The 117,029-nt window shown below is 38.9% G+C and overlaps 1 protein-coding gene across 1 annotated transcript; it reads left to right on the forward strand.

The window, feature by feature from the left end:
• Window positions 1-2,839: 2,839 nt before the first annotated feature.
• On the forward strand, window positions 2,840-103,249 carry adck1 (aarF domain containing kinase 1). The gene is made up of 11 exons (XM_057344472.1): window positions 2,840-2,903; window positions 5,224-5,363; window positions 5,570-5,653; window positions 33,760-33,963; window positions 54,068-54,226; window positions 54,510-54,668; window positions 57,748-57,864; window positions 72,457-72,606; window positions 73,447-73,644; window positions 96,730-96,923; window positions 102,615-103,249. The coding sequence occupies exons 2-11, from the start codon at window positions 5,232-5,234 to the stop codon at window positions 102,781-102,783; spliced, it is 1,566 nt and encodes a 521-aa protein (XP_057200455.1). The 5' UTR covers window positions 2,840-2,903; window positions 5,224-5,231; the 3' UTR covers window positions 102,784-103,249.
• Window positions 103,250-117,029: the final 13,780 nt, after the last annotated feature.

The raw sequence follows: 117,029 nt of genomic DNA on the forward strand, positions 1-117,029 counted from the left end.
CATATTCGATAATGTAATTAGATTACTGTACAAGTTACTCTCTTCAAAAAGTATTTAATTACTTATTACTAATTACTTTTTATATCCTACATCAACCTTGATTAGTTAAGTGATTCAAGGATAGGCATGAAACGGCTCTTTTAATTCAGTCAAATAAATCATATAAAACTACAAAGTATTATTATTAATTACAAATGTGAGAATTATACATTAAAGCACGGATTTTGAAGTTAGACTTTGAATTTTGATGTCAATTCCTCTTCTGCACACACACATATTCAGTGGTGTAAAGTATTGGAGTAAATGTACTTAGTTACTTTACTTAAGTATCTTTTTGGCTACTTTGTAGTTGTACTGAGTATTAAAGATATTAGCAACTTTTACTCTCTACTTAACTACATTTTTGAACAAGTATATGTACTCTTTACTCCACTACATTTGTAATGACTAATGCAATTACACATTACATTTTGCATGTCACCTATCTTATAATTAATATTGCCATTCACAGGGCAATAAAGGTACTACAATCTTGTGGATTTTGCCATAACTTACAAAAACTTGTCAACATGGCTTCTTTATATGAATATGAGTGCAGTATCAGGTAGATGTCAATCGCTGGCGGTTTATACACTGTTAGCCCTTACCCGCTATTTCTACAGTAATATATTGGCAACACTTTTGCCAGCTAGTTACTGTAGGTCACACATCTACAAAAGCTCTTTTTTTTAAAACTAACTCTTCCTAAATGTGCTCTAAACATGTTTGCTCAAAATTTGACCATATGGTGGGACTATTGCCATGAAGTGATGTAAACCAGTAAAAATAATGTATAGTATTTCAATTTTCAAAAGTGCTCTCACACTATATAGACAAAATATTAACCTATAGAATGAGTCGGACACAGAGAAATGAACAATTCACATATGAATCTCAACAATGGTGACAATCAACTGAACAGCTTCATGCTGCAATGCATGCTGGGTACATAGTACAAAACTCATTCATGATTGTTTGTCACCATTGATGAGGTTTGTATGTCAAGTGTCTAACTGTGTCTCAATTGCAAAGAAAGATTTTCTGACAGAGATCTTTCCATTATAACATGTAATCACTTTACCAAACATATCTTAATAAATCTTAAATGCTATATTATTATTATTTAATGATTGAATTCTTTCAGATGTATCTTCAGTTACTAAGCAAACATAAAGTTGCGGTTCCTGTAAAGTCCCTTTCAGTGTTATTGTATAAGTGTACATTTTAAAGCTACAAGAAAGTCAAAGAGTCCAACCAAAGCAAACACTGATCGCCATAATGGTGACTTAAAACATAATTGAACCACTATGAACTCGAGTTAAATCTCAATAAGATCTTACACAGATGACAGAAATAAAGTGAAAGTGGTGTCTGTAATATGTGAAGATGTTATTGATGTTTGTGTTTAATTCTCCTCTGGTGAAATCTTGACAGATTTATTGTGTTCATCTGTTATTTACACGTGTTCATCTAAGACTGTGTGACTTAAGTGCGTTAATAGATTCTTTATAATGTATCTTCAAACAGCCATTGCAGTAGTTTACTGTAAAACACCTACAGTAACTAGCTGGCAACAGTGTTGCCAATATATTACTGTAGAAATGGCAGGTAAGGGCTAACAGTGTATGTGAAATGAGGACATGACTGCAGCTGGCGATGAGGCCCAAACCAGCATGTCCAGTGCAAAAAGGCTTTGACTTTTTAATTCTACTTAACATTATTTTATTTATCTGTTATATTGAAGAGACCTTTTTGAAGGACTTTGGTTTACTTATGAGCACTTGAGCTTAAATGAGACTTAGGGTGTTTGTAATGACGTAGGTTATGGTGTCGACCATGATGTCGTTGCAATTTTGAGGTGTTCAGTCTTATTATGATTTAAGAAAATAAATGCGATTGCTCACCTCACAAATCAACTGTTTCTAGTTTTTCACTGATGTGTCTCTTAAGTGTTGAGGACTAGTGCTGCTTTGAGCCTACATTCAGTATGAGTAAAATACTCAAGTACTGTTAAAATCAGATACTCAAAGACTTTTACTTAAGTCGTTTTGGAATTGGTGACTTGTAACTTGTAATGGAGTAATTTTCACTGCAAGGTATCTGTACTTTTACTTAAGTATGGTTTTCAGGTACTCTTTACACCTCTGCACATATTACACAAAGTATTTAGTTTAATTACATCAGAAGTAACTGTAATTAAATTACAGAAAAAATAAGAGTAATCCCTTACTTTACTTTTTCAAGGGAAAAGTAGTTCAATTACAGTAACTAATTACTTAGTAACTAGTTACACCCAACACTGATGGTCACGCTATCTCTAAAAGGCTATTAATCATAATCCTCTATAATTTCCTTCCCTCTACACCTAGAGAAAAATAGTTAAACTATACAGTATAACACATTCCAAAGTGGATTCTGATACTGTATATATCCTTAATGGATACTTCATTCATTTTAGTCTTTTATAACGTTCTGATTCAGTAGGTTTACAGATTTACAGAAGTAAATGAGCTACTCATTATGTGATTCCTAAAGAGAAAGATGTGCATTAGTTACACCGAATGACATCTGCTCATTCAAATCATGAAATAGAAAATATGTTATGGTCTTTCCATTTTCTATATTGTCATCATACTTTAATGATGTGGAAAAAGGAATTTACTCGTATTTAAAATATCTATTGTTTAACAGTATTAAAGTTAATCCTAAATTCTGCATAAGCATGATATTAAATAACTAGTCTTTGTTACGTTGCCATTGGCCAATGAGCGTAACAACTACGACAACCACAATGCATTGCGCGCAAGTTGAAAGGTCAGCGAAACCGGTTGCTGGATGACGGCGTGGGAACACAGTCAATGAAGGTAAATCAATCTGCTCTTTTAAGATTATCTGGAATAATCACTGCTGTTAGTTCATGTCTCAAGCAGCAAGATTTTTTGTCTCGGTGTATGTTACGCAACCTTTTGCATAATACTAATATATACTATGGCGTTTGTGATCACCTGGCCGCGTCCTTTAATGCACAGACACAGACTACTGTTACTGTTATAAAGATATTATAGGAGAATGTCTTTAAACGTGTAAACTGTGTCGCTGTACTGTTTCACTTTCTTCATTGTCAAATATCGTGTTCGACGCGATTTGGTTTAGGTTAAAGCCAGAATTCCCGTTAGCTGATTCGTTTTCATAACATTGTCACATGTCAAAGCCCAGTGACGTAATGCCTTTAAGTCACGCCCCTCAGATGTTGCTGTTAGTCTTTACTTTACATTTTTTTCCCCTCTTTTTTGTTTCGTTTTCTTGTAGGGTTGGTTACTGTATTCTTTAAAAACAATAATACACATTTTAAAATACCTTAAGCTGGTTGACTGATTTAGCTGGTTTAAGTCTTCTCAGCCTGGCCAAGAAACTGATATTCAGGTGGTTTTACCTGTTGGGTGTTTACTGGTCTTACACCCTTGACCAGCTAAAAAAATTGGTCAAAACTCCTCTAAAACCAGCCTACTTAAAGGAGCCATGAATTAAAACCACAATTTTAACCCGAGATTTTGTTGTATAAGAGGGAATCATATTCAAGCGATCCTGTAAGTGTCAGAACTGAGAACTGAAAATGCCCTTGTTACTGAAATTACAACTGTTATTGACAACAGGCTCAGCGAACGCCAGGTCCTGGAATGCACCTATCTATCATAGATAGGTTGAACACCGCCTCCACAGAAAAATATTAACGACTACTTCTCTAGCCCCGCCCACTGGTTCGCGAATGACTTTAGCCACACATAGTACACACTCCCGCGTTTGTGATGATCGACAAACTGGTAACCATAGCGACATATATTTCAGCTAAAGATTTGTTTTGTCCGTCAGTTTAAACTAAACTGCTGCTATGCGCTGTGTTGTGTTTATGCTTGGAAGGCTACATCACACAGCGCTCTTTTGCTGTGTTGCCATGTTTGTTATTAATAAGCGGTTTTATGCATGTTGTTTGGTCTTACATCCAAAAGCCTCAGCTCTTAGGTCTTAATCAATGGTCTGTTGCAGATTTTAAGAATTTTTGGTCTTATAAAATATATAAACAATTTGCATTTTATGGTTTGTTTTTGTCTTGTCTTCATTTGCTAATTTTTTTGTGTGAAGATCTGGCAACCCTGTCACTTTAGCAAACGGCTCTCGAGGGCGGCTAGCCCTGTGTCATATGTGCAAAAGTGAGGACTTGTTTCACTGTTATTTTTATTTAGAGCGACCAAGCAACAAACATGCAACATTGTGCAGCGCCTGGTTGTGGAAGAACACAGTCGCTTCCTTCGGATTCTGATATTAGGAATGCGTGGTTGAAGTTTATTTTTAAGTACGTTCCTGCTCACGTGGGTGAAACATTGAGCATTTGTTTGCGTCATTTCACCATGGATTCCTTTGTGAACAAGGCGCTGGATTTGCGGAGAGACTAAAATTAAAAAGCTGTGCTGTGCAGTCAATATTGGATCCGACAGGAATGGCGCAGCAATCTTATGTGAGTAAAACATATTTGTACTATGCGTCACTATTGCTTTGTTAGAGATCGCTTGATATGTCCTGATAATGTGTAACCTAACGTTACGTGTCTAACCAAATTCACAGAAGGCTCCAACTAAGTTTACTACGCAAACTGCTGTCCAATCATAGCAGTGGGTTTTACTTCTAAGTCATTAATGGGCACGCCCATTTAAACAGAGCGTTTGACGAGATGGCCTCAAAACCCGGGTAGAAAATAGCCTATTACTTATAGATTTTGATGTTTTCGAATGTAAAAACCATGCGAACGTCATAAGTAGACCACATACAACAGTATAAAACAATAAACAAGCCCAGTTCAGGACACCTTTAACCGGCTGGGAGACCACATAAAACCATCCAAACCGATTAGGCTGGTTTTAGCCTAGAAATGAATTGTTTAATCCAAACTGCTCATATAGTTAAACACACACAGTAATTAAATCTAACATCTATTAAAATGTGTTTTTTTTTATTAAATACTACTTTAGATGGTGCTAAAAGTACAACTATTACAGGGACAGCTCAGCCTGGGGTTAGGTGTCTCAGCTTCTCATGATTGACCCGGATAAACAAATAATACTACACCTTTTCAGAATACTGAATTTGTTGCATAAACCTAAGAGTGCAGTATATAATGTCTTTTTGCAGGATCTCACATGGCTGGTCGACTACTGAAAGTATCATCTGTTGCCACTGCAGTATTCGCATCCTCTGGGTTCTACCTGTACAGCAAAAATCTTGACCTCAATGACCATAGCATCATCCGATTTGGGAGGGCAGCTGTGACAGTAAATATCAGTATTTTCTTTTACATCCTAAAAATGGTCTTTCTTTGTATCGCACAAGTGGATCAAGCAAGAACACTGTTGCAGCTAAAATAATAAATTAGTATTATCATGATATATGCATATTTCTGCCAGCAATGTTGAGAAGTTCAATCCAGCTTGTCTGTGCACATTCAGTCATTTTTTCCTCTTTGAATAATTATTTTCAGACAGCTGTTATCAGTTATGACTACCTCACGGCTCTCAGAGATGTGCAGTATGGCACCGAAGACTACTGGGTTGTCAAATCAAAGGTAAAACATTTTGAGTTATTGTGTTTTTGGAAATCTGCTATGTGGACATCTTTTTTTCTTGAAACTCTCGGGTGCTTTGGATTGAATTAAGTGATTTACATATTAGCATTTAGATGCTAGATGACCAAAGAGAAGATCAATGGGATGTGAGGATTACGTCTTTTTGCTTGAATTTACTCACTCGCTTGTCATTGGTTTGCATTGGTTTAGTCTCGCGTAGCCATACCTTCACACTGAAGGTCTAGATTAAGCGTTCGCCACTTTCTTTGGCCAAGGCCCGCCCAAGAGGCCATATGACTGACAGGTAAAGCAACCAATCACGTGTCGTTTTGTGCCGTGGCATGTTTATAGGTGTGGAAATGTCCCCGCAGACCTGTGTACGTTCACGAACGTGTCAGAAGTTAACAGCAACAACAATAATTATAAGTTTATGCCGTGAACCTCGCATACTTTTAAGAATTAAGCGTTTAGTCGATTGTGCTGAATTTTTATTGCAACCGTTGTAAACACAACAGCTTACTTCTAGATCAGACAGCTTCGTGTTGTTTCCAGGCGGACCGTCTACCGGAAATCCTGTAAAATTCAACCAATTAGATGACGACTTCGAATGTGCTGAATTGTTTCCAGAAAAATGTGCCTTATGCATCAGACGTTTAGCCAACGGTCCGTGGGCGTGACATCTGAGGCTGAGACTAGCTTTGTCCATACAATCCCGCCATTGTTCGGTTACCAACATTCTTCAAAATATCTTCTTTTGCGTTCTGCAGAAGAAAGTCATACAGGTTTAAAATGTTAAGAGGGTGAATAGATGATGATAGAATTTTCATTTTTGTGTGAACTGTCCCTTTTGTGAATTGTGAAATATTTAACCATTAAAAATAAAATGTGCCATTAATTTGCTGACACTCTTACAGTATGCCATGTTTTATGTGTTCACGTAACCTTAAATTACATGTAGTCCAATAAGTAATCGCATTTTTATTAAATGTCATCCAGGTCAGCACATTACTCAAACCGACATGACAGCATATAAGCGCATATCAGTAATCAACATGTAATCTCATAATTGATGTATTGATCAAGCTTTCAAAAAACGCTACGTGAAATTAAAAGTGCTTTAAAACACAATTTGGCTCGTCGTTCGCAGGATCATAACGACAAATTCCAGGGCGATAAAATGCCCTTTCTACCCCTGTGTATAAAGGCCATTTAAACAGCTCTGTCAGGTACAGTTAAGCAGCTGGTGCAGGGAAAGGTTGGAGTCTGTCACCTGTGTGTGTGAATTTGTGTGGCAGTCGCTGGAGAAAAGCGCTGAACCCTGAAGATCAGAGGCCGAGCCAGCTGCACTCTCTGCCAGGCTCGGGTGAGAAGGATTGGGTGCCGCTCTCCTTGCCCCTGGGGGCCGGCAGTCAAGCTTGGCTACACACGCTGATTAGAATTAATGCAGGCCTCTGATTTAATATAGAGGAGAGGTTTGGCTTCTAATTATTCTCTCACTAGGCGATTTAGTTCACCGCTCGTTCTTGGTTTGTTTTTTCAACGTAGCTACAACGTTTCTTTGAGTTGTGGTGGACACTAGCACAGGTTAACTGCATTTAAAAGCCTTTTAAGTAGTGTTTTTCTCGAATAGACTGCTCACTTGATTTACTTGCTGCAGGGGCCTTTGACATCAGATAGAGCGACGGCAGAGACCCCTTGTAACTTCATAAAACTGTTGCGTTTTTAACTAGGCATGTAGTAGCATGTTAATGTGTTTACATACCGTACTTTATGATGCTTGCATTGCCCTTGTGATTATCATAATTAATGTACTTACCATCAAGATGTTACGTAATGCATTTTAATGTGCGGCAAAACATTTAGCTGCCTTTTAATATTGTGTTTTTGTTTGAAGCGTAATTAGATTTCTTCCCAGAAATTAGTTTGCAATTAAACAATAATTGGCAGTAAATGGATATTCAGCAACACAGACAGTTTTCTCAAAATATTAATGGTTTTCTCTGACAAATCATTCGTTTATAAACCATCGTTTTAGCTTTAGAAGACATTCTTTTTAACCCACTGGAGTGTTTTGAATTACTTTTATGATGATGTTTTTTGAGGCCTGCATATAAAATGTAAGTCATATGCTTGAGGGTGAGTATAGCCTACGTGAGAGAATTTTCATAATTGGGTCAATACAATACAAATTCACGTCATAGGGCACTAAAAAGTGGTTTAAGACAAACCCCAGCGATACTTGAGGTACAAGCGATTTTCATAATTCGGAGTTAAAGTTTCGTGAGGGAGGTGGATTTCGAGAGGTGTTCAATGTTTGGCAGGAGGACAAGCATGTGTGATTGCTCAGTGAGAACAGTGCAGGGGATCATGGGAGAGCTCCCAGGTGTTGCGGCTCTGTAATGGCCGCTGCATGTGACTGGTGTAATGAGGGGCGTTCCACACAGTTAAGCATGCCTCCGCTCTCTGCAGGCCAGGCCACCTGCTCTTTGTGCCTTCCCTCCCAGCCGTTAAATCACCATGACTTCTGTATGATATAAGGATCTCAGGGATTCCAAAAACAGTTTTGGGAACACTATAAATGGGGGCGGTTTAAGATCTAAGGTGCACACAAGCGTCACCACGCATTTTGCTTGTTAAGATCTCTGACCATCTCCATAATTTAACACCGTGTCTATACCAGTCGCGGCAACAAAAGACAATAGAACGCATTAGAACCCATTGTAATTTTAAATATTGTCCGCAATGTGCCGCATCCAGTGTAGACACGGTGCAAGACGATATGTCAAGTCAAACACTTCATTTTTAATTTTATTTTGTTGTGCTGAATTGAGCTGTTTTTGAACAAAATTATGCATCCCAGCAACTTCTAACTCATTTTTGATTGAATTGCTAGGAAAGCGTCATTTCATGAATTCAATTGTTAATGTTTAATTTGTCTGCTCAAATTAATGCGGTTATATTGTAAATTATTTTTGAGTGAAACAGGATATTTATTGAGGAAATAAGTAGGGCTGGACTTGATTTTATCTGTTAAGGATGGGTTTGTAAGGTAGTAAGAAGTGGTTTGTAAACGAAAGCTGCAGGTTGGAAGGAAGCCATTGAGAAAGAAGAGGGCTTTGTGAAATATTTTTGTTGTTGGTATTGCGCAAAACCATAGACTAAATACAAATACTCTTTTGTGACTAAAGTCATCTTCCCTAAATATCTCAATGTCTGAAACACAGTTTGGATTGATGTACAATCCATTTCTCATAATTCTCTGTCTTTTTAGTTATATAATATATGCTGTTGGATATTACATGTTAGGTTTTTGTGCATTTCTCATGCTTCTCCCGCAAAGTTGGTACATAATTGACAGTCAAAGGTGGCGAAATGGACTGCTTAGAACGTATTCCTGCGGTGTTAGAAATCACCAGGTTCACAGTTGGTGTTTCTTAAATAGATGCTTTTGCCCCTTTTAACCTGTAGCTGAATGCCTCCAGATAATGTGCTCTATGAATAGTGAGGATTTTTTTTTTTTTTTTTCGAGCAATGTCACTGTGGCCCCAAAGAAACCAGAAGGAGTGCAGCAGTGAGAGCCAGATGAGAGAGATAATGTCTGTTATCTACCTCTGAAAAGACCACCTGAGAATAATTGTGACGCTCGAACTCCAGCCTGCTCTGATTCATAACCATTTTCGACCGTAAATCATTTTTAGTTGCAGATGCTTCATTCTTTTCTTTTTCTCAATTAACTTTTTTTAGAAGAGGAACCGTTTGAAGAGTGCATACTTGTAAATGGTTCATTAAAATTTAATTTAAAACAAATTAAAATTGCATTTGTTAATTTGTTGCAGTTGACAAATGTTTTTATGACGGACATACAGTAAATAGAGCATTCTGTTATGTCGAAATACATGGACTTTTTTCAGTGTTTGATAATTTGTTACATCTCAGTAAACAAACGCATTGCGTTCCTGAATATCTAAATATCATCACAGTTTTACTTAACATAGTATATTATATAACAGATTATTAGAACTGTCATATTTTATTTATATGCATTGCAGTTGAATAAATATATCAGAATGTGATGTGAAAAGCCCCCAAATTGTACATTACTTGTATTTATAAAAATACATAATATAGATGTTATAAAAAATAGACATATGCAGAAGTTTGAATCAATGAATACATTCCTGAACAAAATCTTAAGACTGGGGAAAACATTACAAGTATTCGCATTTCTCACTGGTGGATCGTAACCAGGTTGTAAGTACTGCTTCAAAATGCCAAAACAAGAAACAGGAGCAAGAGACAAAAAACAGAGAGTAGGCAATTTATTGAAAACTTAATTTAAACTCAAACAGGCTGTTCGTCAGCTGATCAAAAGTTTAAGACCATTTTTTATGACATTTTCATAACCAACATTCATGTTTACGTGTATTCTTTTTGATTGTTGTCGTCTTCAACATTGTCATGCAAAAACAGGCACTAAAATTTGTGAGCCGGTCTCTTTGGATCCACCAGATGCAAAACTTTGACTATACGTAACTTTTGCCTGGTTTCACAGACAAGACTTGGGGCTAGTCCAACATTAATATGAATGTTTGAGTTGTCTTAACTGACATGAATCTTCAAATATCTCAGTGTCATTGTTTTGTTTCAAGATGCACATCGGTAATGTTTCTGAGGCATTTAAAAAAAATTATATCTTAAATATCCTAATTTAATTAAGACATAGTCCTGGCTTAAGCTAAGCCTTGTCTGTGAACCGGGCCTTTAAGGATTCAAATCATTAATTTATTGCAAAGCATTGTGATGTGCACATTTGTGGTATTTTAATAATTTTTATATATTTTGCAGCTTAGTTATATAAGTTAAGATCTACCAGAAGAGGTTGCATATCTAAACCATGAGAGTGAATCTTGGAAACTAGTGCCACCCCCCTCAGGTCTGAGATCCTCGGAAACGATCATGTAGAAACTGCAGGATATCACAGTGAGACAAGCTGCTCTCTGGCCTGCTTTGATTACTGCACATGGACGCCCGCAGTTTTAGACGACAACACCGGTGGCACACTGAGCTGTAGCTTCGCTGAATAATGCATGCGCTCAGAGTTGTACTAGGCTTTTCCTCTGTCAGCCAGGCATTGGAGCACAAACGGGTGTAATCTGTTTTCCCTGGTGCTGAGAGACTCGAAATGCACTTTTCTACCCACTGCTCAGAAAATAGTCTGGCTGTATGATCTCTTCCCTTGTGTGAGGTTTTCGCCGAGGAGTGGATCTGTGTTTTATCGTGGTTGACCGATTACACTGCGAAAAATCACAACAGCTGAAGAAGGAATGTGTATCATGACTTTTGAAAATTCATTGCTAGACTATCAAGAGATGTCGTGTCAGAATGGAAATATTTTAGATTTGTTTACTGCGTTTAACATGGATGATTTATATTCAATAGCCTGGAAGACATCTGTAAGTCAGGTGGCATGCAGAATTAGAGATTTTCTTTGGTAAAGCTAGGGCTTCACAATATTAAAAAAGAGACTTTTTATAGTTGTGTTTAAAATATTTAGTAATCGCGAATCATTGCAAAATACATATTGCGATATGCACATTTGTGACAATTTTATTTGTGATAAAAGTTTGTGTTTACATAATATATGTCTGTGTACTGTGTACTGTCTGTGTATTTTGTATTTATAAATGCATACAAATACACGCATACTTAAAAAAATATAAAAATTACTAAACGTTTATATATAATTTCAATTATTGTTAAATATAAATAAATACATCTAAATGTATATACATGTAAGTTTTTGTGTTTATAAAAAACCAAAATATATGTCGCATGTATTGTGCATATTATGTAAACACAAACTTTTATTCTGGATGCGATTAATCGCGATTAATCGCTTAACAGCCCTAATTTGGATATATTTATAGATAGTTAGAGATATACACTGTACTGCAGATAGATGCTACATATCTGTTTTTGTTTGTGTGAATGCATGTGAGTTTTTAGTTGTTGTTTGTGCACATTCATGTCTTTGCGATTTTGACGTTTGTTTACAAGTGTGATAGTTTGCAAGTCTCTGAGTCCTTGACCAGCACTCACATAGCATTTGCGCAGCAGATTAGACTTCAGCGAGGGCTTATTCCACACGACTTCCCCCAGAGAAGCTAAAACGTCCTCCTCATGACCCTCCTGCTGAAGTGGAATGCTTCTCGGGTCTGAGAGACTGATTACAGGGTTATATTCCGAGTATAGCTCAGAGGCAGAAAAGAACATTCGAGGAGATTTCCCCTCTTTGTCCTTATGTTTTATTCAGCTCTGTCAAAACTGCATTGACAAGGTACAACAATAGTTTGGGCCCTTTACTTAGTCATCAAACCTGATCTCCAGCCGGCCCTGGGGATCCGGTTGATCTCATACGCTGGGCTGCTGGGTTATACAAAATGGTGTTTCCTTGAATTAGAGGCATGGTTTACCCAAAAATAAAAATTCTGTCATCATCTTGTCATTTCAAACCTCTATGAAGGTAGTTCCTGGTTCTGGTGGATTGGCAGTAATCTGATTGTGAGAAAAATGGAATTTAGATTCAGTTTGGGTTGGCAGATTCTTTTAAGGGCAAACATTGTTGATGTGGGAAAGTTTTTTTTCCACTTTTTTCCTCTTCCGTTCTTTTTACTTGCGCTCTAGAAGCATTCCCTTCCTCCTTGTCTAAATGATTAATCTGCTTCTCACACAGGTTGTTGTTCCAAGTAAGTCAGCATCTTGCCTTGTAGACTCCGCCAACAAACACTCCAGGCGTGTTTTTCTCTCAGAGACCTTTAACAAAATCAGAAAAAGGCACTCTAACAGAACACGGCCGAGGTGCTGCTGTAATAATTTTTTCTTTTAAAGTTGCAAACTGTAGAGCACAAATGTGATTTTTGTTTCTAACTAAACATTTAAAAGCGCTTTAGACTCATGTTTCAGACCACCTGTTTCTCCGCCTTCTAACCCTCGAGCCTCAGTTCTCCGCCCCCACCGTGCACGGCCGTGTTAATTGCGATGATGTAATGGATCACCTCGCTTTAACAGGCATATAGGGAAGCACCTATCACATGTGGGCCGGTAATGAAATGCTGGCCGTATCGCCTGATGATTAATGATCAGGTTCTCGCTGAAGGTCGTCTTGGATTTTTGCCTTTGGATTATCATTAGCTCAGGCGTTCTCTTAGACGTCTAATTCATCATAGTTTTTCAGGGTGCGTGATACTGTATTTTCATCACAGGTGTGGTGGCGAGGTGCTGCAGACATGCAAATGAGCCGGGGTTCGAAGATAGCATAAAATTGATTTTGTGAATGCCGTTGGTTTTGATTTTCTCTATGATTTAGATTGATTGTTGTGTACGGTGTAGTCCACTTGATCAGTTGAGGACAGAAAGACCCTTCCTGGGCTCAAGTAGTAGGTCATAAAATAACATTTTCTTCACATTGTTGCATACATTCACGTCAAAGGAGGTAGAGCAAGGCATTGTGGGTAATATTAGCCCAAAAACATGCACATTCTTAAATGCAGTAGACATAGTACAGAGGTGCTTTAATTACAAAGTGTTTTGCTGGTTTACTGATGCGCCCTGAATAGTTCACTTTCTCATTGTCTTTTTAGAATAAGTGTGACTTTGTATTAAAGCTAAATCTGTACATTTTCACGTAACAATAAATGCAGTTTTTTTCTTACATAAAAACCAGTGTTTAAAACTCTCATTTTTTTCCGAGAAGTCATATTTTTGCAAGAAATAGCGGTTTGACGTTATCAGGCTTCTACCAATGTAAAGAAGTGCGTAAAGTAACCTGCAATTTTATGTTTTAAACATAGATGGTGATCGATGTAAAGGCAAAATGTATAGATTGCAGACAAGTTTTTTCATGTCACTTTATGAAGGACTTGTTGTTATAACCATAGAGTCATAAATAGTTTTGAGATGGATGTCACCGGTGCACCCCTAGTGGACTGTTTTAAACATACTTTGATTTAGGATTCACTAATACTAAAATGGCTTACAACTGAACTGACAGCCTTTGTTTGGAGCTCATTTGCAGCAAGCGTCGTGCGAGTGCCACAGGTCGTATTTATAATTCTCCAGATTTAAAATGATAAAATGACTTTTGGGAAATGGAAAGAGAAAGCGAAGGGCACAGAAGCGTATTGCACACATGAGAGAACAACGCTTCGCTCATCAGTTCACAGGTTTTGCTGAACATATGGATGAGCCATATAATAATTTCCCCAGCTCAGAATGAAAACCCCATGGCTCCTGTCTTCTTTTTATGAACGTCGTGTCCACCAACCTTTAGAAAGTTAAGGAACTTGTAAGTTTTGAAACTGCTGATTGGAACAGATATACAGCAGGTACATGTGTTATCCACAAATTTGTACATTAGATCAAATTGATGATTTTAAATTCATGTTGTCGAATTAGGGCTGCAGCTATCGATTATTTTAGTAATCGAGTATTCTACTGATTTTCCATCGATTAATCGGGTATTCGGATAATAAGTAAGTTTTCTTTATTAAAGAGCAATACTAAATATACAAGAGAAAATAAGACAGGTCTCTTAAAATGAACAACTAATTTGTTTCCTTTTTAGAAAAAATTACATATTTATTGCTGAAATTGCATACATTCATATCTGTGAAAACTAAACCCATTTAGTACATTCCATTGCCATATTACATTCAAAATGCATTATAGGCCTAATACAAATGTATAAATATGAAACATTAAAATAGAAAGAATAATTTCAAAGGTAAACAACTAACTTCAGCTTATGCATGATGCATTTAGTTTATCTAAATTAGTTTTAGTTTCTTTTTTTACTATTAAATAGTAATATATTTGTCCACATAAAAATACAGAGTTACCCGGACTTTTATTTTGGCAGGTCGTCGGAAGACGCTTACTTTTTAGTGCGTTAGCTTCACTCAGTAAAATGTTCTGAAATAAACTCTCAGAGCAACTCTGGAGATGAAGTTCATGTGCTCATGTCCTCATAAAGCGCAGACGCAGACAAATTCATGAGCATCACGCGTGTAGCACGTTAAACTGTGCAGTTCATTCACTCAGACACGCAGAACAGACAGATGACATGTGTAAATAACATGATTCGGCATCCACTAGTCCGAATCTAGTTTTATGGACTCAATGCAGCCGGAAAACAAGTTTCACTCGCAAAATAGACTAAAACGAAGTAAAATAGCAGTTCACCATTTCAGTAAGCTATCACTTATTTATCAGCATGAGAAATATGTGTGAGCGTGTGAACAGACTAAAATGCGTGTGTCTCACGGTGAATGCATGACACTTGAGAGCCCTGTAACATGAATAGAGTTTAGCGGGCTGTGCGTCAGTAATAATGGTCCGTGGGGAAACGCAGTGCTCTGTGTGTACTGTAGTTAAATGGATTAATCGAGGCAACAAAAATTGCCTCGATGATTTTTTGTATTCGAATAACTCTAGTTACTCGAGGAATCGTTTCAGCCCTAGTACGAATCTTTGCTTGAGTTTGCTTTAGCGTCAAATCTTACAATGGCTTTATAGCTACTTTTGTTTAAGAAATAGTGAGTTAGCTGGAAGCTAATACCAACGAAAGAACAAAAAGAAAAAATATTGTATTCTAGCCTCTCTGCAGGCTAGTTTAAAAGATCAAACGTTTTAAAGTTGTATAAGCAAAATAAAAGCCCTTGTTTGAAATGTAAATTAGCCTGTGTGTTACAAGTTTCAGTTTGCTTTAAACCAAGATATATATGTAAAAAAAATGTTTTCCTGGAGCTTTAAACCTGTAAGCTAATAAAAAGCACTTAGCTCTGCACATATACGCATGTTCGCTTGCGCACCTCGTGTTTCCCAGAGATAATTGTTCTGCTAACTCTGCTGACTGAGACAGAACAGGACACAGCAGACAGGAAAACATAAAGGCTAATGTGACGCTTATCGTGGCGCGATTATGCAACCCCAAACACTTTCCCAGTCTGAGAGACCGCAGCTGAGGGAATTGAGTCTCCTTAGCTATTAGCATATCATTAAAGGGAATATGAGCAGCTGATTTGGAAATTAAATGTAGCTTACTTAGGCCTAATGAATAATGCATATCAGATCGTCATGGACAAGTTGACAAGAGCGGGCGTTACCGGAGGAGACGAGGGGAAAGTTGCAATGTCAGAGAGGACAGAGTACGGGAAGCGGATGACGGGCTTGGTTAACTGTTCGATTGCGATTTTATGACTGCGTCTTGTTGCCTGCGGAAAAGAAAGAAAGAGCATTGTTTCAGTTGGTTTATGACCTGGGAAGTTGAGCTTGGGAGGGTGGTTTGATGTAGTGGCTGGTAATCGAAACGTTGCAGGTTAAAACCCTACATGGTATGATGTGTGAATGGCATTATTGGTCATGTATGCAAATCACATTTGAATGCAGTTGTTACTTAGTTTTTTTTAGAATTATTTTGATGTTGTATTACAAATATTTAATAATCAAGAAAAATGTTAATATTAGCCATTTTTAGCTTTATTCGTATGCTGTATAATCATAATAATTTATTATTTAATACAATTTAATAATAGTATAATGTGATTTAATAATATAATTTAATATTAAATCATTTAACATAATTCAGTTGTATTTTATTAAATTATACGAAATTATATATAAATAAATAAATAATTTATTTGCAAATATTTGATAAAAACATCCATTTTCATTATGGTTTATGGTCTATTTTTCATGTACAGATGTACAGATGTTATATCGTATACAGCAAAATAAAATAAAAAAGAGAGAGTGAAACAAATTTAAGAACGAGACAGAAAAGACTTCGAATGTGCGGATTGCATTCATGTTTGTTTTTTAAAGCCACAAGATGCAAAAATGTAGCTGTTTTACCATCACAATTTCAGGAGTGACTACACGCATTCAATGAGCATTTAAAGGGTTTACTTCAAAACAGTAAGCTTCTACATGTCCGTCTTGTGCTTGAACAGTTCACCATTGGATTATCCCTGCACTAAGTGCTCTGTAAGTTGCTTTTTCATCTGTTAAACAACAGTCAATATACTAGGAGTTTTGTGAAAGGCACTGCGTTCTAGATATGTCTGACACAAGGAAAAATCAAGCCATTTCTCTGTTTTCCCCCAATGTCACTCAGCCCTAAGTGGAGCAAATCACACGGCGAGCTGAAATGGCTTCATCAAAGGTAGACAAAGTGGGAAAAATAGAAAACAACAGCCAGAGCGCCAGATGTAGGCTGGGAAATACAGAATCCGTTGTAATGGAGCTCCAAATGTGCCGTCAATAAACGCGAGTGCACACCAGATGGACACTCGTGTAAAAATGGCTGCACTTTGAGTAAGATTCAGTCAAAGTGCTTTGAGTTTTATTTATTATTATATTCTCACTGGATCGTAGAGCCACACGGGCTGTTTTGTGTGTGCTTTTATGCCCCCCAGGCGACGTTGTGACTAAGCGGTGAGTCAAACAATTTAACACTTGCAAATTAAAGTCTTCCATTTTAATGCTTCCTTTCAAAACAACGTAATTTTACTGCAATCAGAATAAATAAATATATTTCACCATCTTTCAGACGTAGGTTGAGAGCTCATTCGGTCATTTAGTCTCGGGTTGACCATGTTCAACAGCCAGTTAGCTTGCACTTTGCCTCTTTCCTGTAAACAACATTATCTACTTTAAGAAATCGCTCAAGGTTGCTGTTTTAGTAGCATGGGTGCTTTAACTCTGTTTTGACCTCCGTGATATTACTTTTTTGCTCTTACCCCCATATCTACAGCAGATAGACCGCAGGCGGACCCTGTCAACCACTAACTTTCCCTTATGCAATAGAGTAACTGCTTGGAATGATCTGCCTAGATTACCATTATGGGCACATGCTAACAAATTGGCGTCCTTGTACTTTATGACAAGCATGAGATTCAGGCAGATGATGTGTTCAATAGCGCTACAAATGATGTAGCCGGGTATCAGATAATGTGGGAGCTTATGGGTGCAGCCGGGGGGAGAGCGGCGCGTTTCATTACGACGCCGCCGCCTCCATCAGACGCTGATTCACTGTCAGGAAATGGTGGAGAGCGTGCCAAAAGTCACACAGATGTTGCATTGTGCTCATCCTTTCAAAACGAAACCAATAAGCAGGCGATGGTAGAACATGTCCATGGATCGAGACAAACTGTGTTGATTTTAGGAGTTTCTCAGCTGTGCCATTAAGGGTGGAGGAATTGTAAACATGTTTAAAGCTGTATTCTGATCGCCTGATTCACCTTACATCCGGAACACGACGTGCGAGCGTGCATTGAGAATACCGGGAATGAAGGGCTTTTAAATGTTTCGGTAACCCACTATAAATTTGTAATCGAGATCTTTGGAAAGTAGTTTGGAAGAAAATGCGTTACCTTTGAAGAAGATTCTTTGGTCGATACACATCTGGAATGTTGCATTATGGGTAGGCCAGTATTTGTGTCCTTGGGCATGACGTTTTTCCAAATGGCTGCATGTTGATTTGTCGAAAAAGCTAGTGTTGTTAATGTAGGAGTATTTTGAGAGCTTTTCATAATTTCCATTTCTGTCAAGAACACGAATGAACAAAGCTAGGAAGTAAGTCACACAGAAATGGTAGATTTGGGTTTTGATATTAATCTAAAATATGATAAATGGATGTAATGTGAGGGCTGTTGCCATGTTATTTCTACTACTTCAATAAGGTTATCTAGAATTTTGCTTTGGCATGTTTGCTGAGCGTTCTGGTGTATAATACATAATGTAACATAAATGTAATACGGTCTTGCATAACTAAACATAAGTGCAGTAGCGCTTTTTCATGCACGGAATTGAGTTAATTGAATATGAGCTCTGTACATGCATTTGTAATCTTACAAATTTGTGAATCTTAAGGCCATAAAAGTTGGATATAAATGACTGATATCTTAAAGGGACAGTTCACCTTAAAATGAAAATTCTGTCATCATTTACTCACCCTCAAGTTGTTCCAAATCTATGAATTTCTTTGTGCTGATGAACACAGAGAAAGATATTTGGAAGAATGCTTGTAACCAAACAGTGCTTAGCCACCGTTAACTACCATAGTAGGAAAAATTACAATGGTAGTCAAAAGTTGCTCAGAACTGTTTGCTTTCCTACATTCTTCGAAATATCTTCTTTTGTGTTCAACAGAACAAAGAAATTCAGAAAGCAATTTTTCCTACTATGGTAGTCAATGGTGGCCCAGAAATGTTTGGGTAAGCATTCTTCCAAATATCTTTTGGAATTTGAATTTTTGGGTGAATTGTGCCTTTAACATTAGAGCTGATTTAAATGATTGATTAGCATGTTTAAGTTTGTACATAATCATTTTGTTAATCTGATTCTTGAACAAAGTAGAAGCATTGTATTTTATAGGAACAGAATGTGGTTGTAATGATGAGAAGGGCTGTAATTCACATGGCAGGCACTAGATGGCAGCTCAAGTCCCTCTGTGCATGTCTTATTGGATTCTGGAGTTTTCCTTTGCTGTGCCAGTATGATGAAAGTGTGGAGAGAATAAACACTTCTGAGGGGCATATGTAAATATGGGTATACATATCTTAAGTCCTTCAAGGGTTTCTGACAGTGGCATTCTGGGTAGAAAAGAAATGTTAGAATCCCTGTGGGAATGTAATGGGAGAAATTGAAGCATTTAACATTTTCATTCAATCACAGCCAGAGTTTGAAGGAACGCTGACAGCCCCAATTCACGCGGCCCACACAAATACTTTATTATTCTGTCATGCTTGCTACACTGTTAGGAATGATGTGGAAACCGCTGCTACAGAAGAGCATAACCGCTATACCCTCACAGAGATAAAATGGACCTCATGATCACTATCGAAGTGTTTTACGAAAATGTCATGTTCTCTATATTCATTTCATCTAATTCCTTTCCTGTGTCTCATGATGGTATCAGATGAGCGTTTAGTGTTTTGTGACATAAAACTGATGTGTTGAGGTCTTTTATTTACTTGTTTCTTATTCGTCTTAATTGGACTTGTTTTGTGTTTTGAATAATTGTTTGTACAGCCATATAGAAATCACAAGATTTTATGATGCAACAGTGTGGCTTGTGTCCAGTATGTTAAAAAAAAACACATGATAAAAGTAGATTAAAACATTTGTAAAAATAAAGAAAAAAGTGCATTTTACCCTTGGCGGTGAATAGGAAAATATTTAAAAATACTGATTCTTGGCATATGATCATCAATACAGAATTGTGATGTAAATCAGACCTTAATTATTATTTTATGTATGGATTGTTAATCGAATTATGCCAATTTTCAGGCAACAAACAAGTCTAAAAACAAATGTTGCTAAATTATGCCTTTTAGGACTTTAAACTAAGATGCCCAGAACATATTTATAAAATGGACCCTCAGAGATCTTCACAGTGTGGTTTTGGTCGGCTCTGAAAGTCTTTTTAAAGGCTTCTCTAATAGACTTATTAGACTTGTATCTTCGTCGTGTAAAAGTCTAAAGCTACATGCACTCCGAGACGTCACATGCAGATGCTACAGCTTTTTGTACACACGTGTTTCAATCAGGTCTTTTATGATTCATGTTAATCTCTCTGTTAATATACGAGTTAACCGTGTGAACGATTAGCATGGCATGTGACAGATGCAGAAGATGGAAGGTTTGTGAGTGCTGGGTGTGGAGAAGAGGGCTGTTAAATTTCAAGGTCTAGTGGGTATTCATAGAGGTGACAGGATGGAAACACACAGATGCTCGGACGCCTGAGTTTTGGTACCTCCTGCTTCAGTGATGTCGATGTCCTCATGATACCCAGATCCAAGACAGCCAAACTCTCTCAATCTTATTACCTCATACTGTCCTGCATTTTGAGGGTCATTAACTTTAGTGCTATAGAATGTGAGTTGTGAAGTTGTGGTAAAAGCATAGAAGTTAGAACATGTGGATGAGTCTTGAGAACATGTCCAGGTCGCAGAGAATTTTTTTCCCGGTTCATAACAGTTTTATGCAGTGTAACAATGTTTATACCAATTGGACATTCCGGCCTAATTCACTTGACCACATTGTTGGATCTGGATCTTTTTTTATAACAAATTAGTATAAATAAGCCACAAACAATTAAATTAAGTAAAAAAACGTAATAAATATGTTCTTAGTTTTTTTCTAGTTCAGCGATAATTTGTGGAATTTGTAGATTTTTTTGTGCAATTTGAATGTACTTTTTGCTTTAAATATGTGCAGATTTCTTCTTTTAGATTTATGGGTGTGATATGACGTGTGTGAGATTCACCCATACAAGACAGAACTCAGAATGCAGAGCAGATGCTATATTTCTGTGAAGATGCGTTTCCAGAAATGAACATCAGTAATTGAACCTTTTAACATTACAACATAATACAACATCACTTCTGTTCTGACATAATAGATTAGCTTCCATCCCTCACAGCCTTGTTTTCCTTTGTATCTTTCCTGTGACTCATCTTTTAATTTAACATCTTTTAATTTAGCATCAATGTCAAATGTTTAATTGAAGTAAAATGTTGATGTAATGTAGGCCAGTGGCCCTGACTGTGAACTCTGTGAAGCTGTTCTCTTAAAGCACGTCAGATAAAGCAGGTAAAGACTTTGCCCGAGGCCTGCTCTATATGGGCTCCTGGTAGGGAGTCCCCACCGCTCAGAGGGTAAGGTCATTTTAATAATGGGCTTTGTTGCTGTTTGTCATTATTAACATCAGTCTTGCTCTCAGGGGGTCTTGGACATGTTTCTTTAGGGGCACGTCCAGTCACACACAAGCTCTGTCCTGCCTTTGACACTAGAGGAGCAAGTCTTTAGACGCCTCATGATTTGATTCAGCGAGTCAAAAAAGTACGGATTTTAAAATCTCAAGTTGTTTAGCAAAGGCACGGGAGTGCAAATGTTTTTTGAATATATTCTGCATTTGAATATGCCTGCTCTGGTCCTCTAGTAGAAATCGAATAAGCAGGTATATTGATTTTAGAGACATCTCGTTTTGTAAATGCTGCATTAGTGTGGCGTAATTATTGTGCAAATACATTTGCTTTGATATATAAAGTTCATGATGCAGAACATCGCTCGTTTTCTCCTCTATTAGATGTAAAACATATCTGGACTTTTTCTGTGTCTGTTGAACTTATCTGAAAGCTCTTTTGTATAATTGTGCATTAATTACAATTTTAAATTATGATTATTTAAGGATTAATCAATTGTTTGGAGAATCGTCATGCATTGAATATATACTTCTAAATGAGACCCATAATACTCTACAATCTCTGTATATTATGCATTTTGTGTATAGTTATACGGATGCATTCAAAACTGCAGTTTGTAAACACGGTCTGTTCTTGATCAGCAGCAAACTACACTCAGATGGCAGGTGGCATTTCTGGCCGTTCAACCAATCTGTTTTTTCAGACTTGCTATTAATAAAAATCAGCCAGGAGGGATATATGAAAACACTGTCCGTGAGCGATAATAATTGCAGTAAAATAAATGCTTTTGTTGCCAAAAATGAACAGTCAAAACAAAAATCCAAATTTATTGTTTTTTCATTCTGCGATTTTCCAGGAAATCAAACCAAAATAACAAAAAATAAAAACTTGTTAACTCGCATGAACTTGTTTTGTGGTGTTTACTATGACAGCTGATGATATTCAAATTGATTATTATATGGTGGGCAACAAGATCTCTGGTTTTGTAGACTTTGGGTAGATAATAATTTATCAGTTTTGAGTTTTGCGGGGTGTAACACTTCAGGATTTGTTTGAAAATGAGCCAGCATTTCGTTTTGTTTACAGCATAGGTGTTATTTGGCAGCGGTGCTGTTTTGCCTGACATTGTTAGTCGCAAAATGCAAAGAGAAAAACCAAATTGGTAAGAACTGTCAAAATGTACCGCAAAAAAAGCAAAATAACATCATTTTATCACCGATTGCTTCTGTGAAAGGTATCCGAGCTGAAACAAAATGGCCATTTTGAAGCACTGCCGAGATTTAAAACCAAGAAGTTGTATATAAAGTATGGATTTTTTTCCCTCATAGAGAATTCTTTATCTTATGTATAAATTGTCCTTTCTGTAATTGCACGGCCCCAGAGGAACGTTATTTTGTTCCGGTGCTTGCATATGCCTGGACTGACAAGTAAACTTGAAATTTGAGGACTAATGATAAGCTTGCATTGCAATTTAGTGTTCTAGGTGGATAGTGATACTGTTGTGGTTTAGATTTCTATTGCAATTTAAATTCTTTGCTAAAGTTTTAGCTGACTTTTTTCAGCAATCCTAATGGGTTTGTCAGGTGATCTGGCTCTTCTGGACAGGGGTCATTGGAACGTCACAATCTCAGTAGGGGCTCAAAACGACTCTGGACTACTGAAGCTTGAAATGACCGTACATGAAAATTATCTGTAGCTGAAAGCTAAATTGCTTTTGTTCCCCCTCTCTCTCTCTCTCTCTCGCTTCTTTTTCTGCTTCTTATTGTAGGCAATCAGCTATTATATGCGACCCACAGTAAATAGCATGTACTATAACGTATCTTGCTCACTTGGAGACTTGAGTTTATAGTGGAAACATATTTGTGTACGCTTCCAGTCACAGAGCGATAGAAGCCAAGTCTGGTCGGCACATCCATCTAGACTTTTGGAATTTATTATCTCCGAGCTTTCGTAAGGAGTCAGATAATGAGCTGGAATGAAGAAAGAAAGCACTCATTGTAGTTACTGGCTTTTAGCTTCACTCTACATTAATTATTGGATGTCTCTCATGATGGAAAAAAGCACAAGTCTTTTAAAAGTCCATTACGGTTTCCAGACGGCAGTCGTGCAGTGCTGACCGGCAAAAGACTAAATGTTTATTTTTACTGACATGTTTTTAGGCAGACACCAGGTTTTGTAGCATGTACCATAGTAGAAAAAAATATTATATATTTTTTTGTTCTGTTGAACACAAAATGAGATTATTTGTTCTACTATGGTAGTCAAAGATGCCTCAGAAATCTGTTGCTAACATTCTTCCAAATATCTATCTTCGTGTTCAACCAAACAAAGAAATCTGCAGGTTTGGAACAACTTGAGGGTGAGTAATTCATGACAGAATTCTCATTTTTTGGTGAACTGTTCCTTTAACTTTTGGTAGACCCAGTGGCGTAGCAAGTCCGGTCCGGGCCCATATGCAAGAACTTTTTACCGGGCCCCATCTCTCCGTTAGCGACTGCGTTGCACATCACTGGACATCGGTTGTTTACTCGGGAGCGTCATTTAAAGGCAGGGTGGGTGATCCTGTCCAGAAACATTTTTTGTCATGTTGGTTGGAAATCTCTTTACATCCTGATAGCAATCAAGAAATATAGTGGTCAAATAATATTTTTATAATTATATATCGTCTGTAAAAGGCGTAGGACCAAAAAACATTCGCCCAATCAAAACGTTCTGGCTCAAGTCCGCTGTGTCAATGTAGGGAGAACGGTGGACAATCAGCAATAATCAAACTTTCCTGCGGAACCGACAACAAGTACATCTACAAAACAAAAGTCAGTTTTTGAAAAGCGGTGTCGAAAAAACATCTGGATCATGAAAGAGGAAAAACTCGAATTAACATCGGTTCAGCTTTTACACGATGGAGACAGCTCCGGCAGGCAAAGGGTCTGAAAGAAGATACCGTGGTTGCTCTCTTTCTTTGGGGCAGGTATGTACATACTTGAAGAAGAATTAAATGGATTTAGTTTGTAATTCATTACGTGGATTTACGAAATAAATTCATGTGTTTGGAGGAGGCGTAGCTTTGGACGGCGAATCGCATAGAGGGTGGGATTATAATTTCAGTGCTAGCAGGCTAAAGTTAGCACCTTTCCAAATCAACCACCCCACCTTTAAATGTTGACGCGCATCAATCGTGCTCAAATAGTTGCGCACCCCGCATTTTGCATGTGTTTTACACGCGACTTGTTAAATGTTTGACAACTGTATTATCATATAAATATTAGGGTCGTTCACATTTAGCTACCTACATCGCGCTGGCTCTTTCACTCCTTCAACCTCTGTTTCTGTCAATAGCAAATCCTGCCTTCTTTCATTTGATTGGACAGTAATCCTTGCCTTCCTTCATTGTTTGGCTGCCTCAATCAGATTGACATTGACGAGGTCATAGTTTATAGAGTCCATATAAATTAAACTTAATTCCGTTTCGACACAGCAAGGTAAACAAAGTACATTATACATTAAATACAACAATAAAAGAGTGTACAGTAAATGATTATATGTGTTAAAATGATTAAATGGATGCCCACTAATTTTGACAATCCGCTTGTTAAGCCTGACGTCACACACCACCATATATGGAAGGTCATATACTGTTTACCTATCAGAAAACCGCGATCCAAACCTTTATCTTCATAACGAAATCCCACATTTTTCTGGGTAGGATCCACTCACATATGTCCATAGGTATACCAGATCTAAGATCAGTAATCTAATCATTTTCTACAGTATTGTACTGTCATGAATAAAACTTGGATGCGGGTCCCCAATCCCCCGGGCCCATGCACCTATCCTGCATACCCAGACGCTACGGCACTGGGTAGACAAATTTAATTTAATACAATTAGTTTACAAAAATATATAAATGAATACTAATATCAGTTAAACCAAACACAGACCAGAGGTTCTGGAACTTCGGGCCAGGTGGGTGTGTCCGAAACCGTCTATAATTCTTAACAAAGCTCTCCCTTTAAGTGCATTGAGTAGTCATGGTTTCAGAGCTCAAGATGTTGTTTGTCTTTCTTACTGTGTGGTGTTATTGCTTCCTGCACTTGTACATTGAAATCCCATCAGAATAGTTGGTGAAAAGGTTTAATTGGGAAGTCTGTTAATACTTATTAACAGATTCTCACCCTTTGAAACTCTGACAAGGCGACGCTTGAAACTGTAGACTTGAAACGCTTCAGTAAAGTTTTAGCCGGAGAAGCTTGAATTTCATTTGTTTTATTGTCAGATCCCTGGAGTGATCTTGGTTTAGTTGTCTTGCTCAACCGGCCAACCCTTGTAGGATTTATACCTACAACAGATTAGTTACCAGCCCAGAATATCAACTGAGCACATTTCCAGGCGATCAGACCAATCTCCCAAAACTTGCCTTCAGATCGTACCTAGAGGCGGACGGGTATTTCACCAACACACATTTACTGTTGAAATGCTCTTTCAAAAAAAAGGAAGAAATTGTGTTTCACACATTTATCAGCCACAGCAAGGTTACTAAAAATGAAGCGCTAGCTGAAAGATTATACCCTGAGGCTGTCAGCTAAAATAGAATGCTGTTTACTCGCACAAATGTAAATATGTTGTTTTTTTAGCAGTAGATACAGATGTCCTTTATATATATTTTTTAATTAAATGTGTTTTTGTTTCACATAATGTGCTTTTTTTCATTCAATGTGGTTGTCTTTGCTAACTGTTTTAACTCTTGCTGGATCAAGTTGTGGCCTTTAAGTTTTAAAACTATTTATACTATTTTAATTATTCTGATGGGATTTTACTGTAAATGTGCAGCAATACACAGTGTATGTAGGTATGTAGTTCTGTAATATGATACAATTTAATAATGCTAAGATGAAATATTTCAAACAAATCTCATCTCGATTGGTGTCTAATTTGTAAAAGTTTGTATCTCATGAATACATTTTTGTATATAATCTGCTTTTGCCCCAGTGACAGGGCTTGTAGGTTCATTCCTTTTTTCTAATATTCATATGGGTTTGTTTGCTTCACATCGTTTAAAGGTCCAGTGTATGAAATTTAGTGGATTGCAACAAGCGGCTCACTCCACCCCTCCTTTTCGAAGCACTTCGGTGGCTGACACAGAATAAAGATGTTGTCACTTTTTCACTTCTTTGCCGAAGGAGATAATGCATTTACGAAACGCGCTGTTTGGAGCAGTTTGTCAGATTAAGGCTACTGTAGAAACAACTGGGTGAATTCCATGTAAGGGGACCCGCGGTGTATGTAGATAGAAATAGCTCATTCTAAGGTAATAAAAACTTAACGCTTCATTATGTAAGATCTTTATACACCTCTCAAGACATAGTTATGTTATTAGGGCTGTCGCGATTAACCGACGATAAATATCACGTGATTTATGCACAGCTTGTGAGTGAAGTACGGGAAAATACTGCTGCATCCGAAAGCCAGAGGGCGCTCTCGTGCGGAAACTCCAAATACGCACTGCAGAAGAAGACCATAACACCTTCTAGAATCTAGGAAATGCCTATGGACATCTTTTTATCACTGTTACTCAAGCCTCATCAGGTATTTTTATGATAATAAAGTATATTTATAATGATCATGTTTGACGGGTGTTGCTTTTTCAAATGCACATTATAAGCGACTCAAACTCGCACTGCTTTTAGATCAAGCAGCATTTCCTACTGATCCCAGAGCCGTGCTTCACGGACAAGCTACGCATAAAAAATATCGACACATTGCATATCGCAGCCAGCTTGATTTCAATAGGATTTGGTGGTATCGCGATAAATTATCGTGCAGGCCTTTGTTATATTGCAATTCTGTCAATAAATCCTCCAAAAAGTTCCACACCGGACCTTTAAATTCATACGAAGTTGCCACCTTCTGTTTTCTCATGAGATAACGTTGAATATACACTAAATGCTAAAGTTTATTTTGCACAATAATTTACGATAACTTCTTCACACATACAGTGAATACTTAATATGCTGGTGTCTGTAAAACAGATACAGTTTAGTACTCGAAGTACATTCGTTGTGCAAAAGCACCCACCTACCATTTTGAAGGTGACATCCATACAGACAGATTAGATGGTTCCCATGCGTTTCTGATAGTGAAGTGCATTATGACGTTTAGCATGAGGAATAAAGATGGCATGAGATATACAGAGCTGTGCCATACAGAGAGGAGAACAGAGGACACATTAGACTCCGCTTGGTCTCCATCAGTGCATGAAATGGCCGCTGTAATGAATTTGTGGCCAGCGCATTAGCCTCCGTTTCATATTCCGCTATTGAGTTCTCGCTTGTGATAATCGTCTCTTTCATATTCTAAAATGCAAATTGGCGTTTTATCACAGCAAAGCTGGTCATAAATAGACACTGTTTGAAATTAAGTTTTACAGCTCTAGCCGTGAAACTCTGTTGAAACTCATGTTGTCATGAAAATGACTGGCTGGCTGTTTTTTAGTAGGTCTGTTGCCTTTCTCGACTAGTTTCATTTCATGACCATCGACTTTTGCCTGTTTAAAGTTGCGTGCATACTTTAAACTGTTTAGACAGTTTGTGTCACCCAGAAGTGAACCCAGAAACATCTTTCTTTCGAATTCTGAAGAATCTTTATGCAGTTCTTTATTTTGTGTAGCGAAAGTTGATCAAACACCAATTCTAATGATGCTGTTAATAGTATTGTAATAGAATATTCCTTTTTGTGTGAAGTGTTCTTTTAAGGGCGAGCTTTTCCATTTTACGCTTGCGCTATTGTGTTTTACAGCATCCTTCAAGAACCAGATGAGTAAATCGTTCCACAAAGTACCTGTGTCTGTTTAGCTTTGTCATGAGTGAGATACTCTTACGTCGGTTCAATGGAATTGGCGTTAAATGGCTAAGTGCTTCCCTGTTCTGCCTGGGCAAATCATTACTTTATGTTAATTTGTTGCTAGAGCCAGGAGCAAACCAAACGGATCCCGCATCTCTCCATCTGGCCACACAATTTCAAGCCGTGATGGGAGGTGGTAGGTGCTGGATCTTGGGGGAGGAGATGAATAAAAGGGGCCTTTAATGGTCTAGTGTGCATTTATTGACTGCTGAGAATTTTTCTCAGATTGGGCAGCTAGTAAATTGCCCGCTCCCTCTGAGTTATTCATGGAGTCACAATGTAAAGCAATAATTGCCTGGCAAGAGTTGATGCAATTTCATTGAGCGCATGTCGGACCACTTTGCTTACAAAAGGAGTGACTGGCAAAGCCACACAGCGAAATGATGGAAGTGCACACAGAGCGACTTTTCACCACATTCGAAATGGACGGCAGAACGGCCATATTGTAGCTTTTTGATGTATAGACCTCTAATACATGAGTCTGTGCTGTAAATGGGGCCTCTTTAATAAAACGAATGAGGGATATGGAGGGATACATTGGACCGTTATTACAATCACTGCTGCTTGTATTCACGAAAAAAGGACTTTTGTTCGTGGCCGTAAGGCTAAAAGGTGTTTTAAGTTGTTAACTAGTCTATTGGAGGTGTGATTTTAGAAGTCATTGATTTACACTTTTACCTCAAAACATGTTCGCTATATAAGAAGAAAGCCAATGAAATGGTCCCACTCTCTCTGGTGACATTACTATGACAGGGAAATGTTTATTGCTTTTAAAGGGATAGTTAAAAAGAATACATCTTTTACAAGCCGTACAAGCAGTTTTGTCCTAATTTAATCCCTAGTTTTATAGACCAATTTACAAGGCGTAAACAATGCTGGTCCAGAAGCGTGTCCTTTTACACAAATGCAACCAACAAAACATTTAAAACTAAATCAAAATGATAAACAAACATCTTTAAGATGTTATTATCAAAAACTAACTGGAAGTGTTGGTTACGTCCTGGTCTATATCAAGTTTTTTTTCAGAGTTATAAGTTGTCGCCATTTTGAAATGGTCAGTACATGAACACTGTGAGCAACCATGTGTGAAAATATTAGAATTGCTAAACTTAACCAAATACAAGACGAAATATTGACTTATAAATATTAAATCGACGTATTAAATAAAAATACTAAAACATTGGAATTGGGAGCTCAGTTGAATTCAAACCTTTGTAATATGTACTATTTTTATTTGCCAAAAAAGAAATTTTATAAAAAGCCTTATAATTTTACTTTATGTAAAACAATTTTACATGAAAAAATAAAGAAATAGTGTTATAATTTTATTTTATTTACAAAATGTACACAAGAAAAGTTTTGTGGTCCGACCCCAAAAAACATTGTTCTGTACATAATTAGTGTGTCTGGAATATTTATACACGCGTTTTTCCCACTGATAGCCTTTAGATTGTTTATAGTATGTGTAAAGATGATTGTGTTTGCAAGGCACGGCACTATTTTAATTTTATGTGTGTATTATTCATTTAGTGTGAGATTTATTTTGAACCATACATTTTTTGTAGAATTGAGAAGAACATAATTAAATTTTAAAAAGAAAAAAATGTATACACACGCTTAATAAATAATTGTATATTATTGATTTCGGTTGACGAAGCACTTTTGCTATATTGATGTGTAACAGTTGGTATTAGCATGTCAAATTTGTGATCGCATTGCCACTTCATATTTTCTTTGATGTGAGGCTGATCATTATTCCTCGTTGTTTTGTGCAGGATCACAGATGGCATACGAAGAACCTTTGCTGTCCCCCATTAGTCCTGTGGCGATAGCATGTTCAGATGATGGTCCTACAAAGCATTTTTCAAAGGCCATCTAATAGCTTCTGCCTGCTGCTAAAATATGTTATTAATGTTTGTGGCAATTACGAGTTGTCAGAGTCCTGGCTTTGTGTCTGTCTGCAGATGAAAGGGTAGCGAGAGGAAAGGGAGAACTGGAGCGGAGAGGGGATACCTACTTTTGAGGAGCAGAGAGGAAGGAGGTGCTGGTTGATGTGAAGTCAAATAAGGGTCAAGAGACTGTCAAGCACTAGGGGATGTAACAATATTATCGATATCGTGTTATTGCAATAGTGAAATTATCTCAATATTATTGGTCTTCCGGGCCTAACTTAGAGAATGTTAGAAAAAATAATAGATGTTATCTTTGTCGAGGTCCATCTGGTGCAATTATTTTATTTGATAAACGTGAGTTTTAGGTCATTTGACCCATCTCATACTATATCTCATACCTCTAAGCAACAGTTATGATTAGAGGATAAAGAGGATGCTTATGGCCCGTTTCCAAGTCATCATTTGTCATTTTAAATATAGAAAAAATATCATACCGTGAGCGATATACCGAAGTATTACCGTACAGTGAGATTTTGATATTGTTACATCCCTATCAAGCACACATCAATTTTATGTATAAAAGGCAACGTGAAATCAAAGATTTAATTGATTTCAGTAAATGTCTTCGGTCTTATTGCATATGATTTATCAAGGTACGTTGTTCTTGGCTAAATTAAATGTTTTCCTTTTATGTTCAGCCATAACTTGTAGCCAAATCGCTGTGGGTCCTTTTTTCCTGTGTGTGTGTGATCTGTTTAGCCACCTCTGTTCTGCATGCAGAGCCGTCTCTCCCTCTCCTCTGCCCACGTACGGCCCCTGTTTCTGCTGATCTTGCTTGTCTTATTACACTGCGAACATGTGGAGAGCTCCTCCTGCGCCTCCTCGCGCCGCTCTGAAGACGTGATTGGCTGTCACACTCGCGTTTGCTGAACAACCCCAGTGACAAAAGACTCTCGAGCATCGCGCTCACGCAGGACCTGATTGACGGCTCATCAGATACGAGAAATGCTCTTGTGTTATTTCGCTCTTCGCTGGCTCACAGTAAAACGCTGCGGTGATGCCGCTCGTTCCTACACGTTATTCTGAAGAAATACGTGCCTTTCCATCTTTTTGTACTTCTTTGAAATTTAGCGTGGAAAAAGAAGCCCAGGTTGAGACAACATGAGAAAACATAAAAGGGGATGTTAAGGGGACATACTGTACTAATCTATTTTCAGTTTGCAAGCTGTAGATCGGTCATCTGCATGTTAGAGAGGGCCGGTCGTCACACGTGCAGCTGCAAATTAGCCAATCCCAGAACAGCTTCCCCGCCACACCCTATAAAAGCCGTCATGAGGTGTGATGACACGTTTCTCCAAGCTGCGACACTGCCCCTATTGGACAAGGCACGCAATTACAGAAACTGCAGGTGACTGGGAGAGATGAGATTTTTGTAGTGCAAGTTCAAGTGCCAGGACTAAAAAATGATCAGCGAGTACAATACAGAACAGGATAAATCTCATCTTTCTTTTGTTCTGATTTTCTCTTTGCATCCATAGATCCAGTTTAGACGGTTTGGAGGATGGGCTGCCTGAGCGAACTGAGCTCATCAACATTGTTGACGCCTCCTTTGTTTCTTATTAGGCCCATTTTTGTGCTCGACACATCCATAACATCAAAAACCTGTTTGGGCTCTGGCCTGGGAAAAGAGAGAACCACATGTTTTCTCTCCGCTGAAATAAAGTGTCTTCTCATCATCCTCGTAATTACCGCCTAGCTGTCACATCCTATTGGCTTCTCTAGCCAGAGCAAATGGGGTTTTGTGTGTGTTTGTGGTGAAACCGTCCGGCCCATCAGTGGCAATAGTGAGCTTGAACGGTGCGACAGAAAATCCCCACAGGACAACCTTTAAGATCACCCACGCTCTGCACGAGAGAATTAACAGTTAATCTGGCCTGACAGAAGTGTGTTTACTTTCTCCTCGACGATCTGTCAGAAATATCACCTCAGTCCACTTCATCGTTTTGGACCTGAGGGTGCTGCACCCGAGGAAAGCTTATACCACAAATTCCACACACAGCGGTTAAATTTGGTCGCTTTAAAATCCAGTAGTGATTCTAGTGTTGTACGTGACATGTTGAAACCCTTTTGTGATCAAACTACGCACATATTCTAGATCAAGAGTGTTTTTTGCATCTGTGTATGTCACTGACTAGAGGGAAATACTGCATAAAGCTCCAGGAAACTGGATTCCCAAGCAAACTGCTAATCATATATTTTCCTTTTTTGACTCGATGGTCCCAGGACACCGTTACTGATCATTCCAGCTTAATTTAACCCCCGCGCACTCACACATGGACTCCCCACCCAGCATAATTAGGTGAATGTGGATTTGGTCTTTTGAGTGATGATTTGAATTGGCCGACCGGCCTCATATGCGGCCCCATTTGGAGCACAAAAGACTGTCTTTTGTCGGGGTGAGAGGGTTAAGAGAGCTCATTTCACGGCAGTTTATTTGCTCGGGTCCCAAAGGGACGTCCCTCCAAAAGTACTATCAACTCCACCAGCTGGCTCTGGGGTGGGACAGCACAAAGACCCCCTGGAAACCTAACGTCCCATTTAAACAGCGTTTATGACAAATCGGATGACTGTGAGGGAATAATGGCGTTTTACTAGTAGCAATGATGCTTGATTCAGGCAAAATTTTATAAGCAGGCATTTGAGATTTTGTGTGTTGTTCTCCGAGTCTATGAAGCGTGAGTTTATATTTGAAATTATACCAAGTACAAATTTTGTATAACGTAATATTGTTAATTTTCATTGTGGTATTTTTTTGCAAGTGACTTTTAAGTAACACAATAACATCAATATTAAAACATTAGTAACCACAAGTATCATTTGAATATTCTAAATATTACCATTAATAACTTTTACTCTCTTTATTACATCATAGTTATGAATATCAAATACAAATTGTGTATTACTATAAGTATATTTCAAAAACAGTCGTTATTAATATTATGTAATTATGATGAATTTTAATAGCTGTAATTAAAAAATTACTATTCATCATCATCATTAAATAATATTTAATACTCTATTAATATGAATAATAAAATATATATATNCATATATATATATATATATATATATTGAGTATTACTATGAATATCTTAAAAATATTTATTAAAAGTAATAAAAAGTACTGTGGTGTTACCATGTGTTTTTGGACATCTTTAAAACCTTTTTTTACCAAGTTAAACTGTGGTATTTGGAAAATAGTTTAATACCAATGAATACCATGTTTTCATTACCACAATATAACATTGATCAAACTTCACAGATCAGCTGCTGAAATACATTTAAACATGTCAATAAAAACACTGGAGTAAACTGTATAAATGTACACTAACTAATGAACTGTTAATAATTAAATCAAACGATGAGGTTTGTTAATGACTTGATGGTGAGAGTTATAAAAGCTGTTGCAATGTGTTTGTTGTTTCTTTGTATGATCTTGAGTAGCTCTCAATAAATTCATTATTCCTGTGTTAATGTTCTGTTTCTCCAGCTTCACCTGCGCTCAGCAGAGAGACTCAGGGACTTGTGTTGTGCTAACAGAGGCACCTTCATTAAAGTGGGCCAGCACCTGGGGGCCCTGGACTATCTGTTACCTGAGGAGTACACCAGCACGCTGAAGGTCCTTCACAGCAAAGCACCCCAGAGCTCTATGGAGGAGATCAGACTGGTCATTCAGGAAGACCTGGGGAAAGAGGTTTGTTTCCTTGCTATTATGGGAGTGATGGAGAGCATCCGTATGTGAAACAACATTCGAAATGCATTTCAATTAATATGTTACCCAGAACTCTTACACAGAAATGTGACATTACAGGTGAATGCTGCATAATATTCGGATAAAAAATGCAGGGCATAGCTTTGTTTTTTAATAGATGCTAAATAAGTCCAGGTATGTTTAATGAGCAAATCATTTGGATCAATTTCATGTTGTCTTAATGATCAGTCATTATTGCAGACCTCTCTTTGTCAGAAATAGGAGCCCATGGGTCAGTGAGGTTAATGCATTATGGATGAGATGAGAGGAAAAAAGAAGCCTATGACCTCTCCATTTTTTGCTTCTTGAGTTGTTTCCTTCAAAGTGTGCCATTTCAAGAATATTTTGACAGGTTTTAAAGTTGGTTCTGGTTTTTAGAGGAGGTAAAGGATGTCCAGATTGTCTACTAGTTCTTGTCCGGTCGTTTTGTGTTCAGTAGATGTTCTAGTGACGCATTTACACATGATGCTAAGGGACAAGTCCATCCCCAAATAACCATCATTGACTTGCATATGTTTGTTGCCTGTTTAGAAGTGCAAACATTACTGTTACTGTTTGTGATTCGTGGAAGTAGTGCTTTTAATAAACTTTATATTTGCCATGCAATATGCATGATACCCTAGTTCTCCGAGAAAAAAAATCTTTCATCAGTTACTCACACTCAAGTTGTTTCAAACCTTTGTACATTTCTTTGTTCTGTTAAACACAAAAGAAGATATTTAATTTGTAGTTTTTTCCGCACTGTTGTAGTCACCAGTGCCCCAGAACTGTTGGTTACTAACATTCTTCGAAATATCTTTGTGCTCAGCATAACAACAACTTGAGGGTGAGTGAATGATGACAGAATTTGTATTTTTGGGGGAACTATCCCTTTAAATTATGTGACTTGTTGTGGGGACTGTGTTTTTTTTCTAAGCAGTTTGACTTAGGAATTTTGTCATGGACGGGAAATATAGACAGTACATTTACATAGTAGAGCATTTAAAGTGTAGGAACCATAATATCATAGACATTGGGTCATAAAACATTTTATTTTAGAAAATTAACTAATCGAATATCTGTATATTTTATCTTTATATCACCATCTTTTTTTAGAAAAAAAAGGTTGCTTTTAGTTTTTGGCAGGTATGTGTATATATATGTGTATATGAATGTATGTATGAAATATAAGTAGTATATATTTATACATAATGTAATCGTGATTAATCGATTTGACAGCACTAGTTACTTTACATCCTTATCTTTACATGAGTCAAATGAGAAAGCATGAAGCTCAACTGTTGTGAATCAGTTAAGGTAAAAACGTATTTTTTATATTAAAAGAAACATATTTTTTGTAATTACTAATTTTTGGGCAATTTTTAACCAAGAACAAGTTACAGATTGTAGGTTTAATGCAGTCTTGCACTGCACCAAACACATATTATTATTATTATTTTTTCACTATTTTGAGTACAGTCAAGGTCACATACAGTAACTCCCCAGTTCTGGTGGTGAAATGACCTTGAACGGAAAGGACAATGGGAAGCTGTAATCACTCAGCCAGAGTGTGAACAGGTGACTCTTTAGAGCGGCCCTGTCCCGTCTGACCTTGAGAAGGTTGCTCGTACCCGGCAGTTCTGGGGCGATGACTGCATCTTTACCGTTTTATTATTGTAATTATTAGCTCTAATAGATCAGTCTGACTGTCTGCTTCTTTGACTGCCTCTCCTCCTGTTTCTAACACACGCACACAGACACACACACTGTCCCTGCCTGTCATGTGACAGCTGCAACATTACATAATTCCTGCCAGGTTGCGACTGGTTTGCAGAGGTTCTTTATTTCATCCTCATGTGTGTGTGTGCGCGTGTGTGTGTGTGTGCGTGCGTGCGTGCGTGTTGCAAAGAAGCATTTCAGACACCGCTGCTGTGTGTCGGAGCTGGAGATGGACCCGTCACGGTTCGATGGGCTCAGTGCGGCGGGAGAATAATCCATCTGTCTCTGTGTCACAATAAAAGTCCCCCGATCCTCCAGCTCTCCGCTTTTGTCTATTTTTCACTGCATTATCGTCTGTGTGTGCGCGTGTGGGATTGTAGATTAGGTGAGGCGCACTCCTAATGTAGTCTAAGAATAATGCGTCTCAGCACGCTCGTGTCAGGTTCGCGCAATTGATTTTAATGAACGTTGCTTCGTTGGGCTGAGGCATGCGATGTGCCATGTAGCGACTGGTTGGGTGCGGCACGGGGGGTAGAGTCGCTTGCCAGGGCTTTTAGTGAGAGTCTTCTTCTCTGTGAGGTAAACTCCAGCATACCGCCCCGCTTCTCATATTTATTTATGAGTCCTGGCATGGTCTCACACAAAATCAGAAAGCAGCTCTGGATCCATTTAGATAAGGAACTATTGATATCATAAAGGTGTGGAGGAAGAAAGACACTGGTCTTGGTTTCCTCTCAGCTTGCTTTCTCTTTAATTCACTCTTTCGTACGCCTGCGAGCGGCTGAAATGTTATTTCATGAGATTCTTTCCAGTTAATAGAGTCAGACCTCTGCTTTATGCACCCAGAGTTTAGTAGGCAGGAGCTGAGCTTGTCGTTTGCCCCCAAATTGATTTTGTATGTTTATATTTTTCGTTATATTCCTTCTTTTAGTATTCATTTATATATGTAAAAAATTGTAAAAAAAATAGAATACAAAAATTGCCAGAATGTTCTGAATGGTCTTTGGTCTGTTGGTCTGAGGTAGCTAGGGTGTTCTTGGTGGTTACTAACTGTTGTTTACTCACATCTTGATATTTAGGGGCCGGATTTTCAAAACATTCTTAAGAAGCAAATTCTTAACTACCATGTTTAAGATAGTTCTGATATTGTAGAATTCGATAATATTAATATATAATCTAATTCTAATCTAAGAAAAAGTTAGGGATGTTATGTATTCCTGGAAAAAAAAAAATTCTTAAGATTGATATTTGGAAAATCTTAGGAAAAAAGGCGAATCCAAATTCTCGTAAAAAAGCCTCACAGTTGTCTTGAACCTCAAAAGGTACGATGTTTTATACATGTACAGTGCCCTCCACTATTATTGGCACCCTTGGTAAATATGAGCAAAGAAGGCTGTAAAAATAAATCTGCATTGTTTTTCCTTTTGATCTTTTATTAAAAAATCTACAATATTCCAACATTTCATTAAAGTAAAACTATTTGAAGTGGGGGGAATATCACATTATGAAAAAAAAATCTCTTATACACCCTGGTCACAATTATTGGCACCCTTAGAAATTCTTATGAGTAAAATATCTCCCAAGTATATTCCCATTGATATTTACATTTTTTGAATAAAAGATCAAAAGGAGAAACGATGCAGATTTATTTTTACAGCCTCATATTTACCAAGGGTGCCAATAATAGTGGAGGGCACTGTATTTGGTTGTTTCACATGTGATGTGTATTGTATTGAGCCAGAATCATAATTCTGACATTTACTTGCCACTAAGGAATTTTTATATTGATATAATGATGGTCTAGCTGCTATACTTTAGCTATCATTGTTAAAAAACAGATTAATATTAAACGACTCAAAATGGAGATGGTCGCAATATTATGGTGTCGTAACACAAAAAGTATTAGAATAAATATAATATTGTAATAATCATTGACAAAGCATGTCATTTTACACTGATGGAAAATCACACTTAGGAACATTCTTACGAAATTCCTTTAATTTAACATAGGAACAATCTTATAGTTTGTCTTAATGGCTTGGACTCTTTCACTTTTTACTTTTTGGTCAATTAATAAAGTCTTAACGCTCACTTTATACATGCATACATGCTTAAATTAGCTTTCCTCCACATCCGCAGAGGCATCTACTTACACAGCGACACCTCTGCACATTTAAATAGAAAGTCTTGCGTGGTCGGGCTACGGATGGGGTCAGACTCGCAGTAGGGAATGGTGAGGTCTAACAGAGAGCTGCCATACGGAGGTTAACCCGAGAATGGCCCTTCCTTCCCGATAACAAAAAGAGACTCAATTAACCTTTAGTAAGACAGTGGGCTGTTGAAAGTAGGCCAGGTAAATTTGTTATCATCCAAACCCACTCCACCATCCTCCACCCAGCCATCGTTTTCAGTCATTTACTTACGTAATCTGGGCTGTCATTGATACGAATTAGCTTTACCTGTCGCTTTCACGGTTCATGTCGAGTCCAGTGATAAGATCATTCCACAATATTGTACTTTGTGTCACTGTTCGCTCTCATCATCACTTTTCTGTAGCATCCAATATAATCTCTAATCGACACGTAGCCCCTTGTCAAATCCCCTCTCAGCTGAGCAATCGTGAGGTAAGAGATGAAGTTCTTAACCTCTCTGTCAACCCGGTATAAATAGATCCCAGCATTGCTTTCCCATTTCTTGTCCTTCTTGCCTAATATTCTTTGCAAACTTTTTGTAGTATGAGCTCAGCGATGCCCTTCAGAAGGACGAGCCCTGGGTTTTTGGCGTTAAAAAGTCATTTTCTGGATTTTGGCCATTTCTAAAATGATAAGTTCTGTAAACAGAAGTGTAAATAGTGAAAGCTAGTACTTCTGTGTTGTGTTGTATCAGACCGTGTAGCCCACGAGAGGTAATTCTGATAGGCGACGCACAGGGGATCCTCTCAGTTTAGTCTGATGTGGCCTCTCCGTTTCCTCATTTGGATCATCTAACCGCAACGTGAGCTCTTTGGCTTGTAGGTGTTCCGACATCCCTTCGAGAAAAGACTGAGCTCATGGGGCAGGGATCCATTACAGGAGACCATTAAACAACAGATGGCAGGCAAGTCCCAGGCTAGCAGCGGTCCGTGAGTGCGTGTGCTCGATCATGCAGGGGAATCAGTGCAGTGGAAAGGAGGCGGATCCTTTGGAAAGAGCCACCGCCACTGCCTCATTCTCAATGACACAACGGCCAGTCAAGCATGTAAATGTGCATCATTTCCTCTAATGATGTGCTGATGTGCGGCCTCATACGGGGTGTGTTTCAGCAGCCCACAGTTCTCATCCTGCCAGCACAGACGCACGGGCTGCAGGAGGACGACGACCAAAAATACCTGCTGGGTCTGCAGCTGGGACTTAAACACCCTTTCTTTCTTTCTTTCTTTCTTTCTTTCTTTCTTTCTTTCTTTCTTTCTTTCTTTCTTTCTTTCTTTCTTTCTTTCTTTCTTTCTTTCTTTCGCTCTTTCGCTCTTTCTTTCTTTCTTTCTTTCTTTCTTTTGCTCTTTCTTTCTTTCTATCTTTCTCTCTTTCTTTCAATCTTTAGCTCTTTCTATCTTTCTTTCTTTTGCTCTTGCTTTCTATCTTTCGCTCTTTCTTTTGCTCTTTCTTTCTATCTTTCGCTCTTTCTTTCTATCTTTCTTTCTTTCTATCTATCTTTCGCTCTTTCTTTCTATCTTTCGCTCTTTCTTTCTATCTTTTGCTCTTTCGCTCTTTCTATCTTTTGCTCTTTCTTTCTATCTTTCTTTCTATCTTTCGCTCTTTCTTTCTATCTTTTGCTCTTTCGCTCTTTCTATCTTTTGCTCTTTCTTTCTATCTTTCTTTCTTTCTATCTTTCTTTCTTTCGCTCTTTCTTTCCATCTTTCTTTCTTTCTTTCTTTCTTTCTTTCTTTCTTTCTTTCTTTCTTTCTTTCTTTCTTTCTTTCTTTCTTTCTTTCTTTCTTTCTTTCTTTCTTTCCCTCTTTCTTTCGCTCTTTCTTTCTTTCGCTCCTTTCTTTCTTTCTTTCTTTCGCTCTTTCTTTCGCTCTTTCTTTCTTTCTTTCGCTTTTTCTTTCTTTCGCTCTTTCTTTCTTTCTTTCTTTCTTTCTTTCTTTCTTTCTTTCTTTCTTTCTTTCTTTCTTTCACTCTCTTTCTTTCTTTCGCTTTCTTTCTTCCTTTCCATCCATCCATCCATCTTTCCATCCACCCAATAGAACATTCAATTCATGAATTCATAGGTTGATTTTATTTTAATTATAATACAGCATATTTTGTTTATTATTTATATTTTTACACAGATTAATCAGATGTGTTGGATTTATTAGAATTTTTGAATTTGACAATAGTTACATTAGGCATTTAAATAACTTTGATATTTGCGCCATGGTTTCCTTTTAGAACCAGCTTATTTTGTTAATGTTTCATCCATAAGCACGGATGCTTTAGAACACCCCATGGAGGCTAACAGGATGCGGAACCACATTGGAAAATCAGTTATACTTAGCACGAGGACCTGAAATAAGAGCATGTGGGCTTTTTTGGCATTGAAATATGGTAGTAAAGGAGAATGTGGGAGGTTGGAGATCTTTGGATCTTGTAGATATACAGACTCAGCCCTCTCTGCTTCAGTGGTTACCACCCTCGCAGAGCGCAGGCTGTCCCCGAGCTTCCTGTAACCATATGGGCTGTTCCCCACAATCACATGTTACTTACTATCATGTATGCCAACCATTTTGCTCCAACACCAGAACGTTGCGCTCACGCTTTTTCCCAAAATTAGGAAAAGCAAAGCACCAAAATGAAATGCTATTTTTATGTAGAACCCCACACTTTTGTTTTTTTTTAGATCTCATCTATAGAGCTTGACAAGGAGAGTCTACAAATGTCTGAACTTATATTTAGTTTAGCTGAATAGGGTTTGACGTACAAATATAATATTAAACAAACATAGTAGTTCTTTAAACACACTTTTTATGCATTTGCTTTTTCCAATTGTGTAGTAAAATAAATAATGTCACACCCAATCAATGCAGCACACAGATGTGTTATTGCATTATAAAGTGAGCAGCCAAGTTCACTTGAAAGCTGCAGGAAAATGTTTACCAGTCAATAAAAAATGAGAAAAGGAACGGAAGTGTAGCATTTGCGATGGCATATGTGGTCCTACGGTGTGAATCTGGAGCGTGCCGTAGAAACGACTCGACAATCTGTCCACTGAGCTCTAAAGTGAAGGTCCAGTGAACTGCTCTGTGGTGCGCCACACCACGCTAAGAAAACATGCCTCTCCGAGACATTTCTTCAGTGTCTGTGAAAATAAACACTAAAACAACTCAGTCAGACTTTTAGTAACGTGATATACCCTTCATTGGTTGAAGTCAAACATTTTTTGAAGTTATATTTCCAATTCCAAGTTATATTTTCCAACTCTTTTTTGCATTTACCAAACTTTTTGTAGACTGTCATTTAAAAAATATAAATGATCAAATACGGCATCCACCACATGAAAGATATTGAAAAAAGGAAAAAGAAACTCTTGTTGGTTTGATAGCACACCACAAAGATGGGAAAATAGTTTTTTTTTGAGGATGATAAAAATGAATAAAGCAGTGGTGCGTTAGTTCAAAAGCTGATAAATACCCTCTGGGTTTCTCCTCTAGCATGATAAGAGATTCAAATATTACCATAAACACTGCATTATCTCACTTTTTCTTCCATACGCCCTGCAGCAGAACGGTATCTCTCCATCTCCTCAGCATGAATATCTGCTCCATTAGCAAGCCATTCATCCACCCAGCGCACTGGCTCTGCTCTGAATAGGACCATAACACTGCTGAAAGTGATTGCATGTCTTTCTTGTAACACTGTTCTGATGCCAAACCAGTCAGCTGTTGAAAGTTGCCTCCCATTACTGTTTCCTTTGCATTAGCCTCAATGGCCGTATAGTTCCCGCACAAAAGCGATTTAAAGACGTTCGTTGATATAAACCACGGTTAAGTTAAATTTTTAAGTTTGTTATCGTAAATGCATTTTTTTGAGTGTCGCCATATCTTTTGTAAAACAGAAATGAAACAGAAAAAGCCTACAAGGGCATTTGATTTAGTTTATTTATATACCCATTTTTACAGTGTTGCAAAGCAGTTTTCAAGAATTTTATTTATTTTTATTTGAGATATAATTTTTATGATATGTTGATATACAGGGCTGCACCGATAGATCACAAACTTTGTTCAACACATCCTGTAATGCATTTGGGCGACGCTTTTATACAAAGCGACATACAGTGCATTCAAGGTAAATCTTTCTTTTGTGTCAGTATGTGCGTTTCTTCGGGATTGAACCCATAACCTTTGTGCACAGGATGAGTTTTAAACAAAGTTTGTTATAACTGTCGAAGTTATGTCAAATCTAAACTTTTTTTATTTTAGGTTCACATCAACAAATGCAAAGCGGAAGGCAGGTGATGTGAAAAAAGGTCAACGATGTGCGACTCGCGTCTCTGAGTGAAAAGGGGCTCCAAGAGAACTTGATTTATTTAGTGCTGTGAAAAGATAATATTTAATCTGTAAAGCACTTATCTCTTTTTTAGCTCGACTGCCTCTGATTAGAAGTGTCCCAGCTGTGCCTGCTTCCCTATTCACAGAGCCCGGTCTTGTTTTACAGCATCTCTCACTGTAATTAACACCCTAAACAATAACAGCATTCTATAGCTCGCCTGTCGTTTCCCTGCTTTTTGTGTTCGGGTCAAAGGCATCTTCTCATTTCCCCGCTAAAGGGCTCTGCCTCCTGAAAAACTCTGAATTTTCGCTCTGATCCACTTCTCGGGGGAGGCGGATTTACTGGCACTGCATTCATATCTGAAGTAGATTGAAAAGATGTTGCGCACTTAACCGCACAAGTGACGGCTAATTACGGCAATTTATCATGCTCTGTCGATGGCTATTTCACTTGTTGCATGCTGATATGCGATCTTTGCATTCCCTGTATGACATTTAAAACCGATTTTAAGAAAGTACATTAGTAGTTCATTGTATGAGCGTTCAAGATGAGAGTAAAGAAGCACTTATAGGTAGTTAACTGTTTTCCGTTGTCGTAGTTGCATGTCGTGCTACTGCAATGCTACTCTCCGCTTAATGCTATTTTTATTATATTTCCGTATAGAAACAGAAAAGATAAGTGGACCATATTTCCTTTTCACAGCCCCATAATCTCTCAACACCGACTCCATCGATGGAGATTTGTGGTCCCCTGTGAGGGAAGTTTTAATGTCCCACAGAATTTAAAGTGATACGATAAAGTTGAACTTGGCCTTTCTCTCAAGTGCAGCATATCTATTCGGTTTTAACTTTTTGTTTTTTAACACAAAAGAAGACATATTTTGAGAAAAGTTTCAGTGGTATCCATACAATGTAAGTCAATGGGTGCCAATGTTGTTTGTTACTAACATGCTTCATAAAATCTTATTTTGTGTTCTGCAGAAGTAAGTCAAACAGGTTTAAAATGACATGAGAGTGAGGAAACGATCAAATCTTTTTTTTAAATCATTTTTTGGGTGAACTATCCCTTTGAGAGGTATTAGCTAGCAGACCAAACCGTCATCTTACAAAATGAGTATAAAATTGATCATGCGTCATTACCATACAACAACATGCAGCATTACTCTGTGCTTGCTAACCATGTTTTTCACAAAAGCTTTTAAACAGATTAGACTAGTTACAGACCAGCTTCCGCTGTAGGCGTGTCAGCGTTTGGCTCTTAAGGATGCAAAAATGATGACAACATGTTTTAATTACACTTCAGAGACGCAGAGGAAGTGTGAGCTCGCCAGAGTCATTATAATGTCAGCGACGGCAGCGGTATGGAGCACATCATCACAAAGACTCTGTTGCCCCTGATTATACATTCCCTCATATGCAATTGTGTAAGAAACCTTTTCATTACTCCTGCCAGCCGTCTTCAAAATGACTGCAAACAACACCAGAGCAGGCAGCTTTACATATGAGAAACATCCTCCCGAACACACCGCTATATTGAAACTCTTTGAATTGTAAATGAGGCCGCCATGCCATACTGTTATATGCTTTGCACATCTGTGCTTTTAAAGGGACAGTTCACCCAAAACAAAGACATTCTGTCATCGTTTTGACCTTTAAGCTATACAACAATAGTTTATCATGAATGGGGTCTTTCAAGCTCCAAAATGGACTTGCAACATCGTAAAAGTGAATAATAACAATTTAGTACGTTGTAGTATTTTGTACTGTTTCTCACACAATAGAAAATTGTATAGATTTAATGGTTATAATGGGAATTTTATTGGATTTAATGGAAACTATAATGGTGTCTACTGGTATGTGATGGATTCTATTGGTTGGATGTTGAAAAAATTCCAAAAAGTAATAGAAAAAGCTAATGGTATGGTTCATAATTGTATTTTAAAGGAAACCATTTGAATTTCTGTGGTGGTTTCTATTGGGTTTCTATTGTTTATTTTAGCAGGATATGTTCTATTGTTATGATGTTATGTTTGGGACATAAAAGAAGAAAACATAAGTTGGTTAAATTGAGAAATAATATTTCTTGAATGACTTGAATGCTTGAAGTTTTGTTTTCTTTGTGGTCATTTCTTTCTGTATGTACACCGTATAGATCACTATTTTGTCCATGAATGGCGGCGTGTTGATTTCTTTTCTCTTCGAGTATGTGAGAAAACACATTTTGTTGTGAGTGGCAAGATGAAAAAATGTGTTTGATGGTCTTGGGTTCCCACATTTGCTGTATTGCTTTTAGGTAATAGTTGCTTTAATGATCTTGTACTCTGATAGGTGTGCTGTGAAGACCAAGTCCAAGCTACTCAGGTTTTTTTCTATTAAATCCTTCATGTTTTTCAAGGAACATCTTATGTCCCCCAGAAATGAGCATCACCGTCAGGGGCTCAGTGGTACCCTACTAGTTTATATTTAAAGAGTTCATTTACTGTACAAAATCGGATAACTGAACTTATAAATGTTCCAACATTATGTTTTTTATTGTTTTAGTTAGCTGTTAGCTCTTAGTACTCAACCCAACTGCAGTTTGATTGATATTACTTGGAATGCATAATAAAAAACATGATTTTTGAAAAACGTTTCTGTAGGAAAAACCGTAGTAGGAAAAATGACAATGGTAGTCAAAAGTGCCCCAGAACTGTATGTTTTCCTACATTATTTAAAATATCTTCTTTCAACAGAGTGTTCAACAGAACAAAGACATTTATGAAGATATTTTTCCTATATGGTAGTCAATGGTGGCCAAGAACTGTTTGGTTACAAGCATTTTTCCAAATATCGTTCTCTGTGTTCATCAGAACAAAGAAATTTAGATAGATTTGGAACAACTTGAGGGTGAGTAAATGAAGACGGAATTTTCATTTTTGGGTGAACTGTTCCTTTAAGACTTCTGCACCTGTTTTCCTTCTGTTGAACTCCTTGAACAGTGCATCAGATCCAGCTGTGCTAGACTGACATATAAAACTTGCTGAATTGTACATTTTGCCATCATGCTGTCAATAAAAAGTATCAGTAATCCCCAACAACAGCCTGCTAGTGCTGTTCCTCCACAGTAGCAAAATAAATAGTGGCCCAAACAATCCCGCTTCTACACCGAATAAAATTAGCACTTTGCCCCAGGCCAAGAGATCCGAGTTAATTTGCCGTTCAAACATCCCAGACAAAACATTTGCTTCCTAAACGTTGCTTGTAAAAATGTCAGCGTTCATCACAATGGCCCCTCAGTCTGCTGAAATGCACTGCCCTCCCAATTGTTTTATGAATCCTTAGCCTGATTCTTACTGCCCATTCAGACTTTTTTGTAATACATTTTGGATTTCTTATTCTTTAAGACAATCTTAAATGTTTTAATTGTTTGCAACCTAATCTTCCTATTCCCAGTTTTTCCCAAGACGTTTCCAGTGTATTGTTGTGATAGGTTAATATATGTACAAACTGTACGGACCCCTTGGGGAGCGTCACTGGCCCCAGAGCGGGTACGTAAGTTCCCGAGGGCCTGCGTGTGAATGAGCGACCTGTCAAGCGTTACGAGTGGTGTCGCAGCTCGCAAAGAGATTCACATGCATGCACGACGGCATGTAGCAATATGGCAAAAAAATGAGTTACACCTTTCTTTAGGGAGTTTTCGGAGTGTGTTGAGGTTTGGCAAATTAGCACTCTTGTTCTTTGCGATCAGTCACAATGTGCTGTGTGTAGTCACAGAAATTGAAACTAGTTCCTTTTTGAAGAATCATAAGACTTTTGGCATGACCTTAATTTCAAGATGTTTTTTTTGTGAGTAACTGAATGGGATTTGTGAGAAGCAGAGGCAGTTCCAGTCATGATCAGTTGTCGTCTTTTTGTTTAACTGCATATATGGTTTAATTTGACCCCTCCTACGGAAACCTCTTAGAAGAGGCACTTGAACATGTTCTTCACCAAACCTTTAGACCCATTATGAGAAAAAAGATTAAAGGAGTCATGTTTTAGATGTAATCCAATGTGTATTTAAGGTTAAAAACGCTGTATTTTCCACATACCGTTCATGTTTGTATCTCCTCTTTGCCCCGCCTCTCTGAAATGCGCAGATTTTTTACAAAGCTCATCGCTCTGAAAAGCGAGGTGTGCTATGATTGGCCAGTTAACCAGTGCGTAGTGATTGGTCGAATACTGCAAGCGTGTGACGGAAATGTGACGCCTCTTACATATTTGGAACATCAGGTTCCAAAGCAATTGTGCTGACAGGTACGCCCACCTTGCGTATAAATTTGGGCGGTCTTAGTCATACTCATACCACAAACTGACATAGATTTGTGGGGGTGTGGTTACACGAGGCGTTTTCAGACAGGTCTGGGTGAGCATTTGCTTTTAGATAGAATGCATCTTGTGTTCCGACACTTTAACTTTTGCCATTTTACGTGTCTAATACATGCATGGGCAACTTATAACACACCAAAGACACGACACAGAAAAACACGTATTTGCGCCATATGACCCCTTTAAGATAAAGATAAGTAAATAAGTTGGAGATATTGACAAGTCCAGCAAGACCCTGGTGACTCCTTTCCTAGGGGATTCCATGTTTTGGACTTGGAGTCACAGCAGGTGAATGTGGTTTATTCAATAATTAGGTACTTACAAAAAAGGTTCAACTTAATTCAAGTTTATTTTCTTACCCCCTTGGGGGTTTTCTTTCATAAAACAAGATTATATTAGGTCACTTTCCTTGTCAGTTAAATCTTGATTTGTGAATGTTTAGATATACTAGAAAAAAGACAAAATTAGCATTTCTCTGGCTAGCAGAGAGTTGCATTGCTGACCCCACAGATAAGCTTTGCAGATCTTGGGTAAAAAGCTGAATCTGCAGGTCTGCCATCCTAGGAACATTCTGGGATTTCACGACAGTGAATGACACACACGTTTCCAGCTGTCCTGTCTCCAGCAGCGCTCAGCATGGGTGAGAGCTTCTTTGCCTTTGTTGCTTTCCCTATAATTTCACAAAAGTTCCGGCGATAGGGGGCAGAGATTTTAAGTGGTATGTCAGTCTTTATTTGCAGTTTATAGGGTAGGGAAGGAAGGTGCCACAAGATTTTTTTTATAAACATGCCATTGTCGGGACAGAAATATGCCTCACAATGAAAAGATTTCTTTGAGGAATAATAGGAAGACTTACTTGTCTATAAAAATGTTAATAGGCTTTGGTGGTGAACTGGATGTATCAGCAGTATAATATAAGACACAGTTCTGTGTTATGCAGTTAACAGTCTTCTCTTTACTTGATGCAGTGCACGTTGTCAGTATGTGTCTGTCGCCTGATAAGATTTGTAATACGAGTCAAATAAGATGAAGCGTTTACAGTTCCGAAAACACACATTTATTTATTATTATGATTTAGAGGAGTGGCTGATGCTTTAGCAAGTATTCATGCAGAAATCCACTTAATTCAAAGGATTTCGTAAAGTTTTTCTCACACGTGTAGCTGACTGATCTCTTTGGTTGTGCTATTAGTTTTATCGGGATCGATGAGTAGTTTATCAAAGCTGAACTTTATGTAAAAATACTAGAAACTTGTTCCGGTACTGATACTGTTGGCTAAAACAACCATAAATTTGGGATTAAACAGGTTAAGGATTTACACCAATCCCAAATATTATTAGTAATTATCAATAATTTTGTAATACTTTTAATCAATTTTGTATCATATCAACATTATATATATATATATATATAGTACTGTTTATACTATGTGTAAAAATATAAAAATATTTTTTATATTACAAATACAGTGATGTATATATTAATCAATTACATATAATATGTACATTATATCTATATAGTACTAATTATACTATATGCAAATATATAAATATACAATTACAGTAGTGTATATATTAATTAGTTACATATTATATCAACATTATATCTATAAAGTGCTGGTTATACTATATAACAATATGGGCAGTTGACAAATAAACCGTACACGTGTACTATGGTGTGACGTAGCAAAAATTTTGAAAACAAACTGGTAATAACATATACATTTAAATTATTAATATTTGCTTTATATTATAAAATAACAATGAAGATCTGAATTTTTGTTGTCACACCATAGGACATACAGGATGTATACATTTATTTGTCAACTACCCATATATAAATATACAAATACAGTGATTTAGATATGAATCAATTAAATATTATATGAACATTATATATATATATTACTGTTTATACTATATATGAATATACATTAATATATGTATATAACTGTATTTGTTAAATGTTGTCCTTTGTTAATGTTGTTAAAAATCGTGCAGTGATAACAAAATCGTGTGGCTTTTCCTCGTTCTGTAATCAGCATTGATGCTTTATTTGTTCTTAAGGGCTGCTCACACAGGCATCAGTTTTGTTTCTGTGTCCCCCTCTGCGGTGGTCCCGGCTGACGGTGATTACAGTGAGACACAATAAAGGCTCCAGCTGCTCGGCGGGAGGTCAGAGGTCGCGCTGCGCTATCAGGCCATCGCAGGCGCCGGCTGATCTGCGCTCCCAGTCATCTGTGGCTTTAGATAAGCCAAGATGTAAAAGGAGACAAAACTCTGATTATCTGATCATTTCTGAAAGGACAAACCGGGTCAGCCGCGCTGAACGTTCTAGCGAAAACAAAATGACAAAAACGAGAAGGGGCAACAAAGCAGAACGGGACACTATTTGCAAATGCCAGACACGTGCTTTTGTGTGTGAGAGTGTTCTCAGTGGTTGACAACAGTATTGAAACGCAGCCGTGGAGGGAATTATATTTTAGTGATACAGTAGGGAACATTGTTGTAGTATGGCATCGTGGTGGGGTGAACATATCGCGTGTGACAAGAGACAGGCTATAGTCTAATGACAACACCTCCCTAGGGATTCCTCATTGACCTCTGCTGTTGCTAATTGCTTCCATTATTCTTGTCCCACAGAGGAAAGAATGGAGCTTGGGGTGGGAGGAGCTTATCTAAGCCCTGCCCCGCTTTGGCTTGATTGACAGATGAGAGAAATATGACTCAGCAAGGAGCTTGTGGTACAGCTTCTTGCTAGCTGTTACACCATATAGTGATAAAAATATTGCTACGTACCTACCCACATCCCAGACAGAGAAGCTTTTATGTTAGGTGTAACTTACAGCAAGACAGTTGTTATTAGAATAAACCGCCGTTTATGTCGTTCAAAACCTGTATATGACACTTTCTTTTGTGGAACAAATATATTTTGAGAAATGTCTCGGTTTTGTGTCCATACAATGAAAGTCTATGGGGGGAATGTTGTTCAGTTACCAACATATCTTTTTTTGTGTTCTGCTGAAAAGGAAAGTCACACAGGTTTGACATAAGATGACATAAGGGGAAATTTCATACAAGAATAACATGCAATATGCAGTTTGGTTTATTCATTTTTAAATTTTATCTCGAATATATGAATAATTTAGCATCTTTATTTAATGTGCTGTAAGTGAGAAACCACACCGGTCAAGATGATTCTGTAAAATAATTTCTGTCTGTTGTTATCAGGAACCTAAAAATATTACTACTGACCAATCAAAATCAAGTATTTCAGATAGCCATGTAATAACAGATGGCTCAACCCAATATAGACATTTGAGCATATATTAAGAACACTTAAAACATTTTGACCATTTGTTTCAAAAAGTGAAATATTGTAAATATCTGCATGTCAACAGTGTAATGACAGGTTTTGCAGTAACACAGTTGCGTAACCCGCACGGTGGCAAGTGTTGGTCTTGTGGGAAGTTGCCTCAGGTGTGCTAGAAGGTCCCTGTGAGCAGCAAGCTTAACATTAGCCTAATCGGACAGGATGCCCGTGTATGTCAGAGACACATATACAGAGTCCATCTCTGATGTAAAACCACCGTGTTGAGTGTGGACAGATGACAGCAGTCCTGTCCACCTACTGACTAATGGTCAGTTGATAACTGGACGAAAGTGCAAAACCCGTAGTGTATAATCTAATGGACATAAAATTTTGTCGCAGAGCATATTCTATTTATTTCAGCTGTGTATTTGTTTGCGGGCCAAGACTGCTGCGTCAGACTGCCAAATACTAAAACACTGTCTGTATTTTATTAATAACAAAAAGCTGCATTTTAAGAATGATATTGTCCTACAGGGGGATTCCGAAAGGTATAGACATGCATGTGGTGAGAAATACACTGTATTTATAGTTTAGTTGAGAAACTCTGGCCAGACTTGTATACCTGAATCATATCACCAGGCAGCTCTATTTTTATCCCGTTGTCACAGACTAAAACAGTGTGACATTCAGCCAAGCAGATCTGTGTATGCGATGTTTACAGAACCCCATCCCTGTTCTATGCCGCGGTCTGTGACATACCTGTTTCCTTCAGCGTGTTCCAGACATCAGCAGGCTGGACCACGGCCCGCCGCTTACAGGTGAATTTTCTGGGTGGATGCATAAGGTGAGAAATGTCTGTTTCTCAATGGCAGGTCACCTGAGATAGCAAAAGCTGGCATCAAGCCTCTGTCGTTGGTGGTTCCGCTGGTCGACCCCGTGCCACTCAGCTGACTCAGATGGCAGAAGTCCAGCCTTCACACCGATAAAATCCAAGAAATGACTCAGTGGACACTTCAGAGCGGGTAACTCTGTTTTTAGACCTGAGAAACTGAATCTAGAAAACGAAGAGCGCCTGGTGGTGCCTCTTTAGAGGAGTCTTCAAAATACACTTGGTTGCTGCCAAGATTGGAACTGCCTGTTTTCTGACAAATGCAGATTCATTTGTCATTTATATAGGGATCAAAATGTTTTGATACTGTAGGGTTTAAAAGACCATTGGTTTCTAATTTACATTTTTTTCTTTATTTGCGTTTTTTTTGCATAAGCAATATAGCAATACAGTATATATAGTAAACATGGTGAATGTCATACATTTACCAATATACTTTATAAATATATATACAAATATTTTATTAGTGACCAGAGTTCTGCATCTATTTTATGTCTTAACGTTTCTTTTTAAATTTTCTTCCTAAAACATAGATTTTAATTTCCAGGTGTAAATTAGCTTTTAAAACTCTGCTTGTCAATATCCTCTCAGACTTAGACCCTATCTCTAAAGGGTGAAGTGCCATTTTTGCAAACTGGCACACACAAATAGCAATAGAAAGATGTTATGTGTACCTCAAGAACCTTCACATTGTCTCTGTAGATTCCAGATGTCTGTTTAACACACGTTCAGATATACATACATAGGACCTCCTATTTATGACAGTAACATTACTTGCTTGTCATTGTTAGCAAGCTATTTCAGCTGGCTCCAGATGAGATGAATGGATTCTGTATGGATGAATGGTCTGGTGTTTCATAAGCGAAACTGGGGATGATCAGTCAAGCAGTTAAAGTTCATTCTCATAATTAATAATGAAGACAAACTTTCCCTGCAGAGATGGTGACAGCTTTGCACCGTGATAATAAGAATGGAACGCTGTTGGAACCTACAGGTTTTGAATACACAAGGCTGTTTATTTATCATCGCTATAGATTAACCTTCAGGCTTTTAAGCATTTATTTGTATTTGTTTTTATTGTTGGTATTTGGCTGTGTCTCAAAACCTAGTAAGTTGACTTAATTGTCTGCTGTCTTGACAATCTAGACATGTCTACACCACATGCATCCTACTGTAAATAAAATCGAGCTAAATCTGAGACTAGAAAGGGGAAGTACTTTACTCGAGAACATTTTTCTAGTATCTGTACTTTTTGAAAAAAATCCCCCCAAAAATCAATAAATTCTAAAGCATGTGTTATACTTTTTACTTCACTACTTTTCATGAATATTTTTTTTACGTGTTTTACATTACATTAAAAATCTACTTTCTTTTTTTTAACTCGGGCAGAAATTTTGAGTACATTTTCATGTATACTTAAGTATTAAATGTAAAAAATTGGTATTTATTTATCAAATGTATTGAAGTAGAAGGTATGAAGGTACATTTTTTCAAAATCAAAACACCGATAAAATACAGATATTTGAAAATGTATTTCCCATCTCAGTTTGAGACTAAAACTCATAAATTATAACATTAGCGTTTAGAAGTCATACAAAGTGTTTAGAACTTAAAAGTCATACAAATATTTAATCATGATGTACTGTACATCATATTTAAGAACATGTTGTCAATACTTACTTCAGTAAAGAATGAAAAAAATTGTTGAACTCCTCACAGTTATGTACTGTAAATACGTAAAGGAACGTGCTTGTTGCCTTAGTTTTGACAAAATTTGTTTTAGATAGTACATACAGGTTGGTGTGGGGTGCATGCCTAAAATGTTGTTTATGTAAGTAACTATACTATACCTAAATAATATAGTAAAAAAATATTAAAACATACTATTTTGGTATCACTTTATTAATTGTTGAGAACGATGAGTTCAATTGAGCTGACCTTCACCCACCACTTCCACCACTTTCATCGAGTTTGGTTACCAGGTGACGTTAATGTTGTAAAAAGCTTTGATTTGTCAACACTCAAGGTTGAATTGTCCAATTTTGCTTTCCTTTAAACGCACTACTTTTCCTGTTAGTCTCTCCAGGAACATTGAAACACATTGGCAATATGCCATTGTGGAGCAGAACAGCTTGATATTCCTTTTGAGTTATTTATTTATGGTTTACTCCACTTGTGCACACAAAACGAAAGATTTGTCACTTCCTCGTGGCATCCCTTTCCACTGCCCCTGTTGTTTCAGTCTTGAATATTCATTGCAGTTGGCATGGCAGGCAAAACGTGGCATACGGATCAGTCATGCTATTTTTCACCAGCCGCGTTTACAACATGCCCTGCTTACACCATGCTCAACATCATCTCTCCTGCTGTTAGAACTGAACTGGCAATTAAATGATTTCTTCCTTGTTGAATATCGTCTTTCTGTGTAGAGAGTATGCTCCTGCATAATAAAGCACTGTCACTGAACATTTTTTGGCAGAAGAGATATATTTAGTAGTCTGTTCTTATATTAACCAAACAGAACAGAACATTTGATTTGATCTGTTTTAGCGAAAGGGCATGTCCATCAAATAAAACAATTTTCTTGGACATTAACTAATAGTTTGGATTTGAACATTGTGTCAACTTTCAAGTGCTCAACTTGTGTTTATAGATTGTTGCTTGCAGATTTGTTACCAGCATAGATGGTTTACTATGCTTTATACATACACATCGATAAGATATTTTAGCTGTAAATTTCTCTCTGTGGGTGCAATATCTATAAAATGATTTTGAAAAATCTTTATCCAATATTCATCATCTCAAGGACTGGAAAAGTCGTAAAAAAATTAATCTGTAAAAATCTGCGAGAACCTTCAGGGTGCAGTACAACATGTTATTTTGGATAGACGACTATTTGTATACTTAAAGGGATAGTTCACCCAAAATGAACATTCTGTCATCGTTTACTCACCCTCTTGTCATTTTAAACCTGTATGACTTTCTTTCTTCTGCAGAACACAAAAGAAGATATTTTGAAGAATATTAGTAACAATGGCAGTACCCATTCTCTTCCATTGCATGGACACAAAACCAATGCAAGTCAATGGGTACTGGCGTTGTTTGGTTACCAACATTCTTCAAAATATCTACTTTTGTGTTCTGCACAAGAAAGTCATACAGGTTTGAAATGACGAGGATGAGTAAATGATGACATCATTTTCATTTTGGGTGAACTATCCCTTTTAAGAAGCACCTGCTGCATTTCACGTTCATTTATTAAGACATTTCCTAACCTTTAAACAAAACTTCCTCCACAGCTCGGTGAGCTTTTCATCCAGTTTGAAGAGAAGCCCCAGGGGGCCGCCTCCCTCGCTCAGGTCCACAGAGCGGTACTTCCGGACGGCAGAACAGTTGCAGTGAAGGTGCAGCATCCCAAGGTCCAGCAGCAAAGCTCCAAGGACATCATCGTGATGGAGGTAATTACCGGGGGAGCGGAGTTGCCGATGCCCGGCTTCTGATGGCTAATTCTCACGCTTTATCATTGTCACGCGCCCATGTGTAGCTCGATACATCTTAGGGCCTATTCACCCCCCATTAGAGCTTAAAAATAGAATCCATCATTCAACCTACAGTTTTATTCATTTCGTTTTATTGTAAATATCCAGTTGTCCGCACGGCTACGATTTCATCTGCATCACGAGGAGGAGTTGATGGTTTAGAGGTCTGAGCTTTAATGTCTTGTATATCTGTATATTTTAGTTCCTCGTGCAGGTTGTCCATTGGTTGTTTCCAGACTTTTCTTTTATGTGGCTGGTGGAGGAGGCGAAGAAGAACATGCCTCTGGAGCTGGACTTCCTCAACGAGGGCCGAAATGCTGAGAAACTAGCAGATATGTTGAAGCAGTTCGACTTTTTGAAGGTTTGTGGAAGAGATGTGCACATGTTGCTGTGAGAGAAGATGTTATTGATCTTCAGGACAAGATTCTGCAGAGCACTGTATCGTACAGTAGATCCCCCAGAGCAAATACTGTGTGTTTTATTCAGCGCTGAGTTTCTGTCAAATTCATGTTTAAGGGCTAGTTGACCCACTTCTGTCATATTTTACTCCGCTTTATGTTGTGCCAAAGCCGCTTGACTTTTGTGAAGACGAAAAGAAAAGTTGGTCTTTTGCTTTTAGAACCATTTAAAAGCTTAAAGGAGTTCACCTTCAAAATGTAAATTCTGTCATCATTTACACGCCCTCTTGTCATTTCAAACCTGTATGACTTTCCTCCTCCTGCAGTACACAAAAGAAGATCTTTTGGAAAAATGTTGGTAACAGAACAGCGCAGCCCCCCATTCACATATTGTAACCAATGCAAGTGAATGGGGGGCTGTTAACAACATTCTTCAAAATATCTTCTTTTGTGTTAAAGAAAGTCAAGTGACAAGAGGGTTAGTAAATGATGACAGAATTTTCATTTTGAAGGTGAACTCCTCCTTTAAGTGATGTCATTCCAAACCTGTATGACTTTCTTCTGCATAACACAAAAGAAGATATTTTGAAGAAAGTTGGCTGAATAACATTGGCCCTCATTGACTTCCATTGTATGGACACAAAACCGCTGAGAGATTCCTCAAAATATCTTCTTTTATGTTCAACACAAAAAAAGAAAGTAATATACAGGTTTTGAATGATATAAGGTTAAATAAATTTTAAAAAAAATTGTCAGAATTTTTATTGTTTGGTGAACTTTATCTTTAAGGCTCACCAAGAACGATAACAAACTGCTAAAATAAACATTATATTTGGGTTTGTTTGTGTATGACAACAAAAAGTACTTTATTCTAATTTGAGCATTTTGATGTCTTTTTTCAAGTATAGGGAATTGTACAAGTGCACACAGTTACTATAAATCCCATTAAAAGTTCGTAGAATCTATCATCTGATTTTACACGCATAGAAAACAAGTTTTCTCCAGACTCAACGCCACAGCATACCCACATATTTCTTCCCGCAAGAAGACTTTTCTAGGTAAATAATCTGTCATAACAACTGCCAAACGCTGCCCGACGAGTCCTCTTTTCATTTTTAATGAATAACAAAGAGACCCGGCTGGCCCTGCAGGGTAATGAGAATTGCCTGGGTTTACACCCACAGATTTGTGCTTCTATTGCAAACTATTAGCTCTTTCAAAACGTTTGACAGTGGAGCGCAAGCCGCCATGTCAGGAATAAATCCCCGCTTTCCACGCCAGCCTCTCGCCCTGTAAAACAAGCGTGATTATACAGCAGCGCCATGACAGAGTCGCTGGAGGTTCAGAGCGCGTGACTGTTCCGCGAGGCAGACGCGCTGCTGAAAAATGACTCTGTTTACAAATGGCGAAACTGAGAGATTTTTTTTTTATCGTTGACGTTCGTGTGATAAACAGCGGAAATTTAATAGGCTGAAAGGGTGTACCCGGAGGTTGCGGCAACAGCCGGTTTCGGTTTGAGAATCCATGAATCCACCCCATTCTGTGGAAAGTTTAAACTAGTTTGATAAATTGTTGCGATTGATAAGCAGTGATGTTGAGGAACAGGAATCTGTGCGACAGAGGAGGAAGGTCATCTGATTCCTCAAAAAGACGCTCTCCACTGTCACAGACCGCTGCCCAGGTCCCACAGCTTTATGAGCGGATTAGAGCTAATTCTGAGCATTATCCCTTACATACAATCCTATTGCTGTAACCCATCTTCTCTATGTCACTCACAGGAAGTGCAGATAGTGACTCTCATCAGGGCAGAACGATCAATCTCGATATGGCTGGTACAATAATGCTGTTCGCTCATGGTGCACAGTCTATAAGAGGTTTTATCATTCTGGCCCTGTTCTTTGTTAAATGGTCAGTTCCCAAAAATAAAAATTGTTCACTTTTTTGTTTCACCTTCACTTTTCTCTGCATTGTGTGCATTCCTGATGCAGGGGTGGGGCTGTCCCATGGCCAGCTTTCCAATTTATAAAAATCTCATCTACATTCTTTCTCATTCCTGAAGTTTTTGCTCTGATATAGGTCACAATTTGCAAGAAAATACATTGTTTCATGCCAACTTTAAAGTCCCAGTGAAATTAAAAATGACTTCTTATTTTTTCATGAAATATTGCAGCATTTATAGTAAATAGCTTATCAATGTGTGTCAATTTCTTTATAATTCATGCACCCTCATAATATTCAGTTACAATCCGAAAATGCACTTCCTCCCTGAAATGACTATCCATAAATTAGACGGCTTGGCCGGAGCATCCGTTAACTCCTCCCCTTCAACTGTCAGTCTGCTGCTAGTTTCATTTCAAAATCAATGCAACAGCTGTTTTTACACACCCAATCAATTCGCAGTGAAAAACGCAAGCCACGCCCACAAATTTTCTCCATTGAAATTCCTTTTCACTCGGAAATGTGTCAGAATACGGAAGTAAAAACGATCGCAACTTCCGGTTCACGGGGACTTTAAACAGTTTTTAAATGGTTTTCACTATTATTTATTACAGTGTTTCATGCGTTTAAATAAAAGATTTTTGTTATAATGTTCCAGTATTTTCCTGAGTAAAAAAACAATTTGATTTTCAAGTAAACGAATTTGCCACATGTGAATGTAACATCGTTGACTTGAAATGTATTTGCGCAACAAAATAAACTTGATTCCATTATATAAGTGTAACAAACTGCACGCACACAAAAAAACACATTTCTAACGTCTCCAGCACATTTTTATAATAAGTTATCACATCTGTCAAAAACTTTTGCCTGTTGGAATATTACATACAAATCAAGAAAATAACAAGATTGATCAAATGTTGTTGGATTTTTAAATAAGTGATTGTAATTTTTAATGCAATTTGTTACATTTAATTAAACCTTAGCAGATTTTGATTCTTAACTATGTTTATAATTTGAAAACTCCATAAATCAATGATTTTTTTAAATAAAACTGATTTCTGAGTGCTGATGATGTTTGTATTTGTTACTTTTTTTCTGCAGATCCCAAAGATTCACTGGGAACTTTCCACCAAGCGCATTCTTACCATGGACTTTGCTGAGGGCGGTCAGGTCAACGATCGAGAATACATGAGAAAACATAGTATCAATGTCAATGAGGTAAGATAACGCCCCTTATATCTGTATACCTCAAAAACCCTCTCAATTCCCTAGATGCTGATTTGGCGATCTTGAGCTGATCTCCAGCCTGTTTTTACCAGGATTCAGAGGAGTTTTGGGAAATTATGAGCTGGATGGTTTGGGAGACCAGCTTGACAAGACTAAAGTTTTAATTTTTCAGGAGATAACCACTCAGAAGTGGTACTTAAGGGATAGTAAACCACACAAGTCTCCACTCTGCCACTCAAGATCGCTTGATGAGTAATTTCACTTTGCTGATGTTAATTTCATCGTGCAAGAGTGTTCAGGAATGTTAATGAAGCAGTCACGTTCCACACAGCGTTTGATGCCGGGGGTTTTGCAAGCTTTTGAAGACGTTTCTCTTTGCCCTGCTCCGAAAGGCTCTGACACCACCGAAATGGAGGCTGCTTGGTTTGATGAATTATGCCTCTCAAATTTCATTTCATTTTTCTAGCCCTTAGCAGATGAGCACTAAATTAAATCAGGCTCTTTTTCATATTTATATCGTAGACTGTTTTTCTGTCGCAGCTGCAATTTATTCTACTCCGCCGCTTTTGTCAGCACAAGGACTCGCCGGCGAGATCGAGGGCATTTTTAATTTTCCACTTTCGTTAAGGTGACTCTGGTTCTCTGGGTTTTACACAAAGGCTTCAGTAAGAGGTGTTGGCGAGATTGTGCACAATGAAGCGAAGGCTCTGCCGAGTTAGCTAATCTGTAGTTATGCGGGGCCAGGGGAGGGGATAGAGACAGATAAAGAGAGGTAGACGACAGAGCCGAGGCGATGCGAGGTGAGACGGCTCTTGTGTGGGGCCCTGAGAGTCACAGAGAAACAGATGCTTATAGCCTGTTGATCGATAAGCTAGCGTGTGTTCGCAAGGGGATATTTTACGTATTTTACATTTTCTAGTAGTAGTTATCTTTTTGTTGGGCAGCTGGGAAATAAGTACGAAATAATAAAGACAAACATCAAATAAAATAAACGCAAGTGAATAATAAAATGTGAGCGGTTTCATTGTAGGGTTGATATGACCAAGATTGTATGTTATAAGTCATTTTATATCACAGTAATGGTTGATATAGTAATGTAGATGGTGATTCTTACGTTTTTTTTTTTAGGAAAAATGAAATTCGGTAACGCTTAACAATACTTCATTTGTTAACGATTAGTTAATTCATTAGTTACATGAACTAACAATGAACAATACTTTTACAGCATTTATTAACCTTAGTTCACGTTAATTTCAGCATTTACTAAAACATTATTGAAATCAAACGGCGTAATTGTTAACGTTAGTTAATGTGCCATGAACTAACGTGAATAATTGTATTGACATGAACTAGCATAAACAAATATTAATAAATGCTGAAAAGCTGATTATTGTTAGTTCATGTTAGTTAACGCATTTACTAATGTTAACAAATACAACCTTATTGTAAAGTGTTACTTGAAATTACCTTACAGTACAAATGTCTAAAAATTCTCAAATCAAGATGCATACTGAACAGCAAAATGAGATAAGACATTAAAGGGATAGTTCAACCAAAACTGAAAATTCTGTCATCATTTACTCCCCCTCAAGTTGTTCCAAACCTAGTGTATACATTACTTTGTTCTGCTGAACACAAAGAGAGATATTTGGGAGAATGTTAGCAATTTTCAGTTCTGGGACATCATTGACTACTATAGTAGAGGACATTTATAAATGGTAGTCAGAGGTGCCCCAGAACTGTTTGCTTTCCTAAATTCTTCAAAATATCTCATTGTGTGTTCAACAGAACAAAAAAAACAATATTTGGTTCTACTATGGTAGTGAATGATGTCCAAGAACTAAAAATTGCTAACATTCTTCCAAAATCTTCTTTTGTGTTCAACAGAATAAAGAAATTTATACAGGTTTGGAACAACTTGAGAGTGAGTAAATGGTGACAGAATTTTCATTTTTAGCCTTGTTTTTCCCAAAATTAAGTGAGTCTTAATTAAACAAGCAAAGTAATGTCCTCTTTAACTAAACTGTACATGTGATATTGTACATATTGTATATTGTTTTCACTTCTCTGTGAACGTGAGGGCGATATGAAGACACAGTGAGAGAGTTAAAAGCCAAGCGAAAGGGAGACTCCTCCGGCCGCTGTCTTTTGTTAAATGACTAAATGGGATCATTTTAGCGCCCGCATTGTTTGTTCCTCTCTGTCATTCGATTTCCTCCAGCCTGTTTTGTCTGACTGAATTAATATGCGCGTTTGCTGCCAGTTTGTTTTGCAAATCTTGCCGAAGCTTTAAACGGCAACCTTTCCTTATCGTGGTACGCCCAGGCATCAGTGAGCCTGACAGACGGGTAAACACGGCCTGAAACCGGTCTCATAAGCCAGCGAGCCGTGCTTAAAGGGCACCGCGCACCTTTGAAAGCCGGAGGAGCGATCGGTCGCAGAGTGGATTGGCACATCAAGCATTTATCACACACTCTCACTCTCCCACGCACACGCAGGTACACACGAGTGCACATGGCATTTATTTCCCTTTACGCCGTGTCGCACACAGCCGCCGCTCGGATTTCTTCTGCCAGAGCGTTTTTCTTTAAACCGTCTTTTCTGGAGATAGCAGGCTGGGTTATGGGCGGTGCTGATTAACTGATGTTTTCTGGTGCGGCGTGGCAAATGAGGACGGGTTTTAAAAGAGAAATTTTATGCATAGGCCTGGAAATGCAATCAAAGGGCTCGGTTCATCAGACTCATTTGAAGTGGAGCAATTTAGCGAACGCTTCCTCTTATATTTTCCGCCTCTCGTTTTAATGCCGAAGCGTGTGCGCGAGGCGGTTGGCGTGCGCGACCGAGTGTTTTAAGAGGGTTTTAGAGGTTCGGGGAACGCAAGTGATCGTGGTATTAGCGAGCGTGCCACGTGGCCACTCAGTGGGGTTTTGCTGAAGAGACGCTCTTCATTGGAACAGGTTGAAAAGGCAGCGCAGCCCGCTTGCTTAAAAAGACACTTTATTTCGAAATAGCAGAGCTGTGGGTGGTTAGCAAAGCCTGTGGGGAAGTGCTGGGGGCTGCTGGGAGGAAATGAGTCTGCTCTCTGGAAGGGCCTTTGAGCAGCGGGACCTGAAGACGGTAGAGAGCGCATATTTTTCTGCCTTAAAGCGTACAAACAGTCACGGTTATGCATGGAAAGCAAGCGGGGCACTTTATGCCGAAAGAAATGGAAAAATACATTAAATGCCATGTTACAGATGTTTCTTCATACAGTACATAAAGTTTATTGGTTACATGATTTTTATATGTATTTGTAAACTAAATTGCAGACTATTATTAAAACGTCATCGTTTTTAAAAGGGATGCTATATGTTTCCTATCCAACAGTCAGCAGTGTGTTTATCAATCCATTTAAATAACAAACTGCATGCATGCTCATTTTATAAGCTTTATTAAATTTCAGCTTGTTGGTTGGAAATCCTGGCAAATAGGAAAAGAGCCTTTGGGAAATTAGCTCTGTGAAATTCCAATCAGTGTTAGATTTCATACTATGACTCCCAAAGCATATGCTGATCACTGTTGTTAGAATGAGAAATTCTCTTATTGACCAGAGCTTTGTTTTTGTGTTTTAAAGAAAAATACTGATTGAATATAGATAGTGGAATACAGGTAGCGGATTATATGACAGAAAATCCTGTTATTTTCCAAATTATGATGTCATGATATGTGTAATGCAATGACACCATTGTTTTCCTCACTATGATGTCACTTTATCCAATGATATTATGTTGTGGTGGTGTGTGATGTCATAACAAACAGTATATGCAAACGGCATCATTTAATGTAATGTAATTGAATGTATAGTGATTTGATGTTATTTTCCTTGTAGTGACATCATAGTAAGTGACATGGTTAAAAACGTAATTTGATTTTTATGTCCTTGCATGTCCAGAAAGAGGTCAGTCACTTCCGCTTAATCTGTCAATCATCTCTCTCTCTCTCTCTCTCTCTCTCTCTCTCTCTCTCTCTCTAAGAGTACATTATAAAACCACTGCATGTAACATGTTACATCCAAATGTGAGCAGAACAATTTAAACTCGAGGTAATATTACCCAGCATCACAGACATCATTTCGGCCGCTCCCACCCTGCAGTACTCTTTAGACACTGGCCAGCTTTTACAAGGCTCACAAAAGTAAATAAAGCGAACAGTGTAGCCGAGCGTTTTATCAGGGCTGAAGACTGCCGTTGGCATTAGCCAATGATGATGAGAGTTATTAGACAGCCGATGAGATAGATACAGAACATAATAAATGATGGAGTCTACGTCTGAAACGGATAGAATTATTAACTGGCTCTGGCATCGGCGAGCTTCTGTGTGGGAGCTGGCGTGTAAGTAATCACAAGATTGATGATGGCCGGAATGGACTTTTCTCCCTGTGTTCTGCTAACGTGCTTGGAATGTCCGAGCATTTGATTTTCTTTACTATCAGGGTCCTAGAAGGCGTTTTGCTTGAGCTGAGTTCATAAGGTCTGATGATTTTGTTGTGATAGCATTAACAATGGCTTCATGTTTGAGAATTCGTAGTATATATAGTTCCAGGGTTGGGCAGTATGGATGTAGATTCTTATATTCTGTGTGTAGCACAGTATGTAAATAAGTGTGCGTGGCTTACTTATGTGCATCCCTCCTTTAATCGCTCAATGATACTGTGTATCTAGTACATACCTAGTCCTTCCTAAGAGCTAGTAACCGATTAAAATTTTTAAGCAAATAAGTTTCCGGATATCTTAAGAAATTGATCTTTTTTTGAAATTAATTGCTTTTAATATCATTTATTGGCAAAGCCTCTGAAGACAATAATTCAAAGAAGTTATGTTGAGGAAGAAAAACACATTATTGGGTATTTCAGAAAGTGACTATTTTACTTAAGGTTTTGGCTCATATCTTTGTCAACACATTAGCGAAAAGGAAGCAATCTCAAATGAAAAGGGTACTCACTGCATTTATAGCGTTTCTGTGTGTGTGGTAAGAGCATTCGCACGGATAACGCTGTCCCACCCCTCCCCTTTCCGTATATCTTTCCTCTACGTCAAATCCCAGAGGACCGATTCTTGTGGGTCAGGCAATGCGAGCCTGACCGATTCAATGCGAGGAATTAACTCTATTAGCTGTGATTTCTACATCACCGTGAATTGAGAGCTCTTTAAATAGCCACATGAGCCTGTGGGCTGCTGCGAGAGGCCATCGCTACTCTACGAGGTCTCTGGAGGCTCCTGGATCCGTTACAGCATCCATGCTGCTCTGAGACCGAGACAGTGAAATCGGTCCTGATGCTGTTTTTTTCCCGTGAACACTTCAGAACCATTTTTACATCTCTGTGTATACCTCACCCACTTTTTGGCTTGCTCTTTCACTGCCGTACAGTATATTTATATTATATTTATATTATAGATTTCCCACACTGTAGTCTTCCATTGTTTGGCAAAACAGTTGTCCCCAAACCTACCTGATAGTTTTTACCTGGTACTATTTATTAGAGTGATTAAAATTCTGTCATAATTTACTCACCCTCATGTCATCCCAGATGTTATATTTTGGATATTTTAGCGAACTTGAAATGTAAACGGAACAGATCCGAGTGATATGTTCAAATGTGGTGACGCATTGGTCATCATATGTTCCATGACAAAATGCTTAAATGACGACTCGTCCCAAGACATGCGAGAACCAATACGATTTGAATTGACTGAAGTGTGGCCGTATTTGTATCGCTCTGATGTAAATATGCACAAAATATTAATCGCTTTCTTTCACAAACAAAAAATTATCGATGAATTTGTGTGTGTTTTGTAGCTCATACTGTTTGTAGCTCATACTGTTATATACCATATAACCTTACTGTATTTTAATATGCAGTTTTTAAGTTTGTGTTCAACTGAAGAAAAAAAGTTATATTTGAGTAAATGATGAGAGAATTAAAATTTTGGGGTAAACTTTTCCTTGAACAGGGGTAGATAAAATATAACTTGAAGTGATAGGGAAAGAGACAAGCATGGGATGTGACTTTTAATTTGTAAAAATGTGTGAATGCTCTTAATATGACTCAGCGAAACACAAGTACTCTCCTCGCTGTGGTCTCGCTGGGTCTGGCAGAGGGTGCGTGTGTGTTGATATTATTTGTGATTATTATGAAGTATGTAATTAGGAGGTGAAGACACACAGCTGTCAAACAGAGCAGAGCCAGAGCTGGAGTCAAGCCGGCTGTCAAGTGTTGCGCCTATTAAAAGGCTTAAACTCGATTATATTCCTCAGGAAGTTGAGTCCCCTCTGAGAAACTCTGTTGTGAGGCTTGTTAAAATGATGTGGTGGGTCTCCAAGAGTCATTAACGCAATAAAAGGTGTGAAATAATCCACATAACCCAAACAAAAGCACGAATTGTTTGGAACCACTTGATAATCTCCTCAGTGTTTAAGACGTACTGTGTAAGAAATTGGTACTGCCATAGATTTTTAGGCATGTTACACATATGGAATGGTTCGTACTATGGTACCGTATTATAAATCTTATACCGTCATTATACCACAGTATTCTCTAACATACTGCCTATAAACATTTGCATAGTCATTTAGTGAGAGATGATGAGTGACTGGGGTTAAATTCCTCTCTTACTCTTTCGTTCTCTCTGTTTCGGTCGTTCTCACTCTATTTAAGCTTTTTTGACACTGACTGATGACTGTCCGTTGTTTGGGCAGCATGGCCTCCAGGCCAATGAAATCTCCATCATTATTGCCCCAATGACACATTAACAGATTGCCTCTTATACCGAATTCACTACAACTTTATATAGATTTGAAAAAACATTGGCATTATTTAGAACGTAGTGCAAGCAGGTAATTGCTGTAATATTGTAGTTTACCACATTATTGATTGACCATAGAGAATTTTGGGGATTTTTATGTGCATACCTGTATGTCAATAACAGAAGCCACTTGTTTTATTTTAGTTTGGGCTAAAATAATATTTAAGCATTTTATTGTTATTATTTTAAAGCGATAGTTCCCCCCAAAATAAAAATGTACAATTTATTCACCAATATGTCATTCAAAATCTGTTCATGACTCTTCTGTGGAAGAAGAAATTATAAGAAATGTCTCAGTGGTTTTGTGCCCATACAATGGAGGTCAGGTTTGGAATGACACGAGGGAATGATAAACGAATTTTCATTTTGGGGTGTACTGTCTCTGTAACACATATACTGATATATGTGCACTTTACCTCATAAAATTTTAGATTGCATACTTCTAAACAATGTTAATTTTCAAAATACTTTGTGTTTTTTATTAAACAGTATCAAGCATGCATCCTTGTTACCTGCAACTGTTCCACTGAATGATCAACAACCTAAAGAAAAGACCATTTTACACGTTTCCTTCCACCTTATCCAATCAAACATCTCGACTGTGACGCTTCAGTGTGACAGTGAGGAATCGCCTCCTTCTCGGAAACGCACACACGCAAACATCACCCCTGTCCAACCCACCAGATAACAAATAGAAAAGACGTAATTAATTACCATAATTGAAAGATGCCGTCCCTTCGAGATCAATTGTTTGCATTGCTGGTGGCTCTTTTTCCCATTGGTCATTGATTAATGGGATGTGAGACTATAAATGGCCTCTCGGTAATGCTCCGTGTTGTTATGCATTAGCAGCTTGTAATGGAGGGCTTCTTCCCGGCTCCGCCGCTCTCTGCCTGTCAGACCCCTCGTCCTGTTTAAGGTGACTGCGAGGCTTGTTTATACACGTCGACAGCGTTCGACGCTGACAGTACATAAAGCCTCCGCCAGCATATCCCGCTGTTGAATAGGAATTACGGGTAATGATACAGTGTATAATTGATATTATGAATGCAGGCCTTTTTTTCCTCTAGTTTTCCAGAAGGTGTCAAGGTGCCGGAAACGAGCCGTTTCTCGTCTCGGTGCATGTGCGTGTGTTGCGGTTGTCAGTATTTAGGTCAAACAGAGGCGTCCTAACAGGAAATCCCTGCTGACAAGCGCGGCGGAGGTGAGATATTAAGGAAGACAGCTTGTCTTGGACTGGGTGACATGGCTGCAGATTGAAACAAACACTCCTCTCAGTACCTGACGCTCAGCCCGGGCTGTTAACTGAACACTGAGAGCCACCTTGGAAGTATAGTCACAAATTGCATGTAACGCTCAGTCAGTCAGGCGTGATGTCATATATGATGTCAACAGGTATGTACTGTATAGGGCAGTGGTTCTCAAACTTTTTCGTTGTAAGGCCCCCTTTGTGTAGAGTGCATCGCTTTGCGGCCCCCCCCAAATAAAGACTTATAATCTTAAATTTAACATTTTTATTTAAACAAAAACATATTCGGTTATGCAATGCTGAAACATCAATTCTTTTGTCTTATTTTTCTGATGTTTGATTGCATAAAATCTATGATCAATTTCTATATTTCACAAAATCTGTGGCCCCCCGAATACATCTCGGGGGGCCCCCAGTTTGAGAACTACTGGTATAGGGGGCTTCAATAGGGGAACCGTCATGGCTGGCATGTTTTGTAATGAAGGGTGGGGCTTGATAGGGCAATATCACTGTTATTATTGACTATAAGGGATAGTTCACCCAAAAATGAAAATTCTTTCATTATTTCTTTCTTCTGCAGAACACAAAAGAAGATATTTTGAAGAGCATTGGTAACCAAACAACAACGAGTTGGCTAATTGGTATAAATTTGTACTCATTCATATGTTTTAGTATGATTTGCTTTCACACCAGTGATGATTTACAGTAGTTTGGTGGTGATTTATTATTTATTTTTTCTATTAATCATACGTTTTGTATAATTTACATCATATACATTTATACAACTACTTCGTAAAATACTTACAAATTCCTGTGATGTCAGATTGGACGGTCAACTCGAAACCTTATTTTCCTTTCGATTCTCAAAACACATTTTCTTCTGACCAGAGATGAGGTTAGACTCACTGGTAATAAAAAGCATTTGTCAGAGATATTGTGAACGTGTGTCGCAGGGTTGTGGAGGGAGAGATTGAAGATGCCACTGGGGCGGACGTTCTTATCTCCCTCTGAGATCTGCCAGTTCAGCCGCCCGTGTGCCAACCTCTGAGAGCAGCTCATTAGATTTAGTGCTTCACTTTGTTAAAAGCTTCTTTCTGTGTCCTGCCTGGTATTGATCAACGCAGGATCAAGATTACAACTGAAAGATTTAAATACATCTGCTTTAGATGCAAACCCAGTGACATTCACTTTATATCGTCTCTGTTAATAAGATGTTGGATTGGAGTAACATAGCTCTATGTTTTGTGAAACGTCTCTATGATTGAGTATTTGTCAGGGTGCTTTGCACAAGGGTGAATTGTTGGTTGGTCATCCAGAAAGGATGAGATATTTGGGAGTAGTTGTTTGAGTCTTTCAGATCATATGCATCACAGACCAATGATCTGGAAACGGTTTAACCGCACCTAATCTGGGCTGCGTTTCCCAAAAGCATCGTAAGCCTACGTTGGTCGTAGCTCCATTGGTGACAATGGTTTTAAGTTAAATGGTTCAACTTAAGGTTACGATGCTTTTGGGAAACGCAGCCCTGAGCTCTTTGTTGCCGTTGTCTCCTCCCACTGATTTTTATTCTCTCTGCAGGCTTTAAATTTCTTTTAAGACATGTCCTAGGACAAAAATAGCCTTTATTTTGTGAATCGTCTGTAACACTTCCGCTTTTCTGCACAACCATCTGGTTATTCCAGATAGTGAAAAGAAGAGTGATTTTGAGGTGTTTTTTATCTTTCTGCTTGTTCCGTGTCGTTGTGCCGTGCCACAATGCCGTGATATTCACTCGGCTGGCAGAAGAGGTCCATATGGAGAGTTTTTATTCTGTGTCAAGAGCCCCAGTAGTAGTAATTGCATCTTCCCTTCTGAAAAAATTCAATCTAGCGCGATGCGACAGGCCAGCTGTGTTCAGCTAATGCTCAGGTAGACGTCATCCACGCGGTCGTCTTCTTAAATGATGATAACACATGCACACGTTGGGGGAGAGTGGGGTAAGATGTGCCGCTTTTTGTTGTTGTCTAGAATGTTGTATTTTATTAAATCAGCTAGGATGTTTATTATTCCGAATATTTTAACCCTATCATGCATGAATTTATGTCATGATTTTTTGTTTTTGTGTGTTTTTATTGGTGTTTAGAAATGTTAAACGAGATTTTAAGAGATTTTCAGATGTCCTCTTGAGTAGACCGTATGCGTTACAATTTCACGACATTTAACACGACATTTTTTTGCAACAGCATATGATATTGAGTTGTTATATTTGAATAAAAAAAAACCCACCTGATATGACGCATCTTATCTCATTTTGACATTTTGGCTTTTTAAATTTAACTGAAAAATTAAATACATTTTATTACTATATTTATTATTTATACAATTAAATTTAACTTCTGTATTGGTAATGTATTATATGTATATTCTCCTATGTATTAATGTATAAATTTGACTGTGTTTAGCATAAAAATATGCACATTTTCTCGTGCATGTCATCACATGCATTTGTAAACAATGTTTTTTCTAAATATATGGTCATGTGACACATTCTGCAGCGTTTGCAAGAATAAGGGCTCGACCCAGCTTACCCACAGGCACAGCTTTCTTATTCGTCTCCATTTCTTATTCTCTGCCCAAATAGAGGCTCTCAGTCATGTGATTTCTCTGCGTCCTGTGACACGAGCCACATCCTCAACCAAATGCGAAGGTGACTTTAAAAGGAAGACGGAGCAAGTGCAGGGATGAATGCCTGTACCTGCCTCGTCTACCGTCTCACTTTTTCTGCGCTGTCTATTTTTAGCATGCTTTTGAAAGGAGCTGTCCTGTTCCTGATCCACAGGCTGGATGAGCGCCCCTCGTGTTCCAGTGTGTACTATAGTACTATAGTAAAATTCTACACACACACATTGAGAAAAAAATGTCATACTTTGTAACTCCAGGTGAGAAAACTGGGAGGTTTGTTGTCTTATCATTAATGGTACTTGATAAGGCAATTTCTCAAAAATTCTCAGAAGTAACTATTTCAAGTATTAAAAAATGAAAGTGATAGTTCACCCAAAAATTAACTAAATGAAATTCTGTCATCATTTACTCACCCTCTTGTCATTTTAGACCTGTATGACTTTCTTTCTTTCGCAGAACACAAAAGAAGATATTTTAAAGGAAGTTGATAACCAAACAGCGCCGGTACCTATTCACTTTTGTTGTGTGGACACGAAACCAAGTGAAAGGGTGCCGGTTAACAGCATTCTTCAAAATATTCTTTTGTGTTCTGCGGAAGAAAGAAAATCATACAGGTTTGACACAACAAGAGGTTGAGTAAATGATGACAGAATTTTCATTTTTGGGCGGACTATCACTTTAAATCCTACGTTTACCTACTATGCGAGTGGCACATTATTTTGGATAGCCCAATGACACAAACCGTATGACTTTTAAATAAAAAAATATTTTCCACTGGTTATAACTTTAACCATCAATAAAACAGAATCAAAATAGCTCAGTTGGTCAATGAAAGCCAATGACCAGTTGCAAGTAATATTTTTCATTTTTCTACTGTAACCAAATGGGGAACATAATAAGAAACAATATTAATATTAATAACAAATAATAAATCCATCTGTAGTTTTAGACCTAGATCGAGACTATATCTGAAGAGTATTTTTAGCTTGCTGTTACCTCTCACCCCCTGGCGTAGCATGTGACGGACGTGTGAGCGCAGGGTTCTTCTAAAAGAAAGACCCCAGCATTAGAGGAGTGCTGCGCTGAGTCATTCCGACCGCATGTACGTGTACGGCTGCACCAGCCCTCTCTCTCCGCAATACAATAACTCACGTCTGAGGTGCATGTGCGCGTTGGCTGATGTCAGGAATTCCCCCTCCTCTTTTCCCCCTGCTTCTTTGGGATTCAGCGCTGGTGAAGTTGTCAGGGAAACCGAATCATCAGTTTGGTGAAATGGGACAGAAAATATGATTTATTCCCTGCATGCATGCATTCCTCCACCAGTGGAAAAAGAGATTAGAGATAGATCCTGGAAAGTCGGCACAGAGACACGGAGAGAGAAGGGATTGGGAGATAGACCGAACCTTTGTTTGCCACACTGCGGGCTAATTTTGCACTTCATTGGCGCGCTCTTCAATCAATGACAAATATTTGTTGTTGTGATGGCCTCTTGCCCACCAGTTAGGGTTCACAGGTCCTGATGACCTTTTCTGGATCACAATTTTCTGCCTATTTCCTCGAAAGATGAAATAGATTACAATTTTCTTCTTTTTGCTATTCTTCTTCATGACAGTGTATATAATCATTGTCCAACATCACGAAGAATTGACCTTTTAAATCTCTTCACTTCATTTTTAAGTACCCTTAACCACCGCGTCAAGTTCAATTTGGTCCACATAAACTTCTTTTAATCTGCCTTTTGCATACCCTTCGCGTGGTGCCCTGCCTTGGGATATTCGTCTGCGTCTTCCCTCCAAGGGCACGGTTGATGAGCTTCTCATTCGCCGCATCCCGAAGTGTTTATTAGCATACTAAACCTCCTCCCGCCATCTATGCATGCCCAATCAGGCCTTTGGGGATCCTCCGCCATCCCATGATGCATTGCTCTTAGTGTAGTGATTATTATTGTGAGCTTTGGGTAAGTTAGTGAGTACATGACCTTTCTGCATACTTTGCTTAGGTTGTGTAAATATTTAAATACATTCACGCACATGAGAAGAAAAGTTTTTTTAAATCATAAAAATGACCTTTTTAGGATTTAGCTTTGCAAAAACAAAGCAAGTTACTGATCCAAATATGTCTGTCTGTCTCTGATCTGAACAGTCTGGTTTTCATTGGTGTTAATACGAGGCAAATATTAAGTAAACGTTTGATTTGCTTTTTTAATTTTCTACAGTGCTTTGTCATTCACGCAGCTTTGGTCATTCTGATAGCTCGGAGCAGCCAGTCTTGTGTCTGAGTCACACAGCCTTTCATTGTTTCACATTTTGGATGACATCATAGGTGTAGATCACCACTCTCGCCAGGATGACAACCTCAAAAAATAAAATAAAAAATACAATGAATCACAGTTGCACAAGCGGATACATTTCTGCATGCTCAATGTGTGACTTGCCACACATCCGCTCCCATTTAAAACCTATTGCTTTGAGCCACCTCATCACATTACTACCATAGTAATACAAGTAAGCAGAGCTGTAGACATGAGACGGCAAAGGACCTGGATTAGAAGACCTAGAAATAATCTATTTAAATAATAATAATAAAATAGAATAAGAATAAGAATAATTCACTTCAAAATAAGCCCCCATTGACTTTCCATAGTCATTTTTATTCCTACTATGGGAAGTCAAGGGGGCTTATTTTAAAGTGAACTACTCCTTTTATAGCCAAATTGATCGAAATCATTTTAAGAAATTGTACTATTTAGAATTCAAGAAAAACTTTACCATCCTTTTTTTGCATTTTAAATTACCATTGTGTATAAAATGTTAAATAAATCGACTAGTCCATTAAGAGCTTCAGTTGCCTCTGGTATACATGTATTATTGAAATGAAATAACATAATTCCGTTCATTGGGCTGAACTATAAGCTCCAGACAGATGAGTTTGAATAGACGCTTGTTCTCTGTGCTACACAATGATATTTCTAATTCTACTTCACACTGACTGTCTGCATTATAACACACTGAGGGGCGATGATTATCCCAATTTATCTTCAAAGACCCAGTGTGGGTGGAATAATTGCGTTGGGGGTTGTTTTATAATAAATACTTTCTCCTCTTGGAGTCTTCAGCCAAACGCATTATGTGATGATAAACGGACTCCTGATTTGCTTGAATTCAGGGCTTATGCAGCCATGTTGTTATTATGTTCGTTGTATATTCTTCATGGCCTTTTAAGGGTTTGTTGGTTTCTGCTTGTACATTTATTTTGTTTATTAGCGTACTGTAAAATGCATAGATGCCACATTAAAGGGATAGTTCACCCAAAAAATTATTTAACCGAACAACGGCGGAACCCATTGACTTATATTGGTTTTGTGTTTTTACAATAGAAGTGGATGGGTACCGCCGTTGTTCAGTGACAAAAATCTTCTAAATATCTTCTTTTGTGTTCTGCAGAAGAAAGCCATACAGGTTTTAAATGACAAGAGGGTGAGTAAATGATGACAGAATTTTCATTTTTGGGTGAACTGTCCCTTTAAGGGTTTTGACTATTTCCGCCATATTGGGGAGGTCAGGATCTGTCAGCTCGTACAAGTGGACGATTGAGCTGACGTACAGTAATATTTCAATGCTTGACAAGTTTCTTTTTGATAAAAAAGGGGGAAAACTGTCAATGTACATTTCTTTTTTCAAGTCAAGTCGCTTTTTGCCTTTTTACTGGCATGAGGTTGTATATCTGGCACAAGCACAGTGGCTTAATGTTTAGTAGTGTTCTATTTAAATAATCTCATTCTCATATTGAATACAATTTTTTTAAATCTTTTTCATTTTCTCGTTTGATCAGATCTCCCAGAACTTGGGCAAGATGTACAGTGAGATGATATTCGTCCACGGTTTTGTGCACTGTGATCCTCACCCTGGCAATGTGCTGGTTCGAAAAGGTCCTGAGAGCAATAAGACGGAAATTGTGTTACTCGATCACGGTCTGTATCAGGTAAGACATCGGCTGAGGCTGGCGCAGACTCGGATTCATCACTTATTACACCTCATTATTCACCCGCCGGCTCTTGGGCCGAGCCTGTATGCGCTATCGCAAACTGAAAGTGTTTTATTTGAGTGTCCCTAAAGCTGTGGTTTGTTTTAGAAACTGCACTTTTCCAGTATTCCTACCACAAACAGATATGCAAACACGCACAAACTCTGTGCCAGACCCCAGTGAGTCTCATAAGTGACTGGTATTAAATGTTATACATTTTTGTACCACTCTGTATAATGGGCTGTCTCTATAGTAATTGATTGAAATGGTGCAGTCCTAGCAATGTTTCAATGAGTTCCCTTTATCTCAGTGAGGGATTTGCTGTCTTTCACATTTGCAGAATTCATTATTGAGTTGCCCAAAACATCATTTCAGCAACTATCAAGTAATCCCATCTTTCTGTAATGCCAACAACAACAAACGCTAAATGAAAAAGCACAAAACAAACATTCAGTTCAAGACATCTGACTCTTAACAGCTAACATTGTTGGATTATTAAAGGATTTTTCATTATTAAAATGTTATCTACTATTTTAGCCATTTTTAGTTATTTTGTCATGTAGAGACACTTACATACTTCAATTTTACATTTATTTATTTTGCAGATGCTTTTATCCAAAGCGACAAATGAGAGAGCATGCGAGAACATTTTCGCAAAGAGCTAAACAGTAAATGGAGTTTACCAAGCCATGTTTACAAGTGGAATTAAAGCTGAAGCAAGAAGAAAATAACATCAATTGTATTTTATTTATTTTAATGCCCAATGCTAACGCTGAAACATTTGTTTCCCTGTCCAAGGTGCTGAAGCAGGACTTCAGGCTAAACTACTGCAAGTTATGGCAGAGTTTGATAAGGGGAGATATGAAGGGCATCGAGCGTTACAGCAGGCGATTAAGTGCAGGGGATCTCTACCCTCTATTTGCGTGTGTCCTCACCGGACGCTCTTGGAAGTCAGTGAACGATGGCATCAGTCAGACCCCTGTCACTCAATCTGAGGTAATGATCTCTAGTGTTCCATGATGAGGCTTGTAGATGTGGATATTTTGACACTACCAGTCAAAAGTTTGAACACAACTTGACCTAAACTAATAAATGGATTTTTAATAAATAAATAATAAACATATTTTGGAAATCTGTAACTCTCGCCGTCTCGGTTCGAAACAAAATTGCTGGTTACTTCACATACTTATCTTTATGTGGGTTGAAGTCAAATAACGTTGACATTTCCTGCGAAAAACGAAAAATCAGCTCAACTTATAAATTGTTGTTAAAAGCTTACCTCTTAAAAAAACTTGTGTTCAAAAAACAAAATTATTATATGTACTTTCTTAATAAAGGATTTTTGTAAAGCATTTAGGCACAAGTATTAAAGAGAATTAAAATAAAAAAATAAAATAAAAGGTTTAATAAATTCAGTCAAGCCTGTGCACATTTTTGACTGACCGTGTATTTTGGTTTTGTTTAGTGTTCACAGATTGTTAGATTGTTGATGCAAACTTTCCTCTTTATGTAATATAAAGTTAACAGAAACAGGCAATGACCTAGAAAAACAATATATCAACATATTTATCCTTCCGTCTACAGGCAATACTTAAAAAGAAAAAACTCCTTGAAGAGGTTTCTAAAAACAATTAATGGTTTTTAGCGTCTCACTGTTTAGTAGTCACAAAGCAACCACAAATAACACCTGTTAACCATAACAAGACAAGGTTTTCCTGTGCGTTCATTGAAACTGCACATATAACAGTCCAGGTGGCGGGCGTGGTGACCCTGTGGTCAGAAAACTGGTGTTGGGTCAGTGCGGGGGTGGTCAAAGGTCTCTTAGTCTGGCTTGTCATGCCGTGGCCGGAGCTGGCCTCTGTGGGGTGGTTTGGCCATCTGGAGGGTGTCAGGGACATTTATTTATATTTGTATTACATAACACTTTGCAGGACATAAAACAGCTCGGCCTGTACAAGTGTATTTCATCAGGACATAACATTTTATGCTTTAATGTGTAGAGATACCATTCGTTGTTTGTATTGAAGCTGGCCAACTTTTATTTTTCAGCTAATTTCACAAAACCAAACAGGATAGAGCAGCAGACACTGTTAAAAACACTTGACTGTTGTCTGAGTCGCTGCTTGCTTGTTTTCAGATTCACATGGTTTCAGGAGCCGTTCCACTTAAGCCTATTTAGTCAGTCTGTCAGCGTGTGACATTTGAGTGCTCTTTCCTGCAGGTGGCTTTTCTTTGTAGATTCATTACCCACAAGCCTTTGCAGGGATAATTATGGCCCGGTCCATGACCACTTATGTTGGATGTGTTTTTTTGCCAGGGCATAGTTGCTCTTCCTTTCTCTGTACTACTGTAGAAGAGTCTGATTCTCCAAACATCTAAGCGGCAGTTTCTCTTACCGACATCATCAAATTACGAAGATGTTTTGAAGTAGTCTGGTCTTCCATAATTACAGTCAGTTACAAAGGCTGATTTCACATGTACAGCTGTGGCATTTGCAGAAAGGGATGCTGCCTCATTTGCATAAGAATGGAGAGATAAGAACATATTGTATTGCCAGCACAGAATAATGGGCGGGAAAAACGGCAACAACAGCTCAATGCTTTTGACGTTCCGGAAAGGAAGACAAAGAATTGCATTTGTGTTGTGATGTATAAGAATATACCTTGTACATCCAGAGTTTCGTTTGGAGTGATAATTTGTGTAGTGAATTCAGACCGCAAGTAAGCGTTATTTATAATTTAATGGAAAGATCTGCATGAAAAACCTGAATAAATTTAGCAGACTCTTAGTTTAAGTGACGGTTCTTAAAAGGTAGGCATTTTATTATAGTGTTTTGTGAAAATTCGAACTCACAGCGAGGGCTGTTAAAAAAGGTTTTTATTTACATAATATACAGTATGTCTGTGCACATTTATTTTGTATTTTTTTAAACAGAAACATGTAAACATACTTGTATATATTTAGGAAATATTTGCATTTATATATAATTTAAATGATATATAAACATGTATTGATTTTTATATTTTATATTTTTCTTAAATATATACATGTATGTCTATGTGTTTATAAATACAAAATTAATATGCAGAGTACACAGACATGTATGTGTTTATAAATACAAAATCAATATGCACAGTACAAAACCTTTATTCTTTATTGGCGATTAATTGCGATTATTCTTAAAACAGCACTACTCGCAGCTTTTTCATTTTTAGTGTCACGCTACACAACTTCAGCTATAGTAAGGTTTATATACTGTTGTTTATGTGGCATTAACTTAAACTCAGAGCAATGACGCATTTATGTAGGTTTACTTTGACTAAACCAGTGGTTGTTATATATTTTATGCTAACTTTTTTATTATTAGAAAACAAATTATGTGATTCTAACTACAGAATTGTGAGTAAATCCACGCAATTGAATATCGTCTAGTTGTTTCTGAATTTACATCCATTGTCACTTTTTGGAGTGATAAAGTCTTTTTTTTTAATTCAGTGGAAAAGGTTTTAGAAGTTTGTGATGGTGGATTGTTTTAGTTGAGTCATACTCAACACTTGTCTAATGACGCCACTTGTGCACCCAGTCATTTCAGAATGCAGAGTTTTCTTTGTCTCTGATGTTGACTTTTTTCAGCTTTAATCCAGCTATTGTCCTACACTTTTCTCATGATTCGTGGCTTCAAGAACCTATAGGTCCTTCTTCAGCCAGAAGGCTATTTAGGATGAAAAGTTGCATTGTTACGGAGCTATGGCCAGGGTTTCAGCCATAGAGACAGAGACGTTTTTCACTGTCTGTTTTACTGCACGCTCTTTGCACAGGTTGTACAGTCCAGACAAACGTTATTTCTAATGCTTATAAACTGAGAGTCTCTGACTTACACCGACTGGACAGTGTGTCAATATTATGGTGGTTAAGTTCAGAATTATTAGGCTTGTTTACTTGTACATCTATATGTAGAAACTAGTCAGTTCAGCTGACTTACGAAAGGGGGTTTTAGGAGACACATGCTTTTGACTATCGACTTCATGTTATGCACAAACAGTCATACGTGAATGCGTGACTCAGATGATCTTTGAGTGTTTCTGATCCAGGCACGATGTGGTAAACATGTATTATTTTTGATTGAGGCATTGCCTGTATTGTCCTATTGTTGCAACAGGAAACGATGTCACCGCTTTTAGCCGGATGAACAACGCTGCACTTGTGTTCTGACATATACAGAGAACATTTGTAATTATCTGGACCTCCATCGTCATTATGATTTTGACTTGAGTACTTTTAAGGGTCATTGCTATTAAATCTTTGCCGTTAAAGCTATAAAATTCCTGGAAGAGATCTTGACTTATGCAGCAGAAACGTACGTGTTTGCAAATAAACTTCCTATCCTTAGATTAAAAAATGAGTGCTCCAGGCTTTTGTATAAGGTAATGATGCAGCATTGTGTAGCTAATGCTAGAGTCTTTTTATACATTTTGTCGGATTGTGTTGGACTGGTTTTAGTCTGTTTTTTTTCTGAAAAGATTTTTCATCAAAGTCAGAATCAGCATTTCAAAATTCTAAGGCGTGTAGTAATTACAATAAAATTAATTTCTCCGCAATCAAAGTCAATGAAATATAATCACAAGCAGGTGTACAAGTTTGCATGTGTGTTTGTGAGCATGTGTGTGCTTTAGTAACACACTCTCATTGTGTGATTGAGATCACAGGTGCACTCTTGACCGTATGAAGGGCTCTCAGTATCCAAACACTCTGTGTCCAGTGTAGTGTGTTACCTATTCACAGTCAGACTGCTTTGTTCACGACTATCAATATTAATGCACCCGTCTCTACAGACACTAGCTGGAGAGTCAGAGAAGATCCGTTCCATCATGGAATAGAGATGCAATAAATCTCCAATCAGCACTTAGCTTTTTTTTTTTAACATTTTATTTACAGTATGCGTTTGGCAGAAGCTTTTATCTAACACAACTCACAGTGCACTGAAGGTTCACATTTCATTAGTGCATTTTAATACTATATGTGACCCTGGACCACAAAACCAGTCATAAGTAGCACAGGAACATTTGAAGTAAAAGCCCAAAATACACTGTAGGGGTCAAAATGATCGATTTTTCTTTTATGCCAAAAATCATTGGAATATAAAGTAAAGATCATGTTCCATGATGATATTTTGTAAATGTCCTACCGTAAATATATCAAAACTTTTTGAGTGAATGCAGCGAAATCGTTAACAAAAAAGGCCAGAAACACGCCTACAAACTTCACTTGCTGCTGCCCACTCTTTGGGAATTACCCACTCAAGTTTATTATCTATCTAAAGCTTAGAATTTCAGCTTTCAGGTTCATCTATTCTCCATAACTTCATTACAGCAGTAAGCCAATAGAGAGCATTAAAACGAAGCTGTTTCTTCTCAGCAACAGCCTGCTACAGCGCTCCTGATGGACAACTTCAAAGGCGATTTTCTCAATATTATGATTTTTTGCACCCTCAGATTCCAGATTTTTAAATAGCTGTATCTCGGCCAAATATTGTCCTATCCTAACGAACCATACATCAATGTAAACATCTCCATTTAAAAAAATGACCCTTGAGACTGGTTTTGTTGTCCAGGTTCACATACGTAAATAAGATATGGATTTTTTAAAAATAATTTTCATCTTTTTTAATTGTAAAAAACATGAAATAACATTTTTAGTCTGCAAAACTAACACCTTTGGATCAAAAGTATTTTGTGAGAAACAAATGTATTAAAGTATGTTCAAACCTTTGTCTGGTAGTGTATATAACCACCAAATTAGATCAGTATCAAAAACCAGCACTTCTGTTCTTCAGCTTGTGGTTTCCTCTTGACAGCAGCATTCATTCCAGCAGTCCACATAAAACACACACACAAACTCGACCGTAGTTGCAGGTTTCTGCATTTGAAGTGCAGAAAAGGCAAAAGCACTCAAACATTTTGATAAACACACACCATTAGCGTTGCAAGTGAAGTGGAGTGCTGGTCAATATAGGCCTGCCCCCTCATTAGAGAGAGCACGGTCCTCGTCTGCCAGACCACCACAGATAAAAGGCCTCTCTCTATCTCTCTCTCTCTTTCCATCAGACGCAGGTCTGCCTCAGCAATTACCTGCAACCAGCACTGTCAGAGCCCATAAAATACAGCACTATTAGTTTTCGTACATCTTTATATCAACATGCTGTACCTATAGAATATGCTGATGTTTTTAATCGTTCTGTTTGGTTGGGTCATTAACTTTCCTCTATTTTTGCATGTACACTTGATGCACTATGTATGTTCATGTACACTAATGTCTTAAGTTCAAGGGTCAATTTAGTGAAATTATTTCTTTTAAAGGGGATGCTTATGCGTAAATAAAACTACTTCGTACACAAAAGTATAATTTTGCAAATTTACAGGTGTTAGTTTTTTATATTTTATTTCAAATTTTATTTGCTTGCATTATTATTGGCCACGAATATGGAAATGGAATGGGATGAATGGGAATTCCTGCAGTATTGTTTAAAGAGCATCTCTCAAGGTGAGATGTCAAGAAGTTATTTAATAAAATGAAAAGAGAATATTCCTATAAACTCAAGGCAAAGGGTACAATAACACTGTAAATGCTAAAATATAATTAATAATTAATTTATTTTGTTCCCACTGTTCCATTTTTATTATTTCGTAGTTTTGCTGAGTTAACTATTATTTTAAATTGTGGAAAAATATTAATGAGTAAGGGATTAAGTAGCCCTACTAACTTTTGAACGCTGGTGTAGTGATTTTATTAGTTATTATTTTTATTGTATTTAGGAGACAACATTGCGTATTGTAGTTAAAGGACCCCTTTGTTTAAATATGGTGCTTTTCCACTGCATGGTACAGTCAGGTTTAGTACGACTCTGCTCAGTACGGCTCATTTCACTTCGGCTCAGTTTGCTTTTCCACAGCAGTTTAGTACTGCTTCAAAGTGGGTGGGGATTATAAACTTATCATCATGGTTGCGCCGCCTCTTCTGCCGTAGCATCGTTGTGAATGCGACCAACACGTGCACAACACAGGAGTAATGGAGCATATCGATGGCGGATGGCAGCAAAACAAAATACTGCTAAAATACTAGAGAGTTTGGGAAATCTTACAGCAAAGAGCAGACAACGATCATTTGGTTTGCTCGACGGCGCACGAGGGTAAGCTAATGTAGCATTTAGCATTGTGTCAAGGGTCTCAACCTCTATTTTACTGTCGCAAAGCATATAACGAAATGCCAATATTACGTATTAAAATGCGTTTTCATGTGTTGCAAATCCAATGACGCTGTTAATGATTCTCTCTGCCCAATCAGTGATCTGTGTGTAAACACGTCACATTTTGGTATCAGTACAGAACACTTGGAACCTCAAACGAGGTGGTACTAAAAAAAGTATCAGGTACTAGGTGCTGTACCCAGTGGAAAACCGTACCGTGCGGTACTATGCAGTGGAAAAGCGCCATTAGTCTGTACAAGTGTGTACAAAGCTTGGATTCACAGAATATTAAAAATTTTAATAGATTTTTTTCCATTCATGACAAATGAGATATAATATCTTTGTTTTTAATGCAGTTATTGCTGAATGACTGTAAATAATATTGTTACAGTGTTGTAGTTTTGTTCTGTGTAACGTTTACATCACATGACAGCAGTTTGAAGTTATAGCTGCACTCAGTGACTTTGATTGGAGGTTGCTGGGTGGGTGTTTGTGGGGAGTGGGGGGCGGCTTGTTGGTTGTGGTTTGGGGGGTTTCATTTGTTGGGCTGTGTGGGTCTGGTTTGGTCTTGTTTTGTGGTCGATGTCAGACAACAGAGGAATAAAGTTAATTATGCCATTACTATTTTTCCCTGGTTGTTCCTCTGTTGTCTGTTGTTGACCACGGAATGGGACCGGGTTGGACCTGCACGGTTTTGGCGGGTGGGGCTTCCTGGGTCGCGGCTCGTGGGCTCTCCCTGTTCTTCATGGACGTTTGCTCGGTGGCTTTTGGTCGGGGTCACTGAGTGCAGCTGTGACACGTCTTCGGAGATCTGGCCCTCCCGGCTGACCCTGGTTTCTCCCGAGTTTTTTTTTCTCCATTTATTCATCATTGGAGTTTGGGTTCCTCACCACAGCAGTGCAGTGTTGGCTTGCTCACAGGAGACTGCATTTAATTATTTAATTATTTATTTATTTATTAGATATTATTTATTCGAATGATCTTGCTTGGTCTATAAACACTGTGCTGTGTTTTACCTTTCTGTTTTTCTTATTTGCTCCTGTAAAGCTGCTTTGGAACAATGCACATTGTGAAAAGCGCTATATAAATAAATCGAATTGAATTACAGACTGGTTGGAATTGTTGGAACCTTTTTGCAATCCACACATTGATTTTGTATGCATCAGTGTCTCTACAAACATAAGCAAAGATTCATGAACCCAACTGTAACAAGTAGCAACACAGATGTATCTATCCCGGATAAAACTGGAACTGTGTACAGTATACAACATAGGCTAATATAATACATGCACCACGATGTTTTTATTCATATTTTATTTGTGATTATTTTCTTCAGAGGCTCCATTTGCCATGCGGCTGTGTTTTTGAGACCCATTTCGAAATGTATACTTGACCTATAGACATTAGAATTCAGGTGCATTTTTGGTCTCAACGTTTAAATACTATAAGGGACTTCTTATATTATTTATAATATATTTATATTTATTTATGATTTATATTTATTTATTTTTTGTACACGTTTTTGTGTAATTACATGCCTGAATAGGCAGAACATAATTATCTGTGGGAGAGCAGCCCAATGTACTGAGTTTCTCACAGGGATGGCAGAGCGACTTGCCTACAAAATATGCTCTAAATCCCAATCTTGCAAGCCACCGAACGGAACAGTGTTTCATTTTGTTTGTTTTTCCGTGAAACAGGAACAAACATCAAGAACATTAGTGCTGAAATTGAAATGAATGCAATTTACATTCATTGTGCCGGAGAAACGCTCGCTTTGTGACTGAATTGAGAGCTGCAATCACTTTTGGAGGGGAGGGGGGTGGAAAAAACTAAGAGAGTGAGATAGTGAGAGCGGAAGACGTAGCAGATACCCCGTCTTATTACCAGACAACAAACAAGAAAAATACAGTTAATCGAGCTGCAACTCAAAATTCTATATAGAGCGTGCTGAATATACACACGAGATGTGTATAGAGCCCTTAAATGTTCCTAAATGCATACATCTGCGAACCAACAGGATGCTGTGATCATATATAGGGGCAGAAAATAGCAGTGATTAGAGATTTATGGCAATCCCAAATGACAGTAATGTCAGGAAGAAAGAGTGGCTGCTTGACGAAAACTGAGAGAGAAGCTACAGGAGAGAAAGTGTCAAGTCAGAGCCAAGATGCTGTAGATCCAGTATTGATTGAAGCTCTTGAAGCTTATACACCTGTAAGAATGACTTCAGCGGACCCGAAGAAAACCACAAGTGGAGTTTCGGGAGCATGATGCTATTACTCAAACATAAGATCTCTCAATATATTGACACCACCCACAAAAATAACATGGAAGGGCATTTCACACATACACTTTGTGATGAGTGAAGAATTTGTCTTTACGTAAACATAAAGTTTATCACATGAAAGCAGTCACACTGCCCTTCAGTATTACTTGGTGAGGTGAAACTCTTTTTGTAGGAGAAGCCTCCTCTATAAATATCTTTGTTCTCCGGAGGTTTCTCCTAAGTTCTAATCAAAGTGTTTTTGTTGGCTCTGGTTCCGTTATCTGAAATTGGGTTTATGCTAAAATGGAAAAGTAACAACCAAGCTTTGAACCAAAGAATGCTAGATGAAAACAAAAACCCCAGAGGGCGTCTGGAGCCCTGAATGGGAATCTACTTCCTGTTTACAATTTCAACTGTCAAATACTACTAATTAACTGCTGTCAAATACTAAACATAAACTATTTCTACTAATAATAATTATTATTATTCAAAATAATAATAATTGTTAATATAGGAATTTTTTTTAAATTTATTTTGTATATTATTTTAGTTAAATTAAAATAATGAATAAAAGAATAAAGTAAATTTTTGTGAATTAACAACAACTATAATTATTATTATTATTAACAACATCAACAACAATAATATTGTATTGTACTAATATTATACTATTGAACTAATAATTATTATTCTTAATAATAATAATAATAATAATTGTTAATATAGGATTTTTTAATTATTTATTATTTATTTTTATATTTGTTTGTTAAATTACAATACAATAATTATTCAATTACAATTGTTAAATTAAAATCATGATAATTAAAATAACATTTGAATAATAATAAGAACAATAATATTTATTGTTGTTGTTTTTTTACCTGTGTTTATTTCTGAGCGTGGCATGAATAAGGGACAAAGAAACGTGTCTGACAAAGCTGACCTGCTCAGATTTTGGGGAGAACATCAAATGGAATGGAATAGTTCTGAACTTTAACCTCTCAGAAATGATATGACTGCTTAAATTGTGTTCCTAGAGCACTCAGCACTGTTCATAGAGTATATGGGCTTCGTCTTTCTCCAGACACTCTCACTATCTTTAAATGGATTGTTTTGTCTTTGTCTGACTAAGCCGGGTTTGTGGTTATCAAAGGCAGAGAAAGTGTCATCCTAAAATACAAAGAAATGTGGTTTCTTTGAAGTCTGTGGTCTTCAGAATCCGACTGAAGCTCAGGGCTTCTGTTAATCTGGACTATTTTGATTTATGGAAGTAATGTTTATTAATGCATATATGTTTACTTGCCTATTAACTTGACCTTTGTCATTCATTTTTTAGAAAACACATATTTTGGTTAACAATCTAACTACCCGCAGATGTGATGTTTAAGGCCGGTTGGCAAGAGAGACCCCTCATTGCCCCCTGCTAATCCCATCCGGTTAACTCTGAGCCATGAAAGAACTAAATGGGAATAATGAATTGTGGTGGCAGGCCGGTACAAAAGCATTCCTCCTGTTTGCCTTTGTGTTTGTCTCAGGAGAGAGCTTTTTTGGGCTGTTCATACCGCTGTCCTCGCTGATCAGCACCATGTCTCATAATGGCTGCCCTGAAGCTGTATATAGTGGGGGGGGTACAGAGAGATGGAACCGCTCAGACTGTCTGCCATATAAACCCATATAGGAGCATGACCAGCCGCCTGTGGTCAGTTGTTTTTGCTTGTCCTGTGAAACAGAAGCAAAAAACATCAGGGAAATGTTTGAAACGAGTCATTTTTTCATTTTTTGTTAAAATGCGAATGCCCGCATGTACACACAGTATATAAATAAATCATAGATTGTTTTATAAATAGTGTAGACATTGTCGATTTCTGTCTGTTTGAACAGTTGTTGATTAGCTGTTTACCATTTTTTGCGAACAATTGTAGACCGGATTGGGGTGGTGAATTATTCGTTTTTGGTGAAAAGGTACTTTGTTTTTCTTATTGTTATCTTGCGATAGCTTATTCCACTTGTTTACAATATGGTCAGGTGTGTGTGTATTTAGAAAAAAATGGTGTCAGTTTTGTTATCTGAGGCCTATATCCCTTCCTACTTCATCATAAGAAAAACTGAGAAAAAAATCGGATGGAGTGTACATTCTCTAGTCTCTATTTCTGAAGTGCTCTTCAGTGCCCAATGTTGAGCCTCAGGATTTCTGACAGGGTCACACACTCTTCAGCTTCAGCTATCTTTTGGCTTACCGTCAGAAAGCCGGACTGTAAATAGTCTTGCATGCCGTGAGCGCATGCAAGCGTTCAGTAAGCAGTTAAATACATTTCTGATGTGTAAAGAATTTAATAGCTACTGTCCTAACCTTTCATCATAAACACGGTCCTCTTAAATCCTGAAGAGCGACGTGAACATGTTGAAGTTATTAACACGGTGGAAAAGATATGACTTTTTTTCTGTCTGGTAGATGCATTGTTTTAGTCTGTGCAGCCAGTGAAAGCTTGTAACCCAGAAATTCTTTAAGAGTGCTTTTCAATATTTATGCTTAACGTCTCAGGCATATCGTCTTAATGCGGAACTAATTCACTTCAAGGTTTGTTTGTTTAGCCCGAGGTTAGTTTTGATTTTCCCACTAAAAGTGAACAGTGTCTGTTTGCACTTATCAGCGTTTGGCCACAAGAAAGACGTGTCACGTTTGCTAAGTTCGCTTGCTGTGTATTGTACCTCACGGGCGTTTTCCAAAATGGATTTTTCACCTTCAAACCAAACAATTGTTTGTATTTTGTAGCATTACAAGGTCTGTAGTATTATCAGTATTATCGGGACTGTGCTGAAATTCACCTACTCCTTCTTGTGCATTTTGTGTTTTGTTTTTTTTATATTTAAACTTTCTCAAACAGACCTCTGATCATTCCCGGCATTTTTCAAAACCTCCCAATGGATTTGTCGGCTTGATCAGATTGACCCATTTCTTCGGTGCTTTGATACAGTAAGCTGCGGAGCAGAGAGCACTAAGCGGTTAATCCTTTTATGTAGTGATTTTGACTCCTTACGGGGATGGAATGTGTATTTGAAGAGCTCGTGAATATGCAGAAGGACCGTTGCATTGTTAGTGTAACGTCCTCTTCCCTTTTCCACCTAAGGCTAGCTGAATTTCTCTTCATTAGGTATTCGGCTGAGGGAGCGGACTATCAATCTCAATGCTCCTGCATGCCGACTGATTTGATGGGTAGCGAGTCTGTTGGCCAGTTTGTTATGTGCATTCGCAGGCCTGCTAACCGAAATCCTCAGAGGAGGAGCCGCGAGGACATGACCACATTCTCAACTTCTGCTGGACTGAAGAGAGAGACGGAGAGAGAGAGGCATGTCTGTTCAGGACTCTCTCTATCGCTCTGTCCCACTCTCTCCAGCTGTCTGAACGTGGTAGAATGACGCTCAGTCTGTGTTCAATGTTGTCCAGATCACGTCCACGCAGAGCGGTCGACCCTTTTACCCAGAAGTCTTCGGGGGAAAATGACGCATGAACGGAGCGGGTGACTTACCTCATGATTACCTCTTGTGTTTACAGCCGAGATATGCCTCCTAGTTGAACTTTGAAGTGCCGACTAACTTCAAAAGAAGGTGGAAGAAAGCACAGTGACACTGAAACGCAGGGGATGTAATAAAAAAGCATGTAATGGAAAACGATAATGTGCCTGATGACACAGCCACAGCGTTTTCGTTGCCTCAGCAACGTGGAATGTTATCTTTATGTATTTGAGCATCCAAAATTGTGCATGGTTTCTCTTTAAAAGTCCAACCTTAAAGAAAATGCATGCACGTGGATGTAGCACTCGTTCCTCTGTACTATTGTTGGCACAAGTGCTGGGTTATATATGCAGAGAGTTGTGGGGGCATACGGGTTGGATGTTGCAGAAGCGCTTTAGGTCATAGACCTAGTGGCCCGTGTCCTATTTTAATCCCAAAGCCCCTCGCTCCTGCTTGCTGCTGTCGGCGCCTGTAAATCCCACCCAAGCGATAGCATACTTAAATCCACTTAATTTAGCACCTAATCCCCCCACCCCTTTCTAAATTTTTAGAGATGGAGATTTAAGGATTAGTGGATAAATGGACAGGAAAATGGAGCTTGCACATGTTTTTCAAGTCCGAGTCACAGCCCGGCAATCAGTTTATTAACACAGTATTGCTGCTGAAGTACACCGAATGGCCAGATTTTTTTTCCAGCCAAGAAACCAGGATGATGTCTGGGAATTGTCTTTGAGGCAACTGGTCTAGCATCCAACTGGGAGTTCCAGTGGCTTAGGGAGTGAGGGAATGTTAGGGATGTTGATACCGTGACCTGCTTTGCCGCTTAGTTGATTGGCAGAGAGTGACGAAAATCCTGTCAGGTGTTCTAACAAATGGCTGGTCGGACAGTTTTTTCACTCGGATTTGTTAAGGTTTTAACCGTCATGTCAGGCATTAATCTAAAAAGATTTATTCAGTAGATTTAAAGGGATAGTTCATCCAAAAATGAATATTCGGTATATCATGATTCACCCTCATGTCATTTAAAACCTGTATAGGACTCTTTCCTCTGCATAACACAAAAAAGATATTTTGAGTAGGGATGTAACGATTCACTCAGCTCACGATGCGATGCGAGTCACGATTCTGATCTCACGATGCGATTTATTCACGATTTACTCACGATTTATTTTTACAAAATGAGTTGAAACAAATTAGAAATGAACAACTTCCCTTGCATTATTTCTTAAATGCTTCACGTTTCTTTGTATAATAAAATTTCAAATAACAAAACTAAACTGCAATTTTATAACAAATTAATAATAGAAAAAGTCTCTTTATTATAAACAAACTAATACTGTCTGAGCTTTTCTTGGATTTTTTTGCATTTAAGAAATATCAGCATGTCCACGTTTAGATTTGCAGTGAAAATAGCGGCCCCTGCTGTTCAAAAAATGTATTGCGATTCAGTTCACACCTCAACCGATTTGAATCGTCACTCATTATAACCGATTTTCAACCGGCTCACGGTGAATCGTTACATCCCTAATTTTGAGAAATGTCTTAGTGGTTTTATGTCCATACAATGAAAGTAAATGGGGACCGATGTTGTTTGGTTACCAATGTTCTTCAAAAAACCTTCTTTTGTATTCTGCAGAAAGTCATACAGATTTGGAATGAGATGAGCGTGAATAAATGATGAAAGAACTTTCAATTTTAGGTCCACTATCCATTTATGGCATGTGTAAATAATACTCAACTCTATTACAGTCTTATCTCAAGGATGTTATATTCAATGCACATACGCTACACATTTTCCTCTGATGTCCGCTTATAAAGTAAGTAATGATTTTAAATAAAAACAATAATATGTTAGCTTAACGCTACCAGTTTCCTTTCTCTGACCATTAGAATTGAACAGGCTTTTTTGCTGCTGCTGTACCTTTTACAAATTCCTAATGTACAGTATATGACATAAGTTGAAGATTACTATTAGCTTCGTACTTTTATATTTATGCACTTGGCAGATGCTTTATTCAAAGCAACTTACAGTGACTTCCCAGAAAAAAATCATATTTTACATGACACGTCCTCTTTATTCTTGCTCCTCCTTTCCTTTTGGGCCTCCTTTGGGTCGGTGCTCTTGTCCCATCTTGCTGCTTGATACCGAAAGACTCCTCTTTTCCAGAGACATGTGTTTGGCATGGAGTCTGCTCTACACCTGTCAACAGCTTGTTGTGGGCCTCAGGCTGCTGGGGGTCTTCATGGGTCTCTGCAGGCCCCAGACATGTCTCTTGGCTCTAGGCCCTCTCAGGATAGATTAGCCCTGGGGTAGAGCGGAGCCAGACACAACCAGGTTGATGCCAACCGTGGCAGCCGTGCCCATGTGAGAGCATCAGGAACCACACACGATTGCCACCAGACGGCCAATCCAGAGGTCACAGAAACAATTGGGCCCTTATTATGGTGGTGTATTATTTTAGCTTAGTATTACAATAGAATCATACAGGGAGACATATTTAATTTAGAGGTTCAGTATCCTTTATGACTCATTATGGCTTCGCGGACACCTGCACAATGGGGTTATATAAGTTAAAGAGAAAATGTGATTGCTTTCTGCCCCACTTCAGTTCTCAGAAGTGTAGAGTTGGTTTTCCAAATTGCAGTGTAGTTGCAGGCAGTAGTATACCAATGGATTTTTACTTTAATTTGTTATAAAATGTGATCTTAAAACTAAGCAAGTTACAGCGGTAGACATCACAGCTCCATTCAATCAGTGAGAGAATCACAGTGTGTCTTGTTACGGTCTTGGTCGGGTTGGGGTTTCATCTGCACGTGGGTTGTGTGTGTGTGTGTGTGTGTCACAGTACATGAATATGTGTAAATGGTATTGTTACGGTCTTGGTCGGGTTGGGGTTTCATCTGCACGTGGGTTGTGTTGTTATTGTCGAGCACGTGGTGAGCCGCTGGCTGACTGCGTGCTCGGTGTCTGCGTATTTCACCCCGCCCTCGTGTCTCCTTAGGCTTTCCCGCACTGGTGATTTTCCACTCCACACCTACACGCCTGCTGTCACGTTACTCATTAAGCACTCGTTCCCGTAATTACTCCACACCTGCCAACCCTTTCCATCTCGTTATTTTCCCCCCTTATATTCTCTCAGTGTATCTTGTCTGTTGTCTGATCGTTGCTTGTAGTAGCTTTTGGTTTCAGACTGCCCCAGACGTAGCTGCGGCTCGTCTGTAGAAGTTCTTTTCCTTAGTCGTGTCACAGTCTTGGTTTTCTTCTCGCCTGGTCAAGTTAAGTCTTCCTCTCTCCTGTTGTCTTGTTTTTTGTCCCGTGTCCCGGCAGCTCTCACTGGAATACTCTACCTCTACCCACGGCGGGCTGCTCTCCGCAGACGGAGTTCTGAATCTTCTTCTGGTCGTCTTCATCCGCCCGGTTCTCAGCGCGGGTCCCGGGTCGAGTGTGGTCCCAAGATACTTCCCTCCCAGCCACAGTGTCGGGGACCTGTCCTCAGCCCGAGTCGCCGCGGTCGTCCTATTGGGGACACAAGTTCTTACCACCGCGGACAGCACGTCCGCGGTTGGGATTGTTATTCACCTTTTGTTGCCGGTTGTCAAATAAACTACTTCGGATTCTCACCGCATCTGGGTTGCCTTGTTTTTCTGTCATGACAGAACGATCAGACCAGATGCACGACCCAGCGGGACAGGATCCGCTGCGAGCGGCGTTACAACAGCAGGGAATTCTGCTGGGACAGCAGGCGTCCCGTCTTACTGCTGCCGCCCAGGAGGTTGACGCGCTTCAGGGACAGGTGACGGCATTGCAACACCAGGTCTCCGAGCTGCTACGGGGAGTCGCACATGCTGGAGGGGTCCAAAGCCCTCTTCCTCACGGAGTCTCGAGTGATCCGGAGCCGCATGCTAACAGTCCTCCCATCTATGACGGTGATCCCAACTCCTGTCGGGCGTTCCTTTCCCAATGCTCTCTGGTGTTCGCACTCCAGCCTCGCCGGTATGCCACAGAGGAGACCCGGATCGCTTTTGTCCTTACCCTGTTGACCGGGCGAGCTCGTCAGTGGGGAGTAGCTGTTTGGGAGGCCCAGGACTCATGTTGTCGGTCGTTCCGGGAGTTCCACGCGGAGATGACCAGCTTGTTCGATAGGTCGGCCCGTGGTGATGAAGCGGCCGCCCAACTCTCCCGTCTCACTCAGGGGAGAGCCACCATCACGGATTACGCAATCCGCTTCAAGACCCTAGCGGCTGCGTGTGGGTGGAATGCCGGGGCGTTGCGCGCACGGTTCCTTGACGGCCTCAACCCAACCATCTCTGATGAGATCGCCGCGCTCGATCCACCCCGGGACCTGGAGGATTTGATCAATCTCTGCCTGAGGATCGAGAGCCGGATTAATGCCCGCCGCCGCCGACATGCTTCACCTCTCGCCTGGCGACGCCGTGATTCCAGCCGGGATGATAGCCGGAGCTTCAGCCGAGAGACCTGCACTACACGCCAGCCACCGCCTGAGTCCGAACCCATGCAGATCGGGCGTTCACACCTCACGCCTGCCCAGAAGCAACAACGTCTCGCGGAGGGGCTCTGCTTTTACTGTGGGAAGGCGGGACATGGCGTCACTCACTGCCCGGCAAAAGGCAACGCCCATCCGTAGAGCGGAGAGTACGGGTGGGCGCCATCACAGATTCCTCTCCATTTCAGCGCACCATGCTGCCGTTCCGTCTCACCTTCGGCCTTACTACTCACACTGGAAGGGCCTTAATTGACTCTGGGGCCGAGGGTAACTTTCTAGACGCGGCCACGGCTCGAGCGTGGGGTATTCCTTCGGTTCCCCTGCATCCACCCATCTCTGCCGTGACGCTGGCGGGACTGCCACTTTTCACCGTCACTCACACCACTCCTCACGTAAGCTTATTTCTGTCGGGTAATCATTGTGAGAAGATTAGGTTGTACATCCTCGATTCCCCCACAACCCCATTGGTATTGGGGCATCCGTGGTTGTCACAGCATAATCCTCACATTGATTGGGTTAACACTTCTATTTTAGCGTGGAGCCCTGCTTGTCATGTGTCTTGTCTTGGTCCTGCTCCCTCTCCTGTGTCTGTGTCTCCTATGTTGCAGGTGGATATCGCTGACTTGACCGGGGTTCCGGAGGAATATCATGTTCTGCGCTCCGTGTTCTGCAGGTCCCGTGCGACGTCCCTTCCTCCTCACCGTCCCTACGACTGTGCCATTGACTTACTCCCGGGCACTTCTCCGCCCAAGGGTCGGTTATTTTCCCTTTCGGCTCCGGAAAGAGAGGCCATGGAGAAATATATCCGCAGTTCGTTGAATGCCGGGCTCATCCGTCCCTCCTCCTCGCCAGCCGGTGCGGGGTTCTTCTTCGTGCAGAAGAAGGACGGCTCCCTACGCCCTTGTATCGATTATCGAGGTTTGAACGAGATAACGGTAAAGAATAAATACCCCTTACCCTTAATGTCGTCTGCCTTCGAACTTTTACAGGGAGCTCGGGTCTTTACTAAGTTGGACCTCCGCAACGCATACCACCTGGTTCGCATCCGCGAGGGGGATGAGTGGAAGACGGCCTTCAACACACCTTCGGGACACTATGAGTATTTGGTTCTTCCGTTTGGACTGACCAATGCTCCGGCCGTCTTCCAGGGCCTCATTAATGACGTGCTGGGCGACATGATTAATCGTTTTGTCTTCGTGTACCTGGATGACATTCTGATTTTCTCCTCTTCTCCCCAGGAACACACCCAACACGTCAAAGAGGTTCTCCGGCGTCTTCTTGAGAACCAATTGTTTGTCAAGGCGGAGAAGTGCGAATTCCACTCCGATACGGTTTCGTTCCTTGGCCACGTGATCTCACCTCGAGGCATCGAACCGGACGCTGCTAAGGTTAAGGCTGTCGCCACATGGCCGGTTCCTGACTCTCGTAAGGCTCTGCAGCGGTTCTTGGGATTCGCCAATTTTTACAGGCGTTTCATCCGGGGTTTCGGCCAAGTGGCCGCACCGCTCACGGCGTTGACCTCCACCAAGATCTCGTTTGGTTGGAATTCACTCGCGCAGGTAGCCTTCGATAAACTTAAGTCCCGATTTATCTCTGCTCCTGTGCTCTGTTTTCCAGATCCTGATCGACAGTTCATTGTTGAGGTCGACGCTTCCGATGTCGGAGTTGGCGCAGTCTTATCCCAGCGTGCCAGTCATGATGGGAAGGTGCATCCCTGCGCTTTTTTTTCCCACCGCCTCAGCCCCGCCGAACGGAACTATGATATCGGCAACAGAGAGCTGCTGGCGGTTCGGTTAGCCTTGGGGGAGTGGCGCCACTGGTTGGAGGGAGCGACGCAGCCATTCTTGGTCTGGACGGACCATAGGAACTTGGAGTATGTCCGTTCAGCCAAGAGACTGAACTCACGTCAGGCCCGCTGGGCGCTATTCTTTGGCAGATTCTGCTTCACCCTGTCGTACCGGCCTGGCTCCAAGAACACCAAGCCGGACGCTCTCTCCCGCCTGTTCGAGGGACCAGACAAGGGGAGAGTCGTCGACTCCATCCTTCCCCGGGAGAGGGTCGTCGGGGCTCTTGTCTGGGAGATCGAGCGGTGGGTGGAGGAGGCCGGTCGCGGGGTGCAAGCGCCAGAGGAGTGCCCGGCGGGTCGGCTGTTCGTTCCCGTCTGGCTGCGTTGTGACGTCCTCCAGTGGTGTCATTCCTCTAGGCTGGTTGGCCATCCAGGGATTAAGGGAACCCTGGCGTCTGTGTGCCAGCAGTTTTGGTGGCCGTCGGTCACCAGCGATGTCAGACAGTTCGTGTTGGCTTGCCCGGTCTGTGCCCAAAGCAAGACTACGCGTCGTCGTCCCCCTGGTCTGCTACGTCCCCTTCCCATTCCCTCCCGGCCGTGGTCTCACATTGCCCTGGACTTTGTTACTGGCCTTCCCCTGTCTAGAGGGCACACTGTAGTTCTCACGGTGGTGGACCGTTTCTCCAAGGCGGCCCATTTTATCCCTCTTCCCAAGCTCCCGTCCTCCCGGGAGATGGCTCAACTGATGGTGGACCACGTCTTCCGCCTTCATGGCCTGCCGGTTGACGTCGTGTCCGATAGGGGTCCTCAGTTCATCTCTCGGTTTTGGAAAGAGTTCTGTCGACAGATCGGGGCCTCAGTGAGTCTGTCGTCAGGTTTCCACCCTCAGACCAATGGGCAATGCGAGCAAGCCAACCAGGAACTCGGACGGAGACTCCGCTGTCTGACATCCAACAATCCCAGTTCCTGGAGCCAACAGCTCTCGTGGGTGGAATATGCTCACAACTCCCTATCCTCTTCTGCCACAGGTATGTCCCCATTTGAGTGCTCTTTGGGTTATCAACCACCTCTGTTTCCCTCCCAGGATCTCGATGCTGCGGTTCCCTCAGCTCTGGCGTTCGTCCGGCGGTGCCACCGGATCTGGACGAGGGCCAGAGTGGTTTTGGCCCAAACCTCCTTGAGGACCAAGACAGCGGCCGATCGCCATCGGGTTTCTCCTCCTACCTATGTGTGCGGTCAACGGGTATGGCTCTCTACTAAGGACCTTCCTCTCCGGGCGCCTTCCCGTAAGCTGGCGCCCAGGTTCATTGGGCCATTCCGGATCGCCAAGGTGGTTAATCCAGTGGCCCTACGGCTCAAGCTTCCTTCGCATCTTGGTCGAGTTCACCCTGTATTCCATGTGTCCAGGGTTAAACCCGTAGTCTCCTCCCATCTTAACCCGGCCAGTTCCCGGCCCACCCCCCTCCTCCCCGACTGGTGGACGGCATTCCGGCATATACCGTCAGGAAGTTGCTGGACATCCGCCGCCGAGGCAGGGGCTTTCAATACCTAGTGGACTGGGAGGGTTATGGCACTGATGAGAGATCGTGGATTCCGTCACGGGACGTGTTGGACCGGTCGTTGATCGTGGACTTCCACCGGAGTCGAGGTGAGCCCCCTCCCTAAGCGCCTGGGGGCGCTGGTAGGGGGGGGGTACTGTTACGGTCTTGGTCGGGTTGGGGTTTCATCTGCACGTGGGTTGTGTTGTTATTGTCGAGCACGGGGTGAGCCGCTGGCTGACTGCGTGCTCGGTGTCTGCGTATTTCACCCCGCCCTCGTGTCTCCTTAGGCTTTCCCGCACTGGTGATTTTCCACTCCACACCTACACGCCTGCTGTCACGTTACTCATTAAGCACTCGTTCCCGTAATTACTCCACACCTGCCAACCCTTTCCATCTCGTTATTTTCCCCCCTTATATTCTCTCAGTGTATCTTGTCTGTTGTCTGATCGTTGCTTGTAGTAGCTTTTGGTTTCAGACTGCCCCAGACGTAGCTGCGGCTCGTCTGTAGAAGTTCTTTTCCTTAGTCGTGTCACAGTCTTGGTTTTCTTCTCGCCTGGTCAAGTTAAGTCTTCCTCTCTCCTGTTGTCTTGTTTTTTGTCCCGTGTCCCGGCAGCTCTCACTGGAATACTCTACCTCTACCCACGGCGGGCTGCTCTCCGTAGACGGAGTTCTGAATCTTCTTCTGGTCGTCTTCATCCGCCCGGTTCTCAGCGCGGGTCCCGGGTCGAGTGTGGTCCCAAGATACTTCTCTCCCAGCCACAGTGTCGGGGACCTGTCCTCAGCCCGAGTCGCCGCGGTCGTCCTATTGGGGACACAAGTTCTTACCACCGCGGACAGCACGTCCGCGGTTGGGATTGTTATTCACCTTTTGTTGCCGGTTGTCAAATAAACTACTTCGGATTCTCACCGCATCTGGGTTGCCTTGTTTTTCTGCCATGACATGTCTAAAATGGAAAGTTGAACCCACCTGCCATCACATCCACCTCACCTGCTCTTGTCAATTCCGACGCAGGAGAGCTCAGAGCAGAACATAGTTCAAAGGGTGTCATCTCAGACCATATGTGCTGTAACCCCATTGTTTTATGTCAATGGCGTTAGCGAGTTATAAAGATTGATAAAGGTGATCAAGATTTCTAACAGTTTGGAACAAAATAGATGCATTTGATAAAACATTTTAATGGATATTTATTTATAGCCACAAAAAAATATGTTTCACACTATCTCACCATAAAACCATTTACAAGTTACACAGACAATTGAAGACTATTTTCTTGTGCTTTTCTCAGAGGCACATCTTGTGGCATTTTAACTTAGCAACCCAGATCGAGTAGGCAATGTTTTTCATAAATTCTATTCTAGTCTCTACACATACTAACATTTTTTTTTAAAAGTGGTCTATATATATATATATTAAGTATCTTCTGTGGAAGTCTCAGGACCATAAAATGTTGTTCAGTCATTATTTGGTCCGAATGCAATGATAGGATTGGCCACTTGTGTGGTCCAGGTTTGATTCGCCTTGCAAAAACGATATGTGCCGAAATAATACCTGGGAGATGACCTGTTCTGTAAAAGTACAAATAAGTCATCCTGCTACTCAACGCTGACAGAGAGTTTGTACATGGTTTGTCCCTAGTTTGTCCACATTTTAATCATTTTCTGTAATCTAATCAGATACCGGTAGACAGTGTTAGTGATTTAGTGGTGTATCCACCAAACAGCCTTTAGTTTTTTTACATTTATTCATTGCATATGAACATACAGGTACATAAAAATTAGAGAAATATAATATTGGACACCAGTACACAGAATTCATAATGGAAATAATACATTAAAAAACGGTTATCAAAAACAGCCAGAAAAAGACGAAATAAAGAAAACACGACAAAGCACACAAATTACTTTGCAGATAATATTCGAAGCCCTTGAAGCTTTTCAATTTTTTCATTTATACAACATTACAATATTAACAGAGTTGACCAATGAAAACGCTAGATACGTGAGTCACGGCAGTGGGGCGTGGTTTGCACTTAACTGGTTTGGGGGGGAAATCATGCACGTAACAATAAGCTAACCAAACCTCAAAAAGTTAAAAAGTAATTGTAAATAGGTTGTTTACATCCCTTAATACTGTCATTTTATGTGCTTTGTAATATTGTTGCACGGGTGAATGAAACCTGAGGTAGTTGATATGAGGTTGACATGAGGAGGCGTGGCTTTGGTTAGAGCTGTGAGGGCAGGGTGGGATCTGTCCCTTTCATGCTTTTAAAGCTAGCTTACTATTGCTAGCCGCTACGAAACTGCCTACGCTTCCTTTAACCACTACTAGACTGTTAATTTTTTAATATATTTTATCTGAATTCTGTGTTCGACACAACATTTTTACAAATGCTCTAGAAGGCCTCTTAAACGCTTGCATTGTTGTTTTTAATCTAAATGCACATTGTCCATCTTAACTGCATTGTTTCTTACGACAATGTCTGTTTCAGGGACTAATTGAGATTTATTTGCCTCAAAAGTTTGTGATTATTAAGTGTGAATTGTGATTTTTAATCACTACTGGTCAGATTATTAGTTGATTGATGGCAATTGACACTTTTGTCAAACCCCTGATGAACTAATGTGTAGAGATTTCTACAGCTGAGCTAACAGCAAGAATTCTCTGTTCGTTTTTTCAATGTCTGTGTATTTTGTGTTCATTATTGTGCCGATTCTCTCATTGTTTCTGTTTGTCATGTGTCACAGTGACGTCAACAAAATCCATCTTTTCCAGGGGGGAGAAGGGGAGGTCTTCATGCCTGATTACTAATAAAAATTTGCCGGGAGTATCAACTCAGGGGGCTGATGTTGCTGAAGTGACAGAGCCAAAACAGCTCATCTTCACAGTCGCAGTTTCAAGCACTTAGTTTCTCAGTTGTCTGTGAAATAAGCTACTACGTTTTCCATTTGCACACCCCTCTCCCTCCTCCTCTGGCACTTGCATGCTCTTCTCTTTACTCTGACCCCTAAAACTGAATATTTTAGTGGCTTGTTTTGATGGGTGTGCACTTAGTAAGGTCAGGCTGAGCATCGTCTCTGGCGTAATCCAGTAAACTTTACATACATGAACAGAAGTGTGTTTAAATAAGTGCTTTTATCGCTTTAATATTAAAACGCTGTCTCTTCTGGTTGCCTTGTTACTGTAATGAAATCCTCTCACCTTGTGGCTTTGTTTTGCTCGACAGGATGTGGAGATCCGTACGAACGCGGCGCTCTACCTCCCTCAGATCAGTGAGCTTCTGAACAGAGTTCCCCGGCAGATGCTCCTGCTTCTGAAGACCAACGACCTGCTGAGAGGCATCGAGACCATCCTGCAGACCCGAGCCAGTTCCAGCTCCTTCATCAACATGTCCCGCTGCTGCACACGTGCCATTGCCAGGTACAACACCAGAGACTGTCTTCAGACACCATTCTGAATGGGTTTTGAATTATGTAGTATCTCTCCCAGACCTGTCCTAATATTCCCTTATATATTACCCTGAACATGGTATTTCTGTGGTGAAAGTGTAGTCACCATGTTTTTATGGTGTATGGATAACCATTGGCAAAACTATGGTTTTACTATAGTAACTATCCGCTTGTTAAGCCTGACCATCTACGGAAGGTCATATACCGTTTCCGGTCCAAACGCTCAATAAGATGCTACAGGCAAACAACAAAAAATGCTAATATACACTCATGGCGAGCTATAAAATTATCGGAAAAAACGCGAACCTAACCTTTATCTTCGTAACGAAACCCCAAATGGCCAGTCAGCGATTTATTTTTCATAATTTATTCAAATATTGATGTCTGAGATTCCGTGAGCCTGGTGACTGTAGTGTATACTTTGAGTCAATACATGTTTCGAGTAAACAGTGCTCATAAACAGCTGTTTAAGCTATAGCCCAGCTTGAAATGAATAGATGCTTGGACCCGAAAAGGTTTTCTTTACATCAAGACTTAACAACCGAATAGTTTATCCATAAATCCTGTATAAATTATTGATTTTATTTAATTATTTATATAATTATATAATTTCAATAATCAATATAATTATTGAATTATTTATTTGATTGAAACAAAAAAAATGTTTACTATAGTAAAACCATAGTTTTACGATAGTTTTACTATAGTAAACGTTTTTTTTGTTTTAACTGTAGTAAACCATAACACATTTTTATATATTTATAAAAATACACAGTAACCCTAGACATATAATACATGTTCTCTAGTATGTGCAGTATGGAAAGGTATAGTATATTACACCACAGTAGAGAACACGTGGTGTAGTACATATTCCAGCTTATGTATGGTATGGTATGGTGGTATGGTGTAGCCTAGTATAGTACACTATAGTGTAGCCTGGTGTAGTAAAGTACAAAATATTATACCCTCGTAAAGTACAGAATAGTATGCCCTCGTGGAGTATAATATGGAATAGTATAGTCGTGTACAGTACAGTATAGCATAGCATAGTATAGTAGCCTATAGTTTAGTCCGGTATGGCACAGTACAGCCTATTGCAGTATATTAAAGAATAGAACAGCCAGGGGTATAGTATGATATACTATAGCCTAGTGCAGTATATTACAGAATAGCATGGCCTTGGGTAGTACACTAAACTAAACCCATAATGAAAACACATAGAATCTACCTGATGTTGTACGTCCACCTCACCACTCACACATTTTAAAAACATGCAAAACGTGTTGCATGGTTTTTGCACCTGACCTGTTCTCAAAGCATCGGTCTGTTCTGTCTGTTCATCTCTGCAATGTCTGCTTAGAAGCTTAACTCCCTGATGTCATCTCAGCGCTCATAGACAGTGTCATTTCTCTCACACCAGTAACCCATAAACACACCGCAGGAAATCCTGTTCATGTAAGAGGACACAGCGAGGCCTCACAAAACACTTAAATGCATCTAGACACAGTCGCGCACACAAACGTTGGACTTCCACCACCTTAAAATGCTAGTGTGTGAGCGGAGGCCACTGTATCGTACTGTATTGTACTTTCCACAGGAGTGAGCGGTGATCATATTGATTTATTCGCACCATTCTAATGAAGAACAAGACGATTGGGGGAGAAAATCGTTGGGATTTGAAGGAGGGCTCCTGACGGGTGTCAGAGGAAATACGTTGAGATCTGCTGGTAAAGGATTTTCAGAGCGGTACCGAAAGAAAGAATCACCCAGACATGAAACTCGATGTCGTCTGCCTCAACGCATCTTTATTAAAACCAAATGGCAGCAAAGTGCGGAATCTAAAATCCATTACCCATTGGCGTGCTCACAGACGCAGCAGAAAGAGTAACATGGACCTAGAGAGAATTAACTGGACCATCACACTGATTTAGTTTGATGTGAGCAGAAATGTTTGCAGTGTCATCAATTACTGCGAGTTGGCGTTTCACAAGCTGAACTTTGGAAATCGTGCCATTTCAAGGAAATTAATATTCTGTCATTATTGATTCACTCTTAAAACACTGTTGTTTTTTATTCAGTGGAACACAAACGTTCAATTTGTTTATGTCTTTGAGTTGCAAACAGGACAAAAAATACCACAAAATTATCATAAAAGTAAATGTAAAATTCCCAATGATAATAAAGTCTCACTGCCAAGTATTACTTCCAGCCTCACTGTACAAGTGACTAATCCACTCCATGTGATCGCAGTTCTGGAGGCGTCCATGTGCTTTTAAAACACTTAATGATGGAGGGGGAAATTAGAAAAAAAAGGAAAAAAGTATTTTTCTTTCATAGGCTCAGCCTTTTAAACAGCTGAGGTTAGATTTTCCTCTTCTGTAATTATCCTTCATTTAAGCGCTCAGGTTGATGGGGAGCAGGCGTTGAGCCAATCCGTGCACTGTCTCTGCTTGTAATGGGGGATATAAGTGGTTGGATTTCTGTCCTCAGTCTGTCACATTGAGTTCAATCATTGTGCGGACAACAGTTTGAAGCTGCAAGAATTGTTTTAATGTCAAGCTCTTGTAGCATGAATATAGCACAGTACAGTATGATGAACTATTTATTGTTATACTATTTTATTGTAAAAGTGTGACAGGCATTTCTTAATCATTTGTGTTTTATGTGCTAGACTTCATGGGTTTTCTTTGTAAGAAATAAATTTGGAAAAATGTCAGATCTCCCCCCCCATTTACTCCCATAGTAGGGAAAATAAATACTATGGGAGTCAAAGGGGGGCGAGATCTGACATTCTTCTAAATATCTTCCTGTGTGTTCAGCAAAACAAAGACATTTATACAGATTTGGAACAATCTGAGGGTGAGTACATGAAGTATCCCTTTAAGGCGAATGTGGTGGTCTTTTTACTGGTTTTGCTCTGGTCCAGTCTTGAATAATTTGTTTACCAAAACAAGATCACATGGATGCTCATAATCGCTAACATATATCATATTAATGCAGAGCCTGGATAGTTCATTAAGTGATTATCTCAATTAAAGCAGAGTTGTTCGTTATTACTGGAGTATGAAGATCTCTCTCCCTGACTGAGTAACTTAATCAGAGCATCAGACTACTGTATCAGATCACAGGAGTTCTGCATTAAAAGACTTCATCATAAATTTATGAATATATCATTACAAATATGATCAGATCAGCACGTACATTCACAGTCCGTTTCATGCATCAATACCATTTGTGATCAAATCTGTATAATATATAAAGCATCTGTTCTAGGATACTCTAGTACATGTTATAGTCTTGTCATAATGGTATTTACAACATAAATATGTTTATCAGTGTTTCTCTCGACTTGTCTGCCGTCTTAATTTTTTCCACTAATGAAGCGTCCTTCGTTTTAAAAACGTGCTGCATATTTGCTGGAGTAAACATTCATAATTTTCTCAAATTTAATGTCAGCTACAGAAATCATTCGTTGCTTCTACAATGTTTTCTCATTCTCAAGAGACTCTTTCACCACCAGCAGAGTTTTTTAAGTTGCCAGTAACCGCCAGCCTTTTTGGATCATTCACAAAGCTTTCATTGAATATTTTATTGTATGACTATGCAAACATGTCATTTATATTTAAAGAACAGCTCTGCTGTTAAACCAAGAAATAGCATTTTATTATAGCCTCAATCTTTTTTTTTATCAACACCTGAATGTGGGTTAGTTAATAAAAAAAAGCAATATTTTCATCAACAACAGAAAACAAAGATGTTTTTTTAAACAAAGATGTTAATCAAAACATAGTTCGAGTATTCGCTTGTTTTTCAATCTGTAGATGCTATACTCTTTGAGAAGATGCGTAACAGCGCCCCATACCCTATAACTAAAAATATTAGAAGTTGGAAAAACTTGTCCATGGCATGGAAACATTGTGTCATAAATGATAGAAAATGAGAAATGAGTTAAAAAAAAGTAAAAGAATCCTGCTTGTATTTACGACTTTATAGTGGCATTTTAATTTTTTTCGGACAGTACTTGAATGCACTATGAGCTCATCACAGTGCATTCTGGGATTGTCTTCTCTGCGAAGGACATGCATTTTACATTTACATTTTTATGCATTTGGCAGACGCTTTTATCCAAGGCGACTTGCATTGCATTGTACTACACATTTGTTTCTGACTATGTGCAATCCACTGGGATCGAACCCATGACCTTGGCGTTGTTAACGCCATGCTCTAAGCCACAGGAAAGCTATGCAAATGTTGCTTTACAAAGTATCAGAGCTTATACAGACATTACATTTAGATGCCTTCCTACCTTCATGTTTTTCTTGTTTCACAGGCAGCCTGTTTGATTGGTTGGATGTGTGAGGTGTAATGTGTAATGAGAAAGTCTGCAAGTGCATGCTGGCTTCACCTGTCACTGTCTGTCCTCAGCTCTCATGGACCAGCAGAGACTGTAAGGTCTCTGGCTGAACGGGGTTAATAATTCATGACCTGCAGCTCTGTGACGTCCTCTATATCTCGCGATAAAATATTCAGCTTAGATAATTCAAGCGACTGCAAGTTATGCAACACTACAACTACTCTAAATGTTTACACACCATCCAAAATGAGTACTTGGCAAGTGCCACTGCATGTTCAGGTTGTAGGCACGATAGTCTGACCCTTTGCCGATTTAGGTCACGTAAGCACTTACAATACAATCTCTCTTTGTCTAGGACATCTAAAGTTTTTATTTATTTATGTGGGGACATGCCTGTCTCATCTTTGATATGATGCTGACATAGTGACCTGCGCTGTTTGCCTCAAAAATGCAAGGGAAAACAGCCCAATCATTTTGTGTAGATAGGAATTGAAAGGACAATTCAAAATATTGTGGTAAGAAATATTTTTGGCTGGGAAATGTTCGAATTTCTTCCGGATTTGGCAAGTGTAGAAAAAGGTTCATTTGGGCACTGTCTACACCGGCGAGCATGTAAACGTTGATATTTTCGCGAGGTTTTTGGCAACATAAGACAGGTGACAAATCGTGACTGATTCCTGGATTCCCATAAATCCCTGCTCTCCGTTTGCAGCCAATATTCTGTTCATGGTGTCAGTTGGTCCTGTCGGATGGTAGAAATGAGGCCGCCGTCTGACACCTCCTGTCTGACACAGCAGATACGGTCTAACGTGTCAAACTTCTCCAGCTTAAACGGAAATCTCTGTACAATTAAGATACTCTTGAGATCAGAAGCGGATTACTAATTACTTTCTATATCCTACATCAACCTTGATTAGTTAGGTGATTCAAGGATAGGCACGAAAGGGCTCTTTTAATTCATTCAAATAAATAATATTAAACTACACAAAGTACTCTTATTAACTGACCGAAGTATTACAAATGTGAGAATTATACACGAAAGCACCGATTTTAAAGTTAGACTTTGAATTTTGATGTCAATTCCACTATTACACACAGACATATATTATACAAAGTATTTAGTTTAATTACTTCAAAAGTAACTGTAATTAAATTACAGAAAAAATAAGAGTAATCCCTTACTTTACTTTTTCAAGGGAAAAGTAGTTAAATTACAGTAACTAATTATTTAGTAACTAGTTACACCCAACACTGCTGTCTATCCTCTTCTTGTTCTTCACTTCTTTCCTGTGTTTATCTCTCTCTTAGACACCAGAGGGGTAAAACCAAGTCCAGGAGCAGGCGACTGCAGATCTCGCTGTCTGAGCGTTGGGCTCTGTGCCAGATAGGCCTGTATGAACTTATGTTGTGGCTCCGCAGCTCTGCGCTGGCCAGATGGGTGTACTATCTCATCGGCTGCCTTCCGTGCCCAAATTGAGACGCTGGTGTCATGCCATGTCACCCTGGCCAGTCCCCTTCTGAGCTACACAGTGATTGAACTCTGCACACTTCACAGTGCATCATGTTTATTCATGGACCTTTTTAATGATCATTGTGTCAAATGAACAAAATGGACTTTTAAACAGGTTTTAGTAGTGCACAGACTTCATTGGTTCATATAAAAGTAAAAGAACAAGTGACAGAATGGTCATGTGATCAGTATGTATTAGAGCCAATGGTCACTCCATGCTTGCCTTCCGGTTATTTATTTTGTTTCTCAGTTGCTGTATGTACAGTAAATATGCAGTTTTACGGTATCCCAAACTTGTGAAGTCCTTTATGGAAACCGCATTGAGCTGCTTTGTGTATGTTCTCTAGATCTCCACAGATTTAAAGGGATAGTTCACCCAAAAATGAAGAGTTTATTTGCAAAAAACAAATAACTCAAAGTAAATAAAATAAAAAATCATGTTTTTTATTATGTTATCATGTTTTTATTGTGTGTTTTTTTGTGTTAGCTGTATATTCTACACCGGACACGGCGCGATGCGACGTGACAAAAGACAATAAAACGCATTAGAATTGCAGTGTAACTGTTAACAAATGGGTAACATGTATTTCAGTCACATATTATTTCAGAGTGGCTAAATCAATCAAAATCAAATTACATTTTGGGAAAATTTATGAATAACCTCATATTAAACAAAAAAACTGAAGGAATATCTTTAGTTAAATACAAACTAAGCTCTATCAGCAGAATCCGTGGCATGTGCTTAAAGTTTAAATCAGTTTACAGAAGCAAACTAATTTGTTCCTTTATGTTTTAAATATTCCACTGTGGCTTGATTTTGTTTGTTTGCAAAATCAAAATGATTTTTCTGTACTAATATTCCTTATGCAACATTTTTCTGTGGAGTGCATTGCAACCAAAATCGAAGCTTGTCACCGAGACATGTTTCAGGTGGAGAAGTGAATCTCCCAGCCGACCAAACGTTCATTCAGACGGCAAGTGTTGCATCTGCTGCTCTGTTCTCTACCTGGTTATCCCCTTTAGGTGTGACTGATAGAGAGGCCACAGGAATGGCTGCTGTGTCTGCTTCTCCCAGCCTTCAAGCCAGCAGCTAGGAAGTCAAAACCCCCTTACCAACGCCTCCAGGCTGGAGAACTGGTCCTGGCTGCCAGGTCCCGAATGATGGACGTGGTTATCGCTCAACATGTGACTTCCACAGCACATTCTGCTCAGCTGCACAGCAAAAACTGAATGCCAGTTTCACCATCCAAAATAATGTGTCATTTACTGTGTTTACAGTTAATCCTGTCAGGCGGGAATCACAGCGAGTGTGTTTCTAGAAACCATGCAGCGCTTGTAATTAATAATTCTTGTGGCTGTGGAGTGCTCGATTGCATAAGTGCAATATTACACTTTTCAGTTGTCTTGATATTTTTATGACCTGTTGAGTTATCCTGTTATATAATGCCATGTTTTTTGTTGTCAGGTCTCAGAAATTGCAAGTGGTGTCTTTTTGCTGTTAAGCTGTGTGTAATATTTAGGAGGATCTATTGATAGAAATGCAATATAATAAACATAACTATGTCTTCAGAGGTGTATAAAGACCATATCTAATGAAGCGTTATGTATTTATTACCTTAGAATGAGCTATTTCTATCTACATACAGTACACCGCGGGTTCCCTTGCATGGAATTTGCCAAGTTGTTTCTACAGTAGCCCTAAACGGACAAACTGCTCTAGAGCGTATTTCGTAAATACGTTATCTCTTTCGGCAAAGAAGTAAAAAAAGTGACAATATCTTTGTCCTGCGAGAGCCACCGTAGTGCTTTGAAAGGGAGGGGTGGAGTGAGCCGTTTGGTGCAATTCGCTAAAATCTCCACATTGCTCCTTTAAGTCTATTTGGCCAAGATGTTGTTGTACTGATTTTACTGTTGCTGTTTTTCTGTAAGACTCCCGTGTGACACTTATAACCTTTCCAATGAATTATTTGACTTTTATCTTTTGTTTTTAATGCAGAGCACTATAATGATGTAATCCTCTGTTTCTCTCCCCTGAACTTTTCTGCTCCACCCTCCATTTCTCTCTGCTGAGTCAGAAGTGGACAATGCTCACTTTTTCCTTATCACTTTCTTTCCATCTCTTAATTGGACTCGACCTCTGTAGGCAAACCCAGAGCCAGCGTTAAGCCTGCTTCTGTCCAGAATAAAAAAATCCATCCATCTTGATCAAAAAGCTGAAGCCGGCACTGCCAAATGTAATCACCCTGGTAATAGGTCTGAAGCCTCCAGTGGTAACGAAAGGTGCACGGCATTGCTTTGGAAGTACAAGTTAGCTGTAGGTGTGTCCTTTTGGTTTACCGACAGTGAGCTTTGCAAATGTAGGCAACTGTAAAAAACAGTTTGAGTCCATTAAAAGAAAAGCTACTCTACAATTTTAGCTTAAAATTAGGGCCGTCAAACGATTAATCGTGATTAATCGCATCCAGAATAAAAGTTTGCGTTTACATCATATATGCTGGTGTTCTGTGCATCTTAATTTTGTATTTATAAACACATACACATAAATGCATATATTTAAGAAAAATATAAAATATAACTATTAATAAACTTTTATTTACAATTTCTATTATTGGTAAATATAAATTAATACATTTAAAATTTATAGACTAGTACGTGTATGTTTTGTCTTTATAAATACAAAATTAATATGCACAGTACACAGATATATATTATGTAAACACAAACCTTTATTCTGGATGCGATTAATCGTTTGACAGCCCTACTTAAAATACAGGGTGCACAATTATATTAAATTTAATGCAAAAATACCTTCGCTTTTATGCTACAGATGTTAAAGACAGTAGACGATTGTTTTGAAAAGTAATTATCGAGAATCAAAGTCTAATTTATACAGCCAACTGTGACTGGTCTATTTAAACTTTTTCCTCATGTTCTTGTGCATTAATTTGCATTGGTTTTTATTTTTATGCTGTTTTTCTTTTCATGGATACCAATGTTCTAACTGTATTGTTTGTTGCCTGCTCCTATTGTTCCATTCTTATCATTATGTCATTGTAACAATATTTTATGATTATTAACTATAAGATGTATACAGTACATTACTGAATTGTTGTAAACCTGGAAAATTCCTTTAATTGGAGTGGGATGTCCATAGATCTGTTCTCCAAAGGTCCTCTGCTCCGGTTTCACTTACATTAATGTTATATTAACTCTTTTTCCTCAGGCAGAGAGAAAATGGAACCACACAGATGCTGTTACATGACATTTTGAGGTTGTGCTGAGATGTCCTGGTTTAAGTAGAGCTATAGATTTAGGAGGAAAGGCAGTCACGGAGGACATTTTAATCTGCTAATGGAAAATCACATTATATTTTTTCCTCTCCAATTTGCCTCTTCTGTAGTCCAGTATTAAGGATCCCGGGTTGCAGCACAGTCTCGGATGGAGCCACTATTCTTACGACTGTCCGGATGGTAAAAGCCACCATTCGAGTTGAAGATTACCTATGAATCTTTTTTTTTATCTTCACTTGTCGTTGTGTAACCTTTTTACACTGGAACCTATTATTCCATCAGGTCAGGTGGGTGTGTATTCACCAGAGGGAAATCCAGAGTTGCTCTAAATGTTGTTACAGATGTCAGATGACTTTATATGGGTTGACCGTGGAAGACATTTGTGTAATCCAGCCATTCACAATTCTCCAGGTAAATAAAGCACTGCCTGCCTCACCCTCCGTCATATTTTTTTTTACAAACTTTTCACTACCACAATTTTGTTGTTTGGCTTTATATTTTTTATAATAAAGTTTAAAAAAGAAACACTGCATATTATATCTGAAATGTTCGGTCTTCAATATCAACTACCTTTCTCTATCCATCTTTTGTCTCATATTGAACGTGATGATAGATGCTGCGACCACAAAACCTTTTCTGCCGGGGTAGTTCGAGCAATGGTATCTTTCTTGGAAGACAGGGAAAATAGATGAAAACGAAATAAAAAAGAAAAGATGAAGGAAGGAGAAATATAAAGAAGCCTAGCGAGAGCGTAAAGAAGCGTGCATGACCAAAGAACAATAAATCGTGTGGGCATGTGTGCCGTTCCTTTGCGTTCTCTGGCTGCAGTGGGAAATGAGTTCATTTAATACTGTGAAATTCCATTAGAGGAGAACATGACGGTTTTGTACAGAAAGTACGCCGTTCGCAGGCCCTCTTGGACGTTCATAATTCCCCCGTAAAACGAATTCTGATGAAAAGGCCTACCCATATTTATTCAGAGATTTAATCTCTGTAATCGCTAAAACTGGCTTTACTGTTGCTTTGGAAACGCACCATGAGTGAGTGACCTTATTGTGTGTGTTGTGGGCATGTGTGTGTTCACCTCCTGTTGAAGTGTAAAGTTCAAACTCATTTGGCAGTAAAACAAATAGAAGGGTAGTGAGCACTGTGAGCAGTTCAACACCTTTTTGACACTGTTAAATGGGATACTGTGTCAGTTTTGTTCTATTATTATCTATTTATTGCTTTGTTTTGGCCACTATGAGGGACTTTAATGGGCTAAAGTATCAGTTCCAAATCATACAATCAATGGCCTCAAGTATTTTCAAAGTTAATCCACCACATAAATATCTATGAATATTAAATATATAGTACGTGTAACATTGGATTAGATGACAATGCAATATCAGACCTAGTGCGATTTATTTGAAAGAGAACCGCTAGATTTTTCTTGGGCCCCTCCAAAAATATCTAGCTGACAATTAAAATAATTAAATATTTATTTGTATTATCTATTAAATAATGATCTGTCAATTTAATCACAGAAAAACGTAAAAATTATGCACTTTGATTATATATCTACCCAACCAGAATATGTAATTGTCCCCCCCAGCTACATATCTAGAAATTTACTACATACAGAAATGATGATAAAACTGGAGTAGTCTTTTAATTTTTTCTGCTGCTGTATACAAATATCTTATGCCAAGTTATATTGAGCATAAACTGTGAGTGGGGGTCCTTGAAGTAAAAAATGTTCAGATCCTCTACAGTATGAAAGAAATGTTCAAATATGTTTGAAACCGCTGTATCATATTCACATAATGCATAATAGTGATGGTCAAAACATACAAAACAAAATACGGCAAACGTCTGTTCATGACCATCAGATTGCAGGTGCTGGTCTTTTTTGGCCTGGCCCTTCTCATCCCTACATTGATCGTGTGGTGTAATTAAAGAAGAGCTTGCTTATGCAAAGCTTGTAAATGCAGCACACAATCATTAATTAGGCTCAGATGAAACGCATTGTCTGAGTGTTGCTCCTGAGATTTGTCCAGCGATAACAAAAGTGCAGTTAGTCTTGAGGCAAGTCAAAGCACTCTTAGTTAACTGCCACTCTGCCTCGCAAGGATCAATACTAATCTTACTGATTCAGGCTAATCCCAGACCGTTTCAATAAACAGACAGCGAAGAATTGTGCCCTGCTTCAAAAACATGCCAACGGTGTCTTACGTAAGAGTATTTGTGGTCTCTAGAGGGTAAAGCACTTTTCCACCGCTTTAGCAATTGCAAATATTGTTTGAATTAACCTTCGAATATACGCTGTTTTTATGAGAAGGCTTTGAGCGGTGAAAAATATATAGTTGTTTGTTTGTGTTGTGTTTTGTGTCCGTAAAACTGGGGATCTGAAGCTTCAAAAAAAGATGATAAAGAATCTGTGCTCAAGCAAAATCATTTATAGAGTTTTTACTTGAAAATCCAATATAGAGTAATTTTATTTTCAATAAATGGTTAGCTTATCAAATAAATTGATGTTACTGTATGTCCTTATGTATTTACCTTCTTGTTACTTCAAACCCTTACTTTGTTTTCTTCTAGACGGTTTCAGCGGCAACAGCAGACACAAGTCTTATTTGGCCCAAACTTAGCTTACGGTAAATAAAAAAATAAACAATAAAAAGTTAATAAAAAACACTATTCAATTTTAATATAAAATATTTTTTCATAATATAGCCAAACACAGACTGGAAGTTAATTTCGGGCCAGGCACGTGCGTCCAATGAAAACATATAGAACAGAAAACAAAAGACGCTGTTTATGTAAATGGAGTGATACAACATTTGGGGTTGTAGGGACATGAGATTAAAGTCGGCTTGAAATGAAAAATTATCATTGTAATTGTTTTACACAGTGGTGAAGTATTTATTATAAATTATTTATCTGTGCACATCAATATATTTGTTTTAATTCATTTGCTCTTGTAATCTTTAATCAAAAACGTTAACCTCCTTGCCCTCTCGAAACGATCTCTCTTCACTTCTGGTCACGAAGAAAATGGCATGAGGGTGGGGCTGTAATGACTGACAGATTGCAAACTGGCATTCCAGTTCTTTTTTTAACGATCGAATCAGTTGTCGGTGGATGAAATCAAGTCCCGCCCTACATTTTTTCTCATTTCAGAAGTCGTTTCACTCGGGTATACTTCACGACACGGAAAAAAAGACAATCGCTACTTTAGATTTAGATTCAACTTTATTGTCATTGCACAAGTACAAGGCAACAAAATGTGACCTCTGCATTTAACCCATCCAGAGAGTAGTGAACACACGCACAGCAAGTGGTGAACACACGTACACCCGGAGCAGTGGGCAGCTATCACTGGAGCGCCCGGGGAGCAAGTAGGGGGTAAGGTGCCTTGCTCAAGGGCCCTGGGAATCGAACCGGCAACCTTCTGGTCACGAGTCCGACTCTCTAACCATTAGGCCACAACTGCCCACACTTCCGTTTCATGCTGACTTTAAAGGGATAATTTACTACCAAATCAAAATTTCCCCATGTTTTACTCACCCTCAAGGCATCTTAACTGAATATGTTTTTCTTCTTGAAGAATAATGCAGTCGGAGTTATAATAACACGTATCATTTCACTTCCAAGCGGTAGAATGGGAGTGAATGGGTGTTGACTTTTTGAAGCTCCAAAAAGTGCATCCATTGACCAAAGAACTGCTCGACACGGCTCCGTGGTCTAAACAAAGGTCTTCTGAAGCGAATCGATGCGTTTGTTTAAGAGAAATATCCATATTGACGACGCTATTAACGTTGATGTCTAGCTTCCGTCATCTCTCGAATGCGTGTGAACAAGAGGCTTGTTTTTCCGGCACATGACGCAGGCGTGTCGTAAGTTCCGATGACGAATGCTGCATTTTTTCGTTTTGTTCCAATAGGATAGCGTCTACTCTGGCGGGAGCTTTCGTCACTGTCAAGCCTCTGGTTCACGTGCATTCAAGAGATGACGCAAGCTAGACATCAACGTTAATAGTGCTGTCAATATGGATATTTCTCTTAAAATACTGTTTATTTTCTCACTGTTGATCTGTTTTGCTCTGGGAATTCTGTCATGCTCAGCACATTTAGAAACTTTCTTCAGTGTGAGAGTGGCTCTGTTATTACTCACGCCAGCTTTGTCATTACAACTACTCCAAAGCACAGATACGTGTTAATCCGCTGGGAAGTCTGTAGTGTTTCGAGTCACGCCAATATCTCTCTGGGACGATTTGAGCTGAATGATGATTCACACCTTTCTGAAAGCTCTCACTTAACAGCTTCATTCCAGCACTATGAATTTGCCTTTTGAAGTAAATGCATTTAGTGTAGTGTATGTTTGTCTTGGGTGTCATGACACATTGAAATTCTCAGATGTTGTTAGTGGTGTTACTGAATGAGGAAATGAGGAATGAGGAAATTCTGCGCTCCTTTAGGTCTTTGTGAGAAGTCACAAAGGGATTTTTGAAGGAGAGAAAGATGAAAGAGTGAAACAAAAAACAAACAGACAGTTACTTAAAAAATATTTGTAGGAATAGAGTACCGCAGAGATGACATATTTTTTGTAGGCCAACCCAGAAGTTAGCACCGCACTGGTTCCCTCAACCGAAAGCCTATGGATTTTCCCCATAGACTTTTGGAAGAGCGCAAAAATAATCTGTGATTAACAAAGGTTTATGATACATTTGTCTATCAAGATAATCTTTTTTAAACATTTGCTATTTTTTAAGCATGAATACAATCGGCAGAAGTAAAAAGCTAACATGATGTCATAAACAGACTACACTATGGTCGCTCAACATCACCACCAACAAGCCTCCTTTTTCAAACTTTATTAAAAATGTGTTAATTACTCCTTGAATGAATCTCCATTTGTGAGATTTTGTGTGATGATATTTAATGTCCCCGCCAAAGGATGTATTCACTTTTAGCAAGTGCTGTTTTTGAGACACGATAAAACTTTAAAAAATCATGAGCGGGTTATAACTGGTGTGTTTTAGGGCATAGAATAAAACGTAAAAAATATTTAAAGGTTTTGTTAACCACAGACTTTATTTTAGGCATTTAACCAAAAATCCCATTCAAAAAACCCATTGACTTTAGGGCGATGGAACCGGAAGTGCTAACATGCTAACACGCAAAACTCGGATGTTGCATACATAGATGCAGAATCTCTGTTGTACTCAACAGAGAAAACACACAAATAGTCATAGAGAATACAAACACACTTTACAAAATACTTCTATGAATAAAGAACTTTAGTGTTTCTGAACTGTTTGTTTTTCTGGGAAAGTGTGGAGTGTTTATTATTCCATTAAAGCATTCCCAAAAGCGTTTTAAAAAAATTGTTTTTCTAAGCCATTTGAGTATATCTTGGCAAACTAAATGAAAGTGAGTGATGATGAAGTGTGGAAAATGATTCCTCATTGATCTCTGTCTCACTGGGCTTTATTGCTCCGTTGAGTCGAATGAGATGGAAAAGACAATGAGTTTTATTTACTTTGTAACCTAAAGTGTGTGACTACGTTTCTCTTTGACAATTGGACATTGATTAACTAATGGCTGTCATTTTTATCAGAAACCCATTAGAAACTAGATTCAATTCAGATTTATTCATCAGACCTGACAACTCTTCATTACCCCCCCCCCCCCATCAAGCTTCAGATTTTTATTGCGTACTGTATATTTGTGTTTATCTTGAATTAACATGATCCTATAACAAAATATTATATCGGACCAGCTGATATGTTCTAAAACAGTCCATTGAATATGTTTCTTTTTTAGAAGACCTGTCTTTATAGATATAAAACTGAATCTAGAACAATGAATGTGAAATCTTCTAGGATTCACTTGAACTTTCTAAGCTAGTTACCATTCGTGTGTGACGCTATCTTCACTTCAGCAGTGTGAATGATGCTTTTAATTTGTCATCTCAGTTGCTGTCGTTTTGAAAAATGATGTCTTTAGTATAGAATTTAAAATGATGAAAGCAGTTGTTGTGCAACACACCTCACTTATCATTTCTGGAACAGAGCAGCTGTCATCAGGTATTCTTGTTGCATAGCATTGTCATGTATTATTGATGTGGACATTCCGGCCCTTATACACACAGGCCAAGATACAGTGACACATTATACCTGTGCGCGAGTTGAAGAGTAGTCTATATAGTGCTGTTCTTCTGCTGCCATGAAGACCTACAGTAGATTCATTTCTCAATCAATATAGGACTTTACTTCATAATATAGTATGCCATTAAAACATGAGTTCCTAGAATGCTAATTTATAACAATGGACAAAGCAGAAAAGTCATAGAAGGCTTTCATTGTCTCACTCTTAACTTTATTTGATTAGACTTTCTTTCTTTCGTGCCTTTTGCTTTTGCGTTTTCTTTCTTTTGTGCTTTCACCATTTCTTTTGCTTTTTTACTTTCGTGCTTATGCTCTTTCTTTTACTATTTTTCTTTGGCTATATTTCTTTCGCTCTTTTTTTCTCTTACTTTTTTCTTTTGTTTATTTCAGTTTTTCTCTAATTTTTCACACTTTTTCATTCTTTTACTCGTTTGCACTTGCTTTCTTTTGCTCTTTCTCTTTTTGACTTTTTCTGTTTCATCCTCTTCTTTTTACTCACTTATTATTCATTTTGCTCTTTCTCTTCCTCTCTGTATCCTTATCTCTTTCTTTCTCTCGCTAATTCATGTTTTTCTTCTCTTCTCTCTTTCTTCACAGTTTTTTTCTTTCTTTCGCTCTCTTTCTTTCCTTCTTTCACTTCTAGTTTCTTTAGCTCTTTGTTTTTTCTTTCTTTCGATCTTTCGGTCCTTTTTTCCTTCTTTCACTCTTTCTTTCTTTCCTTCTTTCTTTCTTTCTTTCTTTCTTTCTTTCTTTCTTTCTTTCTTTCTTTCTTTCTTATACTCTTATTTCGCTCATTCTTTTGCTCTTTCTTTAGCTTTTCCTTTCCTTCTTTCACTTTTTGTTTTGCTCCTCCTTTCCTTTCCTTTTGCTCTTTCTTTCTTTTGCTCTTTCTTTCGCTCTTTCTTTCACGTCTTAATTTCTTTCTATTGCCCTTTCGCTCTTTTGCTCATAATATTTTTTCTCTCTCTTTCTTTTGCTCTGCTTTTTTGCTCTTTCTTTCTTTTGCTCTTTCGCTTTTTTCTACTTTCTTTCTCTTGCTCTTTCTCCCTTTTTTGGTTCTTTTGCAATTTCTTTCCTGGTCTCTCTCACTTTTTATTGACTGACTAAGGTCCTGGCTTTGTTGGTGAACTGGCAGGTGGATGTGTTTACACTATATGTGTATGTGTGTGTGACCTCTGTTACAGTTTATGATCAGTTTACGGAGGAGATAGGGGGTCTCTGGGGAGAGCTGGCCTGTAGCACTGCCTTTCTGACAGCGCCATACGCACATAGACCCGTGGCCTCAGTGAAACACATGCTAAGTCATCATCACTGTATGCATTAAACTAACAAATCAAGAGTAAACACGTGCTTATGAATAGACCTTGTATTGTGGATGGAAACTCAATAATTTTAAGCATATATTTTCATTTGTCATATAAAACCTTTGACTGTATGGAGTTGTGAACAGCACGGGTTTAAAGATTAAAAGAGTACATGGACCCTCACACACACCACCCTACCACCTCGACTGTTCAAATAACATTTACAAGTGAACAATACCGCCCCATTGTTGGCACTGCAGCTGCTTAACTTGAGTCAATAGAAAGTGCTGTTTACTCAACGTCTGTATGTCATTTCCTACAGGGCCATTAATGAGCTTTTACTGTTTCTCTTTGCTAAAAATATCATAAACTTTGAACTCATTTTCATTCATTAAATTGCTTTTTCATTTTGTTTTAATTTCAGACTAAATCCTGATTCTTGTCTTGGAGGATATGCCTTTTCTTGGTCTAAAGCCAAGGATTTTATTTGAAAATCACGTCAGGCGATTCCTTTTGTTTAAAAAACATTTCTGTTTCGCAAAGATTTTCTGTTTCCTATGAGCAATTAGGAACTCTCACTGTTGTTATGAATGCATTCTCTGCATGTATTTTCATTTCATGGAGTATTTCAGTGCTAAATGCTCGTGTGATTATAACATGATAGTGCTGTTAGCTGCTGGCGGGGTCGAGGCGCGCACCACTCTTAAGTCAAAATCGTGACGCAGTGGATGTGAAAAACGGCCCGACCTGCTTTTGTGTGGGCAGCTCTTTCTCTGTTGATCCACTCAGCGTCATTTATTTTGTACTGGAGGTCGTGAGTATGGGATGTGCTTTTAAAGCTCTTTGAATAGAATTAGGTTTGCCGGGCCAAATGTCAGAGTAACATTATTTTCGGTGGCATATTGCAAGCTGCTCTCAAAATTCATGGGATAAAATATTTACGAGAGGGAATCGCGTTATGAAAGACATTCATGTCATTGATAATGCTTTCCCATATACCGTAATACAACAGAATAGCAAGCAAATGCCTGTGCCCTCACAAAACAGATTAAATCAATGTCAATTACGAAAGATGGCCCTCAATTATAAAAATGACGATGTGGGATCGACTTACAATTAAATGGATTGTGAAATAGTTTAGGACAGACTATTGAAAGACATTTAAGTCACCTCACTCCACTATCCAAAATTTTTCAATAAGAGGCACACATCTGAAATGGCACACAGTAAAATCGCCAGTGTTAAAAAAGGTCAAATTAACTCTCACGGTGTATATATAATCCACACTTCGAGATTTTACTGTGCAGTGTTATTACGGGCAATGATGTATTTTCTGTACCACACTTTTGCTGGCCTGACTCTGCTCTTCTATTTAAAGCTAGCCTGACGTAGATAAATTCTTCTTGGCTCGAAAATAAATGGTCATGTTAATGAACGAGCCAATGAAGACTTTAAAAGATGGCAGTGTAATCACAGTATTTAAAAGTGGATGTGGGAGGCAAACACACTCAGAAGTCGAGATGAAAGACGCACAATGGCACCAAATGGAGAGGTGTACACTATGTTCCTCTAATTTTGAAATTTTCTCATCTATTACCTCATTCTGTTTCTCAGAAATGGTTCTGACCGAAGGTCAAAGCAAGACGTCCAAGCTTGAGATGAGATGGAGAAGTTTTCTCTTGCAGTCGTTCAGGAGGAAGTCGATGAAGTCAGATAACGGATTCGGAGAGACGAGATTGTAACCAGAGTGAGATAATCTCTATAGAATCAGCTCTGGGAAATTTAATAGAAGTTGGAGCGGTCCGGGGACAGGACATGTCTAGTGTAATGCACTCATGATGTCAGGGCGAGTAATGAGCCACCCAGACATAAAGGAAATGAAGCTTTGATAATGTCTGCATTCCCAGAAAATGGGTGATGCACACTCTTCTTTTGAAAGAAAAGGGCATGGAAAGAGCGAGGGAGAGAGAGAAAGGGTTTCTGCAAACCACATGTTGGAATCTTTATGAGAGGAGGACTGACTCAGGGTAAGATAGGAGCGAAATGTTTGTGGAGGATGAATGTTTCCTGTGGTGATGAGTAACAGCTGGGTTTGTGAGTGTGGAATGGAAGTGTGTCCTCAAAATCTCTCAATTCAACACCTCATGCCCCCCCCCACCTTCACCTCACCAGCTAACAAATGAAGAACCCAAACGGATTAAAGCAAATGTACTTTGATGTCAGAAAGCAAAGAATGTTTTTTTCATGTTTTGTGATGTGAATGTCTATACTTTAATATATTGTTTTATTACTTTTATATAATTCTATAGCATCCTATAGTTATCATATATAAAAACGTTTCTGTGAGGGTTAGGTTTAGGGGTAGAGGATTGAACATACCAGTAGGTCAGAATAACAACAATAGAAGTTTATGGAAAGTCCCCACAAAGATCCCAAAACAAACATTTGTGTGTGAGTCTGTCTGTATAGGTGGTGAAACAGAACAAAAGACACAAAGAATTATTGACAGTTTGTAAGAATTATTTATGTATTTTAGCTTGAGGATGTATTGATGGATGTTTTTCTTACAGGTCCAAAGAATCAAGCAGAGTTCAGTCAATCAGACATGCTGTATAATTAGACGCATGTATCCTGCACATGTACTGTTTCACCAAAGCTTCAATATGAAGAGTTTGAGCAGATGCTCACAGAAGGTTGATCACAGTGAGAGAAAGCGAGAAAGAGATGTGTGATATGGAGATCTTGCATGATGAATGTGGAAATCTCAGAGGAAATGTCAGTGGATGCTCCAGTGACTCGGTATGTTATCGCTCTTTCTTTTCGCTCTGTTTTTCTATCTCTCTCTTTGTTTCGATCTGTCAAATTGTCTTCTCCCACCCCATTTCTCCTTTTTCTTCATGCCATTTTGCTTTTTCTGTCTTACACACACACAACAGGCCCAACAGACAACATATTGAACGCACAATGTTATACACAGAATCACAGAAAGGCCAATGCACACTGCACGCATACACGGCTACACACTCTTTCAGACCTTCCTCTTGAAATAAATATTACACAACAGTGATGTTTTCACCTCTTCCCACTTTTTTTTCACACTAAGGCCAGCTGTTATGCATTTGCTAAACTTATCCTTTTTTAACATCATGCTTTTACTACAAAGCTTGCGTTGCTAGTCCTAGATTTCCTTTGGACACTTGACTTAAGTGTGTGTGTGTGTGTGTGAGTGTGTGTGCCTGAGTGAGTGAGTGAGCGAGCGAGAGAGAAAGAGAGAATTTTGTCTCAGCTCAAATAAAAACTAGCAGACAGCATTATAGACAAAATTGCAATTAAACAGCAGCAGGAAAAGACCAAGTTAAAAGGAAACCCTGGAGGTGACGACTCCATCAGAGCAAAAATAAACAGAATATGAGAACAGAGCTGTCAGTCTTTCACTGCATGCTCTCTTTTCAGCTTGTGTCATCAGTT

Source organism: Triplophysa rosa, linkage group LG10 (assembly GCF_024868665.1).
Source record: "Triplophysa rosa linkage group LG10, Trosa_1v2, whole genome shotgun sequence".
Classification (NCBI taxonomy): domain Eukaryota; kingdom Metazoa; phylum Chordata; class Actinopteri; order Cypriniformes; family Nemacheilidae; genus Triplophysa; species Triplophysa rosa.

What these genes read in the sequence shown, in the direction of transcription:
- adck1 (XM_057344472.1), top strand. Translation starts at nt 5,232, where the DNA reads ATGGCTGGTCGACTACTGAAAGTATCATCTGTTGCCACTGCAGTATTC. An exon ending in ACTGGGTTGTCAAATCAAAG is followed by an intron (nt 5,654 to 33,759) that starts GTAAAACATTTT and finishes CTGTTTCTCCAG; the next exon opens with CTTCACCTGCGCTCAGCAGA. An exon ending in AGCAGTTCGACTTTTTGAAG is followed by an intron (nt 54,669 to 57,747) that starts GTTTGTGGAAGA and finishes TTTTTTCTGCAG; the next exon opens with ATCCCAAAGATTCACTGGGA.